This window comes from Colius striatus, chromosome 3 (assembly GCF_028858725.1).
Source record: "Colius striatus isolate bColStr4 chromosome 3, bColStr4.1.hap1, whole genome shotgun sequence".
Classification (NCBI taxonomy): domain Eukaryota; kingdom Metazoa; phylum Chordata; class Aves; order Coliiformes; family Coliidae; genus Colius; species Colius striatus.
In genome coordinates this window covers 6,478,828-6,600,723 of record NC_084761.1, presented here as the reverse complement: position 1 = coordinate 6,600,723, position 121,896 = coordinate 6,478,828, and the positions used below count along the sequence as shown (strand labels likewise).

The 121,896-nt window shown below is 39.6% G+C and overlaps 3 protein-coding genes across 7 annotated transcripts; 1 reads left to right on the top strand and 2 right to left on the bottom strand.

The window, feature by feature from the left end:
• Positions 1–218: 218 nt before the first annotated feature.
• On the bottom strand, positions 219–69,966 carry CLEC16A (C-type lectin domain containing 16A). 3 transcript variants are annotated; one of them, XM_061991864.1, is made up of 24 exons: positions 69,760–69,966; positions 63,814–63,942; positions 62,257–62,390; positions 61,339–61,487; positions 60,595–60,700; positions 58,585–58,708; positions 57,537–57,711; positions 57,064–57,117; positions 54,040–54,153; positions 49,484–49,712; positions 47,473–47,602; positions 43,527–43,627; positions 38,749–38,871; positions 37,070–37,179; positions 36,191–36,235; positions 34,382–34,432; positions 32,211–32,339; positions 27,884–28,004; positions 17,730–17,881; positions 16,859–17,063; positions 15,303–15,470; positions 11,481–11,627; positions 6,294–6,413; positions 219–1,808 (listed from the first exon to the last, which is right to left on the bottom strand). In XM_061991864.1, the coding sequence occupies exons 1-24, from the start codon at positions 69,837–69,839 to the stop codon at positions 1,450–1,452; spliced, it is 3,255 nt and encodes a 1,084-aa protein (XP_061847848.1). In that variant the 5' UTR covers positions 69,840–69,966; the 3' UTR covers positions 219–1,449. The 3 variants fall into 3 exon arrangements, with proteins under 3 accessions (XP_061847848.1, XP_061847850.1, XP_061847851.1); XM_061991867.1 differs by having other exon boundaries at positions 1,725–1,808; positions 6,294–6,417; XM_061991866.1 differs by lacking the exon at positions 6,294–6,413.
• Positions 69,967–71,594: 1,628 nt separating this feature from the next.
• Positions 71,595–81,755, top strand: DEXI (Dexi homolog). Its single transcript, XM_061994014.1, has 2 exons — positions 71,595–72,929; positions 81,099–81,755. Exon 1 carries the CDS (start codon positions 72,417–72,419, stop codon positions 72,696–72,698), a length of 282 nt encoding a protein of 93 aa, XP_061849998.1. The 5' UTR covers positions 71,595–72,416; the 3' UTR covers positions 72,699–72,929; positions 81,099–81,755.
• Positions 81,756–83,897: 2,142 nt separating this feature from the next.
• CIITA (class II major histocompatibility complex transactivator) lies at positions 83,898–114,526 on the bottom strand. 3 transcript variants are annotated; one of them, XM_061993641.1, is made up of 20 exons: positions 114,492–114,526; positions 108,044–108,187; positions 106,231–106,359; positions 105,742–105,801; positions 104,398–104,481; positions 103,107–103,166; positions 100,135–100,284; positions 98,653–98,793; positions 98,458–98,514; positions 96,008–96,073; positions 93,886–95,593; positions 93,609–93,782; positions 92,679–92,750; positions 91,289–91,369; positions 89,788–89,880; positions 89,367–89,450; positions 88,520–88,603; positions 87,979–88,062; positions 87,240–87,332; positions 83,898–86,124 (listed from the first exon to the last, which is right to left on the bottom strand). In XM_061993641.1, the coding sequence occupies exons 2-19, from the start codon at positions 108,168–108,170 to the stop codon at positions 87,260–87,262; spliced, it is 3,327 nt and encodes a 1,108-aa protein (XP_061849625.1). In that variant the 5' UTR covers positions 108,171–108,187; positions 114,492–114,526; the 3' UTR covers positions 83,898–86,124; positions 87,240–87,259. The 3 variants fall into 3 exon arrangements, with proteins under 3 accessions (XP_061849625.1, XP_061849627.1, XP_061849626.1); XM_061993643.1 differs by lacking the exon at positions 114,492–114,526 and adding an exon at positions 114,261–114,293; XM_061993642.1 differs by lacking the exon at positions 114,492–114,526 and adding an exon at positions 114,053–114,132.
• Between the last annotated feature and the right edge of the window lie 7,370 nt (positions 114,527–121,896).

Genomic DNA, 121,896 nt, shown 5'->3' with positions numbered 1-121,896 from the left:
GTTTCATCTGAAAGCCAGGAAGAGGTACATTAAGAGACTGGGCAGTAGGTAAAACATTTCAGATTCACCTACTTGATACAAAATCAGTGTTAGTAGAGACAGAATGAGAAATCACAATAATAGTAGTCTTTAATCCTTGAGAGTCAGAAAGGTGTCAATGTTACAAGCAGACCAATAATGTCAAGCTGCTCATTTTTCTAATTTAAATCACATGGAAATTGATAAGAAATCTTAATTTTAATTAATTTAATTGATGTGGAATCTTAAAGTTCAGATCAAATCAGCAGAGAGCACTCCAAACTTTAATCAACACTTTGCCACTACTTTCTGTCAACTTGGTATCAGGACCTAGGAAGCAAAGTAAGGCAAGCATAAACTCAGAATCACTTTAATGTAGCAATGTTGTTTAACTGATACTATTCCAGACAGGAAAAAACTACACCAATACCTTTCCTTTTGAGATTCAGACTTGCAAAGGAATTATCAGTTAGATGTGGTGACCTTCTTCCTACATGAAGATGAAGAAATTCAAAACTCTCTTTAGAGTAAAACTGCTTCTGTCTGCTTCTAGAAGTTGTCCTTCAGTAGAACAAGTATCATCATTCCTCAGAGGCATAGAAATTTGACTGTCAGAAGTGAACAAACAAGCTATAGCAATCCCTTAAAATATTTCACATTCCTCTGTAGCTGGTTAAGTAAAGACTAAAAGTAGTCTCAAAAATCCCTTCTGTTAATCTGAATAAGCATTTAATTTCAGGCTTTTACCTTAAAAAAAATTGGTTTATAATATATCTTGCTTTGAATCAAAGCTTGAAATAAATATTACACATGGAAAACACAATATTGGTGTCTGGAGTCCTGTGAAGACCACACTGGAAATGGCTAAGCCTGCTGGTATCATGCAGACCTCCAAATGATGAATGAGATCGGGACTTCAAAAAAGCCCAAAAAACCCTACTGAAAACCACACCATGTCTCAAATGGAAATGCTATCTCTGTACTACGAGATATACTTTTTTCTGGTCAGTGGTATGTCTCCAGTTTCAGAGAATTAGTGATAAAATATCCTGAAGTAAGGTATTCAAGAATGTCTTCACTTAGCCATAATACTGTAGACCTTTTACAATTCACTTAGTTCCAGCAGCTGGAACTCTGTATTGGAAAGAAAGCAGTTGGTCTGAAGTACTTCCATGTTCTTGTATAACAGAAATTGGTAGGAAACAACCAGTTCCAATTCAAAAGTGTGGAGTTTTTTTATTCTCTGGTTTAAATACACTGAGCATCTGATGTTTACTCTAAAAGCTGTCCACATTCTCTTTCACCAGTGGGCCTCTTCTTGCTGACCAGATGGCCACTCGGGCTTCAAGAAGTATCTGCACTCCCAAAGGAAAAACAACAAAGAATCTGGTTGCATTTGCTTCACTGTTTATCACAGTCTGCAGGTTGGCTTTAGTCAGAACATTCCTCCTCTACCTCCTTCACCTGGCAAACTTCACCTTCAGGTTGCAAAGAGGCCTGAGGAATGCAGGTGAATGTTCGAATGCTGTGTGGATCAACCGGTGGCACCAGCGTAAGCGACTCGACACTTAGTGCATCCGTATTGTCATCTGTTATTAACGATATTGTGGGCTGCTGTGCAGGAATCAGGCTAGGAGACAGGTTTGCAGTTTCTATGTCACTGTTTTTTACAACATTCTTGCTAGACTTTGAGACAGCTGAAAGAGTTTCATCAGTCAACATCGTCTGACCAGAAATGATCACCTGACCAGAAATGGTCATTTGAGGCTGTTCTGGAGCTGAAGCATCATCTAATAAAAGAAAACACCAAGAAACAATCAATATCCAACTTACTAAGTACATTAAGCCTAAGAGTATACTATTATTTATTGATATTTAAGAGTAATTGGGTGGAAAAGGAGGTTCTGTGAAGCACCATGCTTACATGTTCACTTTGTAGTAATTAGAAATGAAACAAAACACTACAAAGGCATAACATAAAATGCCAGCAGGGATTTGTTCAAACTAGGAACCAGAAAATGTTACACATTTAGTGTTAGAGTATGCACCAATACCAGAAATAATCCTAGAGAGAGGAAACTGAGGGGAAGAGTAAGAAAGCCTTTCCAGTATTTAGTACTAAATGACTTAGACAGGAATGAGTAGCCACCCCATACCAGGAAGTTCTTTAGAAATACAAAACAAAGAGAACCCCTGTGTAACTAGTTCTCCCAAGAGGTGGCTTGTTTCTTACAAAAATTTGGAAGTCATTCTTTCATTTCATTCTCCAGATTCACTTTTAAGTGTCACTTAAATACATAAAGCAGAACTTTTGAGGAAGAGGAAGGAGAATAACATGCTTACTGTAACTGAAAGGTGCTGCAAAACAGGCCTGTCCTTACACAGGCTTGTGTTACGTGATTGTTTTGTGAGTAGAGCACACAACAGAGAAAATTTGGAATAGGCATTACATACCAGTAAAAACTGATACCCTACTACACCCTCTCACACAATGGTAAAACCTAAATTCACAGCCATTTGTCCTGTTCTTTTCTCCTTAAAATCCTAGCTAACTATCAAGTAAACTGCTCATTTGGTTCAGATGGACAGTAAATGGAGGGCATGAAGTGACACGGCCTCATCTGAGCAAGTATGCCCAGAAAGTCAGGTTGGATTTTTTCCCCCCCTTTTCAGACTAAAATAATAGATGTCATTAAAGTAACAGGTATCCAGCTTCAAGACAGACCATTTTTAGAGCTCTTGTAAGAAACAGCATGTGTTCAAGTGTACAGGCATGTGCAGAAAAGTCTAGAAGGCAACGTAGTGAATACAGAAGCTAAGAATTAGGTTCTATTTTTAATACATAGTGACCTTAAAAATATTTCCGTTTCAATAGGATTCCAATTAATCCTGCAAAAGAACAGAAAGCATGAACAAAGAAAAATAAAAGGAAAATTAAAGCTGAGAATGGAATGGACATCAGTAAAGCATCAGTGGGGCAACAGTAGAGTATTAGATTCTTATTACCTTCCTTGGTAAGATAACCCCAAACAATAGTGTTATGGGTAGAGAATCATTCAGTTTTACTTTTTGCTGAACTGGTGGCTAAAGCTTCTCAAGTAAGAAAAGAAATTTAGAGACTGTAAGAAAAGTCTCCGCTTCAGTAAAAGGGTCATCACTGGTTATAGTTGAAAAATAAGGAGATTCAAAGTGACTCTACAGATTCTTCTCTTTTGCTGTCAAGAAGCTTTAGTGAGAACACAGTGACTGGCAACAGCAGAAGTGATGCAAGACTTGCATGGAAACTGAACTGCTAAAAACATTAAAATAAAGGCTCATTTCTCTCAATTCCAAGATAAATACTAACATTTAAGCATGTAGAAAATAGTGAATCTCTTTGAAGTGATTTTGCTTTCTGAATTTATAAAATCTTAGAAGAACATCAGATGTTCTTTGTCAAGATTATTTTTTACCTTAACTATAGTATGAATATTCACCATACTTTAGGATACAGAAACCTGAGATGTTCTGGTAAATAAAGTATTATCAATCAATGGTATTCTGCTCAGCAATGTTTTATACAGCATATTTCTACTATTCTAAGCTATTTCACTTCTGATTCTGCAGTTAATTTCTTATATAATTCCTCCCCCTCTCCCAACAAACATTTTCCCAATGCTTTCATTTACTGAAATCACTACAGACAGACATTTTTTGTTATGCTGTATGTCCCCAAATCCTTCAATGTAGGAGCTAAATTTATGCCAAATGACTCCTTTCTTAAGGCCACAAAGAAAAAGAAAGCATTTGAAAAAAGACTCCATTAAAAAAACAACAGCAATATTTGGAGGCAACAAGTCCAATTTTTCTATCCAAAAGTCTGAAAAAAACCATTCAGAAAAGACAGAAATATAAAAAATGGAAGCAGAATGCACTCTGTCCAGTCCTTTAGCTACAGTATTAACAGAGAATACAAAATTAGAGCCCTTTGTTTCCTTCCTGCTTTTATTGACTATTGATAGAAGCAAGTCTCCTCTACTTTAAATATTTTATTAGTCACTGTCAAGAGCTTCATTTCTGTTACTCTATTTAAGGGCAGAGGGGACAGGTTTCTGTAATCCAACACAGTATTATTGCCAACATGACCAGGTATTTGCAAACTGCCATTAGCCCCTGCAGGGACAGAAAGCAATTACCAGTATACAAAGGGGCAGGGAAGGGAGAATTTATAACCTTGTGTAGCAGAAATCAACAGTATTAACTACTATTTTACAATATATTATCAGATACCTTCTGGATTAATGCTTAACTAAAAACCTTCCTCTTCAGTCACAGCTACAAACTACAGCTGTGACAGCAGTATTTACATCTTTGTGACCAAGCTCTCAAATCCTTAGGCTACTTGAGGTGTATACTTAGCTTAGATGTATACTTATAACTTAGCTATAAGCTTGGGCTAAGTCTTGAAGCATGATCATCTCTCATCTTTTAGATACAAGAATGGAGGAAAACAATCCTAGACTACACATGAAGGAAGCTACATAGGAAATACAGTACAAAGATCCAGCATCTTGGTAAGAAAATTTGGTACACAGGAGGCATTACAATGAAAAAAAACAATCCACTCTTTTAAAAGTTCTCACATGTAACACCTCCCAGGTAACTGAACACGTCTTCAGGCCAAAAACTACTAATGAGAAAAACCTTTGAGGCTCAAAATTTCACAATCTTTTGAAGTCTTACTTCAGAGAAGGATCCCAGTAGCTATATATTCATGTATAACCGGCATTCTTAACATCTCTGCAACTGGAATAAACAAGTGTTTTTTCAGTACTCTAGCAAAAAAAAAAGCTCAAGAAGGGATTATTACAAGAATGTTGTCTCAAATCCAGATAGGTACCAAGCTCTTGATGCAAAGAGCTTCGAGGCACCCACTGTGTTTAAAGTTATCTGCCCCATTACCTGTAACTTGTGTCTATATTACACATAAAATAATAACTGGCTTTAAAAAAAACCCAACTCCTAACACTTGGTTCCAGTTTGACTTTTGGATAGAAAGAGCAAAAATAATTGTGATTTTTACCTGAATAAAATAATCATTCACTAAGATATGTTCTGCTCTTAAATATCAAAATGATATCTTCTAATATGGGAAAAGAGCATTGCTATTGACCTCTCCCCAACCCCTATGTATTTAAGCAAGAGTTCTGGCAAAAATATAAGCCAGATCTACAATAAAACCAGGGAGAGTGAAGTCAGTTCCTTAAAATAGTTGTCATGTTAACCTTTAGTTCTAATCAACACCCCCCATATGTCCCCAAATTTAAGTACCAAAGAGCATTTGAAAACAGGATGTCATTTTGGGGTGTTATTAGCTCTCCTTAGCTGCAGTGACTGCAGCAACCTTAGATGTTTTTCAGCACTTCTATAATGCTACCAAGATTATCATCACAGAAAAAAAAGTTCTCAAATAAATCACTCAACTTCTGCTATATTAACTTCTGTTAAAGATGATTATTAGTGAAGGAAGGCAGAAAAGAGGAGGAAAAGGAAAGAATGAGTATCATCTGCAGAGAAGTGTCCTAAGCTGTACAGTAAAATACTATGAGAGGATAACAAAAATATAAACAGGACATTAAGTGAAAAGATGCAAAGAAAACCTAGAAAGATGAAAAAAGGTGTTTATATGATATTAACAGAGTATTTTCATGCCATGATAGTAAAAAAAAAAAAGGGAATTAGATACAAGTTAAAATAGGTTACATACATAAGTAGTCTGAAGAGGACTTCATCTTTTTTGCATGTTTTCCCTCCTCACCTTCTCAGGCAATTTAAACAATCCATAAAGCTATCTGCCTGAGTTGGATGATCACAGAAGTATTAAGCTTATCTCACAATCTGAGGACAGTCTTATGCTGAATGCTTGTCCATTTCACTCAAATGGTAAATAGATTTCCTGCTGCTAGCCAAGTACCTGCATTACTGTCCATTCAGTTGCCTGTGCTTACTAAATTCCACTACAGCCACGGCTGCCCCTGTGCAAATGAAGACATGGCTGCTTTGAAGCTGGAGGCTTGATAGCAGAATTTTCCTCTTTGGCAAGAGAGCCAAGAAACACGGGAGAAACTGTGGATAAGGCTTTCAGAGACCTAATTATTGTTTTACAACTCTCCCCACAAAACAGTACAGAAAAACGTTTATTATGCTTTCTTCCATTTCCTACCTCACTGTCAGCATGGAAACCAAAGACATTCTGTTAACTGTTATGGGCTTTGAAAGCTTATGGAAGAACCTGCCTGAATTGATATTGCGTGAGTTTCTGTTGCAGCTGCTGCTTGAAGACCTAAACCCAGTGTCCACCGTGACTGTCAGCCTCCGACAGACTAAACACCCGCCGACGTCCTTTCCTGCCAGACCTTACTAGAGGAAAACACAGCGATATATCATACCAAGGCTTTAACAATGGAACAAGGAAGGGAAACTGGAATGAAGACAAAGGATAAATGTTAGCGTAGCAACAAGAATAAGTGACAAGGACACGTCCATAACTGCTGGTATCTTGAATACAATTTGACAACACATCAAGAGTCTTGTAAGTTTGGGAAATACTTCTGAGGCTGGAAGTAATCATAAGCATAATGCAGTTTGGGCTATATCTGGCAATATCAACAGCACTTACACTGAGGACGGACTAGCAGGCAATTATTTGTGTTACAATCTACCCATACGTTAGAAATGTTGAGAGAGAAGCCACTTATCACAAACTCTAGTAACAGTATTATCCTGATATTCCCTGGCCATAAATTATAAGAGGTGAACTACCATGCAGGTGATGAGACTTCAGACCATTCAGCCCTACTATTCTATGAGAGGAAACTGAAGTATTTATTATTGATTTATTATAAAGCCAGAGTGTTTCAAAAGATAGCAGCAGTTCATATGATGATGCTTGGTACATAGAAAGTTTCTAGAAAAGAAACTTTCTAGACACAAAAGTACTTCCTTCACCTAGTTGGAAAACTACTATCATCATAGAACAGGAGAGATGAAACCCATATTTACATTAGTAATTACAGAGGGAAGAGACAGGGATGGCTTCACAGGGGCTCCATGCTTGATTAATCATCCTCTCCTTGGAATACAGAAATTCTGTTTTACAGACTGGAATCCAATATTTTCTCTGTAATAAGAGACAGCTCTTTGTACTTATTTTAGACCTTTTACCATTCAACATCCGCCAGAAGTGTGAAATACAGCATAAGTGGTGTAGGAGATCAATGGCTTCTCAAGTTCTCAATACCCAATGCTCCAATGTAAACATTTTCTTAAGTATTGACGCCAATTGCATTTTAAAGCTTAAAAAGTGATAAAATACAGTGCAGATGACATTACACATACATAATCATGGAAGATTGCTAACTTACAGTAAGAGAGCTTCTTTATCTCTATCCTTGGCATATATAAAAATAAGCACTTTCAAGAAGTGCACGGTTCCAGCAAGTGTAACCAGGAGGATATTGTATTCTAAGTTCAGAAGCTTGATGATTAAAATCTAGCAGGAAAACATTTGTATCTTATGCATGGCAGCAGTTCAAACTGAGGTGTTAATTGAAAAATAAATATAATGTAAACACAAGGGAAAATCTCAACTTGATAGCAGCACCTGCAGAACCTAACACCTGCTAGGGATTCTGCTTTCTTTAAGGGATGACTCTACTTTTTCCATCTAGTAAAGTGCTAAGCTTAATTCTTAAAGACTGTAAATGGAAGAGATGGTAGGCTTTAAAACATCTCTGCCATGAAGCATTGTGACAGTTATTAGGTAGGATAGCTGATAAATTTGGGAATCATAAGAGTTTATTTTCTTCACAACAAAGCAGTTAATGCAACTATTGGTCTCCTACAATGACTGAAACAAGCTCAGCAGTCACATGATTTTATGTAAGGTCAGTTAACCTCTCTCCTTACATTCTGATAGTGTGCAACTGTTTGATATAGGTAGGAGTGAACACCAAATTAAAATGAATTCATTTTCCTGAGTGTCAATATTTCCTCCATCTTGCAACATTGTTTTCTCTCAAGCAACTACTATGTAATTTGTCTTTATTTTGTTCTCATCTATCACTGTTTTATGTAAAAGTTAGTGTGTATGTTCCAAACCTTATTTTCTGAAGCAACTTTGTAAAGACTACAAGCACCACCTCAAATATATAAAATTCAGAACAGTTTAAATCTGTCAATGTAGAGTGGCTTAGGACACTACATCTGCAAGTTTACAGGGCAACAAGCTGTTGTGATTTAAGATGTTGCTCTTAAGGAAGGCAGTTAAGGTAGTTGCCTTGAAGCCCACATACACATCTCCCCTTTACCTTGTTGGCTTTTCTCAACTGTAAGCAAGCTAGCATGTTCTTCATGGGTACCAGCCTGAGCAGCTGCCAGAACAAAAGGGAGAGCAGAGAAGGAAGGAGGGACAGAGAGCATATGTGTCCTCACACGAGCGTGTTTAAAATGGAGCGGGAAATGAGAAGGGAGATTAAAATGTGACAGATGGTGGCAGCAATCAAATGTTGCCTTGGTGCAGAAAACAGATCTTGGTAACTGCTGTTCATCAGCAACTTGTTACTTCCTCCTTGAAGGAGCCACTTCACATCATGCAAGCCTCCTCTTCTGCTTCACAGCAGAGTGAGAAAGTTTAGTTTCAATTGTCCTCAACAAGTTAAGGGAAAAAACCATGTTTTACATGGATGTGAGTGAACACCAACAATTGTCTCTAACTCAGCTGAGCAAGCAGTAAGATCTGATATAACACACAGTGGTGAAACACTATTGCTTACTTCAGCAGTGTCCTTCTGTTCATGCAGAACCCTACAGAGCAGCTATCTCAACATATCAAACAATCTCTTTCATGGTCATGCTCCTGGCAACAGTTTCCAATTATAGATTTATATGTAACTGTGAGCTATAAAAGGGAGAAGATGCATTAGAAACTTGCAGTAAACTGATCAAATCAGTTTACGCAGAAACACTGTTCCCAGGAATAAACAGTATTGGCCTGACACTGAAGAGGAGTAAAAAAATGTCAACAAAGGTCCTTGGGTTGGAGAAACATGTCCCTCAAAGACCCAGCTCCAGGGATTTCAGAATCCTCTCTGTCTATACTAAGGACCTTAAGATACTGTCAATCACTCAGCTATTTAAAACATTAATTGCTCATTATTGCTTGCAACAGTAATAGCAGTCTGGTTCAGACCAATAGAGCAGCTTTAATGTATTATGGACACTTACTCCCTCGATATGATTGTAGGAACAATCTGTATATTCTAAGATTCTTTCACATGCAAATCAAACTATAAGATATGCTGTAACTATGCTCTAAATACAATGAAAATGTTAATAGATTTATATGTCTGAACTACTAATTGGTCCTTCAGACAATCACATACGTGGCCAAGATGCTTGTGGCTAAAGGTCAGAGCAAATATGGTCCACAGCAAAACCCTAAGCCCCATGAAGAATGGATACATGCCCCTCAGCACCAGCTGTCCATTGTCTTATTGCACCAAATTACCTTCTCATGCACATACAATCACCTGTCTTCCTCTTTGTTACTGCTCTCCAAATAGAGTTAGCAGAACACAATCCAGGAGTTGAGCTCAAGTCATCCCTGCAGCAGATTGATGTCAACTGACTAGGCACTAAGTAGCTCACACTCATCCTCATGTTCGTTTCCACTGACTTTTCTGAAGGTTACCTATGCTCATAGTGGTAGGGCACAGAACTGTATTGGCACAACTAGATGCTAAGTAAGTGCTTAGATGCTAAGGCATTTACATCAGTGCACCTAGATCCTGTGCAAAAAAAATGAAACCCACCCAGAGACTGTTTTCCTGCATGACACGTGACATTTTGAAGACACTTAATGATTAAGCTGCAATGAAGGTCAGTCACATTGACCTGTCTGATGCCATGAACAGTCCATGCTACCAACTGATTAAGTGCAGACTGGAACCAGGCATTAAAAAAAACAATGTAATTTTTTGTGTTTTTTTTTCTGAGCTGTTTTTTGGTTTGTTTGGTTTTGGGGTGTTCTTTTTTTGGGGGGGTGTAGGGTGGGGAGAGTGGTGTGAGAAGTTTGTTTGTTATATATTTGTTATGCAAATGCCAACATATTGGTTAAGTAGATTTTCATTTTGTTAATTACAGTCTGTGATTATTCTTCAATAAGCCACTATCTTTTTATGCTAGATGAGGAATTACGTGCTCTGCATCTATATGTTGTTCATAAACTTCATGATCAGCCTTTGCTTACCCTTCTAGCAATATTTCTGGCAGACACAGTGTCACTTTGGGCATGTAATGTGCATTTGTCTCCTGACACTGTTCAGAGAAAAACACTAAATGCCTAACAATGATTGCATCATTTCCTGTAAAGCTACAAAATCTACATGATGCTTGTAAATAAAGGCAAGATGGTATGTCTTAGAAAGGAACAATCAGAACAACCATTTCAAGCAGTGATCAACATTGGAAGTGACTCTTAAAATGAGGAGACTTGAGAATCAAGAGAAAAACCTCTTGAGAATCAAGTTCTCTCTTCTGGTTTATAACCAAAATGAGGTAGAGTAGGACAGTTCTAGCATGAAGGCATTTCAGTATGCACCCTTCAGGATTTAATTCTTTTCTAGTGTCCAGCTTAAGGCTTTACCTCACACATAATTTGTCCTCAGAACAAAGAGCATGACAAGATTCTCTACAAACACTACACAAAAAAGGAGGAATGAAAACATTCCAATGTAGCAAGAATTCCCAATATAAACATTCCCACTAAATATACTGACCAACCTAAGCACATCATAGCTACATTTGTGAAAGTTATACTGTCAGTCCATTTAGAAGGCAGCTCTTTCTGCATCAGTGAAACAGTCTCCTCAAGTGTGGTGGTGTTCAGCCAGAAAAGTGTTACTGCAAAGCTTTAAAATATCAGCATCCTAAGTAGCTATTTTCAACTATTTCATATTTGGCCCATTGTTACAAATTAACATGAATATCAGACAAACATACATATCATCCTGTTCAAAAAAGACGCTTCATGTGGAGATCAACTTACCCACTCTGGTGAAAGGCTAATAGTTTACATTACTATTCTATGCAAAACAATACTTCAGTTAAAAAACCCAACCAAACAAAAAACAACAACATAAAACAAACACAATTTAAATTGCATGTGCCAGGAGACAAATCAGACAAGCAGGACATTATTTTACCAGTACTTAAAATCACTGATGAAAGATGTAGGATGTATTAGAGTTCAGAAAGCAGAAGAGATCATTAAAGTTTGCATCACAATTTAGTTTAGTTGAATGATCAAGTGACCTAAAAACAAGAAGCCCTACCATATTTAATCCAGTATCTTAGTAACTTAATTTTACAACAAAACTACTCTGCATCCTTTGGTGCCTAGGCTGAAAATTGTGATTTAATACCTGAAGGGCTCTGTGCAATTGAAGGAGTAGATGTTGAGCTTGCAGTCACTGAATCACAGCGCCCTGTACTCCCACTGCCACTGGAAGGTGATGGTGATGAGAGTGGTGTTGGATTGTGTTGGTTTATACACTGGGCTACAGCAAAGCCTGCACAACAGGAAAATGAAGATTACAAGTTAATAGTTAGCTTGAAAACATTAACTTACATGAATAAATCAAAAAAGGGTAAGAGAAATATTGCATGAAAGTGGTACTAATTTTGTGTAGTGACCAAGGGGATACACCCTCTCCAACTTCCATCCCAGAAACCTTAAGATCTGAATGCATCTTACTGAAAACGTGCTACAAATGCTGATTAATGAACAAGAAAGTAGAGGTTAAGGGATTCAAAAACATTTTAAAACTTGCAGCTTGTGCAAACAGTCAAAAAAGGGAAAGTATCTGACAATCAGGTCTGAAAGCTAATGCACCACTGAATTCTTCATTGTTTTATACGGGGAATCTCCCATGACACTGGATGCATGGTTCACTCACTACAGAGAATCTTCTATATACGGAACTTGCTGGTGCCATGCAGCAGGCAGCCAGTTAAACCTTGATTTCAATAGCCTTCTTACAAGAAGTACATAAAACTCTTAAAACAGAGATGACAAGTCAGGAAAAATGCTGTTAGCAGCAACACATGCTGACAGATTTTGTTACAAGGAAAAGAAGAAGAATGGATGAAGAAAGACAGAAAGACAAAAAAAAGCTAACAAATACCACACCTGTTAATAATCTGACCTAATCTGTGGTCTCATCTCTTACCCTCTACCTCTGATGCTTATACTCAAGAACTAGATTCGAAACCACTTACAGCAACACAATGCTATCTGAATTGCTGTAGTACTTGCATCATAGTTTTAGATGAGTGAATGCCACTGTTACCAAGCTGTTCTCTTATTTTAAGTTACAATTCATTACCGTGGTTTGAGACATCTAGTTAAACACAAAACAGTTCGGTAAGCAGCTAATTATTCCATAAATGTAAATAAATCCATGTGTTTTATTTCAGAAACCAAACTGACTGATCTTCTACAGTCATTTAGATAAGTTAAACCGAGGTTACACACAGTGACGCCTGACAGTCTGCAAAAAGTTAACCACAAACTAGAGAACTTCAAATGTGCAAGATACATATAGTTTTTAATACAGCAAACATGCATTAGGTTTCTCATAAACACTTGACATTTTGAAATACAAGTTAGGATGGGAAACAAGGAATAATCAATGGACTTGTGACCACAAAACTGAAGCAAAGCTATGTGTTAAAAGTGAATGAAACTTGGTTTTGGAATAGTCGCTGAAGCCATTTGTATAGAAGTGCTTCTATCAATATATTTTGCTTCCCTTAAAGTGCTGGAAAAAGTTGTACCCATCCAATGTATTCTAAACGTTTGCACTTCAAGGGAAGAGAGATCCTGCATCCTCACCACAACAGCAGAAACAGTAGAAAAAGTAAACAAGGTCTGCTGTGACTATCATAGGAAAAGCTGGCCTGATACAGTAAGATTGCCTGCATGAAGGTTCTGCAGAACAGTGCTCAGGGATTCACATCTTTACACTGAAGCATTTGCTTGCAAATGATCTTAAAATCCTTCCTCTGCAGTTGTATTGGGAGTGGAAAACATGTTGAGTGTGCTACAGGATGGAAAGGTAAGTCTAAATCATTCAAAATACTGTAACTGGAAAACTACTGACCAGGTAACTCCTTCAGGAAATGTCTGGAAAGAACAGGTGAGCAGAATTAATCATTGCTATGTGAAGTAAAGCAACACTCAAAAGTTTCTGGAGGTGCCTTTGTTACTACTTTATGACTCAAGTTGTGATAGAGTTAAAACCACAAATAATTTCCTTCCAGTCATCATGATTCTGCTTCTACATAGTGTTCTATTTAAGACTCAGTAAGGTATTACTGTAAAGATGTACCTTCCCAATTCCTTGGAGGAGATCTTATTTCCATAATCACGATGCTTCATAAGGTTGTGTTTCTTTCATAAAATATGTATCAAGTTACCCTTCTGCTATATTTTACATAACAGTAGCAAAATTTCATGACAAAATTTCTTGCCAAAACCTGAAACAGTTTCTTAGTTTTTCTTTAAAGGAACTTCTGATTAATGTAAATCCTTCTCCTGAAGTGGATAAAATCTTCCTACTGACTTATAAATTACTTCATACGAAAGAAATCCTCCTCAGAATAAAATTTGAAGGAAAGAAAGGGAAAAGGTGATGGTGGCAAAAAACAGGACAAGGAAGACTGAAGAGAAAAAAAAAAAGCAGAAATAAAACCTTGGCCAAGAAAGCTGATACTGTTTTCTCACTGTAGATCCTATCCTCATTACCCTAAAATCTTTCTTTCATACTCTAACGTCTTTAAAAATAATTCCAAGCCTGATTAACACAAATAGACTCCTATGAAAATCACTTGAAACTGGGAAACCTCATTCATTGATTAGTGAGGATAAGAGGAAACAAAAGACAGATTTTAAATTTAGTCTGTAAATCAGATGTAAAATATTTTATTGCATTATATTCTTGGCTATCATAAAATGCATTTCACAAAATGTAGCACTTGGATGTTCTGTGCCTGGTTTTTCATACTCAGTATCACATAAAAGCTTAAATATCATTTTTCCTCTGGATTTGCATTTGCAGACAGGGGAAATCTCTGTTTGCTGGAATTCAAAGTAAATACATGGTGGTTTGAAAAAACTGCCATGTTGCATCATCCTCAACACCCTCCTCACACTGCAAAAATAAATAAACCAGTAGATGAAGTCACCTGTTATGAACACAAGCACACTCTTAGAGAAGGCCAACTCTGAAACAGCAACACTGGCATCTTTTCAACCACACCTTTTCTGTGGAAGTCATGTCTAATACAGAAATACATTCCCATCCTACAACATACACTTGTCTTTTGAAAAACCTGACTGGCAAAATAATTTTTTAATGATTTCTGTTACCCAGATGCAGGACTTGGGAAAGCTGGGCTCCATCTGAGTCCCAAGGCAGTACAACATCTGCTTTCTAAAGTAGGGCATTTGAATTTTGAATTTGAAGAGAAATGGTGAGTTTTGTGAAATGACTGGCAGCAGTGGTAACAAGGTTGTATCTTTTTGTATAATCCAGCAAAATTAAGTACTTTCAAGTAGTATGAAATTAAACTTTAAAATGACTCAATCTAAAGGAGAAGAGTTCACCATCTGGAAAAGAAACTGTAGAGAAGTCTACTTATGAAATAGACAATCAGGAGTCAAAAAGAGCAAGAGCTTGGTGATTTAGAATCATTCTTTTAATCTCATTTCCAAGGTAATGTTTTAGGAGCAGCTGTGGCCCTTTTCTGTCTTGCTAGCTCTAAGGTAAATGAAGCAGTGTGCAGCATCCCAGCTATTTTTACAAACTGGCAAGGAAATTATCACAACCACATGAAAGGAGGAACTACACATAACTGACAGACATGTTGGATAAATACTGAATATGTGAAACATGATTTTAACTAACTCAATTTGTAAAAGAAGGCAAAATATTAATATACCTCCAGTGTATTTGGAGAAACTGCCAAGGATATATTGCTCATGATATACTTGGAATACACACCCAGATACTGTTTCTCTAGGAGTAAATTTTTCCAAATGCCTCATCCTAGAGGATGTTCAGAATGTGTGAGGATGTGTGTTCAGAAACATACCACAGTAAGGTTTCATTGCATAAAAAAGTTACAGTGCAGCTTTTGCTGACATAAATAAGAAATTGCTTGATAATGAATGCTAATCTTACCTGGAACTTTGTCCACAGATGCAAAAACAGAACGTTGCACTGTAGGATCACTGCTACCACGTCGGGACTGATCATAAAATCTAAATGGAAGGTGTTGGGCTGTGGCTGCAGAGCTGTGTCCAAAACCCATAACTTCAGTTGAAGGCTGAACAGGAAGATCCAGGAGAGCTATGTTTAACCACAATTGATAATTTTTGTTACTCAAAAAATACACAAAGGGAAGAGAAGGTGAAAATACAATTGATAGTTTGCTCAGGGTCTTAAAACTAAACCAGATGGTTTAATGTAACTTGTCTGCATTTATCTCTTAATTATGGTTATAACTGCATTGGAAAAGAAGAGACAATCTTTCTGGTAACCTTTTCCACCACTACCGTCCACACCACACTCACACTAAGGGAGTCAAAGAACACAGCAGAGGAATAAAAAGAGGATTACAGTAAGCTCCTTGCACTAAACAAGCCATAAGAGTTGCTGGGTTTGTTTCTAAAAAAAAATAAATCTGTTTTTCCTCTGTACAACTAAAGACATTCCTTAGTTACAAACAACTGAACACTGCAGAAACACAGTCAGAGACAATCTGCCTTTTGCATTAAGATTCAACCTCAAATTTTAATATAAAAACCAGACCTATATTATCCTCAAACTTACATTAAATTTTAAACATGAAGCTAGCCATAAAAATATGACAAATCTATTTTGAAAGCTCAAAGCATAAACCTCTTTAGTTGGATTCCTGCAGAACCATAAGACACTACAATAATTTTAACCCATCTATAATAAGAATAACTCTCTGGCCAACTCACTAATTTTAATACCAGCTATGATCTTGTTTCTCACAACTTTTATTAGTTCATCATTGCTCTTGGGCAACTCAAGAAAGGTGTCTTTTTTAATTTGCTAACCCATTTTCCTTCCTGGATTTCAGAGTTTCCTTTCCTATACTCACCAACTCAGTTTACTGCTAAGCTTCAATGTATTCTTCACTCACTTTACATTTGGGAGTCATTTTAATCACATTTTTCGTATTTACTCTTAACTTTTTTCTTCAACTCTTCCCATGCATTTCCTCCAAACACTGAAATCCAACTGCTGATATTCCACCACACATTTTGGATGGCTGATCACATCACCACATCCAAGTATTAAGCATTAACATCAACACACTCAGGACACCATCCAGCTTAGGACTCAGGCAAGCTGAGCTCCAACTCAGTCGTAGGGCAGTAGAACGTATGTTTCTAAGCAGGGCATTTGAATTTTCAAACACTGAATTGTACTTCAAAAGAAATGCTGAGTTTTGTGAAATGATTGGCAGGTAGTGGTAACATGACAGAATTTCTTCTCTTTCATCCCTATTTTGACGTATCTGTCATTAAAGACAGAAACACACACTTTACTCCAATAAAGTCTACTGCTTGGAAACAGGAAAACTGGAAACCCGTGTCCATTGCATATGACTTCTTGGACTTTTCTAACACTTTCTTGTGTTATAGAGCAACTTGCTATGACATACAAGCCTTATTTCTCAGAATCATTTCAGAGAAACCGTTCACCTGCTATTCTCTGCATTTTCATTCGCCGAGCTTGGATACGGCCCTTCGCAAGACGCTGTTTTGCAATAATGCAGCGGATGTGATCAGAAAAAATAAACGTAGCTTGAAGGATAGGGAAGGGCTTAGAATGAGGACTGGAGGCAGGCTTATGAATTATTATGTTCAGAGCTCTACTGTCGTCCTCTACTCCCGTCACCTGCATATCCTAAAAAGAAACACAAGGCAAGGAGGTAATAAGTCAGCATTCTTCAACTACAGCTCAAATACCAACAACATTAAAAGGAAACCTTATGAATGCTCCACTAAAGCTCCTCAAAAGTTTCCATGTTAAAAAAATAGGACTATGCAATTGTACAGCCTTGGATTTAGCTCTTCAGAAAATGGTACTTGTGGAGATTAAGTCAGTTTAGAACTCAGCTATTTAAGTATAGCAAATTTTCAGGAAACAAAACAGTGTTGCCTGAAGCAGGAAAGAGACATCAACGAGAGAAAGTTCTTAAAGGTTTTGAAATCAATTAGGTAAGTATAGATCATTTTGCAACCTGTCACTTTGCCCACCTGTGTAGAAAGATAAGAACTTAAGGAAAGTGCTTGGGACTCTCCTGATTCTACACAATTTCAGTGTTCAAAAGAACACAGCCCCATATGTACTGGGGAAGTTACCTCGTTGTCAAGCGTGCTTCTAGTTAGCTATGTAAACTTCTTCAGAAAACCAGAAATAGCCTAAAAGGCAGGAACTAGAAAAAAATACTAGTAACAGAAAAAACAAGTAAGCATTGTTCAGAGCTTAAATATATAAGTGAATATTGCTATTTACCCAACATAAATGTAGATTTTCAGCTGAAGTAACCCAGACTAAAACTCTTCTTACCTGTAGAAGACCTGCAAACTTAACTACTCCCCATCCAAGTCTGGCAACATCTGGCTCAACCAAGCTCATCTGGTAAATATCCACAGCCAGGAATCTTTGAACTTGACCTCCATCTTTTGTTATGACTGTACAAGCAATCAGATCACTGTTATCTGAGGGAAGGAAGGAAAAGTTAGATAGCTATTGAAGTAAAGGACCCTGGGTTTTGGTTGTTTTATGTAACACAAAATGTTAATATATGAAGGTGTAATCATCTTTAAAACACATTTAAAGCTACTCAAGTTTTTTAAAAAAGATATATTTTTCCATTTCCTTATCACATTTATAGTTACACAGAAAAGGCAATGAGGTAGTAGTTTTTTCCTTTACTCACCCATTTTATTAATCTACATTGAATAAATGTATCCTTTCCTGAACATTAATCTAGGGCCCCTCAAACAAGCTCCAAAATTCAGGTCTTGAAGTGAAAACATGATTCCCTTATCCTGCATCTCCTCAGTGGACCTGTTTCAGTTCAAATCGATTGCTCTTGAAAAGTGACTAAATCACATTCTTTACACCAGCTGAAGTCTACTAAGTGTCCCACGAACTGGCACTGACATCTCCTAGCAGACCTTTCTGGCTGAACAATAGAGCCCAGAAGGTGGTGAGCAATGGCACAGAATCAAGTTGGAGGCCTGTGGCCAGTGGAGTTTCACATGGATTGGTTCTGGGGCCAGAACCACTTGTTGTATAAGACCAAGTCTTGTACATGATCTTCATCAATGACCTGGATGAGGGGACAAGAGTGTACCCTCAGCAAGTTCGCTGATGACACCAAACTGGGAGGACTGGTTGATTCCCCAGAAGCTGTGCTGCCATTCAGCGGGATCTCAACCAGCTGGAGAGTTGGGCAGAGAGGAACCTCATGAGGTTCAACAAGGACAAGTGCAGAGTCCTGAATCCGGGAAGGAGTAACCCCATGCACCAGGACAGGCTGGGGGTCGAACTGCTGAAGAGCAGCTCTGCAGAGAGAGACCTGGGAGTCCTGATTGATAATAAGCTAAATATGAGCCAGCAATGTGCCCTCGTGGTCAAGAAGGCCAATGGCATCCTGGGATGCATCAAGAAGAATGTGGCCAGCAGGTCGAGGGAGGTTCTTCTCCCCCTCTCTAGTCTGCCCTGGTGAGGCCTCATCTGGGGTACTGTGTCCAGTTCTGGCCTCCTCAGCTCAAGAGGGACAGGGAACTGCTGGAGAGAGTCCAGCGCAGGGCCACCAAGATGATCAGGGGAATGGAACATCTTTCATATGAAAAAAGGCTGCGGGAACTGGGGCTGTTTAGTCTGGAGAAGAGGAGACTGAGGGGTGATCTTATTAACATTTACAAATATCTAAAGGGTGAGTGTCAGGAGGTTGGGACATCCCTTTTTTCTACAGTAGCTAGCAACAGGACAAGGGGTGATGGGATGAAGCTGGAACACAAAAAGTTCCACTTAAACATAAGAAAAAACTATTTCCCTGTTGAGGTGAGGGAGCCCTGGCACAGGCTGCCCAGAGGGGTTGTGGAGGCTCCTTCCTTGGAGGTCTTCAAGACCCACCTGGACATGTTCCTATGCGACCTGGTCTAGGGGGGTTGGACTAGATGATCTCTCAAGGTCCCTTCCAACCGCTACCATTCTATGATTCTATGATTTGCTAATATTACTAATTTCTTGTTTTGCTGCAAAATGATATTTTCATTCACATATTTACTACACAGAGGATTTTCCCCCTCTCGTATAGAACAATTTACAGCAAGTAAAAGATTCTATGATCATGCACATTGTCCTACCAAGTTTGTCATCTTGAAGCACTTCTAGATGGTGCTTCACATAATGTGATGGATTTAGCCTGCATTTTAACAATTTCCTGCCAAAGTTTTGGTTGAGTTTTGGGTTGTTTTTTATTTAGGACAGAAACCATCAGGCTTGAAAGCAATGAGTTCTCCATTTTGTTTCTACCTTACCCAGAGATTTCACCACACTCATCCATTACTAAGGCATTGACAGACTCAGTAGTTTGAAGCCTTTCCTAAAATGAGGGTTCAAAGCTATAGGTTTCAATTGCTGTTAAGATGTACAAGGCTTTTCCCCCCTCCTATTCTACATACACAATGTATTTTTAAGGATGTTATCTTTTCAGATGTGTCTATGTACTGAAATCACTTTGCTAAATGGTATCATTTACAGTAAGGTAAAGAAAGGCCTTACAAAAAGGCTGCCGTATTATTCAGATTTTTCATCTCAGTCTGAAAGGAGCTATTCTGACACAGAATTCAATGTTTCTAGCTTTTTCTCCTGAAACCCATCTGTAGCACTTTTCACATTATTTACACGATGCATTAAAAATAACCTTGCTAGAGTTCAACTCTGGGTTCAGTATGTGAATTAGAACAATAGAAAAAACATCCGACCGCTGTTTTTCTCCTCAGTTTCTCATGGAAAAACAAAACTTAAAAATTAAACTAAAACAAGAAGCTAAATGGAAAGGAATGAGGCTGCAGGTCATACAAAACAGTAAAACTTATTTATCCAAGCAAGTAGTTAACACCATATTTCACAGCAGCTGTGAGACAGATATAAGCTATTAAGTGAAAGCATACAGCTCTTGGCAGCAGTAGGTCACAGCTACGAAAAACAGCCGTAAAATACAGTTTGGGAGGTAGAGGGGAATTCTTTTGTGCATAATACAGCTGGTTTCCCAAAAAGGATAACCACCCTTTTCTATCACACCAAAGGTTTTCAAGTTTCAACAAAACAAAACCAAAGCTCTGAGATCATAGCTGAGAAGTCCCTTCCAACTAACATTTCTACGTTTCTGTCAGTTACCTTGCACCATCAGGATCCACACAATATTGACTGTGTGGGAGGAGAGTATGGAGAACTATGGAATACTAGTGCAATTAAAGGGGATAATTAATGCTAATCCAGTGTGAATTTAGTGTGAGCTTTTGAAATTTGAGAAAATAGGTTTAATCAATAAGTACAACACTGCTGCTTTGCTGTAATACAATAGAGGACGTTATTCAGTTACATGAGGATCGATTGCTGTTACCTTCTCATATGCCATAAAAGGCTCAAGAAATCCATACAGAACTGGCAAATATTACTATAGGAGCCTATGGAAGATCTATTCCTTTTGAGAGAAGCAGCTGAGACACCAGGCAGAAAAACATAAAGAGATCTAAAATGGCAATGTAGGCCATGTTTAGCTAACAGAATCCTACTCCAATTGTTTTGTACCAAAGAATTCTAATAATCTGAACAGTAAAATATTAACTATACTAATATTTACAAGTATATAAATGGTGGATGTCAGGATGTTGGGACATCCCTTTTTGCTATTGTATCTAGCAACAGGACAAGGGGTAATGGGATGAAGCTGTAACACAAAAAGTTCCACTTAAACAGAAGAATAAACTATTTCACTGTTCAGGTGAGGGAGCCCTGGCACAGGCTGCCCAGAGGGGTTGTAGAGGCTCCTTCCTTGAAGGTCTTCAAGATCCTCCTGGACATGTTCCTATGCGACCTGATCTAGGTGACCCTGCTTCTGCAGGGGTTTGGACTAGATGATCTCTAAAAGATTCCTTCTAACACCTACAATTCTATGATATAAACCACAACACTAGAGTTGTGAAGTTCTCAAATATTTGGTTTTGATCAGTATTTATACAGCTCTTAGTGCAACAGTAAGCAGATTAAAATACTTGGAATTACTGCTGTACAAATTCAACTGTCAAATTCCAAAAATGCAGTACTTAAGGTAAAGAAATCCAAGTGCATGAGTTGTTTTCCAAGGCAGAAAGTCTTCATTTTATGTCTGACAAAAACGTAAAGCATTACTGTAAAAGTTTATCAAAGAACAGAAAGGAAAATTACTCATTTATTAGGCAATTGTTACAGGAATCTTTTGAGTCTCTATAGGACTGAATGTACTCCATTTACATGACTGTTGTAGCTCACAGCTGCTGAAGGGTCGTAAGCTACAGTCACCCTTTATGACAAAAACAGAAGGGAAAGTGTGGTTAAACACATTTCCAGTGAACTGATCTGAAAACACTTACAGCTATGCTATAAAACAGTTACAGATACTCAACCACATTTCGATGGACAAATTTCAAGTCCGGTAAATTTCAGTACTACTTAAATACACTCTGAGGACTATAGTGAAGCACAGACTGAAGGGCTCACCAATGTGACACTGCTGCAAAAAAGCACAGTGTCATTTCTGAGATGAACAGCAATGCTTAATTTTTCCTTACGCAAAATGAAACTAGTAACCAGTTTGGACACTGCACTGCATGGATCCAAGATTTCTCTGGACTTTCTCCAAGAAAAACACAACTTTTAGGAAGTACAGCCTAGGAAGGAGGGTTCAAAGACTTCAGCTGCTTGCACTGAAGAAGATTTAAATTAGGTGAAAATATTGCATGAATGCAGACAGCTATTTGCCTGGAAGGACTGTGTTATAACAAGTCTTTACAAATGTAACAGTTACTTTAGGAGACAGCCTAAATGTACCCGACTTCTTACACAAAGGTTTAGCCCTCTGTGTGCAGCAGGCAGTCCAAGATATGCATTAAGCTCCAGATATGCTCTACCTCCTACTTGACAAAGAAATGTTTCCAACAGCATATAGCCCATTAGGGACTATATTCTGCTTTATTACTTACTATGACAGTGTTTAATTGCAAAGAATTTCAGAGTTAAAGTTTTGCACTTCAGTGAAAGTTGTGAGATGCCATTATGAAAGTAATGTCAGAAGTCAAACACCTTCTTACAGAAAGCTGTGACATTACAGAGAGGGAAAGAAATTATCTGTGTTGTTTATTAAGCTTTATATAAATAAACCTCAGTGTCTGATGACAACATTGAACTGGAAAGACTGAACTAAGTTTCGCTTTCCTGACCTTAGTGTATTGTTTATGTTCAGGGAAGAGATCTGCAAAGGAAGTAGATAAGGATTCCAAAGGTAAGTTTTATTCCTTGGATGATATTTAATAGAAGAAAAGTGTACATGCCCTATGATAAAACCTGTTATCAATGTTTGCAAATATTTGTTTGTGGGGAGTAAAGAAGATGAAGCCAGTGGTATCCAATAACAAGATGAGAAGCACCAAACACAAACAAATACAGGAAATTCTACAAGAACATTCCACAAACCTTGGTGGTCAAATGCTGAAAAGAGGTTGCCCAGTGACGTTGTGAAATCTCCATCCTTGACAATATCCAAACCTGACTGGTGAGGATCCTGGGCAACTTGCTCTAGCTGATCCTATTTTGAGCAGGGTCTAGAATAGATAATCTCCTGAGGTTCCTTTTAATCTCTATTATTCTAAGATAAAATTTCCTCAAATCTTATCAAACAGTGTTGATTATGATGGTCTTTACACAGCCTGTATATTTGGTAGAGAGTGAATAGGGTGCCTTAACTATAATGTATAATGTTTTTTTCAGTTTCAGCAAAGAAATAACAGCTTTAAATCTATCATTTACCACTTGGCATGGCATTTAAAACATTGTCACTAACAGAATCAGCAGCCTGAAACTGAAGCTGTTAAAATGAGATGCCAGTGAACTTCACACAGTGAGCTGCTGAACAAGATTAAAGAAGCCACCTACACGAGACACCTACAAACTCACATGCAGTTAACACGTAATACTTGAGTGCTTCAAAACTATTTACAATAAAAAACCAATACTGAAAAGTAGCAGTATATATTATTCTGGTGGCAGCATACCCAGCAAGACAGAATAAACCTGTGGAACACCTGACTCATTTCTAAATAGGTCATGTATAGTGCTGACAAACTTGCAGCTACACTTCAAGGTTTACAATGACAATAGGCACATCAAATATTAAAACGCTTCTTCACAAGAAACTTTAACCTTTCTCATCAAGCTCCCCTAAAACATCAGCACTGCATTCAGGAAGAAATAAAAAAAGGCATTTTGATAAGGTGAGTTTGGTTGGATTTTCCAGAAACAAAACAGTAGCTGAAATACTGGATCTTGTAAACCTCTGCTCCTTGACACAATATATACATATATATATACACACATACACACATGAACAAGTACAATCACTAGAGGTATCTTAATGTGTAGAATAAATTTTAAAAGCCTTGTAATAACATAGATTAAGGAAAATCTGTTGTATTAAAATTATCTCCAAAATGGTAATTAAAAAAAAGGCAGATAATTACAATTTTTTGGGTCACACTTTACCAAGTGCTAAGCCTCCTGCCAAGGCTATGGCATCTATGCAATGGTGTGTATCCTTTATGCTTTTTGCCAAAATGCTGATATTCTCTTGTCTCTCTTTCTGGGACAATGAAAATACTTGAATTGAAAAGTATGTCTTGTACTACCACATACCTTAGAATGTCATCACTGTATTACCTCAATTTAGGTAGTTTAAAAACCAGTAGCAGTAATAGGCAGTTTAGAAAGTGCTACCAACTGAAAAACCAAATTTGCTGTCAGCATCAGATATAAATATCCATATTTGTGCTATGCAGTATTATTTTAGCTATATACTGACAAGAAAAGCTTCTCCCAACTAACACTTGAAACATGATCATATTTCATGGACATGCATACCGGCGTCACTTCTTTGGAACAGGCCTGAGACCTGCTGACATATGTAACCCCTTATCAGGCACTGATTGTTCATGACAATGTCTGACTCAAAGCCAGGATATGAGAAATCTCAACAGGAAGGCTTTTTACAGTCTTTTTTCATTTTATTTCAGTTTTTGGAAAGAGGCTATAACTCTGTCCAAGATTCTGTGATCCCAGACTAACTTGCTCCCTCTTCAGATACTGGCTCTTTTCACAAATAGTGGGATAAGCCACGTGTTCAACTGAACTTCTGTTAACTCTGTCAGCTGTAGACAAGTTTTTGTTTACTAATAAGTGCTGGACTATATGGAAAGAGTCATGCTTTGAAAACTTTAACCTTTGAGACCACAATATGTAATGAATTCTTCTTTGAAAAGACTAGAAAGCAGCGAACACAAGTCATAGTATTTGCACTAGATAGCTACCAACAGTATTTCAGAAGTGTAGCTGGAGCTACCAAAGCATCTCTGCAAAAACTTCAGGTTTGACTCTGATATAATAATAAAATATTCATTGTAAACTAGTCTGTAGATTAAAAAGACAAGCTAGAAATCATTAGCCAGAAATCCATGATCTCTTCCAAAAAAGAAGAGCACTGGGAAAGTACAACTTAGGAAAGGTGCTGGGAAGATCATATGAATATATATATGCATATTAACAAATAATAGCTTTAAGCACATGTGTACACATACCATGTGACAAGCTGTTCACTGTCAGCATTGCTTTAGTTCATATCAGTCAGTATAAACTTGCTGCCTTACTGAACAGTGAAATTATTGCTATTACATCTGTAAGGTATTAAAATTCAGGGTTATGGTTGGGTTTTACGGGCACACTTGCGTGCACACACATATTCTCACTCTCTCTTTTAACCCTTTACTGGAAGGAAAAAAACACCCATTTTGGGCACCATTAGACATACAGAGCATTGACCACTATTTTAGCAATTAATCTGGCACTATAGACATGAAATAAAAATGATACACAATTACCCATGAAAGAGGGATGTATTAATGATCTATGGTCTAAACTATACATTCCAAGAAAAGGACACCTTGTATTCACTGTGAAAGCCTGACTTAGAAATAAAAAGCCACAAGTAAAGTGCAATGAACTGCACAATACCTGTGGTGCAGTCCACTCATTTTTCTAATGCAAGCCATCAGAATTTCTCAGGACTAACAAAGAGGCATGGACAAAAAGTGTTCTTTTCTTTTTTGGAGGGAGAGGAGTGTGGGGAAGAACAAATAACATTGGGAAATGGTATTTCAATCAGATCCACCTTTCATTCAATATGTTCTTAAGAAGAAACTACTTTGAAAGAACTACTTCATAATTGCATTTCCAGTAATTTAAGAAAAACATTTCACTTTCAGTAGAAGTTGATTCATCATTTCATCTTACCCACTGCCCATGAGCCAACATTACAGTAAATACCCACCTCATTTGAAACAGGAAACTGAGTTAACTGTATGTTATTATTTCTTCAGTAAGTCAACAGTAATTTAATTCTAGACATCATTTTTTACCAGACAACTAATAACTGCAAAATGTAATTGACAACATCTTTTGCAGCTCGCTCATTTTGGTAAAGATCAGAGGCAATGTGTTTGCATTAAGCATGTTCCACTTAATTCACCAAGCTGAAACAATACCATCAGGAACAGGATAATGCAGCTTAAGAAGTATTTCCCTTGCACATTTTCTTGCATCTTTTAAATAATACAGAAATTCAACAAATGGGATTAGAGCCACTCAAATGAGAGTCTTCCACACCACTGGCCATGTAGCTACCAAAAATGGAAATACTGGGCTGCTAACTTGATAGCTTCTCATCTATTGTAGCCCAATACTTACATTTACTTAGTAAAAACCTGTCCACACCCTATAGCTTGTATATTTTTATATACAGTTAACTGCTTTGACAGCATTCTTTAAACTCTATTATCTGTAAACGTGGATTCTCAAAACCTTCCACTGCTCTAAGCTGCAGGGCTCATGCCAGGGAGCATCCTCTGACATTTTCAGTATTGCAGAGAAATATATTTTCTGAAAACCACATTTAATACATTTTTGTAATCAGTTTGAAAGGTCATTTATTTATTTAAGGTTTAATCTGCATTTCATCCATTAAGCTACAGCACATCAGCTCTGATATCGCAAAACTTTTACTTAGCTCAATTGATTTCAGTGTTTTCCTTTCACTCAAATACTTAATATTCTTGATGGATTTGATGCACAAAGAGGTCTCTGAGATACTGGACATAATCCTACAACATCTACTAAGGCAACTAGGGCACTTCTTTCTTTAGTTGGAGTAAGATCAACAAGTACAGAGTAAAATAAATAATATTTGAAACATTAAGCATTTTTTCCTCCTTTTTCTTAAGAAAGGGTTTTAATTTTTTAGGGATCTATTAAATACACACACACTATTTTAGCAATGCTCTCTAAAGCTACAAATGGTGCCTGCAAGTTCTTTATAACTTCTGTGATTCTATAAGACATCTGCCTGAACAAAAGTGATTGACTTATCAGCTAAACACCACTATGCCAAATTCTTTTAGATTTTGTTTACAAGAAATTGAACTAAGAGAAAGTATTTATAATACCATGCTTTTCTTTTCAATTCTAGTCTTAAAGGACTCCTTTTCTACATATTTTAAGCTTTTTAAAAAAGCAAATATTTCATGCTATAGTAAGATTAATTTGACATGACAAGTTACTGTTTCTTAATGTCATTGCTGGAGACAGTAAAACTACAGCTTTATGATTTAGGCCAGAGTTACTCTAGAAGTTGTACTGTTCAGTAACATATAAGGTCATCTAGAGATACAGATTTTGATGTTACACGAACACAGGTATACTGAATTTGCAAACAGCATACTGTTTGTCTTCCAACTTCTCTGTTTCTTCAGTATGGAGAATGCAGCAGTGTTCTGTGATACTGCAGAAAGAAGGTACTTTGCCTCTACTTCATACTAAGTACTACTTAATTTGACAAGGTCATTCTTGACATTACAGCTTGATTCCCCATGGGAATAGCTCAGCATCCTGTTCAGCTATGGGAGTTAAAGTTTCCGAGAACTCCAGGGAGGGAGAGGCACATGAGGACAATCAAACTCCAGTTGTGGATGCTGGATGCTGATATGGTCACCAACCCTTAAATTTCATGAGCAGTTTAAGTGTATTTTGAATAGGTGAAACCTGAATAGAAGAAAATTCTTCTAGGATCAGTTCATTTACAAAACTAACATTGCCAGGAACACAGATGAAAGACTGTGAATCCTTTATGTGCTAGTATTAAACCCTGCAATATTTATTAGCAGTCTCTTTAAAGAACAAACAGAACAAAAAACAAACAAACCAAAAGTTCCAAATGCAGTGGAAGACAAAGCAACCATCCTCAGAAGTCAGTTACACCAGATAATTATTTGGGGGTTTTTAACATCAGAAAACAAGCCAACAATTTTTCCATATCACACTATTTGAAAAATTGAGGGACTACTTACTCAAGTCAAGAACATCATCTGTCTTTATAAGGTCTTCTTCTCTTGTGAGTGGCAACTGAGTTTCTGGCTCACCTTGCAAGTGCAGTGACAGTGAACGGAGCATAAAGAAAACTCTGATTGCCTTAGGAAATTGAAAAAGGAATATTAAAATATTGCTGCAGTTAGTACTACATACTTTAACAAAATCTTACACACATATACTCACTTTTAAAACCCCTGATTTTGTTGTCATTTAATAAACTTGAGAAAGTATAATGTAATTTCAAAGCAATTTAAGAAAAGGATATGGAAGCAGCTGAAGCATGCTGTTTATTTTCAGTGAAGCAGAGCTTTTATCCCACTAGCACATTTACATCGATTGTGACTGACAGGCAAATGATTAAAGGAAACGTTTAAGCAAAACCAATAAATCTTGGACATTTGTTTTTTTTAAGATCATTATTTTAAGACTGACCACATTTACAATATCTGTATGCTACAGATCACATCTACACAGCCAGCCTTCAGAAACTCTCACATTGTGAACTCAAAGCTAACAACTTTTCTGTCTGAATTTGAGCTGTCTATGAGTTTGAAGGAAAACACTGGTGTTAATTTGCTGTGTTGATCAAAAGGAATCCTATGTAATACAGCATTCCCAGAGAACTTAATCTATAGTCTCAGGTCTACACCAGGGTAAAGCACTATGAAAGCTGCACCAATCCCAAAGAACTTTCAATAATTGCTCTATGAAAGTAATATTCCTGTTTTGGTTTACACATTAATGACATATGGTATGCAAAGACAAAGTGCCAAAGAACAATCATCATTTTATTAGTCACATTTTGAAACGTACCATTTAGAATCCTCTTCCAGCACAAGAACTGCATTTTTAGTACAGCAAATGAAAAACCATTTTTTATTTACTTCTGGTTTTGTTTTTTTTTTTTTAAAACACCAGTTTCCTACACAGTACTTCTGTGGCATACTGTAAATTAACTGCTGCTTTAGGGTAAAAGCTCTGAATTCACAAACAGCTGCAGTGTCCAGGAACCCCCACATCGCAGGAACTATCAGGAGAAATAAGTCTAAGCTGCTTTAAGGCAAATGCTTTCACCTCTCTACTTTTAAAATCAACACCACTCTGCCTCCTGTGAACCAGCAATGGGAGTGTTTGGCCAGTTATCAAAACTAGTGGTGCTTTCAGAAACTCCTGGCTGAAGAGGAATAAAGAGAAAGGAGTCACATATCTGGCTCTTCCATGAACTGACACCAGAACAGATCAATTTGGTCATGCTGTTGAAGTCTAATAGGGCAATGCAATTATTTGGAGAAAAGAATGTCAAGGGTGTCTAACAAAACTATGATATTAACACTATCTTATGAATAAAAGCAGAGTCATTTCATCATGGGAGATGATCTCTCCCATTTAGGCAGGTTGAATTCTAACGTATTCTGGATTTACTGAAATTAAATAGTTTCCAAATTCGATCAAGAACAGCAATGTCCTTGCATTTTTGGTAACTCAAAAGTCAAATCCATTAAGTTTTGTTTTGTTTTTTAAATTCAGAGAGCAGTCATCACTCAGATTGCTTTCACTTATTTTCCCCTTAATCCTCTTTCCCTCCTGAAGAGAGCATGAAGTGTTCTTGCATACATTCCCCATAACACTATGTCACTCATCTCCAAGCATGTAATCACATTTACTGCAGAATAATCTACCAGAGTAGGAAAGAAGACTAGAACTTCAGCCTTTACAGGAAAGAAAATTAACATCAAGAACATCAGATGAAAGGGGAACTACACTTTCCTTCCTACAATACTGATAGCTCTGTTTGCTAACAGTATCAATATAAACCCAAAAGCATGTGATTTGTGACTTCCTGTAACATTTTATTCGTTCTCAATAAAGCAGTAGAGCAGTTCAGTTGCCTAGAATTTTTTTCAACTGACTTCTATTTCTTAGTTAAGTAGGAACAAATATGAATTGCCATCTACATTAAAGAACTATGCATTATGATAAGGTATCCTGTGCACTGATTCCTTCATTTACATACACATACCATGTGCAAAGAAATAGTAATGTACAGAGAAACCTACCATCATCTTACTACATCCCCATGGCACAGCATTCTCACTCCCAGTTCAAAACCTTGTCTCAAAGTCTTTGCTTGCCTACTTACTCCAAGGTGCAGCGTTCAAAACTCACACTGTCCATCTTTCCAAACAAGCACACAAATGAGTTTGCATTATTCTAGGTGACTGGTAAGCAGTTCTAGCTGTAGGACTATAGAAATCAGAAGGTAGAGATACAACCAACAAACAGTAACTGGACTATCAACAATTCAAGAGAGCATCTGATTCTGGTCAGAAGGCTTGATCAAGGGGTACCAGCTGATTTCAGAAGGCAGACTAACAACTTCGGGTCATTTTAATGTTTTAAGTCAGAGGTGTTGGCAGTTTGGATTTAGGAGATGTGCCTTCAATAACTCAAGAGAGATCTGACTTCTCAGAGTTCCTCCTAAAGTTTTTAAGAGGAAAAGAACTGCCACTTAAAGGGACTTTCTATAGCAAAACAAGAAGTGAAAGCCTAAAACGATCTGATCTCTAACTGCTAAGAGCTCCTGATATAATCAAAATATTGGACTTCTTCACTTGCTAGTGAAACAAAACTTGAGAACTTATTTAGAATCATGCCATTGGATGCTCAGAATTGAATCACTATCCACTTGGAACTGTCAGCAAAAAGGATCTCAAGCAGGCCAAGAGACAGCAGAATGTCACAAGCTACATGTGGAGTTCAGTGTATTGCTATGGCAATTCAGCCTAAGAGAACAAGCTTAGCTAGAAGCAAGTGGCATAGGAATTCTAAGAAATTCCTCTAGAGCAATGCTATCAGGGGAAGGAGGATTGATAAGGAGCCTTCTGTGAATTCTTGCTGATGAGAAAGACCCTTTCATCCCAAAGAATTTACAGGAATATTTGTACTGATTTTTGAATTTCCACCAACAGAAGTTCAGCTAATTCCTTATTTAGCAGGTGAAAAACCACAGAGCAATCAGTTTCCATCACTGTGCCTTTGTAAGTCTCATTCCATTAAATGCCTCAGAGAGAATTCTAGGAAGCATTTTTGCTTTCTAAGAATAATACTTCTTAAGATAATTCACTGAACTTTATAAAACTTAATTTGCTCTGATAACAAGAGTTGCATGGCTTATAATAAATACTGAAAACAAAAGTTTTCACAAGATTCCTGGAAATATCCTTGTTCTTTAAGAATACTTGAATATACTTACATATATGCTTATGTAAATGCAAAGCTACCTGAGGAACAGCACTTTTCAAGTAATAATGTCGTGCAGCAACACATCTTTAAGACTTACTGGCACTGCAAGGCTTATAGGATGCTGCCAGATAATGGCCAGGAACTGATTATTCCAAGAATGCTGATAATGATGTTGTTACTCACAGCTTGGTATCACCTCTACAGACTGTCTCAATCATAAAAATTTGCCATTTTTCTCATCAAGATGAACATCCCTGAATATAACTGTATTTTTTGCTATGTCTAGAAACACAGTCAATATGAAGCCAGTCTGCCAGTCAGCCTTGCAGTGAAAATTCTTACTCTATGAATATAATGACAGACTGAGGTATTGGATCACAAAGGGAAACTGATGATGTATTAATGAGTGTCACACGAGTGTATGCCTTTTAATGTAGATGTCTCCATGGTATAAACAAGTAAAACCCCAGTTGTCCTGGGTTAGGCTGGGATAGGTTTAATTTTCACAAGCTGTGAGAGAGCACAGCCAGGAGAGCTGAATCAAACTAGCCAATGGGATATTCCATACCTCATAACCTCATGCTCAGTATATAACCCTGGGGGAGCTGGCAGGGAGGTGGGATCACAGCTTGGGAATGGGTTGAGAGTCGGGTTTTGAGTGGCCCACAACTGCAGTGTGCATCGCTTGCTTTACATATTCTTTTATTAGTATTATTGTTGTTACTGTTTCTTCTCTCCCTGTGTTGTCCTGTTAAACTGTCCTTATCTTAACATATGAGGTTTACCTCTTTCTTCTGATTCTCCTCTGTTAGGCTGGGAGGAGGGAGCAAACAGATGTGTGGTGCTCTGCTGCTGTCTGGTGTTAAACCATGACACCAGTGCAGTACACTGAACTGACTAAACACAAACTGCAGATAAAGCTTCTCCACTGGGAAAAGTAAATATTTATGGATGAAGCTTCCAATCAAAAAGCTTTCAAGAAAAAGCAATTGAATTTCTAGAATTGTACAAAGTCTTTGGCATCATTGTGTCATGAACAAATGTAAGAAAAGTCTGACTTACCCTTCGTGTTCTTTCCACATCTCCACAAGGCAATCTTTTCACAAAATCAATACCAGTCAGTGGTGTCCCCGTTGGAGGCAACAAGATTGAGGCATCCATCATCAAGTACTCTACATTCATGGGTTTAATCTATAAAGATATTTTAGCATTGATTACTACACAGAAAAATAAGCATGTGCATCTTCACTTTCAAATGCAACTCACAGCTACATATTTTAAGAGGAACCGTTACAGAGCTCTGAGAATTTTTAATACCATCCATCTTATTTCGAGCCCTTCACGTGCAATCTCTGTTTCATATCTGCACATCATTCCTTAACACAACTGTTGAAGTTTCCACGCTGAAAAAAACCCACAGGAAAAGACTATGGAAGACTACAGAAGTTATTTCATGAGTACTACAAACCAAAGGTTGTCAGGTTTGATTTTAAGTTGACTCAAATTTGTAACTATTTCAATCACAAGAAAAGGTTCTCTAGTCTCTAATAATGCAGTAACTTTCACACTAGACAATTCCCTTCAGTCTTGCCACTAACAGGCTCCACCTTTACATGTTTACTTATTTTCATGAATAAATGATGTCTGAAACATCCATCTTTCTGTACCTTTGTACAATTTCATCCAAGTTCTACTATATACACACACACACTGGAGATATGAGCTTCTTTCTGCCAGAATGCCAGCTGGAATGGCTAAAACATAAAAAAGCCCTGCCCACAGTTGGATGACAGTCTGTTAAGAAGAAAAAAAGCCCACAATCACATGGGCATTCCAAAATAGTCAAAAGTATCTGGAAGCATTCCTGGACACTTTGCCATGGTTGGATACTGTAAAAGAAGCCGACTGAAACAAGGGCCAGAATTTTCACAGTGGATTCTTGAACTGCTGCTTTGCATATGTACAAACTCAAAATTAAGTCTTTAGTTCCTCTGAACTGGTTCTCATCTACCATTAATGAAGACATAACTTTTTCCTTTCTTTATAATTCAGACGAAGCAAGTATACTACTGACTTCACAGCAGCTCTGTACTGTGTTATTTATACAACATCAAGGCAACATCGGTGTTACTTAGCACTTAGATCAGCTTGCCCAGCAAGTCATTTGCTAGCTAGGCAAATAAATACACTTTAATGAAAACAAAGTTCAAGTTCCAGGGTGTAGCTCTCTCTTTCATGGTTAAAAATATGCAGCCTCAGAAACAGATACACAATACAAAAACCTACAAGAATACTGAACTTGCAACATAAGAAAGATGTTAGTATTGGTGTCACTTCTCAACCTAAAAGTACAGTGATACTTAACTACTAAAAATTTAAATGTTTCACTCAATACTTCTATTATTTAGGCTGGATAGGACAAGGGGCAACAGGTACAAGCTAGAGTATAAGCAGTTCCAAAGAAACAGAAGGAAAACCTTCTTCACTGTTCAGGTGAGGGAGCACTGGAACAGTCTGCCCAGATGGGTTGTGGTATCTCTTTCTCTGGAGTCATTCAAAACCCACCTAAATGACTTCCTGTGTGACCTACTCTAGGAGGTCAAAAGACAACTAATGGCTGCTCATTAAAATCCTGTCCCACTGTGGAAAAAAATCCTGTAACTGACTACTTAAAGTATTTTTATCTGAATTCTAAATTTAAACAGATACTTAGTTTTGAAACATATTTCCAGGTTAAATATGAACTGAGATGAAGTTAGTAATCTGTTACAACTCCCACAGCTGGTACTGTGCCACAGGCAGTATCTCTGCCAAATGAGATAAAGGACCAATATTTGCCTGCTAGAATCTTCTTTTCTACTGGTAAGTGAAGTGGCACCACTCAAAACTGAAACCCTGCTGGGCTTCAATGAGATATAGGAAGATTTTCACACTGTTTAATAATTAGGAAAAAAAAAAAAACCATCCAATGCCTCATTTCCCAGGATAAAGCAGGTTTTGTCCATTCACTTTCAGAATGTATTGGGCTTTCAAGGCAGCTGTGAAATTTCACTTAAACTATTTATGTAAGTGTAGACACAAATTCTCATACACAAAAAACCCCCACCCACATTTTCTTATTCTACTCCTGGAAACAACCACCCTTCTTGGTAGCTATCAGTGAGTACTTGTTCTTGCTCCTGGTGTTGTATCGGGGTTTGAAGCTTTGGCATGGCAGAAGGGGTGTCACTTACTGTCATACTCCGGTATTCATCTTCAAACATATCCAGAAAAATTTCTTCTCCCTTTCAAACAAAAGGATATGGACATATTATGAATGCTTATGCCTACAGAGCCATGCTTGTTTGGTTTTAACTACATGCTGGGTTTTCCTGTCTGGGACCTGTCAGCAGGGCTGCAGGGGACTCTGAGGAGAAGCCTCCTCCTGGACACAGCTGAGTTCCCCAGAAACACTGATATCACCTCTGGGAAAACAGGTTTAAGAAAGAAGAGAGATTCTCTCTGCAAGAGAAGATCATAATGGAGCAGACATCCATCCTGCAGCATCTGAGCAGGTAGACATACCCTGAAGGAACTGCAGATGGTGGATGCCTCACACTGAAGCAGTTTTTTCCCCTCAATGACTGCAGCCTATGGAGGAGCACTCACACTGAGGCAGGGGAAATTTATATAGGAGGAAAATGCAGCAGGGATGAACTATTATGGACACATCCCAAACCCCCATTTCCCATCCCCCCTGCACCACACAGCAGGGAAGAAAGTGGAAGAGTCAGGAATGAAAAAGCAAAAGGAGGGGTAGAGGGAAGGTAATCTTTTAATTTACCTTTGTTTTTCACTCCCTAAATATATTTTAATTAGCAATAAATTAATTTTTGCCAAGCTGGGACTCTCTTGCCCATGACAACAATTGGCAAGTGACTTCTCTGTCTTCATCTTAACACCACAAGGCTTTTCCATCTTACATTCTCCCTCATTCTGTTGAGGAGGGGGAGCAAGAATGTGGCTGGGTGGGTGTCTGACAGCTATGCAAGGGCAAGCCACCACAAGTTACTTATTATTTGTAAGCCACATTGAACAAACATTCAAGAGAATTCAAAGAAAAATAGGAAGACAGTTGGATTTACTGCACCTTATAAAGAAGTTAGTGTCTAAGACTAAACAAACATACATTTCTCTTGTTGTTTACAACACAAAAGAATAAAGGCAAAAGACTGCAGGGCCACAGAGATGATGAAGGGAGTGGAGCGTCTCCCTTCTGATGAAAAGCTGAGGGAACTGGGGCTCTTTAGCTTGGAGGAGACTGAGGGGTGACCTCATTAATGTTTACAAATATGTAAAGAGTGGGTGTCAGGAGAATGGAGTCAGGCTGTTCTCAGTGATGGCAAATAATAGGACAAGGGGCAACGAGTATAAACTGGAACACAAGAAGTTCCAAAGAAACACATGGAAGAATTTCTTCCCTGTTGAGGTGAGGGAGCACTGGAAGGGGCTGTCCAGATAGGTTGTGCAGTCTCCTTCTCTGGAGACACTCAAAACCCATCTGTCTGAGTTCCTGTGTGACGTACTCGAGGTGGCTGGACTGGATGATCTTTCAAGGTCTCTTCCAACGCTTAAGATTCTGCAAGTCTGTGAGGTCTCCAATCAGTAAAAATATTTTAGATCATCATTGCAGATAAGATAAAAATAAAAAAAAGTCATGTGAAAAAACCCACATTCCACCTTAGTGTCAACAATGAAATCCCTGAAATGTTTTAAACATTGTGGCTCTGTTCCATGGAATACATAGAAGTTGCAACAAAAGCATCTAACTACTAACTTGACCCTTTGAGACTTCTAGCAGCCTTTTTGTGAGGTATGTTAGAGTGGTATGACAATGGCAGAAAAAGAGAGGAATTCTCCAACAAAACACCTTATTTCTCTCAAATGTGGAGTTCCCATCTTAAAAGTGGTGCCTTGGTAACTATGTAGAGACTGGGCTGCAGAGCCCCTTCTAATTTCACATTATGTAACAGATTTTTTCTTACAGCATTCTGTATACATACCTTATAGAAACGACGAAGGAGGTGAACACTTTCTTCCCTTGCACCCTAGAAAAGATAAAATAACTGTGTTTCAGGAAGCAAATATACCATTCACTCAGAATTCAGGTTTAAGGAAACACCCAAAGACTCATACACAACAGACTTGTGAAAATACAGATTATGTGAGCTTGTTGGTTTCAAAAGCACTTAAAAGAATTGTTAAGAAGGAGGAACATCTTTCATACGAGGAAAGGCTGCAGGAACTGGGGCTGTTTAGTCTGGAGAAGAGGAGACTGAGGGGTGATCTTATTAACATTTATAAATATCTAAAGGGTGGGTGTCAGGAGGTTGGGACATCCCTTTTTTCTATAGTAGCTAGCAACAGGACAAGGGGTGATGGGATGAAGCTGGAACACAAAAAGTTCCACTTAAACAGAAGAAAAAACTTTTTGACTGTTGAGGTGAGGGAGCCCTGGCACAGGCTGCCCAGAGGGGTTGTGGAGTCTCCTTCCTTGGAGGTCTTCCAAGACTTGTCTGGACATGTTCATGTGCGACCTGATCTAGGTCAACCTGCTTCTGCAGGGGGGTTGGACTAGATGATCTCCAAAGGTCCCTTCCAACCCCTACCATTCTATCATTCTATGGCATGCAAATTTCAGAGAGAAAATGAAACATAACCCCTCTTGAGAAGTTAAGAGTAAAGTAACAGCAAAGCTGAGTAGAATAACATTGATTCTTTATGTTCACTGCACAGAGCCACCAATGGAAAGATGTTCCAGAAGCAAAAAATTCACGTTTATGCTTATTTTAATGAGAAATGAAACACATTTTTTCAACTATACTCCAAGACTCAAAGACAGGCAATGCTCAAAGACTGGTAATTTGAAAGAAAATATTTACCTCAAGGCAAGCAAGGTGAACATCTTTTATGATGCTGCCGCTTTTGGAAAACACAAGCTGCTTCAGTAACAGGCAGCCAAGTTCTAAAGTTGCCAAACGGATTTTTCCATCTATGAAAAGAAAATTTCCATATATAAAATAGTGGCATTTTAAGTATTGCTCTTCCCATTACTTGATGTTCTTCATATTTCTACACTGGAATTGTCATAAAGTTTGCTCCTCTGTCATACACATCCTATCTGACAAGGATGGCTGTTCATGATGGCTTACAGTGCTGACTGTTTTAATGCCCACGACACAACTTAGAAGAATAATTTAAAGCAGAAGAAAATGTAAAGCAAGACCATGAAATAAGAAGGTAATAAAGATGAATACTATTAAAAAACAAGATGAAAAGAATGCTTCTATCAATCTGAAGCACAGGTTGAATGACACCAAGACTCATAGATGTTTGGCATGGAGCAAAGGAAGTTCTGTATATAGCAGACTTCACGGGTCACAGCATTTCCTTAAAAGAAGTCTCAAGGATTACGATACAGTCTGAATGTGTGACTCCTGAGAAGTCAGAGTGAAAAACTGCATCTACATTTTAAACTTCTAGTTTCAGAAGGGTTAAAAACAAAAGCAGAAATGTACAAATGAGCTCAGTGGTCAAGACAATACACTCAAGAGACAGACACCTTAGCTTTTGACCCCAACTCCCACCTACTATTTTACAAGTTAGTATACATTGTCAGATAACAGTCAGTACTCCCAAAAAGAAGACAAAAGGAGATGTTCTACATAGCATTTAGCAAGCTTAACACAACTCCACTATTTCCATCCCTCCTCAGAAATGCATTTGTATAAATAAAAGCATTTCTTCGTCTTGCACTCTTTCTTTCTGCAGTGCATAGAAACTCTTTATATATCAATGTACTTTTAATCTGCCATTGGCACATGAGCATAAGAAGTTAATACCCAAGTAGTTCAGTCTTAGGAATCAAACAAGCATTAGATTTTATTCTGCAGGCAATCAGGAATTTGATAGTGTGTCAGTTTCAAAGGAAAACCAGTTCTACTTGTCTGAAGTGCTGGGAGAAGAGTTGTGGCTTGAATCATAATAAACATGTTTCTGTGGAATAGTCACTGAGCCTTGTATCCCTCATTGCAAAAAAACACACTGAAGTCAGGGAATAAAATAAACATTTTCTGCAAACCAGTTCAGAACTGAAAACACAACCTGTGATTAAAAATTTACTATCACCTCTAGACACAAAGGACTCCTGTAAGCAAAGGGCACCATATAGTTTTCAAAACCACTTCTCCCCTGTAATTACTTTTATAAGCAAAGATGCCACAGATCACATTTTCAGGATGAAATCCTATGATAAAATGAAAATCACTATACATCTCATTGTTTTTGTTTATTCAAAACCACAGCCAAGTAGGAATGAAGACAACAGATCTGTATAGTTCTAAGTACAAAACCAACTATTGAGCAGAAATCCTGAGTTTCTGGTTCTTTAACAACCAACCCTGATAGGTGTCTTTCAGAGACCACGTTTATCCAGTGTTCATCCAAGAGCATGCTAGACACTTTCCCTTCAAAAGCAAGTGACTAGGCATCATTTTTATTTTTCCTTTTCATCTTCAAAAATTTCAGCTTGGCAAGAAAACAAATATTAGAGAAGTGATACCTGGTTGTGCAGCACAATTCATAATCCTGATGAGCCCTTCTGCAAGTACATGATTATATGAATTTCTCTCTTCAGTATGTTGAGCTGGAAGTTGAATCCTCTCCAGTTTGACTGGGTCAATTCCTTTTGTGAGGGATGAAAGAAGAAAAGTAAATTAGAAAACAGGAGTAAGCCTCGAGGTAAGTGTTTAATAGACCCGTAGCAGTTCTCAGAAGAGTGTAATTAGCAATATGAAATTGGGCAAGTTGGTTTTGAGTTTCTACTACCAGGAAAAGCAAGAACAACAAAAAGACTAAACACATTTATGTGTCCCTTAAACAGAACCTACTGGGTGAAGACACACAAATCCCAAAGTGGTTGATGACATACACATCACTTTGCTGCATCTGGAATTCTCAGACTATTCCTTTGCATCTAAATCACACCAAGCCATATACCTGAAAAGCATAAAAGCTAAATGGGAAAAGATGAAAGCCTGATTTTAAGTTATGCTTTGGTAGTTAAGTGATCAGTGACACAGTGATATATATGTCTTCTATTCTGTAACTAGTAGCTTTAGTACCCTCCTCAATACAAATCACAGATTCTCACTGACTTGTATAAGAAAACTAAACTCATCTGTCTTTAACCCATTGCTCTGAAAGAGTGAAGTTATTTCTCACAATAGACTACTTACTGCATGACCTCTTAGAACTAAACATAGTTATGGATTGCTCAGAATCTCCCTGTCCTCGTTCTAAAGAATGGTAATAAACAACCCTGTCACTATATTGTGGTTTATAGTTTATTCCAGCCCTTAACTTGTAGTTGACTCGACATAGCACCACCATTTATGAGGTCTGATTTCTTTCTTTACTGAATGTATGTATTTGGAACAAAGGTCTGTTTGAAGATTAATGGCAGTGATACAAACGTTCTCTGCCGTGATGAGACTGAAGAAAGGGGTGGTGGGGGAAGCACTGAAGAAGCCAAGGCAAATAGAGTGTTAGTGTTCACAATAATCTACCAGATTAGTAAAAAGCTACAGAATTTCTTCTGTAAAGCTGCTTAGGAATAAGATTTCTTTGAGAGTATCTATTTGCAGATTAAGCTCTTGCAGAAAGACATGGTCATTGGCCATCAGAAAAAAACATTAAGGAGTCTGGGAAAACATGGAGGAGCAATAAGGCAAGATCAGGCAGGGGCTCAACAAAGTGGCCAAATTGAAATCCCAGTGAATCCATTAATATTCAGCGTCTTTCTCTTGGTTGTGTGACTGAGAAGGATGCAGAGTTCTGCATTCTTGAGATACAGTACATGTTCTAGTAACATATATGAAGGACTCCTTCTAGGATTAAAGACCTCTCACATCCAATTTGCAACAATTCTATTTACCTACATACATGTACCTTGTGGGATTGTTTCTTCCTGTTCACACAGATACCTTGCTGGTGAAAAAAAAAGTGTATTCTCTTTAAACTCTTTCAAGAACATGGTGAAAAACAGAGACTCAACATACAAAAGGAAGGAATCAGGATCAAAAATCCTTGGTAGGGTGTTTACATTTAGTGAGAGAGACTGAGAAAACTACTCCCTCAGAAGCAAAGCCTGAAAACAAAAGTTCTTAGTTAAACCAGGGAAATTCAGATTTGTTTGGGAATGTGTTCTGTTGTCACCTTCTTCACAGTGTCTGAAGAAGCAGGATTCACAATTATCAGCTAGAGAATCAGAAATATATCTGCAACAGTCACTATACCGAAATAGAAAACCAAGACTCATTTTCCTGTGGTGTAGACAGGACAAGCCTCTGTTGCATTCAGTCACAATTAATCATCCTAGACTTTGAATCCATTACCTGTTTGTTTGAACTGGTTCAAATGCTCACTAGAGCATTTACCATTTCTGTCAGACAGAAGGTAAATAGATAATCAGATACTAGATACACAACCCTTGGAGATTTATTACTTACTGAAACTGGGGAAAAAACCTGGCCTTTCCATGTTTGGAGAGAGAACTTCATGCCTTTTAGAAAAGAAAACGATCATTGACTGATACCTGAGGAAAGTCTGTAAGCAGATGTGTTGAAATAGTAAAGACAATATCTGTAAATATGTGATAGTTAAGGCTCTTGGTGATTAAGAACAAAAGTGTTTTGTAACCTTAAAGGAGAACAAAGCAACAGAAATTACCACATCCCGGGAGGCACCAGGGAAAACCAGTTTCAACATGACAAGATAAGCACTGGAGTGTAACAGCCCAGTGGCAGACCATGGAAGGCAGAAAACTTTAAAGTTCACCAAGAGGACAACTGAGAAGCAATCACCAGAGGTCTTGACATACCACCGTCCCAATAAACTGAGCAAACCTAAAGAGGCATTACCCTATGGGAACAGAATGAATATGTATATCCATTCTGGGACATTTAATGGCTATGTATGGAAGAGGGTAACCTCAGCTTTAACTGATGCAATATACAGTATGTAGGTTAGGTGGGGTGATCCCCCCTGCATCCAGCACTGCAATAAAGCAATGCCTGCTTCTCAATGTTGCTTTGGTGTTAAGGAGTTTATTCCCAATTTTGGTGACAGACAGATCTCTTGCATTATACTGAATTCAGATATAAACACTGGCTCCAGCTCAATCCTGAGTCACTTCCCATGACTAATGTTGAATTTGACATTGAAAGGAGCAGTCATACAGCTCCTGAGCTTTTACATAACAACGTTTGGCTTTTGTATCGCAGGAGCACTAAATAAGCAGCTTATAAAAGCTCTCCTCTTCAAGACATAGAGGCATTGATTCTAAGGCATGGCTCCCAAAGCTGAAAGCAGTCTGAAATAGGCTCCCCAGACTGAAAGCAGTCTACTGCAGAGCACAAGAGGAGTGGGATGGTGCAAGTCAGTGAAGACCAAAACCAGATGTCATTATCTGTCTACCATCTAAGGTCTAGGGTCAAGGATAGGGAGAGAAAGGAAAACAGCTTTCAAAGAGTGACATGCAAATATAAATTGTTGACAAGGAAAGCCAATGAGTATAGCCTAAAGAATTTTTCAATTAGAGAGGGCTGATGTGACCAACAAAGATGAAGTATAGATTTTGACCCCTTAAATAAAAGTTATCTCCAGGGGATGGATACTTGCAGTCACTTAAAAGGTAAATATTTCAGTCTATTGTGTTTCTCTTGGTAACCCTGGATATTAGTGGAAAAATAAACAGTGCAGTGATTGCTGAAACTGTGTCTACATCTGCTGCATTCCTCCCTACTTACAGAAATAGTGTAGATGTAAGGGTTACAGATGTAGCTCTTTGAAACAAAAGAGGATATCACTGAAAGCAAATAAGGTGGGCTGAAGGAGTGTGCTCTTAAATAGAATAATTCTTAAGAAATATAACCCTAGAGTGTAGGCTTAATCCTATACAATGATGCTGAAAGACAGCTGGGGACTCTGAAGCTGCAACAGTTACAATTAATGACCTTGACTATTTATGGCTTCAACTAATGAACTTTAAGAGAAGAGAATCCATCTCCAACATCAGGGTTTTCCAGCAAAGTGACGCTCAGAACTCCCTCAGGGAAAGACATTTTCTGGAAGAAGTCTACTGGTTGCAGGAAGGCTTGTGGGAAATCACAGATGCAAGTCAGAGAGGGCTATGGTGCTATCTTTGGTGATGTTTCATTATTATTTCTTGTCGTAAGAGACTGTGAAAGCCCTGAAATCGTCTGCAAATTATCATCTCAGAGAAGCATTCCTTGATTCCTGGAAAAAGATAAAGCCATCAAGAGGACACAGGAGGGGCTCAGCTTAGTTTTCTCACGAGTCATTTCCACTCTATTTGCCCATTGGGGGTACCTTGAAGCTAGAACAGAATCCTTATTTTTAAGCACGCCATCACACCTGATACTCTTCTGTTGTTTACTGCAGCAGCTGATTCATTTAAATTGCTAGTATTTTATAGAAACTATCCTCATAAACAGAAAATAAATGCAGCTCTCAGTTCCTGAAGCACAGGTATTCACATGTATGAGATGTTGACACTATTGCTCCATGAGGAATCTATTTCAAATGCACAAAGATAAAACAACAAAAAACCTAACCATAATGATCCCTCAGAAAAAGCTACACACTGTCTGAATTATAATGAAGTACAGGTTTAACAGTTCTGTTAGTTTATCAAATACTCCAAGCTCCCTGGGAGACTTCCAAGATGTATTATTGCACAGAACACCAACACCTTCCACAAGGTCTCACTCAATTACGCCACAACAGATGAGAAGGCTGTTGAGGAAATGCATAGTACAAAAAGAACTACTGAATGACTGTCAAAGCTGAATAGAAATAGGCCATAAATGACCTCCATAATCACATGTGATACTCAGGCCTTGTGCATTACCTCTAATGTTTACAGTAAAAAAAGATTTTTTTAACATATGGAGACAGGTTTTACAACATTTGATGTGTGGCTTACATGTGGCAATCACAGTACATGCAAAGTGGGCAAGATCTGGATCCCATATATATGTACATTGAAATTAAGAGATTAAAAGTGAAACAATAATCCTATTCTAATTCCAAGAAAGCTACAGAAGAAAGTTATCTGATGTTCACAAAATTTTCTCACCAAATCACTCCTAAATAGCTGATCCCTAGCAACTGTTTTCAATTACAGAATACTTACTACTGCCTCCCCCTTCAAGAATTTATCACCATTTAGGGAATATATAAACATCAATTACAAGCATCACTCCTATCTGAAACCACGTGTCTCAGTTTTCTCTGGAAAAAGCAAAATGTGCTTACCTTTGTTGTGTGACATTGCATAGAGAAGACAGAGCACGAAGAGGGCATAGTAATCATCTTCAGCACAGTCCAGTGCATTATAGACCATATCAAGAAAAGGCCTGTGGAAAGGAATAATTTGAAAATGGATAAGGAGAAAAAGACCTTATCTACTGAAAGATGAGTAAATATCTTCTACAGGTAGCCAATGGAAGAGGCAAATTTACAGTAATGCACATTTTCAGGCATGAAACAACAATTCACCTGGTTGAGACTACTCAGAGTATAGTCCTGCCTTTTATTTACATTCTAACATTCATTCTGATGTTATAACAGGATTTGTTACACAATGAATGCTTTTCCAAGATTGACTGTACACACATTTCCTGGGCTGTTTGTAGCACATTTAGTATTTATGCAGAAGCATTGTACAGCTCGTCTTAAGCATATATCAGTAACTTCAAGGAGATACCACTGTGGCATAAGAAAAGACTACCTTAAAACTCACTGTAATAAACAGAGTTAAGTTTTTGCTATTACAACAATGCAATTTTCACCAAAAGTTTGGAGGAAGCTAGGTTATTCTAAAACCATCAGTGAAAAACTTTACCCTTGGATGGTTATAGGAAAGAAAAATAAACAAGAAGGAAAGATTTGAATAAAAACAAAGCAAGCTTTGTATTTTAGATGAGCTTTGTTTTGCTGGGTTTAACCAGGTGTGACCTACAACACATATATAGGAAACTACAAGCAGTGCCAAGTTCACCTGTCACTTATACTCTGAAAACACCAGAAAAATAAACTTATTCTAGAAGCCATTTAGTCAGATTAGATATGGCTGCAACTCAGTTGATATTAACACATGCCTGATGGCAAGGCAACTTGGCTTTTTGGCATAAACTGGCTTGAATTCAACCAGTAGAAAAGAAATCTATTTTCACAGGTGGCCCAGACAGACAACTCTCACCCCCCCAAACAAAAAAACACCAACCCCAAGAGGAAAGTGTCAGTCACCAGATGATGACCAGGAGAGTTTAGAGCCTTGATTGAACTTCAGACCTAGCAGACAAGAAGCATCCACTACAAACTCATCACTGTAGTTAGCTATAGGTCAGAAGGGCCATTGAAGATCAGAACACAACATACTTCTATACCTATTCCAGGCCCATGGTGTCCCAGTAGGTCATTCAACCCAAGTCAGAACAATGGACCTAAATTTTCCCATCAGCTCCACACATTCAACAACACACACTCTTCTACTAAAACAAGGCTATGACAAGAATAACAGAACACATTGTTCCTCTGCTCAGTCAATGACACTGCAGTCATGTTTATGCATTTCTGAAGCTGGATTACAAGCATCCTCTGATATACTTTAAATGCCACCGAATCATGATCCCTCTTTGCAGAAGTCCAAGAGCACTGTATGTACCTAAACCAAATTTCCCACGTGATATTTTAGATCTCGAACGAACACAACTATCCAAGCAAAAACAACCTAAAGAATTAGCAATGTTGAAAATAAACCAAGAGTGCATACTGTCTTCATAAGCATTAAACAAGTCCTACAAAGCTCCTGACATGGGTTGCTTTACACATAGCGAAGGGAGTTCAGCTTCAAGGACTAAATAAGAAATAGGACCAAGATATGCAGATCCAAGATCACTGAAATACTGGATAACACTATGACTGACTGTTTTCAGACCAACATTAGATGGTAATTACCTTATAAACTGACCTACAAAGTAAAATTTACTCCAATTTCAAAACCAATGTTTTTTGAGTTCAAAGCTGCAGAAATGTCTGTAGCTGTCCCACTGACACTAATACAACAAAGTATTAAATGACTTAAGTAATCTTAATGCATTTTTCATTTTTTCCCCCACACACTACTTAAAAAATTATATAATTTGAAAAACATTACATCAGTAAAAGGAGTAATTTTCATTTCAGATGCTCTGAAGAAACACCTATCTCTATTATCATAGAATGGTAGAAGGGTAGGGGGTGGAAGGGACCTTTAGAGATCATCTAGTCCAACCCCCATTATCAAAGTCTTCAGCACAATAATCTGAAGCCAAAACAACTTCTAGGATTTCCACTCATCAACAGGTCCTCATATAGACCAAATATAAGAGAGACCTAGAGAAACTCCGGTTATAAGAAAGTGCAACAGAAAGCACAAGGTAGCATGAAGGTTTCACATGCTGGAAAAAGCTTTGCTGTGTAGTGTATCATAAAAGGAAGTTAATTTAAAGCCAGCCTTCAGGCTTAAACTTTTCAGTAGTGAGGCACATCAAAATAAAAGTTGAAGTAATTTTACATTCTTCATCACAGTAAAAGAGCTAAGGAATATTGAAAACTTGCTTTCAGTGCTACAGAATTTTTAACCTCAAACTGTGCTCTTTTCCACTGAAACAGTTATTAAGCAAATAAAATTAAAATGAAATAAAATTAAAGGCTCTATGGCAAGTGTTTTCAAATGTATTTCTTAACTCTATAAGCATTTTCTTCCTTTACTAGCCTTCTACTAGTGACCTGATAGAAGAAAGATCAAATGCCATCCAAACATTCTTTAAATTACTCATTCTTGTAGAGTGTGTCCATATTGAAGACTGTAACTATTTATGAATCGCTATCATAACAATACTTAATGATTATTTTTGTTTTGTTTTCTCTCACTTCAAACATGGAATAAAACATCACTGCATTTTCCACTATCACATGGCACTTTATCCACAAGGCTCAGTGGCTGCAATTCGTGCAGGAAGGAAGCGACACAAGCTTGAGTAAATTTCTTGAGAGATTCAGTTGTTTCAAATATTACATTTGGCATATAGAAACCCACAAAATCTTAAGCTATAGCAGCTTATCAACTTGTATTTCCAAAAAGTCACATACAAAATTAAGGCCAGGAATGTCCCACATAAGGTCTATTTTTATTTTTAAAGTATTTTTAGCTTGGCATGTTCCTTGATGCTGTTTATATTTAGAAAAGATACAGGATGCTGTCAAATCATATCTGCAGATCCAGAGAGTCCCAAAATGCTGACAAATGCCAAATGCGTTGGCACCTCACATCAAAGTATTTTGCACTTCTCAAGACCTGAGCATCCCGGTTGCCTTAGTATTCAATGCAGTCATTACCAACTTCTTTCTAAAAGCCATTTGGCACATATTTTAGTCAAAATATCAATAATGTAGAGCAATGTATTTCAAAACCAGTTCAAGTTGAGGTTCAATTTCACTTTTACAATGAAATTAAACGTTATCTTTATTAATGAATGTAATCTAAGCTACATCAAAGCTGTAATGGAGATAGAATGAAATTCTGGGAATACCAGGCAGCATTTCCCAAGTTTAAAAATAAATTTGAAATCCTATTAAACATGTGCAACTCCCCAAGGGACACACTTGCAATTACTTGTGTCAGACACGGCATGTTCGGTTTCTTAGGGGTATTTATTATATCCAAGCTTAAATGTCTAAGTCAGGGCAATTTCTGCTCCCAGAAGCACTTAGAAACTGCACTTCAAACAGAAGTTTTCAATAACCTGAAGAATGGACCTTGGAAACTGCAAATAGGTTTATTTGTAACTACTACTACTAAAATTGGGTGAAATTTAGCCATGAACTGAGGAATTTTGATGTGGCCATAAATATCATTAAGAAAAGTTCCTCTGCTTTAATTTAGAGCCTTAAACAATTCTGGCATGAAAATATTTCTATTCTGGGGTTAATATTCTGTAATTTAACCAATTGCCATAAAGGAAAGCACAATCTTTACAAAAGAACAGGACTGTTTCCAAAACGGATCAAGTAGAGGCAATATCTCATTTTTCTTTTGCCTCACTTATTCGTGGCCCACAAGAACCCCAGTAGTTTTAATTGGAGGCAGATCTGAAACAACCCTTAAGAAAGTGAGAGGGCTAATGGCAGGGTAAAATATATTTCAGTTACTTTATACCTGTTCCAGTTTGTCATTTCACTTCCAGAGGCTGCTGCACTCTTCTCTTCATCTGTTGTATTCTGTTCTGTCACAGCAGAGATAGACAACTCTGACAGTTTGCATCTCTCCATGATTACCATCTCTATTTCTAAAAAAGCACAACCAAACAACCCAAAATCCAAAATTTAGTATTTTTAACAAAGTTCTCACAAGCTCTTTTGTATTTTCCATTTTGCATTGAAGTGACAGATGCAACCATTTATCAGAGGTATAACCATAACCTCAGGAAGTTTAATGAATGAACAGATGTAGGCAAATTTTCTTCCCATGAAAATATGTAAAGAAAATACAAAGATTATTTTGACAAATAAAGCAACAGCAATCCCCCTCTCATCCAAACCACAAGAAGAAAAAACACAGAATCTCTCTAAGGAAAAACAGATTCTTTGTGAAATTGCTGGTGAGCTTGGGGCATGGGTGGACATCAAGTTTCAAGGAAGATGTAAATAGGTGTCTGTAAGTACAGCAAACAGGATATCTGGTCCCAAGTGCTTCATACCTATTGGCTTTAAGTGGAACCATTAAGACCATACTTAGCTTTTGCTTAAGAATTTGGATAAAAGAAGACTACTAAATACACCAGTTTAAACAGCAGATCATGTCATATTTTCTGCAAGTCATGGTAGACAACACATAGAATCATAGAATGGTAGGGGTTGGAAGGGACCTTTAGAGATCATCTAGTCCAACTCCCCTACAGAAGCAGGATCACCCAGATGAGGTTGCATAGGAATATGTCCAGGCGGGTCTTGAAGACCTCCTCCAACGAAGGAGACTCCACAACCTCTCTGGGCAGCCTGTTCCACTGCTCCCTCACCCTCACAGTAATATAGTTTTTTCTTATATTTAAGTGGATCTTTTTGTGTTCCAGCTTCATCCCATTACCCTTGTCCTGTTGCTAGCTACTATACAAAAAAGGGATGTCCCAACCTCCTGACACCCACCCTTTAGGTATTTGTAAACATTATCGGTTATTTGACATGACTTAAGGGATGCCTTCTCACATAGACTGTTTACCTAAAGCAGGATATTTGGAGAGCTGTCAAAGCACCAATATATTGGTTTCAACTGGTTATGGAATTCTGCCACCTTTTTCCCAATTTATGTCTAAAGTAAAGACTAGTTTCGGATGTACATCCTTCTAATAGTTACTAACTATTACTGTTACTAATAAACAGTTATATTATGCTGCAAGACCACTCATCCTATAAAACCAATTCTTTCTTGAGGTTAACATTACATCAAAAATCCTGAAAATGTGCAATTAAAATATCTAAGATGTTTTCCTCAGATTTGAACTATTTAATATCATCTTATAGTAGATAGTAACAGGACAAGGGGTAATGGGATGAAGCTGGAACACAAAAAGTTCCACTTAAACACAAGAAAAAATTATTTCCCTGTTCAGGTGAGGGAGCCCTGGCACAGGCTGCCCAGAGGGGTTGTGGAGTCTCCTTCCTTGGAGGTCTTCCAGACCCGCCTGGACGTGTTCCTATGCGACCTGATCTAGGTGACACTGCTTCTGCAGGGGGGTTGGACTAGATGATCTCTAAAGGTCCCTTCCAACCCCTACCATTCTATGATTCTATGATCTTCTACCATGTACTATCACTTTAAGCACACTTGTTGAATTTTATAATTGAAACATGCATAAAATACTCCCCATCATCATAGAAAGGTAAAATGGCTACACCATTTGCCTTACCATAGAAGGAAAAGTTGGGAAGTCTACTTATAAAGTGTCTCATAATTATATACACCTAAGTGCTAGACATGCATTTGTGATAAGGGCCAAAGAAAACAAAAAGTTTTAAAAGTTCTCAATCAGAAGTACATGTTCTGACAGAATGATTTAACATCAGAAAAAAAATCAGCCAAAGACTGAAACAAACAGATCATAACTAGGTCCCATACAGTAAATAAAAGGATCTAAATTGTAAGCATCATTCTTATTTGCTGGTACACTCACCTTCATTTTCACTGCTTGTTCTGATGCCCTTTGAACTCGCTTCTGTACCTTTAGTTTTTTCTAGGTCATCTTGGTTATCTTCAGATCCTCTCTCCTCTTCATCTTCTTCACCAACATTTTTATAGTTGGGCCTTTTCTGCACCCTCTTCTTCCCCTTCTGTTTGTTAATCTCAAGAGACCTCTCAAGTGTTTCTGTTGGTTTTATGAAACATCTAATACTTGACTTTGCCTGGAAATTTGAAGAGTTTACACTGAGTTACTTCAAGATATTTTTAACTCTGATAAAGAAACTTCAGTTCATATAAAAGAGGTGTTTTAGAGTGTAAATTAGCATGTAACTTACAAATCTCAAATTCTTTTTAAATACAAAAAAAGCAGACTTCAAGTTGTACCAAATCATCACATCACATGTGTACTTCATATATTAATATGAAATACACTCTTCAAATGTCTTTGGCAAGCACAATATTCAATGCTCTATGCTGAAAGACTTTTTTCAACCTTAAGCTTTCCTCAACAGCACACTAGTGCTTGTATCAACTAGGAACACATGGCACTGACATCAATTTTATTTGGGCCTCCAAACATTGATTTACCAACACAATTTCATTTGTTAGGCTTACATATATTTGTGTTCTACCCAAAGATATTACAAGTTTGTCTGTCAAGTCAAAATACTGGTTTTGGACAAGGTAGCAAGCAATATTCAATCAATACTTGACTTTCCTGATTATTAATGTACACAGCTACAAAATAAATGTAGATGACAAATTTCTTCTAAAAGAGATAAGTATTTTCAAGGATCTGTGCCATCCTAAAAACAGGGAACAATGTACTCTTACAGAAAGACACCAAATACTACAAGAAGTTCTATGACTATCAGTATTAACAAAACTCAGTTTCCTAAAAGTTTGCAGATTGCTTCTGAGTCGTGAAGCTTTAAGCTCCCTTCTCGTGTTAGGTCTGCCATCTGGACTACCAGAGGATGTGCCCTCTCTCACCCAGAACTATAAACATTGATCAGCCAAACCTGTTATTGAGAAGTGAAAAACAGATTTTGAGGTCTTCCTGCCAGCACATGTTTATGCTGCTATAGAAACTTCATCACCTTTCAGATCTCAATCCTTCAATCATATTTAGCTGATGCTGGCTCAAAGGTTAAAAATATAAGGGTGAGCAAGAGAAAAGTGGTAAGACTAAATACAAAACTGACTCCATTCATTGCTTTAGACTCAAGTACAAAAATCATTGAAGATGAGAGAGTATCAGAAACACCTCAGAGGAAATGTTTGGAAAACCCCTCCCTTATTAAGGAACATCTACACACAATAAAAGAGACACTAAGAAAAGATCTGGGAAGAAGTCTCCCTGAAAGTCCAAAGGTCAAAATGTTTCTCTGAATCTTCTGACTTTTTAAAGAGGTTCTATAGAAATCTTGCATAAGTCATCTTACAGTTGGCACTGAAACAAACCATGTAGTAGGAAGAATCTTTCGTAACACCAGAAAACCCACAATGTGAAATTTACCACACTTATGTCCCCCCGTAACCTTTCTCATACATTTTTAATCTGATCAAACTGCAACATAGGAAAGTTATGAAACAGAGTTACAACCAGGTAATGGCTTCTGGTCATAAAAATCACAAGAAAAAGGGAAGAACATATTAAGCCCTCTTCTTCAAGGGAAAAAAAAGTAGCATGTAAGTTGCATAATGCATTTTCTCCCTCCTGCATTCACTTCCAATTGCTTCCTAGAGTCCTCTACTCTGAAGAGAGCAAGCACTTAACATACTTGGATTTCTAATACCCTGTTAGCCATTGGAGCAAAACAACAGATGAGATCTGTAGCCATGTGCTTGAAAGAACTGAACCATGGTCTGGTATTCTTAGGAAAGAATACTGAGAAAAAAGTCAGCATATATATATATTCTGTTCTACTAAATAGAACATTCTAAAATCAGACTTAATTTACACAGCATGTGGTTTATCCAAGTTGATGATACAGTTTATACTTTTAAATGTCTTTTAACCATATTTTCAATTAGGGTTTAACTTGTGCAATGCGTGCTGGTAAAATAAGGCAGTACAACTAACAACTTTTACGGGAAGGAGAAAGTAGGTTAAACAAGAAACATGAAATAGGTAAAACTGGCCCACATCCGAATTATGCAGGAAAACAGATTTCACAGGAAGTAATGTAAACCTTAGCATCATGACTGCTAAGTCTATGTTCTGTTGGTTACACATATTCAACTCCCATCGTTAGTATTTCTTCTGATACCACCTAAAACCAGAATTACAGGGAAAAAATAGAGACAGAAAAGTGTATCTTAATTTGTGATACTTTGAGGTGGAGAACCTGTTGAATGGAGACTGGGCAATCATTACTGCCCTAGGATGTTCAGCAGCAGTTAGATCTGCTGGTCATTTTTTCCACAAATTGGTTTCTAGTAAAAAGTACCATTTGTTCCTGTCATGACAACCACCACTGCTCTGTTGCCCTAAATAGCTCTGGATATGTTTAATTTATACACAGCACTGCAACCCTTTTCAGCACATTTTGAGGGGTTTTTAAAGCATTCTTTACTGATTTATTCCTCTGTCATGAGGCTACATAACTCTGCTTCTGGTAATCTTAGTTCATGTGCTTTACACATCACTCCTCTTGAATTCATCTTATTAGGAAGATGAATACAAATAATGAGGTTCTGCTTACTTTAGGATTTAGAAACTATATGTTAGCTAGAAACTGACTGTTAAACTTCTATTTAAATATATGAAGACATCTCAGTTACAAGGGATAAGCAGTGTTAGGTACAGAGCAGGGGCTTAGGGATAACTGGAGTCCAACATAACACAGATATCCCCAAAACAACAAACTTAGAGGAATATCAGAATGATTACCATAGGAAATCATACCAGAAAGGAAGTAGTAAAAGATAAACTTGGGTTTGACTTAAGAAAAAACACAACTCTAAACTCAGTTAAAAAAATAAATTACAAAACTTGCTTGTTACTTTTCTCTATTAACCCCACAAGAAGTCATTCTAAAGTAGCTTCTGACACACTTGTAGTGGATAATGGAAGCTACATCATTTCTTTGCAACAGAATCCACCAGAGTAATAACTCTACAATGATCCTGATACATCTTATTGTCCAAAGAACAATCCCTGAAATTGGTTAACAATGTTCAAAAACCAACTTCCTGCTCTAAGAAGTCCTATCACAGAGCAACAAGAAACTGCCTCACTTCTAAGCTGTCTATGCCTCCATATCTACAGCTGACTTTAGCCTCACTGCACTGAGCTGTTTATCAGTAGAAAACACCTTGCAATATACATGCAGCAGTTGCTCATCCTCATCAACTGAGAGAAGCTCACTTGGTAGCTCCTCTCTCTGTATGCAGGGCATGGAGCTCTTCTGAAGATTACTCCTATCTCCTCCTTCAAATAATCAACCTCCACCCATAGGCTTTCTGACAGTACAGGTTTTCCCCTCCAAGGTTTCATTGAAGAATATGGTTGAATTTACTGAAAACTAAAGTTTCTCTCATGGAAGTTTCTTCCTCATCTACCAAAGGTGCCACTGCTCTGCCTTCTCTGTAACAAAGCTCCAGCTCTATCAGTTTCACTAGATGTCTATCCAAGAAAACCAATACTCCTCTTATTTGCTACCTGTTCACATGCTATGAGGACACACCTTTAAGACCAACAAGAAACAGCACCCTAAATAGTATTACAAACATAAGGGAAGAGATGAACGGGAGTTTATAGGAACCCCCTAATATTCCTAACAGCACAAGCACACAAACATAGTCTATTTTGCAATTTTGTACAGTAACCATGACAGGAAAAGAAAATCTCACTTCTGCAACAACTGATGCCCCACCTTCTCACCACAAATTTCCTAGTAAGAAAGCTGCTTCTGCACAAGTAACACACCACATTCAGTACGCAGCTAGCAGAAGGTCAGACATTTGCTAACACAAGGATGTGATTGCTTTATCTTGTTGTCAGCTCTATCATTAAATTACAGTTTCTTCCAAAAAAAGGTTAGATTCTAAATATCAAAATACCAGACTTCAAAAGCCATTGGCTAAGATTAGCCCACACAGCTTCCACTGCACAACAGGAAGAAATTTGGAAAAGTTGACTTATATCATTGAAAAGTTGAAGTATATCTACCCCTTGAAACCCTCAGAGCTGATAATTGAAACTGAACACAGAAAACAGGATGGGACACAAAAGTGCCCCATCAAAACAATGGGAGCCTTGCAGAGTCTGACTTCCACAGAAGCCACTTATACCACTACCTGAAATATGTATGCATGCACAAAAATATTGCAACTTTGACAAGAACATGATGCTCTAAGTTGCACCCAGAATCTTCTGCTACCATATCCAACAGCAAAAGATGAAACCTCCAATTGCTGCTCTTCTCTCCTAAACACATTCACCTGAGCTTACCAGTTTCCAGATACTAGATTTTGGTTTTGAAATATTATCTTTGCCTCTAAAAGAAACAAATTTAAAGAGAATTAAAGGTGGCCACTTACTGAGTTTTTCTGTATGTCTTGCTCAACTTTAGAAGAAAACACCGAGAGGTCGCCGTTAAGTATAACCTCAGCCAAGGAGTTCACCAAAGGGGCATAATGTATAATTAGAAAAACCTATTAAAAGGGCAGAAACACATATCAGACATATTACAGAACACAGACAGCTTCATGATTTCAGCCACTGAACATACTTTGACCTTGTTAATCTGATTTCTTCAGTTTACATATAAAGTACAATTGCTAATGCTGGTAGTTCATAAAATCACTTCAAAAACACAGGAAGAAACCCTAATCCTCTCTACAGGTATTTGACCTTTCTCTTCATTTGAAGCTACCTAGTTTTAATAGTTCTTCATACTCTTCCCTCCTCTGAAAAATGTAAATTCTTTCTCCTCATCAATTTTGAAATGAAAGTTGTGTGATGTTCTAAAAAGGAACTCATATTACAACTGCTCCAGAACACTGCTTTTTGGAGAAACTGCACAAATTGATCAGGGTACACAATATCCCCTGACCTTCTTGTATGCCAGTGACTGGTTACACTAAGTTCTGTGTTGTGCACACAAGCACTTTGCAGTGATTCATGAGCAAACATCACACAATAGGCTGAACTGGATGAGAAGCAGCTTTTCTGGCTATGAAATTACGGTCTAGCTACAAATCAGCTATATAACACAGGAATAAGGGCCATACTACCTATAACATGAAAGCACTTATACAAAAGTGCTTTGGTGCTTTAAGAGCTCTAAGTACTATTTTGGTGCAAGGCTTACAAAGTTGGTCCAGCCACAATAGTCTTATGTAAGTTTATATCTATTCACAGGAATATCAAAGCAGAAACACTGGCTCTAACTGAAAAATCCCCAAATAATTTCAAAATCAGTAAAGCTAATAATTGTTTTGACAATATCTAGCTAAACAAGATCTCTAAAGGTTTTCAGGCTGAAGTCAGAATCATTGCAGACCTTGAGAAGTGATCGTTACCATGCCGTGGTGACCTATGTGAAACTATGGAAAGTTGCAACACACTTCAGAAATATTTTTAACAACCTCAGAAATCACTCAAGTTTCTTGTAATTCAGAAAGTTCAACTATAGGCAAGCATGTTTTGGCATAAGTAGGTCATACATTCACTTTGTGAACAGTAGATGACTGCCAGTATAAGTCTCTCAAGGCCTTGTCTCTAATAAATGAGTAATGCCTCAAGGGTATGTCTGGTGTCAACAACAAACAGTTAAAAAGGCTTTTCAGATACTCAGTGTACACTTTTCCAGATCCCACTTCAAAGACAGACTCTAGGTTAAAAAGAGGTGCAAAAAGATATGTTTCTGCAGTTAGAGAAAAACCAGCTTAATTTTCTACATCATATACCATTCTGATATACAAAATATGTTTTCATTTCTTTGTAGTTGGGAAAGATGTTCTATTTTCTTTACTAAAGCCAAGAATGTAGATGTAACATCTTGAAGAGATACCTAGCCAATACTTCTGCTGAAAACAAAGAAGTTAAAGCAGGCCACCATATACAACCCTACAATGCAGATCCCTTCACTTACATGAAGCTGTTGTTGTCGAGATTTTACCTGTGGTAAATACCGCCAACAACATAAAAAATGTTTAAGTTTAAATTAAGAAGCATTCAGTTATATTGTTCTGAAAAACATACAATTTTTCTGAAAAGTTCTTAAAAATGATGATGAAATTAAGGTTCAGACCATAATAAAATAAAAAATGTAAAATCATAAGTTTAAAGGAAAAAGTATCTATTCTATAAATACAGAACAAAATGATTTTCACAGAAAGCATTTCGTGTTGTAGGGATGCACCAAAGGCTACAGAGAGAAAAAAAATCCACTGTCAAATTCCCTTCACTTGAAAATAAGTTCCAGAAAGAAAAACAGGTAGGACTGGCAAGAATAAGAAGTAAAAAGTACTTAATTATAGACTTAAGGTATAGACATAATAGTATTCAAATTGTGAGAAGTTTTTGGTGGTGTTGCTTTTGAAGGGGTTTTGGGGTTTGGTTGGTTAGTTGTGAGTTGTTTGGGGTTTTTTTTCAATGACACAATAAAAACCATTGCTCCTCCTGTTTTTCATAGAATCATAGAATACTAGGGGTTGGAAGGGACCTTTAGAGATCATCTAGTCCAAGCCCCCTGCAGAAGCAGGATCACCTAGATCAGGTCGCATAGGAACATGTCCAGGTGGGTCTTGAAGATTTCCAAGGAAGGAGCCTCCACAACCCCTCTGGGCAGCCTGTGCCAGGGCTCCCTCACCTGAACAGTCAAATAGTTTTTTCTTATGTTTAGTTTTTTCTTATGTTTAAGTGGAACTTTTTGTGTTTCAGCTTCATCCCATTACCTCTTGTCCTGTTACTGTCTACTATAGAAAAAAGGGATGTCCCAATCTCCTGACACTCACCCTTTAGATATTTATAAATGTTAATAAGATCTCGCCTCAATCTCCTCTTCTCCAGACTAAACAGCCCCAGTTCCCGCAGCCTTTCCTCCTATGAAAGATGTTCCAGTCCCCTGATCATCTTGGTGGCCCTGTGCTGGACTCTCTCCAGTAGTTCCCTGTCCTTCTTGAGCTGAGGAAGTCAAATTGGAAATTTTCAAATGGGAAAATTCAAATCTTCCCCAGCTTATGCAAATCCAAAGTGCAATATAGCATTTATTTAATTTTCACTGGCAATTCCACTAAATTGTGTTCTAGCATGTTGTGTTGCCCTCTTACACACCATTTGTCAGGTAATGTACATAATCACTGAATGTTCAAAAGGCTACCCTGTGTTACTGGATCCTCAGACGAATATTAACTCAAGTAAGAAGCTATTTGGTCTGTCCATAAAAAGCCAAATATCTTGCCTTGTCTTTTTTAATTGAAACTGATATATTTAAAACTTTGTTTGAGAAATTACCTTTAAAGGCTCTGCCAAAATATACAAAAACACAGTAATTTATAGAACACAACACTACTGCAAAACATGTTCTGAAATAGGAAAAAAATACTTCAAATACTTACTTGAGAAAGAAGATAAAGAGAAACTTGAAGACTTATTTTAGGACGCTCTCCACCCTATAGAAAAAAAAGTTACAAGAAATGTTCATTTATTTGTACAAAGTGAAGCATTTACACTAAAAATATTAACTTCTCATATTGTACTGTTACACATTATGTTATAAAAAAGGTTCAGAAAGCATCATGCTACTAATGTTTACTTCTTGAAAGCTACCTCAAATGAAGACTCCTCAAGCAAGCGCATCCCTTACAGTACATGCTTAAAAACCAAGAATCACTATTGATTACTGCCTTTCATACTTGGGTAACTTAAATGTAACACACAAATGTCTGGGAAGTATGTTGGTTTTCATTATGCAAACTTAGATATTGACAGTGTTAACCTTACCACAGAATACACTTGCTGAACAAATAATTTTGCATACTGAAAGCAAGTAATACATTTAAGACTTAATTGTTTGCAGATATTAGCTTACCTTATCTTGATTTACTAATGAATACACATAGAGAGGAAGAAAGAGTCTATTGAGTAAGTGGTCTGTCAGCACATCATTTAAAAATTCACAATTAATGATAAGGATATCATTAAGGTAATGTAAATGATCAAGATGTTCTGCCACCAGGTCACTCAGTTTGCCCCTATTTCTGTGCCTGAAGAAGAGAGCAGAAAGTCCCAGTTATCTTCAGTCTTAAAAACTTAAGGAATTAACATTCATCCCTTACACAGATCACCTTGCAGGCAGTTTGCCTAAACACAACGTTTTCAGTAAAGTAATGCAGCTAGCTAAAAATATTCAGGTTTATATGTGCTTTAGGATGCATATATCAAGATTTTCCCCAAGTTTTCAGAACACTTTCCATTGTTATAAACTCTTCAAAAACCATCCATAAAAACTTGTAAGATTTGTTTCAAAAAATACAAGAAGAAATCTATTGTATTTAGCATCTACCTCTTCACTTTAAGAAAGCAAGAAACGGCTGCCTTTTCTAAGGTGGGGGACAGAAGGCAAACCAATACTCAGATTCAGTAAAGTATTTCTGCAGTTGATTGTGGAACACTACACAAGAATTTCAGGTCTGACAGGTCACATGTTCAATAAAGTTCACCTCCCCATTTTAATTGTTTTTCCTAGAATCTCTTCAGACAGTTGTTCTACTGAGAGGATACATAGAAAAGGAACATTAAAAAGACCAAGTTCATAAGACTGAGAAGCAAAAAATACCATTTGTGTCTTCTGGATATCTATTAAATTTAGCAGAGTTAAAACAAAGATGATGAAAAAGCTAGGTTGTCAAACAGAAATTTACTTGTATAGGTGTTAGCAGAGACAAAGCACACAGCACTAACCTCTATTAATTCAAAGAACCACTAAAAAAAACCTCTGCAAGAATGAAAAGCTTCAACTGTCTACAAGGGAATGTATTCAAAACCAACCTAACTGGGCTACTAAAGACAAAACAAGGAAAGTATCAACATCCAGGAAAAGCATTTCCATTCACTCCCCAGCATTTGTAAAAGCTTACTCTTCATCAGTCTGCACACAGTTATCCAGTTCTATCACGTGGCTTCCAATAAACCAAACGAGGTTGGAGAAATAGGGGACAGCAGTTTTATCTCTAATGTAATGCAGCATAGGTTGGTTGTCCACTGAAGAGAAATTGTTAAAAAGAAATATCAGTTGCCATTGTTTAAAAAATAATTTGTTAAGAAATACAGACTATCTTCTGAATTTGGATTACATGCTGGCTTTTCATACAAGTATATACCTGACATGAGCTTATGCATGAAATGGACATCTACAAAAGCATCGTATCAATTCCCAATTGGCTTGCATGAGACTAATATTGATATATTTACAGAAGTCTAAAGATCAACAATTCTAGTGAAATTCAGAAACTTTAAGCACATTCTTTAATAAAGAAACAAAACAAAAGAAAAAAGTGTAAGAATAAAGCAGTAAGGCTGAAAGTCAAGCTAGTTAGACTTACATGACACTGCATTAAGGAACACAGGAATCATCAGTGAAGGAAGGGCAAAAGAAACAGACAACAGTTAACAGGATTAGGAACTGGGATAGTGACATCCTCCAAAAGGGTTTAAAAAGCTAAAGCACAAAGCATCTAAACTAAAAGATACAGGGTAGGTGTTAGATCAGAATATATGCAAATGACAGTCAGAAGATTATAAACTTGAACATCTGAGCTGTTCTTTCAATTCCAACCTTTTTATCATTGTAATATTCAATGACAATTCTAAACAAGTTTGGTGGGGTTTTTTTCAACCATAAAAATATTTAGTTACATAAATATACAACAAATAGGATAAGAATCCCGTACTTTGCGCTTTTTGTGAGCTCATATTTGGGTTTACAGCTCCTTCAAGCAGAAAACAAGTAGCAAGTACCCATTTCTCACCATGCAAAAGAAAGACATTTTGTCCCTTGCAGTCAGGATTATAAAGACCTCTTCTGCTATGCAGGCTATCTAGTTATCTGCAAAGCCAATTGTTTGATGTTTTAAAAAATAAAGATCGTATAGTTATCTAAGATGAAGATTGTCATCAAATCACTACTTCATTGACAGAGAGTGGTATCTATTCAACGTGGTATTTAAAACGGATTAAAGAATCAGAAACCTTTGGTGAATGTATTTCATAATACATACCATCCACCTTACAGCACACTGATTTCAGAGGCAGAAGTTCTGAATATGCACTAGTTTTTCTACAGAGATTGTTCTGATATTTTCAGTCTGTTCCAGATACTATAGACCCTAAGAAAAATCTAGAGAGAAGTAACTTTTGGATGCTGGCTAGCCCAAAGCCAGTCCCAAGTAACTTCAAAGTTCAACCAGGCTGCCTATGACCTCATTGAGTTTTGAAGATTTCTAACAATACAGATTCCTCAGTTTCTCTGGAATATCTGTTGCAGTGCTTAATTACTCGCACTCCTTATGTCCTAGTGGAATGTCCAGTGGAGGAATTTGCAACTGCAGTCTCCTGGCCTTCACTGGGCACCTTTAGAAATGGTCCAGCTCTTTTTTTAGACTGGAGTGACTGCAGGATCTCTAAGTTTTACAATCATATTCCAAGGCACTTCAAATCACAAAGGAAGTGATGTAGCCAGCATGGTTACTGCTTCATAGATTATACAGCTCAAGCTCATAAGTGAAAAATACTTTATATTCATAAAGCACTTCAGGTTTGAGGTTGATATATTTTGTTTGCTCTTTTTTACTAGTCACATTCTGATCTCTGTTGGAAGGGAAACTAAAGTTCTTTGCACATGCTTGATACATGTTTTGGTTTTTATGAAACAGAAACCTGAACTGACAATATGCACTTGCAACCAGTATCATTTCCTCACAGATAAAAACTGTTTTAAAAAAGCCAAGAGTATCTGAAGCATGTCAACGTGCTAAGCTTTCCAATCTCATAGGACAGACAGAAAACTTTTCAGTGTAACTAACTGCAGATTAAACTACAATGAAACAAGCATTTTGTACACTTCTTTTTTTAACATATAAAAAGCATACCTTTGTAGACATTTAGAGTTATAGTCCTAACAGCAATTCTGACCATGCTTTCTGGGTGGTTAAAAAATTTAATAGCTTCAGTGTACAAAGCGAAGTCATTAGTGTGCTGTAACAGGAAGAAATAAAGCATTTATTAATTAAACAATACATGTGCAGAATATTCGTTGAGATTCTGAATGGAAAAACGTTTCCATGTATTACTCTGATACTTTTACTTTCTACTGAATAACGGAAATTATTGCACTGTCAGTTGCATTTGTAGCTCTGCATTAAAATAAACGGCTTCAAGCATCAGAGCTTTCCAAGTTAACTCTGCACATACTCGGTGCTTTAATGCCCTCTTCTGGCAAAAAGTGGAATGGAGCGATGAAAAAGGTTCAATTCCAGCCTTGACTACTCAGGCTTTTTAGACTTTGACTAAGCCTCTTAAAACCAAATGGTGCAAGAGAAAAGATCCTGTAAAAGCACACGAAACATGGCGTAGACAAGCTGAATTTTCAGGGAAGTAGACTATAGAACTACTGAAAAAAGCCCAACATATCTCTAGTTTATGGATTTTCACATTGTTACAGTTGTATGAGTTGTATGACCTTTATTGTGGTTTTGCAGAGATCCCCTCAAACAAATTTATAAAAATAAACACAGGACACGCTGAGATAAGACTAAATAGAATCTATGCCAAATTGACATCCATTTCTAATTAAAACCCTCTTACCATTATACTGCAACTCTTTCTGCACTTACCTCATTATAAAAGAAATGTACAGTATGATTGTTGAGTTTCAGGGAGAGAGTTTTCAAAAACGATATGTAATAAGCCATGATCTCTTCATCAGAAAAATCAAATTTGTGGACAATAATAGAATTCACATAATTATTAGAGAGCAGGTAGTCTGAAAAATAAGAGACATTACACAGGTTAACAGAAAGAAAAAAAAAATCACTATGCTAACCAGTTGTGTTTAAAGTACCAGCTACCAACAAACTACCTGATGCTTGAAGATCCCAATTTTTAGGCACTCAACCTGATGATTCAATCAGTAATATAAGGAAATCGTTCCCTACAAAGACTTTTGCTCCTAAGAACAATTGAGAATAAACTTCACCTTCCTTAATTTATGTAGGCATTCCAGCTAATTACACTTAAATCCACTTTCTTTTCCTACCAAAGTCATAAACTCTCAAAGGATTGTATATGACCTTCTCTTTGTGATATGCAGAGTACTTCAAAATAACTATTAATTCTCTATCCTTTTGATATGTTTCTAAAAAACATGAAGTAAACAAGTGGCTGAATGCCAACCCCAGTGATGTCATAACAATTCCAATACAAATGACACAACAGAGTTCTACCATATAATCTGCAGTAGCAAAGCAAACATTTCAGACCACAACCAATTTGTTGACTTAAAGAGCACCCTGAAATATACTTAAATAAGTGTTTCAGTAGCCCCAAATGGCTTTTGTACTACTGAAGATATAGATTAAATGGTATTTTGGAGTCAAATAACATTGAAGTTTCAGTAGTGTTCAACTAAACATTGTTAGCAATTCATACAGCTCTTCTGGGAACAGGCACCAGGAGTAAATTTCATTAAATCAAAGAGAATTCAATCAAATCTTGATCACTTAATTCTAAACCACTTAAAAGTCTGCCCTTACACAGCGATGTTTCGTGACTGATGTTCTCAAAAAGGATGTTCAGAGTCTGTAGAAGCTGTACACACACGTAACGACCAGACTTCTGACGCAAGATGTTCAAGAAGAAAACAAACATATTCTTCTCCAAGAAAAAGCTGAAAACAAAACAGAAGTGTTCTTAAGTCGCTTGTCATATTTAACAGGAACAGAATTTTAGTAGGATCAGGGACAATTCTAGGAAAATTTGACATACAGCATCTTTTACATCTCTGAAGAATTCTTCTACAAAGGTTTATCTGTAGAACAGAAGAGTATTTCACAAAAGCTTTAGATACTACTGAGGGTGCTTAAACATTCAAATTAAGCATTAGAAGGATGTCATAGAATCAGAATGGTAGGGGTTGGAAGGGACCATGTCAAGGTGATGTCAAGAGATCATACCCCTCTAAACTTTATTCTTAGTACATTCAACTTATTAGGCATCTTCCCTGCCTTGCAATCATCATTTTGAAGGGCAAACCTTTTAAATTAAGGTTATATTTTTTTCACTTGCCCCATACACTTTTTCTCTTCAACACTGTAGACCTTACTTTCTGATCCACTTAATTTTTTTCCCACATCAGAGGCAAGCATGGCTTATTGTCAAGTTTCATGGACATGATTTCATGGTTTATCAGACACTATTTCATGGTTTATTGCCCAACTCAAATTGAAAGGAATGCTCACAGTGTCTTTAAATCAAAAATGTATGAAATTTAAAGAAAACAGTATGGTCTCTTTCCTACCAGGTCGTGGCAAACACAGATCTATGATTTTTTTTTTACATTAACTGCTGAAAAAAATCCTTATTCCTAAAATTCTCCCATCCAGAGAAGACAGTGAGGAACGTGATGAAAGAATAACCAGAACAAGTTAATTTTCTTAGTCTGCATCATGATACAACTACGTTGAAACCATCTTGTAAAAATAAAGCCAGCCACTCACTAAATAAGTAACTGAAAACACCACATGCATTAACTTGTGTCAATCATAAATTGCCTTTATAGAAGAGCATGTGTCTTGAAGCAAACAGTGAAGAAAAGGGCAGTAATGAAGACAGATTTGCAACTGTGATTATTCATTCTGATGTTTTTCTATCACACTATTTTAGGAAGATTAAAATAACATTTCCACAAAAATACCATAACTAGAATAATTTATCTACTTGTAATACCATATATAAAGGGAAAAAACTAAGTCATATGAAATTAATAGAGGCACTGAGTAAATCTGAGTCCTGAAATAGGTTAGATTTTTTTATTTATATCAAATATTTGAGAATCAAACAGCAGTACATAAAAGAGGCTCTAAACTTGGAACACTTCTTTTGTTAACAGAAGCAAATTCTCTGTATCTTTATAAGAAAAGAACATGATCCTGCTTAGCCATCTACTAGAGAATAGGTACTAGGAGACTTGTGTCTACACTAGTGCAAACAACTGTAGACTTGTGCAGTTAACCTTTTGAACTTCATCTCTATGCAACTCTAATCATTCTTCAAAACCAAACTCAGAGCCAAAACTGCGTAGAAATACTTACTCAAACACTGAGCTGTCATTCTGATCCCCCCATATAAGGATCTCTGTTATGGAACGAATGGTCTCCACCAGCAGGTTGCGGTTGTGATCTGTTACTGTTGTATTTTTAGTCAAAACATGATACATGTACCTAAAAGAAAAAATAATTATCAGTGATACGCTATCCTACCACTTTCACATGCACCACGTTTGTTTTCAGTCACTGAAACTTGGGACACACTCATACACACACTATGTGTAACTGCTGTACAATTTAAAAACCCTAACATTTCCTTTTAGTACTGGTGCAGAGAGAAAAGTTAAACAGAACCTGCGACAAATGAAATGAATCCATAACTAATCAGATGAGTTAGGAGTGCTTATCCATGTCAACAAAGGACTAGAAAGTACGTAACACTTGTCCCATGATGCTTCTTGGGGCAACTCAGTGAATTTCTGTGGAAGTACATTAAAGTCAAAGGACTGTTGAGCAAGAAAAAGGAGAAATAGAAGCAGCATGCAGTAACTGATATGGAAAAGCATGATTCTGGAAAAAGATCTAGGTAGAAAGGTTACATCCCTTCTCTTGCCTGCAGAGACACTTTAAAAACTGGTATCAATGTGATGGTTAATAATCAGGACTGTCAAAGACCATTGATCTTGGCAAAGCTTAATCACCAGGTCTCTGGCACTTCAAGCACAGAAATACTGACTGGAAAGGTGTCAAATTCCAGCTTTACCCTCTCAAAAGGCAAGAGTTTAAGGCTGTCTAGTGAAGTTTAAAAAAGCACATGTCTACATGACACAAGTGACAGGAAGCTAAACAAAATTGGACAGGTTTTTATTGTAAATCTCAGATTTAAAAAAAAAAAAAAGGGTATTTGCAGCATTTTATCTGCACTAAGAAACTGAATCACAGCACAGGGGAAACATGCAGATAGAGACTGAAATGTCATTTACTGAACACACATCAGGCTGTTCCAACTATCACACTTCCAAAGACAGAACAGGGTGTTACCTACTTTCAGATCCTTTTTCAATCGAATTCAATTTAAAAACAAAAAAAAAGAAAAAAGGTTTGATCATTTTGCAGCCCCCTGAACATCTGAAAAATTTGGCTTGGATAATCTTCTTCAACCACTGAGGTGGCACCCAGAGCTTCACAGGAGCTCTTGCAAGACGTGGTCTGTCCTCATAAGCCACGCCAGAAGCAGAAGTTATTTCACAGAAGTTTATTACACTGTTATGCTAAAATGCTATATGCTGCTGATCTTAATCTTGCTTGTCTAACAACTATTTTTACTGTGTTGAGTACTGCACTAGGACACCAAGAGGTAAACAAAAGTTCAGTTTTAACAAACTTGATATACCACACACTCCCTCCACACCCCGCTGTTCCCTGCCTAAATAGCAATGTGATAAAGCTGACTTCATATTACAGCTAACCTAACCAGAGAAAAGAGGAAGAAAAAGGGAAGAGATGGCAGGAGGCTGGGAAAGATTGTTTTTTCATGCTCCTTCAGTAAAAAAGTCATTCTCCCTCTTCACCCTCTTCCACCTCCCCAATAAATCAATATTAATTTTCCAAATCCAGAACAGAAACTACTCAGATTGAAATTGTTCTAGGAAAAGTAGACTCATAGCCATCTCCCACATTCAGAATTGCCTGATCATGTGCTGGAACAGAAATCACTAAGTAGCAAGTCAAAGAGCACCTGCAAATCCTCTTTGACTAATGAGGATCATGGTTCAAGATTCCCTTTATGGAGACTGACAGTGTGATGGCTCAAAGTGAAGATGTGAGGGTTTAAGTGTGACCACCAATGGAAATTCCCAGGGCTTTCTAGAGCATGTGGCACACTTCACACACTGTGAAAACCTCCCATTACAGCACTACACCTAGTATCTGGACAGTGAATCAAAAGACAAGAGATAAAACTAAGTCACTGCACTGAGCATGTATCAGTTAATGGAACAGTGAAAGGCTGAAGACAGAAGGCAATTAAATCCCAACAGTTCACTCCACAGCAATCTGCATCGTATTTTTCCTGAGAGAGTTAAAGACAGTAATTAATACTAAACTACTTCACATAGCCTATTTATTTGAATTAATATATAAATCATTGCATCGATGACTGCATTCTTATTAATAAGTTACATTACACAAACATAGGAATAAAGTTTACTCCAACAGCAGTGCTCTGGGAGTGGAAAGCAGTGGGATGAAGTACATGCTATTACCTCACCTTGGAATTCTATGGAAAATAGAGCATGACAGATGCAAAACACAAGGAACAGTCAGGAACACATTAACTCCAAATTAATGTACTCAATATCAACATTAATGCAGAGTTCCTTCACTTGCTAAACCTTGGCTTCACTTTCAAGCTATTCCTTTATCTACAAAATGGAAATGAATGAGGAAATATGCACTTTTTTCCTCTTACCAGACATGCAACATATGACATCTTGAGAATACATTCACACAAACCCACTATTTTTACATTTACACAAATCCTTAATGCCTGTCTTTAAACACTGACTAGAAAGGAGTCAAGTTGGTGCTCCAACATGCAAACCCCTCAAAGAGGTTTTTGTCATCTCTGTCTCTCTGCGTCTGAGAGTTCAAACAAACAAAAACCCACCATGCAGGAAGAGTCAAAACCAATACCATCAAAATCAGTGGGAGGCTTTACCAGAAACTTCACAAGACAAATGAAATTCTCATATATTCTGGTACGAAACCATGCTTAAAGAGGTAACATAACTCATGAACACAGAAAGTATGTATTGATGACTTTCCTGCTTACAAAATTACACTAAAACAGGTAAGAGCTTAGGAACTCTCAAGCATTCAAAACTTAAAACCCCCAGACTTAACCATAACATGCTTGCTGCTTCATGCTGCCCATAACTACACCATTTCATACTAATCACATAGGGGAAGCAAAATGTATAGCATGGACAATACTTCAGGAAATGAATCAGCTGTGAAACAAGTCTTCAACCATACACATTTATGGACACTCCACGTGACAAAGGCACAAGAAATGTTCAGCACCCAACTGTAATGGCATAAAACCTTTTGTGAAATCAGTATGCAATTAAAATACTAATTGTAGAAGTAACACTGGGAAACGTTGAAGCTAACATCTAGGCTATGTAAAACACCTCTTAAAATAGCAAGGAAAAACTTTGCACCTAGAAACAAAGACACTAAGCTTAAGTTCCAAAAGCTTCCACTTAAGCAGTGATGCCAGAGACATTATCAGAAGAACTCTTCAGAAACTCTTGAGGTATCACCACTTAAATACTGGAGAAAATGACATAAATCCTCTTCATGCATTCCAGTGCAAAGTCAAGACGGATGAGTATAAAGATGATAAAGTTTTGCTCTCAATGAGATCTGACCACCTGCTAAGGTTAGACTATCCTCAACTGGGCAATATGACAGAATTTCTGGTTCTTTGACCATAAGTCACAGCTCCTAAGGTGAGGAGCTGCAGAAGCAGTGTGCAGTGATTACCACAGTCAGAGAGGCTGAAGAGAATTTTAAGAATCCCTGACCTACATACACAAGAATGCCTATGTGCAAAGGCAGGCCACAAGGGAAGAAGATGATGCAGCTCATAAGAAAGCAGTAAGTTTATGTAGCAAGACAGACTGTTGCCAAAAACAGTCCTGACATATTTGCTTTTAGAACTGGAAGCACATAATAAATGGAGCAGAGAACTATATAAAGGGAGGCAAAAAGGTCTCATTCTAACCTGCAGGATGCTACCATTGTAAGTGGATTCTGGTCTTGTTTCAATCCCATATAAAGATAAACGAGTCATTTCAGAACCTTTTCACAAGTAATCACTAATTTCCTGTTTCCAGGATATTTACACTGTCTCCAGTTTCTAAGTTACTGACATTCCTTCAATTAACAACCAAAGGGCACAAAAATATCAAGTTCTCTGAAAAACAATAGTCAGAAGCACTGAGGCAGTGCATAATACTGTTTTAGAGCCTCACTAGATTGCAATTCAGCAAGGTATTATTGACCAAGAGACTGTATCAAAATACTGCATACAAACAGCCTCACAATTTGCCTTTTTCCAAGCTACTCTATGGCATGTTTGCAGAGACACTAAAGAGTCAAATTCTCAAAGCAAGTCTCAAACAAACTGCATTAAAGCTGATGGAAAAGGAAGTTCCAGATCCAATAAAAGCCAGTAAGTTTCTTAGTATTACTGAACAAGTATATTATTTATAATTTAGACTAAACTCTGCACTATGCATGTTAAAAAAGAAAAATATTCCCATAAGGATAGCCCAGGCTAATGTCACTCCCATAACACAGCATCATATACCTTTTCCAGGCTAAGCTAACCTGTCACAGCAAGGCTGGAACATTCTGCTCCACTCCTTCACAGGGAATACAACATGGGGAGGTTTAGGGAGTTGAAAAGATGGGAACATAGACCTCTCACAAGATGGTTGCCTGAAAGATTCTAACATCCTGAAGTCTCCCCCTCATGAGCTTGCTTTTTCTAAACCAAATTTCTTCCAACTTAATCAGCATCAGCATTCTTGCTCTATCTTCAAGTGTATCTGGCGAATCCAGACAGATCTAAAGCTGTACTAGCACTGAGTATTACTTCTTGTAAGTTAAATAAAACATTCCTATGTTCTCATCTGAGCATGACTTTTCCCCTTTTTCCTGAAATGCCAGATCATGTTGACTTACTAGTCCAACCTAGCATGCTTTCAAAATTATTTTCTGCAGTGCTACAACCTCATCAGTTTTGTATTTACGGCCTTGATTTCCCTGTCTTTAGTAAAAGTAACACATTGCAATTAATCTTGCTGGTTTCAAGCACTTTTCCAGTTTAAAGACAAGGACCAGAATCCATAAATCATCTTGATAAAGTAATCACAAGATCCAAATCTCATGTAAGTGCACCCTCTGCTCATTACTGTCAGGCCCCATTCATGTTCTCTTTATAATCTGACTAATTGTTGAGAACTACCAGCCAATTATTTCTCAATGATTTCACAGTGATTTCATTTAGAAAATGCTTCCTCTCTTAACGACCTCCTTTTCTTGTTCAGTAGAAAGAGAAGCTATAACAGTGGATCTCATTTTTCTCATTAATAGCAGAAGTCTTAAAATTTAACAGAGAATTTAAAAGTGTTTTATCTCTTGCCATACTCCCAGCTTCCCAGGGGCAGAGCTACAAAAAACTATTCCACCTTCTGCAGTCAGCAGTAACACAGGGCTATCAGACTCCAGAGACTAATGTCACAGTTCTTAAGCTAAACGCCTTTACTTTTGCTCCAGCTGCCGAGTCCTGTAACCAGCGTACATCCCCTGGACCCGCAAACCCACTATCCTGACTACCGCGAGTAACTGCTGGCTGCTAAGATACAAGCACACGCACCTGTTTTGTTTACAGGCTGGGACCTGACTCCTCCCTTTCCCGCCTTAGTCACTATCGGGAAACAATATTAACCCTCAAGAGCAATGTAATATTTCTTGTCTTTTTCGCCTCTTACACTCTACTACACCGAAGGAATTCAGTGACATTGCTAAAACTGGCTGGAGAGGCAGATTTCCGTGAGGATACCGACCCACACTGCACAGAAAGCCTCCGCCAACGCCAGTGATGGGCTCCGGGCGCTTTCGGCTGCGCCAAAACGCACCGGCGAGGGCAGAGCGAGCGAGGGGCCGCGGAGCGCCACAGCCGAGCCGCCCCCAGCCTCAGCCCCGCTCCTCCGGGACGCCACCGACCCTGCCCCGAGCAGCTCCGCAGACGGAGCCCGCCCGCCTCTCGGCCCCCAGGCAGAGTAGTGCCCTCCGAGTCCACTCACAGCCTGGGAGGCCCGACGGCAGCACAGCTCCCTGCGATAGCCCCCACCCCGCTCCGACGGCCCTCTTTCCTCTCGCAGCTACCGCCGAGCCCGCGGCCGGCTCCGCGCTTACTTGAGATGGTCCAAGGAATGGATGCTGCGGGCGGCCTTCCCGTGCCCGCCGCCCACCCAGCTGCGGGAGCGGCCGAACATATTGGCGGCGAACGGCTGCTACGTCCCGCGGGGCTCTAGGGCTTCATAGCCCCGCAAGTAAGGGCTGGTAAGGGGCGAGCGGCGCCCGGCGGGGCGAAAACCGCGACTGAGCCCCAACAGCGACCGGCTCCGGCGCACACAAGCGCCAAGGCGCATGCGCGGGCGGGGCACGCCGGGAAGTGTCGTCACACCGCCGCCTTCGCGCGTCAGCCGAGGCCCGGAGCTCTCCGGGGCCAGGGAGGTACCTGCCCCGGCCCCGCCGCCTTCGCGCATCAGCCGAGGCCCGGAGCTCCCCGGGGCCAGGGAGGTACCTGCCCCGGCCCCGCCGCCTTCGCGTATCAGCCGAGGCCCGGAGCTCCCCGGGGCCAGGGAGGCACCTCCCGCGGCCCCGCCGCCATGGCCTCACACCTGCCATTAGCCGCCACCCGCCTGCACGGGAACGGGGTGCTGCCCGCCGAGCCCGGGGTCACTTTCTCCTTCCTTGTCAGGATTCCCACAGAAAAGGGGAAGTGCGTGCCCCAGGCCGCCTGCCTCAGGAGCCCCTTCCCGAGGCCACAGAATCGTAGAACGGTAGGGGTTGGAAGGACCTGCTGGGAGCATCTAGGACAACCCCCTGCTAAAGCAGGTTCACCTCGATCAGGTCACACAGGAACGCATCCAGGTGGGTTTGGAAACCTCCAGAGACCCCACACCCTCCCTGGGCAGCCTGTGGCAGGGCTCCCTCATCCTTGCAGTAAAGAACTTTTTATATTCCAGCTTATCTCTATTACCCCCAGTCCTGTTGCCGGGCACTACGAAAACAACCAGTAGCACCCCATCCTCTTGAAATCCACCCTTTATAACACCTATAAGTGTTAACGAGGGCCACCCTCCGTCTTTTCAAGGCTAAACAGCCCCAAGTCCACTAGCATTTCCTTGGAAGAAAGATATTCCAGTCCCCTGATCATCTTGGTAGCCCTCCACCGAACTCTCCAGCAGGTCCCCGTCCCTCATGAACTGAGGAGCCCAGATCTGAGGCCTGACCAGGGCAGAGCAGAGGAGGAGAACCTCCCTCCACCTTGCTATGCTTTTCTTAATGCACCCCAGGACTCCAATGACCTTCTTGACCATGGGCACAAAAGTAACCACTGGCCTTGAGGGCCAAGCACCATCTGCACCTCCCAGCACGAATGGACTGTCCTCCATTTTTTCTTTGATTCCTTCTCTCTCTTCAGCAGTTATGAGCTTGATCTTGTCAGGTCGTGAGAGGACTGTTAACAGAAGACTTAAACTAAGCCTAAATAAAAAAAATAGCCATTGAACGTGTCCATATACCTCCTAAATACACTGTAATTTGAGATGAAATTTGGCCTCTGGCATTCCTTGCTCACCTGCTGTAACTCAAAACTGATGGGGCCAGTCCTGATCAGAGAACAGGACACTGCAAGGTGCACCACTGAAATTCACCTGCTGGCATTCCTCTGGCTAAGGTTTTTCCAGTAAGAATTGCACATTTAGTTTTGGTTTAGAAACTAACTTAATTAAAGCAAAACAAAGAGAAAACAACTGTTAATGATGCTTAACCTGGATTTAGACTTTTTTGTTTTGCTTTAACTGGCTAAACTATATCTAAGTAAAGGCTGAAGTTTGTCTGACTGTGTCTGATGGAAAAAAACACCAACCAAACAACCAAATTCCAACCCAAGTTTAAAACCACGCCTTTGATTAAATTTGGAATAGGTAAAACCTTGGTCAGCAAAGAAATGCCTCCATCGCAGCCCGAAGGGGCCCAGGCCGACACGGCTGCTGCAGAAGGGCCTTATTCGACAACAGGGGAACAGAAAACAACTTCCAGAGGAAGATACGGACTGTCCGTCCCCGGCTGCTGCGCGGTGCTGCGGCGCTCAGAGAAGGCGAGGAAGGGGAGGGCGAAGAGAGTCGGGGGTCACAAGCCGCTTCCTGTCCCCTCTGGCCCGACGCGGCCGGCCCTCGGGCAGCGGAGCGGGAGACGGCTGCCGGTACAGGCGGCGGAGGCGCCGGCGCCTGTCACGGCCGCTCCGTACCAACCAGGGGCCGCGGCAGGGGTGGCGGAGAGGCGCGGCGCGGGGGCGGGCAGGAGGGGTCCCGCCGCGCAGGCCGGGGCTGCCGAGCCGGCTGCCGGCCGCGGCTGCTGCGCACCGACAGCCACAACGCGCCTGCGGGCTCCTTCCGCAAAGTTTGCGGGCGGGAGGAGGAGGGGAGCCGCGGCGGGACTGCGGCGGCCGGGGCTGGAAATGCCCCTGCGGAGCCTCCTGCCAACGGCGGGGCTGCGGCAGCGCCGCTGAAGCCCGCGCTGGCCGCCCGCCGGGACGCCTCCTCCTCCGGGCGAGGAAAGGACCGACCGGCCGCTCTGCGGCTGTGCCGCCTCCGCGCCCCCGCGGGGCTCGCCTCTTCCCGGGGTCCGGATCCGGCTCCGGCTGTGGGATTTTGCGCGTTCCTGCCCCAGGGGCTGCAGAGTGCGGTCCTGGGCGCCCCGCTCCCGGCTCCGCGCCCGCCCCCCGCGGCAGGTCGGTGCCCGCTGCGGCGCTCGCTGCCCCCGCCGCAGCCCCGCACGGCTGCATGCCCGCCGCGGTCTCAGCACGTCTGGATTCGCTGGAGTCCTGGGCCTTCCATGCACTGCTGGTGCTGCCCTATATGTTTTACGTGGGCTTGTTTTTTGTCAACGTGCTGATCCTGTACTATGCCTTCCTGATGGAGTACATCGTTCTCAATGTAGGCATCGTCTTCCTGCCCGAGGATATGGACCAGGCTCTGGTAGATCTGGGGGTGCTCTCCGACCCTGGCTCCGTGCTCTACGAAACGGACAGCGAGCTGGATGTCTTTGACGGGTACCTGGAGTGACGCCCCGGGGGGCTCCGAAGGGACTGCGGGGTGACGGTGCCCTGCCCGGGGCCGGGTGTCCCGGCATGGCCGTAGCTCGGGGACCGCCTGGGCCCCGCGATGCCCTCGCCGCGTCTCGGCTCCTTCAGCGCAGCATCTTCCCTTCCAAATGCCCCTCGCCGCTGCAGAGCCGAGGCGGGGGAGCCCCGGGACCCGCTGCCGCCGGGCAGTGCCGCGGACACGCAGAGGGAAGTAAGTCATTTCCTCGGGCTCGTCCTGGGCAGCGGCCCGCGGGGTGCTCCCGGCGCCGCTCCGTCCGCGCCCTCCCCGTCCGGCTCGCAGTCCCGCGGGCTGGGAGCTGGAGGGGCTGGGGACAGCCCTCCCCGGGACGGCATGAGGCCAGAGGCGGGGAGCGGGCCGGGAACACAGCTCGTCGCAGCGCCGAGGTCGGACGAGGGTCGGGGGCCAGGGCTGAGGCCGCTGCAGGGCGCCGGCCCTGCCCGTGGGACCCTGTGCCGTGTCCTGCGCTGCGCACCGAGAGGCGTCTTTTCCTAAGGACTCGTTTTCCCTGAAGCGCTGCTGCTGTTGTTGGGTTAGGTGTTACGTTTGCAGCTGGTCAACAACTTTGCTAATCCGGTCTTTAAAGCAGCGCTGAATCCAAATGAACGTCCAGGCTAATATTTATTAAAATCTAGAGACCACACTCGAGCCAGAAATGCACCTTCATCAGATGCCCTTTAAAACCTCTATCTTGAATAATAAGAAAGCTTCTCACCATCCTTCTCATGCTGATGGTAGCACGAGGATTTGCTCGTCAAATTATTGTAGTTTTGAGCGATACTAAAACTCAGGAAATGTTGTAAGGATTTAGCATTTTAGAACACTGAAATGCATTTGGGAAGAAAACCACTATTTCTAGCTAGGACTTTCTGTGCCAAATGTATGTTAATGAAAACATGCAGTTTAAATTAAAATGTGTTAGCAAATCTGCCAGTAGAATTTCTCTCTAAATATTGTCAGAAAACCGGCTCAGGATACCTCTTTATTTCCTCTTTGAAGTTAGGGAAATAGAAAATTCTGTTGTAAGGGTACAAGCATAACCTTGGAGAACATATGATACAAATGCCATTTAACAACAAGCTATTTTAATCAGTCCTCTAATTTCAAGCAAACCAGCCAGCCAAACAACCTTTCCTGTGGTGCCATCCTTCGTATGTGTTCATCTCCTAAACGTTTCTATTCGAATTCCACATAAAGCAATAGTAGCTGATTTTGGTCAGTAGTCCAGAAGGAAAAACAGGAAATGTTTGGTGTTGGAGTAATATTAATTGCACAAACACAGCTGAACAAAGCTTGGGCAAAGGCAGATGGGAGCATAACAAGGCCAGGGGATGCACAGATCTTGCTGCTGGAGAAATCACACTGCATGTAGTTAATGCAAATGAAAACATCCATGGCGAGATTTGGTGGTCCATCTCAAGCAGCTGGATTAGAATCACTTCTGCTAAAACAGAAGGTCTGGAGCAGAACTAAACTCCTCACAAAACAGTTGGCTACTTTTTTTTCTGTCTTCTCTCCCTTTTCAGTTGGGCAAGTAACACACATGCTCTATATTCCAGGAAAGAAATTAATAAAAACTAAGGGAAATGTAAACAAAAGCTTTTCATGCCAAAGGCCCAAGCCATTTTCTCTCCCAAAACACATTTCCCCAAACCCCAAATCTCGTTACTCCAACACCATCTAATACAGGGATTAAAAGTATTCTTGTTTAAATCAGTCTCTTTGCTGAGTAAGGTTTTTTTTTTTATGATGAGTTGCATCTAGTTTTCGGGAAGACCTAAGGAGAACAACAGACATTCTTTTGCTCAGTGGCTTTTTCCTACTACATGAACACCCAGTTTGACAGGAGAGTAGGGTCTGGTCAATGTAGACAAATGGGCTTCTTAAAATTTCCCTTCATATTAAGAAGATAAGCAGCTGTGCAAACTTCTTGATATTCTAATTATAAAACTATGTCATCCATCTGTAGAAATCAAAATCTTAATCAAAACTCAGAAGTAAGTCTTGGTCTCTATCCACCATAGAATTATAGAATGGTAGGGGTTGGAAGGGACCTTTAGGGATCATCTAGTCCAACCCCCCTGCAGAAGCAGGTCAACCTAGGTCAGATGGCATAGGAACGCATCCAGGTGGGTCTTGAAGACGTCCAAGGAAGGAGCCTCCACACTCTCCCTAGGCAGCCTGTGCCAGTGCCACCTCGCCTTCACAATGAAGTAGCTTTTTCTCATGTTTAAATGGAACTTCTGTGTTCCAGCTTCAGCTATTGAGCTACTGGAAGTCTGCACAGGTACCTGCTTCAGCCGTGATCCTTTAATTTGGAAGTTGTCATGTTAGATGATGGTTTCCACTGAGAATCAAATCCTCAAAATTAGATCAATTATTAGAGAGCAAAAAAACTGCTGTGGTTCATCTTTTAATGTATTTCATTCTATTTAGCTATGCAGCAACCAGGCCACAAATTGCATAATTATTTAGGTACCAGGCAAAGACTCAGCATGTCGCCATGGAAAGAAATTTGTGTTAATATCCCGGTTACTGGTTTCTCCATTGTTTTGTGTGGTTCCTCCTCACCAGTTCCCTAGCAAGGCAGGCAGGAGAGGGCCCTAATTTGAAGCCATGTTTTCTGCTTTGGGAGCAGCAGTAAGGCACTGAAAGGGAAGATTTAAATCCCTTTGGTGCCTTGCCTGCAGTGACCCAAGTTCTGTAGCTGTGTTTACCTGTGGTCTCCCCAGGCCTGGGAAAGCTGTCTGCCTGCCTTCTTCACTGAGACCCAGGAGTGCTGAGGATTCACAAGACACTGCAGGAAAAATGGGTCTCAGTTTTACCAGCAGAAATGAAAAGTACATAGGCATACTATGTGAATTAAGTATAAGAGGAATGTTCTTCATATGACTCACCAATGATTACTGAGAAGAACTAAAAAAGCTGTGATTAGCCTTAGCTGAAACCTTGCAATGTGCTCCTTGCATTCAGAAGGCAATGCCTTGCACCCAGGAGCTGTGGCACGTATGACAGGAAAACAAAGGGGGGAAATCCCAAGAGAATCCTACAAACCGTGGGAAGGATAATGTAGATGTAAAAATAAAAGAGCATGTGGATCAGAAAAGCTCCGTTTTATTTTACAGCAAACCACTCACTTGAACATCTCAATAGGAGCAAAGTTATATCCAGGTTTCTAAGCATAACTGGTGACAGAGATGGAAGAAAGATAGACAACTAAGCAACTCCTAGAAGCTTCCTGTCCTATTCAAATGGAGAAATCCAACTGTGTTAACTGAGCAGAACTGAGCTTGCTCATGTCATCTACTGCTGTAGTGTGAGTGTGCCAGGTTCTTTATTATATTTGAAGTCCCCTAGAATCTGACTGTTCTCCTGGTATTTTCTTAAAATCAGATGTGACTCATCATGAAGCACTCTAATCAGAAAGAAAATGAGCAAAAGTAATCAATAATGAAAACTGAATAGGAAATACTGGATTTATTTAATCCTAGAGTGCAAGCATTACCTGTATTTTTTTCATCAAGGTGAATTGTGCTGGATGTCTTCAGTGAGCAGAATTCGGCCCTCTGAAACTTGTGACTCAGCACTTCTGCTGAATGCCAGCATCTAAATCCTGGATCTGAGAAATGGCTCTAGTCACTAGCTCATCAGTGCAATGCCAATTAGAAATGCAGGCTCAGTGACTGTGAGGGGCAGCATGGCCCAGTGGAGAAGGAAAGCAGCACACTGGAGTCCTTGCTGTGTCTGCCACTGGTGTCTTCTGTAAGCCCTCACTTGAGCCTCCATTCCATCTCTCTAAAACAGAGATGCCACATAAAGGAAGAGATCAGAAGAATGTTGTCACTAGCAGTGTCAGGATACACATAAATGCAACAGAATCCACCTCTTGACTTCTTCCTTGCCAGACTTTGAATCTTAACTATAATGAGCACACTGATCAGCTATTTATTTTACCTTGCCATTTGTCACTGTGCTTCCCCTCTCTGTAGAAATCTCTGTGTAAGAAGTGGCCTGGCTCCACGATACAGATGACTGTTAGAGTGTTTGGAATTCTCAGATGTTATTAAAATTACTCGAAGTTGAGTGCTCACATGCACCTCATACTGTACTCTGACTTCTGAACAGCAATTCCATCCTAGATGGAAGGCAGATAAAATTGTGTTAACTGATGAGCTGTCCATAACTGATGAGCTGTCCACATAGACTCAGAAACCACAGCCATAGGCAGTCCTAAGTGATTTTCTACCAAATGCATTTGTTTATATAATGCAAGGAGAGAAGGCAGATTTTAAAATAACTTTTCCAAAAGCTGCTGTTAATAACATGAATCAAAATGAGGCACAGATAATAGAGAGGCATTCAATTTAGGATAGAAAAAGTTCAGGCCTGAGTATTTCTTGTGCTAAAAGCTCTAGCCACAATTATTAAAGAATAATTACCAAAAAAATCTGTGGTTCTTCCCTACAAAGATGAAATCAACTTGCTTCAGTAGATGGCAACAGCCAATTGTCAGTTTTAAGCTGTCAAAGGAATTAAGAAACAAATCCAGTTTAATTCTTCATGTCTCTTCTGCATGAGGGGCAAAGTGACACTATAGTTCAGCTAGCAACTAACAATCCTAAAATAGAAGACTACTTTGCTTAGAGACATTTAGTTTGTATATTTGGCCAGTCCAACTCTTGTCATTTGACGCCTCATAATGATTCTCCTTTATAAGAAGTATAGCTGTCACAAAGAATTCAGTAGTAAATCTTTCCCTCTTTTTCAGGGAAACTGTCAGACTTTTCCCAGATGAGTTTTAGTATTTTGTCCACAAACTTGGGGAAAAAAATAGCTGAGTAGTATGATAGATGCTAGATTTGATATGTATTTGACCAGTATGATAGATTTGTGTCTGAGGACACAAATGTGTTTCTAATTGTTGAGGTTTAACCCCAGGCAGCAACTAGGCACCACACAGCTGCTCTCTCACTCTGCCCAGACAGTGGGAAAACCCCCAAACTCGTGGGTTGAGATAAAAACAGTCTATTAACTAAAAATATAACAATAAGAATTAAAATAGAATACTATTGGTTGTAATAAAAAGGAGTATGTCAAAAAGAGAAAGGAAGAAAACCCAAGAAAAAACAAGTGGTGCCCAATGCAATTGCTCACCCCTCGCTGACCGATTCTGCAGCACCGATCTGCCGCTCTGCCCCAGCTCCCCCAGTTCCTGTACTGGGCGTGACATCCTATGGTATGGAATAACCCTTTGGCCAGTTTGGGTCAGCTCTCCTGGCCATGTTCCCCTCCAGCTTCATGTGCACTTTCTCGCTGGCAGAGCACAAGGAAGTGAAAAGTCCTTAAGATACTTAGCGCTACTTAGCAACAACTAAACCATCAGTGTGTTACCAACATTATCCTCACACTGCATCCAAAACACAGCCCTGTACCAGCTACCAGGAAGAAAACAAATTCTATCCCAGCTGAAAGCAGGACAGTAACATGTGTGATAAAAAGGGTAAAGACTAATAGCAGCCATAAATAGCAAATAAGGGTATACTGGAATATGATGACGTGCACTGAATGATCTGTGTGCTGGGTGAAGCTCAGGTTCAGTTCATAGACTTAAAGCTATCTTCTCTCTGAAGGCCTGAAAAAAGACCTGAGGCTTGTTCAGGCAGTAGAGCCCAAATAAGCAAGTTAGATCTGAAACACACTCTTGCAGCAAGTCAGGAAGCAGAAAGCAGACAGTGTTGGGACGAGAAGCAGAGCCACCGTGTTTCTTTTGGTCCAGCTGGAATAGTGAAGAGCAGTAACTTCACAGAACTGACAAAAATAGGATGTTTCTTGTAATGCTACAGTCATGCTGTAACAGCCATACTGTTAAATGCTTACAGCTGTCTTTTGGGCTGTTGAAGGACTATAGTTCTGAGATTCCTAAAATATTTGCTCCTTTTTCATTTTCCATTGTTGGGTTTTTTTTTAATTGAAATTTCCTGTTAAAGATTCCCTTCACCTGAAATCTGAAGGACAGCCTTTCAATCAGCTGAACAGAAAGGCAGGATTGAATATCCTGCTCAATTGTATCATTCACACCCCATTTAATAGCTGCCACTACACATTACAGTCTTGGGCAGTCCTGCAGCAGTATTTGAAAGTTCCATTTGAAGCTTTGTGCTTTGCTTTGGAGGCTCAGTACATTTTGCTGTGCTATTTTTAAGTCAGCCTAGGATTTGATTTACTGTGCAGAATACCAACAATCTCCCTGAACTGTCTGGTGTAGAGTTTTTACTTCAGCTTGGAAAGCAATCAGATAAACATCAAATCAGTAACTTGGTAGAGCTGCTGTTTCCCCATGTGTTGTTCTTAGTCTAAAAGGCAGTATTTTGAGCATGTGATTACTGTTAGCAGGGTACTGTTGACAGAAATACCTCACTGGATACAAAAGTGCTTCTTGTTTCTGACCTAGCATCTACAGTAAGTGGCACACAAGAACACACCAAATGTCATGATGAGTCAGACCAGGATCACTCAGCCTCGTGTTCTGCCTCTGACGGGCAGGAGATGCTCTCTGGGAGAGCACATGACTGCCCAAAATCTGCAGTCTGTTCTCTCTCTACTTTCCAGAATCCACAGTGGCAGAAGAGGGGATGTTAGAGGGCACATTGCTACTCACCCCTTCAGCAAGTGTTTTCCAAGCCTGTCACCTTTTCCCCACTCAGTGTTATGAAATGCTTCTGGAGTTCCTTGCTGTCAGTGCAGCATCCAAATACCTGAAAGAGCTTATTTTCTACAGTCTTGAAGACTTTTCTGCTCACTCTCTTCTCTTGGTCACTAATGGTGATGTTAAATAAACATTAGTTCCTGGTATACCCTGCTACTGACTTCTTCCCTACCAAGCCTTATTCTTTGCTACCAAACTTTTAATCTGCTTTCAAGCCATAGAAGAACCTTTCCCCCAGTATCGTGTCAATCTGTTTGCTTTTGGCTTCCAGTTAATGGTACAAGTCCTTGGTCTGTCCATGCTCATGCAGAACATGTGGCTGTCACAGTTCATTCTTCATTTAGACTGCTGGTGGATTCTGTTATGCAGGTGCAGCCCTCCTGCCCCAGGACCCCCTGCCATCTGATCTGCTGAGCCTCTCTCCAAGCACAGGAGGACAGGAGAGAGGCTGCATTTTGCCCTGCAGCCCAGCAAGAGCCTTTTCATAGAGCTCCATGCTTAAAGCAGATCTGTTAGCAGGTTTGTTAGGGCTTTGTACCACAAACTCCTTCCTGTTGCACAGACAGATTAGCACCTTTGCTGTGCAGGGTTCTTTGCCTTCCCACACTGTGCAGGAGACCTGTAATACCTACGAACGGGAAGGATGGAAGAGCTGTCCTTGCAGAGACTTGCTCCACACAGCACAGGTGATCTCCTGAGTGCCAGGCAGCCAGGGGACCTGCTCTTGGTCTTCTGTACCTCAACTCTTTTTCAACACAGATGCACCCCCAGACAATCATCTTCTCCTAGAGCTGCACCATTCTACACTGTATTAATTAGTCATCTATAAGTTCATGAGACCAGATGGATACAGTCACTAGTGCCAAGCACCTTCAGAATCCACAGCTCTGGGTCTAGTTCAGGAAGGCTTCTCAGGCCTTATGTTTATCTCTGAGGACAGTAAAACAATTACCTCTTAATAGCTGTCAGGTGCTTTGACCCAGTCAAAGCAAATTAGATAAACTGGGATAAAGTGATGTAACAGTGATTTATTCTTGTCAGTAAGGCCAACAAGTTACTCCAACATGTTATTTAACTCCATAACTGCTTACCAGTGGATCCAAAATGCTTTCAACAAAGTGACTCTAAAGAAGAAAAAGGTGATCAAAATCAGAGGCTCTGTGTCAAACATAGGCAATACATAATTAACACAACTATACAAAAAAGAATGGTCTAATGAGGAGGATCTGGTTCAGATCAGTACAAAAATCAGTTTTCATAGGTAGGTCTGATGATATGAAGCCTAGCATAAACTAGACTCCACTGTGTATCACAGCTGCTTGTACTCTCTTAAGAGCCACCCTCACTAATTAAGATGGTGAACTGTGCTTGACAGTTTATTCTCACACCTCTCTCAGTAATACCTTCATGCCTCTGTTAAACTTACACTAAGAACTCGTGTGCTCTGAGCCAAACAGAAACTGTTGCATTGGCTTCTTTGAAAGGTTGTTCAGGCCTTTACTTCTCAAAGAATGATTATCTGTAGTCACATAAGGTTTAGTTTGTTTCTTCTAGAGAAGTCAGTGGCATGGTGCTGTATCTTAACATAGACAGTGACTTCTCTGTTCTTTTAGCTGTGGAGGGTTACTTGTATTTATGTGTTTTCTTTTCAACAGATTCCTTAAACACCCGAGATGGATTATGACCAGGTTAATGGATCAAGTCATGGAAGGAGACTATCATCTGAAATGTGGAGATGAAAAGAAGGACAAGGGGGCAGCAAGAAGAGTTGCCATCAGACCTTGTCCATCGTGACTTTTCTCCGTGGTCATTGCCTCTCGAGCGTGCACTAACTGCAGTGATTCATGCACCGTACTGGGCTTCCATAGGTAATTCTGGGATGGACTGTGTGAGCAAATAACATAAGCTATGTTCTATTCTAATAGACAAATCAAGATGTTACTCTGATTTGATAAACCTTTTGAACCAATCCCACGTCACCCAAACGGACACGCTTTACATCCCGCTTCAGCAGTTTTACAGTCACATAGTGAAAATCTACCAGCCAGTAGTTCAAAGACAGTGATCTCTCAGGGGAAAATATGCAGGAGTGACTGCAAGGAGGTTCTGTTCAGGGCAGCATTATGGCAAGAACTGTGCTAGTAAGATATTTTATTTAAGTAGTGAGTTTTGAAATAGATGAGAGAGTGAGTTTTATATAAGTCAGGTGGATTCATTATCTAACACAGGATACTTTGCAGATTGTTTCAGCTCATGTTCCTATGTACAGATGTGAAAGCAATACAATAAAGTCTGACCTTTTCCATGAAAAAGTTAAGCAGTTACATGTTGGAGTTGTTCTTTTTCAATTGGAACAGAAAATAATTGAAATATGCTTTCCAGGAGATTCCAGTTTTCTTACAGGTCCCTGCAAGTAGTCCCAGATTGTTGAGATGACCAGCATGTAGGAAATCCTTCTCACAAACAACTACTTAAAAAGTCAGACCTGAATGGAAACACCAGGAACCAGGTGCTGGAAACACCAGTGCTGTGCACTGTGGTGATGTGGGAGCCCCCCGTGTTACCGAGGGCAGGTCTTGTACCTGTTTTGTCTTGGTGTATCTTTTAGCAAAGTCTAATTTTCATAACTGTGCAGCTGTTAAGCCAAGTTGTTATATCAAGAACATTTCAGATAAAGCTGAACTGAAAACATTTCTCCTGAACTCACTTTCTCTGCATTATGTCTGTCCTCTGCAGTCTGTGTCTCTACCATCTGCTCCCAGCTCAGGCTTTTGGATCCAGACAGATGGTATCACGAGTCTCTTGACAGCCAGCGTGAGGAACAAGAGGTTGACAGTTTAGATCCCACTTGAAACAACAATAAAGAAACTTGTCTATTAAAATCTTTTTTCCTGATATTCTGTGTTGCACTCAGATGACATTTTTTAACTCCTAGTGCAGTAGAAAATAGCTCCCAGTCCTCAAAATTCTGTGCCCCAGATGCAATTTTCAGCTGCTCCAGCAAGAAGTGAAGCATTGTCATTGAATTAAGCTTTTCTCCAAGACATCAGACACAGTTTGGGGCCTTCAAACACTGACAAGTGCTTTGTTCCATACAATCCCTGGCCTGCAACTCAGGGATGAAATCACTTAGAACACAGTATTCTAACATGTAAAGATAACATTTAGGGAACTAAATCCCCATTTAGGCACAGCCAAGTTGAGAACTTGTAAAGCTTGTGTTCACATGGCCATTTGGTACTAACACAAGAAAGGCTGAATTCTGCTATTGAAGTTGGCATTCCTACTGCCTGTATCATTAGCAATTCATGCTGTTCACAGAGAGAGTTCACACTGAGTTTTCAGGGTCACATGTATGCCATTTTAGGAACATGGTTCAGTTTGTCATTATAGGTACTTTTTGCAGCATTTGTGCTGATTGCCCTGCAGTGGGTTTATGCCACACCATACACACACCAAGCAATACAAGTTCCACCATGTAATTCACTTTCTAGGTTTTGAATCTTAGATCAAGATTTATGATTCCTCAGAACAGCTCAGCTTTGAAGGATTAGAGGATGGGGAGAGTACTTGGATTACAGGATCTGACTACCATCATAACACAAACCTTAGCATTTAGAACAAGGCTTCTTTGACAACAAAAAGAGCATGGAGCCAGGCTGTTCTCAATGATGTCCAATGATAGGACAAGGGGCAATGGGTACAAACTGGAACAAAAGAGGTTCCAAAGAAATACAAGAAAGAATTGATTCACTGTGAGGGTGAGAGAGCACTGGAATGGGCTGCCCAAATGGGTTGTAGAGTCTTCTTCTCTGGACACATTCAAAACCCACCTGGACGAGTTCCTGTGTGACCTACTCTAGGTGGCCCTGCTCTGGCAGGGGGGTTGGACTGGATGAGCTTTCAAGGTCCCTTCCAACCCTTGTGATTCTGTGACATAAAGAGAGCAGCATTTGTCTTACCCTAAAAGATTTTTAGAGCACAGATTTGATGAGAACAACTTTTTTGGAGTAGCTGGTGAATTCAGTCCTCTATACACAACACACTCATTTGACAGAAGCATTTTGGGTGAACTTTGTTCCCCAAGAATATCCAGACTTTGAACCTTGATTAATTTTAGAACTTCTACCTGCAAAGATTCTGAAAGGATTAAAAACCCCCTTTTTGCTGTTAGTAGCAGGCAGCTTCTGTCAGTGCTTCCATATCTTCCAGTTCTGGACTCTTGAGTCTGTCAGTTGGCACTGCAAGATCCCATTGCCTCGTAAGAAAGAATTATGTCTCCATTCCAGCCCACTGAGCTGGTGAGTGCCAGCAGGACCAACCCCTCTCTCTCACACAGGGATTGACACTAATGTACACTACAAAGCCCTGAGCGTGTCGTTCTGTTCAGAAGCCAGCAGTGGCTTCACAGTGTTGCCATGAGAAGAATCAAATTTCCAACAGGTACAACAAGCTACTGTAAAAAAGAATACTCACTTTTATTAATACTTTAAAAAAGCTCTATAAAGACAACCAAAACACTGTATCACAATTTACAATCTGTACATTATAAACGTGCATCTCCCACTAACTCAGAGGAGAACAGCAGTACACCCAACATCATTTTCAGCCCAGACAGGGTCCTGTAACATTCAGCTGCCTGTGTAATATTTAGCACATTCTCAGGTTCAGTCATAGTTGAAGTGTAGCTGCAGAATGTATTCCTAAAGGGGCATTTGTCATCCAAAGCACAGTTAAGGGAAGCCTGGACAAGGGCTCATGGCTGGAGTGCTGCAAGCTGATGGCAATATCCCGCAAGATCTGGCTCAAACTGTCTCCCATTCATGCAGCTGGAAGAGACTTTTTTTTCCCTGACTCTATGGCTAGAGTTTGGCTAGAGAGGACAACCATGCAGATAGTTAAGAAAAATACCAGTTTCTAGCTGCAATCATATTCCCTGTGGAGTTTTCCCACCTTGCTCTCTTGTACTGCTTCCCTCACATAGCACGTCTGATTTCCTGCTCTCCTTTAATTAACAGAAATGACAAACCAGGCCATCTTTAATTTGTCCACTCTCTATCTCTGCTGTCAAGATTCTGTAGGCACTGAAACTTTAACAGAGAAGTCTAATTTGCTGGAAAGAACATAAAGACTGTGGGTTTGAACTGCTTGAATTGGAGACTTTTTAAAAACCAAGTAGCAGAGTATTTGAGAGGTTAGTTGAGAGATTCTGGTTTGCACAGATCCTTAGGTCAGTGTTGTCTGCTTCCTGGGAGAAGAGATTTTAATGAGGTTGTTGAGCTAATCCTGAGCTCACTCTGAAGTAGAGACCTCCCTTCCCAATTTGTGGCATACTGAATATTCCTAGCTGTTTCCATCCCTTTTTGGTTTTCTGGCTCTATCCTGTATCTGGACAGGGAGCTGGTCCACACAATTATCTCTGTACAATTGGGAGTTTTTTCCACATTCATAGAGCTGAAATACAATAAAAGAAAATAAGACACAACTTGTTTGCCGTCACAGTCAGCAGGACCACGTTTGGCCCACATATCCTTGAGACCAGCAGCACAGACATATGGTAACACTTTGAAATCATAGAATCATAGAATGGTAGGGGTTGAAAGGGACCTCTAGAGATCATCCAATCCAACCTCCCTGCAGAAGCAGGTCAACCTAGATCAGGTTTGTCTGTCATTGCACAGTTATTCATGAATAACTCTGTAAAAGGCAGCCACATAAAGCACCCACAGTAGTGATTTCACTGTCAAGTATCAAATCAAAGCTTCTACATTTTCGCTGCCACCTGCAAGTGAGAAACCAAATCCAGGTATATGAATTTCAAGGTTTCACTTGTGAGAGTAAAAACCTTTGAAGATTGTCACTTTCAGGATTTTTGTGCAATAAACTGAAGCTTTTTGTAAGCATTTGGATTTCTGTGGTGATGTCAGAAAAATCCTTACTAGTTTTGCAATTTAAATTCCTTTCTTTTCCTTACTTTTTCCTTTTTTTCCCCCTCAAGCTTTCTGAAGGATTCTGTAATAAGAGAGTGATAGAAAATATCTTCCCATCCCTTAAGACAACATTAGTGATTAGCATCAAGAAAAGAGCCAGTTGCAGATTCCTGTGGGTAATCTTACAATTGCAGACTGTTTTCTAAGACTGATCATTCTTATTTATGTTCCTGACCCTAATGCTTCAAATCAGTCCATACAGACAGGTGAAATCTGTAACAGCGAGCTTTGGAAAGCCAAAAATCATCAGAGTGACTTTGGTTGCAGTTACCACTGGCACCACGGAGCAATTAGTTTTGATCTGGCACTATTTCAGATGTTGCAGGTCCAGCAGCTTGCAGTTTACTCTTTGATGAATCAGTGATGGAATTTTATACTATCAGCATCCTGGTGATTACTGGTCACCTTTAATGATGATCACAATATCCATAAGCTCTTTTTGTCTTTGAAACTTGACATTGCTTAACTCCTCATCACTTCAGCAGAAACACAGCTTGGTCTTTGAATGGCATTTTAAATGACCTCTAAAAGAAGTGAACTCCACCATTTGCCCACTTCACACATCACTCAGAAGCTGAAATGGGACTTTGTTTTTCATTTTGCCACTAGCATGAAAATCAGTCACTGATTCATAAAGCTGCAAGAAGACAGGAAAACACAGAGGACACCTCCCCCTCTTCTTTATCATACCCTGTGAAATGATGAAAACAGAATATTAGATGTATGCCCATCAGCTTAATTACCATTAACATCACCGAAACCATGTATTTGATGTGTTCTGAAAACAGATATCAGTGCCTGGTAGATGCTGGGTATTTCAAGTCTGGGATAGAGGATGCGGATTTCCTACAGCTCCTTATCCTCAGTGCTGCTGAAGAAGAATGTTTCCTCACAGATATTATACTAATATAGTAACTGGTGCCAAAGGCACGTGCTGCAAACATGAGAGAACAGCAGGGGAGGGAGATGCAAAGGGTTGTTTATACAGAGCTGCATTAAACACATCTTTTGCTTGGTGTGAGAGATGACCAGTATACAAGAATCATGGACTTTGACAGAGCAGAGCAGAGCTCTCTACCACTGACTGCCATTGTTCTGTGTCCAGAGGAAAACTCAGGTCATTTGGGAACCAGTCTATATGTTCAGAGACTCTTACTGTGTGCTTCCCTTGAAAGACAGACACAGGAGGTTAGAGAAAGCTTTGCTTTTGTAAGGTTTCCTGGCAGTCTTCATATCCCTAATGTCTTCTTTCCCAAGTAGGTATGGTTATTGAACAAAACCAGGAGTTACTTGTACTACAGGCTGTTAAGGATCACTGGAACTTTCCACTGCTGCTGCATGAAGCCGAGTCTGTGAAGCTGCTATGACACCTGAATCTTCCACAACCTGTAGCCTGGTCAGTGCCATATATATAAGCCCAGCCTACATCTGGTGATGAGTGGTCTGAGAGCAAGAGTTATGCAAAAGCTTGGCAGAGACAAGAGATATTTAGTTCTATGCAACAGAAAAGAGAAGGTAAGCAGGGCAGCTGCCAGTCACTGAACTGGGCTGAACTAGGAGTCCTAGAAGTCTGTTCTTGTTGATGCAGCTCTTGTAGTCTGCTAGTGCTAGTGCCAGGGAGGTGGGGATGCAAGGGGAGTGGGTAGAAAGGGGCCTGATGTGATACTGATCTGTGCCACTCTAGAAAATCATCTCTTAGCCATGTATGCACTGATGCTGGTACTGTGCCTGCTGCCTGTAGGACCAGAATCAACAGCTGCCAGAGAGAGAAATCTTGTTGTCTCAGGGATCCAGGGTTTACGTTACCTTTATGGGATCATCTGAGTCTACACACTGATCCTGGAGTCCAGCTGCTGAAGGTGTTCGAGAACTCCATAGGGAATGGTGGGATTCCACATCCTGGAAGGGCAAATTCAGAAAGGAAGGAGATTTTAAGAAGTGGAATTTGCTTCACCCTTTGTGTGTATTTGGTGTGTTGGTATTTTGGGTTTTTATTCCAGTTGCCTTTCCCTTTTGAATAACATTCTGTAAAAGTATTTAGGCTATGGAACAAATGAAAATGCACTTTCATTCAGAAGAAAGGAGTTGACTCTTCTGTGGAGGACTGACTCTTGCCATAGGATACCTATAACTCTATATATCCCGTCTCTGTAAATGTTCTTTAGCTTTCTATCAAACTCCCTTCCCCTGAAGGTATACTGGCAGCCTCAGTCTATTTAACCTCTAACACTGGCTGCTCATTGTTTATCCTTCAAATACAAGTCCTGCAGCACAGAGCAGGGCAGGTACTCTGGGAGGGCAGAAGATTATCAGAGACTCAATGTAAACTCTGCTTAAAGCAGGACAAGCTTGTTGGCCGAGGACAATTGGGAATTAATGGAGCTGAAACCAGAGATAGTATCTGAAACATTTTGACTGCTTTTGCAATTTGGTGATGTCTTGTTTTATGCCTCTTACAAATCTGATAAATACAGAACACAGCTTTAGCACAAATTCTAACCCAATTACAAACCAAAGATACAGGAAACAGCACATCAAGACTTACAGCAAGTTCTTTATATGGGGGCATTTTCGTAGGCTGTCAGTCAACTGCTGGGCTCCAACACCAGTTATTTTGTTATATTGAACACTGAGGAAAAAACCCAGAACTCTCTTAATCCACATCACATCATGTATCTGGTTAATCAAACATTGCATTCAACATCAAAAAATACTACATGGGCTTATCTGCAGATGGGGGAAGAAAGGAAAAATAGATCCTTGATTCAAAAATCCTCTAATAAAATACTCCAAAAGTCAAACAGGAACTTGATTAAGCTAGCTCATCTGAGGGATTCCTTATTCTGTATACCCAAATCCTTCTCCAAGTCCTCGTGACCCCATTCTCCCATCTTAAAACTGATTTTTCAGGGTTTGTGGTGAACTGCTCCTTAATCCTTTCCTACTACTCTGCATAAGGACATTTTCCCTGTGAAATTTCCCTGAAACTTTCTTCCTCAATTCCTTTCTCCTGCACAGAAGATTTGAATTTGCAGTATCCAAGCAAGCAAGCTTCCCTGGATCGTTTCAAAGGATTTCATACTCACTCGAGCACTCTTAAGGATGTCATCTCAGGAAGAACTTTTGCAAGATTTTCTGCTCCAAAGTCACAAATGCTGTTATTGTATAAGCTGCAGAAAGCCAAAGCAGTATAGTCATGATTGAATAATAGATAATGTAAACAGGTTATATATATTAGATCAAGGGCTTTCAGATATGGTTGGTAACATCTTAAGTTTCAATTTATCCTTATCTCATGTTTAAAACAGTTTCATGTTTTTCGTGTCAGGTGAGTCAAATGGCCATATCCTTTCTTCAGCTAGCATAGCTATAGCAAAAAGAAGTCTAGATTCTTAACAAATGAGAACATTCCTGTCTGCATTAGATCAAGAATTTAAATGAAGTTCAAAGATTTGGGGCCCAGCATTCAAAAGATTTTCCATGTGAGCAAATGATTCCAGAATTGCACACCATGGTTTCTTGCATTCCCTCCTGAGGCACTTCACCTGGGCCTGTGCCAGACATTTTCATGAAGTGGGATGGACTGTCGGTCCCATATTGGCAAACACACATCACCCTGTTGGTGCCTTGGGGCTTAGCACTGTGCTTGGAAAGCTCTGTATAAGCTTGTGGTAGATCACAGCCCTGGGTGCACATTTGTACAGGGTATTAGTCATAAATGGGCATTAGGGACTGGATTTCAGCCCTCGTTATATTCCTGAGATATCCTCCTGTAAGTCTACACTGTGTCATATGTTTCTCTTCTCTCTTCCACATAAAGCCTTTAATGAAGTCAAAAGCTTGGCTGCTGCACAGTGTATGTGTCAGTTCCATGTTCAGTAGTCCCTAACAGACAGCATGGTTCCTGTTCAGATATTTTATGCATCCGCTTACCTTAGTGTCTGTAATGAAGACAAGGAAGGAAGAGCTGTGGCTAGTTTCTCCGCCCCCACATCTGTTATCTTATTCTGTGATAAGCTACAGTAAGTGAGATGACTTTGTTAGTTGAGTACATGTATTCCAATTACATCACAATGGGGGCAAAATTCCTTTTTGGTGTCATTTTTATATAATTTGGACAGTCTTTAGATCAAATGCAGGGAAACAGACAATCAGAGCCCTGGGAAATGAAGAATTACCATGAGACTAACTTATTTCTCTAACGAAGGTACAGATTAAGCATGTCTACAGGCTCACTGGTCTTCCATGCCCATGGGCTAGCTATAGCCGTAATTATTAGCACACAGACCCTTGAGGCTGTAGGTTTCATCCATTTCTTTATAAAATTTCCCAGAGCTGTTAACCTTGCACTTACTTTAATGTTTTCAGTGATTTCAGGGTTGAAAAGACTTCAGATAGGCTCTTTGCTCCTTCATCTCCTATGCCATTTTCACTCAGAGCATCAAGGCTGGGTGACGAAAAAGACAGAATTAGCTTCCTTTTTAATCCACATTCTTGCAGTGTATTCACCTCAGAGACCACTTTATCTCAAGAAGCTGCTTCTGTGCAGTAGCCCCAATCAGCAAGAAGCATCACACAAATTACAGCTTCTCTAATAAGCAGCTTTCTGCTTCCCAAATTTACAGCCCAAGAATTTTATTGCTTTTTTAAGCTAGTTGAATGGCTTGACCCATTTCCTTTGATAATGTAAGATTATTAAAATGGTTATGAAATAGCTGTGTTCCAGCTATGCTGCAATGAGATTTCCTGTGCACACAGAAATGCAGGACTGACAAAATCCAGGAGATGCTGTAAATCCCTGCCTAAACAGCTCATCCTCCAGTATTACAAATGAAGTTTTTCCTCATTTGGGTATCTAGATGGAAAGAGTTAGACATTCATAATTTCAGATGCTGGATCCCCTTCTAAATCTAGGCAGTGCTGGGATATACTGGACTTATTCTAGTTTTAGAGCTCTATTGTTTTCCCAAAATGTCATCAAATGGCCAATGTGCTGCCCCAGTGAGGCCAAAGGCCCTCTCAAACCCCAGTAACCTTCTCACAGAGATGACAGCGAAATATTGACTATTGTTACCACCATTGTTTCTAGTGTAAATATGCTTAAAATTCAGTGACAGTTCATTTGTCATCGATACAAGAGAATGGATAGCAACTGGAGTTCTTACAACTCTATTTCTAACACTGTTCCTGAGAAAGGAAGGGACAAAGCCTGTGTGAAAGTAGGACGGCAGAACAAACCCAGATACTAGCTGAGTACAGCTCTTTCAGATTCTCTGTATGAATCAAATCCACAAAGCTCCATCTCTCACAAGCTCTGCCAGAAGTTTAGGATGTTCATTGTCACTAGAAGGTGCACAGCACCAGCACAAATACTGATGTTAATCCCCCAAGTTAACATTGCTTCTGGTTCAGGAGGGAGTCTGTTCTCTCCTGGGACAGACACGACCGCAAGTTCCTCAGAGACCTCGCCACGAGGGAGCCTGGAGCTCAGGCATGTCATGGAGCTTGAATGAAGAAACAAATCATCTGCAGGCACTATCAATCTGGGTCATGGCAGGAAGAAGTACCCACTGGGCTCTGTACTAAATCTTTCCCACCAGCATTTAACCAGAGGGACACACAGGGATGTGGCTGAAGGGGTATTGAATGAACTACTACCAAACATCTCAGGGGAGGATGCAGAGTGCCTTTAGTTTGCTGTTATAGTCCCTGAATGGGGCATTTGTTGTTCAGTTTGTTCATCAAAGCATGTAGGCATGTTGGCAAATAAAATGTTTCTTGGGTACATGAGCTCCTCCATCATCAAGAGCTGCTGAGTAGCCACATGAGCAAAGCTAACCTTTAGCACTACTCACTCTAAATGCTGCAGTGATGGAAACGCTGCAAGAATTTTCACGAGCTTTAGGAATCCCTGAAGGCCACATTCTGGACCCAGCCTAGAAGAAAACAGAGACATGCTAGAGACGTGCAGCATTTTTTCACCTGCTCAGAGACAGCAAAAGTTCTAAATCTTTACATTTTTCCCCTGCAGCCCCAAAACTCCTCAGATGCAGCCATTCCTTAAAACCTGAAGCAAGGGCTTCTGCTTTGAAGCCTCCAGCTGAGGACCCCACAAGGCTGAGGTCAGGCAGAGCAGAGCTGCTTGCACAGAAGCAGTGGTGCCTGCACTTCCCACTTTTTTGTTACTCTTTGCAAGACTCATGTTCCTCGTTTCACATTCCTGTTTTTCTGGGGTGTTTTTTTCAGTGATTCAATTTTAAGTATTACAATCTTGATAACTGAGATGGAAAAAAAATCACTTCCCCCTCTCCCCACTATTGGCAATTCAGACTAACTTAAGAACAAATTTATACTGCAGCTTAAAGCATAAACTGAATTTTAGTATTCCAGCTCCAAGCCTTGGTCCCTCAGACACTAACTTCTTATTTGGAGTTTCCTTGGTATCAGAATAAGTTCAGCCTTGTTAAAAAGACTGACATTTTAACCAAAAAATTAAAATAAAGGGAAAGTAGGAGAGAAAATGGGAAGAGAAAGCAGCATAAAATCAGAAGTGAGGCCAAACACAACAATTCTAGTCTGGGTCAGATGTGAAGAGTGGGAAATAGATGAAGACTTGATGAGAGTTCTCCATAGCACTGGTGCAATTTCTACCCAAACTAACTCACATGCTATGGCAGGATATTTTAAGCAATAGAACAGCCTTGGAGGCTCCTTAGAATTGGTGGGGGAAAAAAAGAAATGTTACTACACCTCATTTTTTAGTCAGCATTTCCAAGTCCATCTTCCTCCTTCCAAGAAAATGGTGTTAAATATTTTATTTGGAAGGCATTTGCTGACTTTATTCTCTCATGGCCTAAGCTCTGATAGGGCAGAAAATTACATTGGAAGACTCAGAAAATTTGAGTGTTTGTGATCCAGGGAGCTGGATCACAATCAAGATGTTTTATACCCTGTGGCACAAGATCTAAATGTGGTAATATGGAACTAATTTGTAGAAAAATCAAACAAAATTGATAGAATCACGTTGATTTGTATCACTGCAGGAGCCAGAAATGATGGGGGTTGAGTTTCAGCCATAATTGAATACATCTAGCTGAGAAAAGTAAAATAGCAAGAAATGGGGTTTACTTAAGGCTTTACAAGAAACTAATTCTACATCAGCTCAATGAGTGTAGCCAGTGTCCATGGCTCTTGCCAGGCTCAGGTGTAGTGATACAGCAGTGAACAGAGAGGTACGTGACTTACGCAAATTCTATTTTCCTGAGGTTTCTGATGGCAGGAATTTCATAGCAGCTGCAGCCAGATGCATCTTCCACACTGAGTAAATCACAGAACCAGAGTATGATAAATATTCTAGCTACCAAACCAGTGCTTTAACAATAATCTCTTAGTAAACTTTTACAGGAACTAAACCACTGCTGCATTGACTGAGGAAGCAGGAAACTTCAGCATAACTTCTGCTCCAACCTTTTTTCATTCAATTCCTTCCAATCTGATAGTTGCCTTTTGCAGTGCAGTCATTTGCTCATTTTCCAATCAAACTTAAAAATATGTTCTTCTAAATCAGGTGTTTTCTGTCAAATATATTTCAACCAAAACACTTTGCCTGGTTTAAAATGGAAGTCACCATTCTTTTTTTGTTTAAAAAACCCAACCAAAATACTTTGTCTATGTGTAAATTGCACAATCCCCTAGCAAGGGGTTGCAATTGGTTTTAATTGCAATCAATCCCCTGCCACATCACCAGCAGGGATGAAACACAGGGTTTGTAGATCATATAGCAAGTTTTTACCTCTTGAGTTAAGAGACTAACTTGGGTCATTGTGACCAGTGAAAAATGAGACTTTGATTATGGCCCATGAAAATTCAATTAGCTCGAGTTCCCTAACTGGAAACAATGAGAAGACAAAATACTTGGAGATTAAGAAGAAATCTGAAGGAAAAAAAAAAGAGAGCTGGCTTTTTTATTGGCAATTTTGATAAAATATTCTCCATGGTGCTGCCATTGCTCCTCCCTTCTGTGACAGCCACCACACATCAGGGTAGGAGAACACTCTGAGCTTCCAGTGCTTTAGTTACTTTAGACAAGCAGAGGGCTTAATTCTCCAGCCCTGCTTTGAACCCCCACATTATTAAACTCTAATACATTAACAGGAGTATCATAGAAGAACCTACCAGTTGATCATCTTCTCCTGCATCTCTACAAGCTCTGAGAGATCACTGATGTCCTTCATTGTCTTTGCCTTGAAGGGATCAAGAACAAATTTCTCTGTTGACGCTCTCAGCAGTTCGTAGTCTTTTGTCTGTTCTAAAGATTTCCAGAGCCTAACAGTATCACCGAGGGAGGCCCTGTGAAGTGACAAAACATGTCAGTTCAACAGATGTGACTGCTGTTGTTGCATGAAAGTGTCACCTACATACAATGGGATGAGTGACACAAAGAATGACCAACCTGAACGACGCCACGTTCTTTAAGCCAACCAAGTCTTTCAGCCCTTGCACGTCAATGCTGCTGTTTCGTAAATCCAAGGAAATCTCTTTTCTTGACCTTTTTAAAATCGAGTGCAGTACATGGACATCAGGTGGTGTAAGAACTATGCCCAGAAAAGACAAATCTGTCTTGAGCCTTAAGGCCATGTGCTGCAAAAGATAATTGCTTTGTGATTCATAAATACAATGTAAAAGCTCGAGTAGCCTCTCTGGACACAGCTCATTTATCTGCAGCCTTCGAATATATTTTAAGAGTGTTTTCTGCTTCTTGGTTGGTTGTTTTATGTCTTCATTTGAAAGGGAGCAGAAGCAGGGGTCATCCTGGAGGAACAACAATCCAGACAAAAATCGAGGCACTAAATCTAACCATTTGTAAGGTTTTTTCTTCTTGGATGGAAAAGACAGGTACTTTGTTGGGTTTTTATCCTTGATCTCCTCTGCTAACGTAAGGTGAAGGGCACCCAAGAAATTCTGAATGACAAAATCAGAGAATGTGCTCCCAAATTCCTCTTCTCCACTATCTGGATGTCCTGGCAATGCAAATGGCAGGAGAAATCCATATTTCAGAGCAAACTCTTTTATTTCTTTAGAAGGCAGAAGATCACTTTTTATGGCACTTTGGTGCTTTTCCCCAAGACACCAGGCTATACGGGCTAGGGTGGCAAGACTCTCTTGATTTTGCATGGCTGAAGCATCTGCTTGAGTAGGTATTATCTTTTGCTGAATGAATTTCAAGAAGAGTGTAGTAAGAGTTGAAGGAAGGCTCTCGCCTCCCATTTCAAGTACTGTCTCACAGAGAAAACAAACAAATCTACACATAACAGGGCTGTAACAATGACTGAACAAGTACTCACACTCTTTGATTAATTTCAGTGCATTATCACAGTAAGGTAATCCTTCAAAGTATTTGGTTATGAACAATTCTCTCTGCTGAGGGGAAAATCCTTCTATTTCAATTGTCTTGTCCACTTTGGACACATACTGGTACACCTTGTCTTTTGGTCTTGCTGTAAGTAATAAAGTACAACCATTTAGTATCTTTTTTTGGATGAGTCCTGAAAGCAGCTCCTTTATGCTATACAAGTCTTTTTCAGGCTGGCTGGCTGAGCAACGAGGAAGATTCTCATGATCATGCAACCCTTCAAACCCATCAAAAACCAGAAGGACTTTAGCAGGGTTTTGCAATATATAGTCAAAGATCTCTTTGCTCCCCTCCTGAGGTTTTACAAAAGATTCAAGCAGCAGATCCTTCAGGTTGTATGTTTTTTCAGGTAAGCTTATTTGTTTGCAGTCAAACCAAAATACAAATTCAAACTGAGAAAACTCTCCATTGGACCAGTCCTGGCAGATCTTCTGAACAAGAATGCTTTTGCCCATTCCTGCTTTTCCCAGCACCACAATCACTTTAGTGTCTAAGTCTTTGGCTCTTAGGATTTGAAATATTTGGCTTATTTTAAGTCTTGCCTTTTCCTTGCCTCGCAGGCTGCAAGTTACCAGTTCCTTTTCCATTGCTTTTACACTATTCTTCCCAGTCTTGGTTTCAGTTTGGCTTTGAACAAGTGTCCCATCAATAAACAGGTGATCAAGAGTTATCTCACGCTCCAAGGCCACAGATTTGCAGATGTCTCGGAAATAATCCCTAAGGGACGTACAGAAAGCTTCCACTGGCTCTAGAGAAAGAAAAAGCACATGCCAACTGAAGAAACAGCTCCACAAACCACAACATTGCTTCATGGTGGGTTAAATATGTAACTGTAATATGGTCAAAAGCATCAGTTCCCATAAAGCTTGTAGGTCTGGATTTATGCCATGCTGCTGCAGTTAGGAATGCAGGAACAATAGACAATGATTTTGAAGGTATCTACACATCTGATGAAACCAGCTAAGTAGGTACTGCAGCTAGAAATCTAAAGGTAGACAAGTCTAACATCTTAAAAGCAGGAATCGTGCTCAGACGCTCAGAACAACTTCACAGATTGTTGAATGGCAATTCCTACAAGAAGTAGCTTTTCTGAATAGAGAGAAACACATAAAAACCAAACAAAAAATACTGGCCATTTAAAGTTCAAGAGATCTAAACTCACTTGGTCTTTTGAAAGGTTCTTCAGATGGAATGATGGGAACTCGGACTTCTCTGAACATTTCTAAACCTGAAGAAACAAAACAATGTACTCGTGGAAGACATCCAGACAGCCATCAATTCAGCTTCACTCATTTTAACAGTAAGACCAACACAAATTGTCAAGCTCATTGCAACATATGTGTCCTCCAGAGAAAGAGCTGGTTTGTTTAAGTGGGAAAGGAAGAAAAAATCCTCACACAAGTACAATTCAGCTGACATGAACTGTTGCAGGCAGTATGACACCAAATAAGATGGCAGCTGTCCCAACAGTTGTATGAAGCAGAAGAGCTGTCATAACCAGATGACATCCACTGTTCTTTTCAAATGTCTTTTCAATGTTTTGCAGAAATTCATGTTCACACATAGGATTTCTTTATGTCATCAAAAGCAACAGCTTCCTTTTGTCACTCTACACCTTGTAACCAAGCATTAAGAATGAAGGTCACAGAGAAGGGACTATTGGTAACAGAATTTACCCATTACTCTTCCTGACAAAGTACTCTTACTGTCCAATTTTGGGTTTGCCTCTGTTTTCAAACTCCTGCAGACTTTTGCACTTGGCCAGATGAGCAGTGTTTGCCATACACAAAGAAAGGAAGAATTTCCAAGAGAAAGCATGTTTTCTACAGGCTACTAATGGCAGAATATCAGATTGGACGAAATTATTGGTAGGAAAAGCTTTGCAGATGCAGGACAGAATTTACATGGACAGGTTGTAACAAACCCAACCTTGTCGAGAGTCTCATGGGAACCACACTCAGCAGAAATGTGGGAAACAAAACAAACCTAAACCTGGTTAATCTCCCTAGATTTGTACAAATGTATTTATTACCATAACATTTGAAGTTAGGGTTCTGAGTTGGTTCTAGCAGGGAAGCAGCAACATGCTTCTAATAAGCTAGTCCTTTTTTCAGTGAAAGAATACCTTTGATTTGACCAATGCTGCTTCCCACCTGAATGTCTCATTACAGCCTTTCTTGGTTGGTTTTGTTTAATAAAATAATTAGCTAACCAAAACCAGACACTTGCCTGAAAACAGGCATGTCCCCTCTATTTAAAATCTTCAGTCAGTTTTTCTTCTACAAGGAGGAGAACCATCCCTGTATCAACCCACAGTCTAGCTCATTTGTTTCAAACAAGCTCAGCTATTGCTCCACATCACAGATTCACTTTCATACCTTTATGTAAGCAAACTCAGGGAGAGCACAATGTTCCACAACCTCACACAAAGCCATGTGCAGAAAGTCTGAGAGCCAGGCTAACATTCTCATCTGATGTTTCTGCCTGTAGAAACTTATGTGCAAGAAACTATCATCTTTATGCCCTGGCCCTTCAGCTTACTTCTTTATTAAAGAAGCACTGCATTGTTGATCTGTGCCTCCAAAAGCTATAAAATGGCATCTAGTAGTTAAAAATCCACTGTGTTGATGCTTTAGGATCACTGAAAGAGATGAAATGCAAGTGTGCTTGCAGACTGGCTTCATCATAAACATTTAGAAGTCTCTGTTTTGCAAAACTTTTGTCAAATCAATCAAATGTTCATATTGTTTTAAATGGAAAAGAGACTGGCTTGGCAGCTTATGTGCTAATTTCTCTGCTGCATTTAAAATTCTGAGGTTTGCTACATCCTCAAACATGTTGTACTGCTGTAAATCAGGTGGGATTATTAGTACTGCTGATTCACATAAACAGAATGTATCATTTGCAAACACTTCCCCTAACCTAGGAGTTTTTGCCTACTCATCCCCACTGTAAGATGTTGCTCTCTGGGTGGTGTTGGCCACCTCAGGGCCAAACAGCACTTAGGCCAAGCTGTGAGGAGCTGTCAGAAACTGTATGACCACTGAAATCAAACTCCTTCTTACAACAGCTCTCTGAAGGCTGGAAGAAAAGTGTCTGAGAAAAGTTTGTTACCCTAGGTAGGACTGTTATTGCCTGATCCAGAGTGATTTATTTATAAGCCTTTATGTGTATTAGACCTCTATATTGTTCAGTTAAGTCATCATTACTTTGGTTTTGGGGCTTCCATGTCCAGCTGACTGCAGTGTGGCTTTCAGCACCGAGCATCTAAGATGCTCAGGCCGTGCCTGTACCAGCACAACTTCTGATGGTTCTCAAGCACACTGGGATTTTGTGTTCTTTTAACTAGACAAGACTTCTTCCAGAAACTGGACTTCATTGGCTACTAAGATATAGGTGAACCTGTAGCTCTACAACCCCTTATCTGCTGTTTTTTGGGCTAAATGAAGAGACAATGATCAATACATAGAAGGAAATGCTATTAATTTCTGCTTTCCTCAGTAAGGTCAATATGAGCAAGGCCTGGAGGGGAGAATTGGCTTTGGGTAGAAGCAATATGCTCTCTCTCCTAATCCAAAGTACTGTATGTATAAAAAACAATTTTCTACTTACCACATAAACTAACAGGAAAACTTGAGGATATCAGTGTTTCAGTGGAAGATGTCAGCACTGGCAAGAAAGAAAGGACAGTTTTCAGCCTATCACAGCTGTCAGTAACTGAAATGAGGGAACTTAGCCCTTTGTTGACAGTATTGATTTTCCAGTACTTTCTGTCTATTTATGTGGATAAAAGGCTATTGCTCTTACCTGGATATATTATAACATCAGATGTGCCATTTCCAAGAACTAAATTAAGTATCTGCTGAGGAGGATCTTTAAAGCCTGTATTCTCTTGGCTCCCTTTCATGCTGACAGGTAGACACTCTGGCATCAAAGGTGCTGAAGATCCTGAAACAAGTGCAGAATAATTGCTCTTCTGTTTTTAAAAGCTTCTGATTTCTAAAGGCTTCTTTCTAAAAGCTATTTATCCATTTCTGGTCATTTCTGAACAAATATTAGCCATGGAGGGTTTATGAACCAGAATTCATAGGATCATGTGAGGTCCATACAATCCATTAAACATAGAATTTCAAAGGGTACAATGAAGGTGAATTACAAGGGATTGCCCAGCTTTTAATGACCACTGGTTTTCTGTAGTCTAAAGAGAAATTCTATTAACCTAGGGAAAAGTCCTTGAGGCAAAGTCTATAAATGTTCTGGACCAAAGATCCAGATGAAAGAAAATGTGTAAATATTACGTATCTGAATTAATTTTACCATCCTTTGCACTGCATTTTTCCCACCTAATTGCACATCATGCAGCTTGTACAAGGAGGTAGCAAACATCCCCCCTCTGAATCTAGACTGGGAAATTTTTTTGATGATGCAGTGTTTGCAATTTAATCAGCCATAGCTCTGAGCTTCTGAAGGTGTGACAGAGTTTTTTCTGCTACTTTGTGCTGTTTCAGCTAGCATCAGATACTTCCAAGGCTTACCCACAGCTTTTTGGTTCCTTTCCAGCATAGATGTAACAGTGAAAGGCGTTGAATTGTGTCTTTATCATTAGCACTTGCCAGAGTACCCTGAGCACCCTCTGCTACACAAGGTGATCAAGGCAAGGTGGCTGCCCAGCCCACCACTTGGATAAGTACTCAGTTTTTGTGAACAAAATCCAACCTAGGTTTTGCTCCACTATTGCAAATATCATCTTGGATGAAAAAGAAATTGGAACTAAACTGAAGTTTACTAATGAATTTTTTGTGATTTCCTATTCTTAAGTCAAGTAATTATTTAGCAGATGGTAAATAACTGTTTTCTTATTTATTAACCAGCACTTCACCAATTAAATTAAAGACTCATTCTACTTCATTAGGAGCAATGTACTTTGAATTTCCCTTGAATGTTTTTCATTCTTTTAGTGAATACTGTGATGGTGACAGAGCAGTGGCACAGGCTGCCCAGAGGGGTTGTGGAGTCTCCTTCCTTGGAGGTCTTCAAGACCCGCCTGGACATGTTCCTATGTGACCTGATCTAGGTGACCCTGCTTCTGCAGGGGGGTTGGACTAGATGATCTCTAAAGGTCCCTTCCAACCCCTACCATTCTGTGATTCTGTGACACACTTTTAAGTACTTGACTGGAATTGCTGCCATGCATGTTTTCCTTGCCATTGTTTGTGGCCAAAAAAGTGTTTTCCCCTTGTATAAATCAACCTGTGGACAGGTGCACAACCATAGCTGTACTGTACATACCAGGAAATAAGAAACTTCTTTCCAGTGCATTGGTAGCAGGAACAGAGAAGGACATGTGCTGGTTGGTTAGTGAGGTGGAGTCAGCTGGATGGCTGTTGAGAGGCATAGCTAAGAAACTGCCACTGCTTGCAGACACTGCAGGGACTTCCACTTGAAAAACACAGCAAAACAAAAGGACAAAGTTATTTCATTGCTACAAGTTAAGGAGGCCAAAGAAGACGTCTCGATAGGTGTGATAAAGCACTCGATTCTGATTGATTGTGTTTTGATTTTCCAAAAGCAAGAACAATTCACTATAGCTTTCTGAAATTCACCCAGGTCTCAAAATCTAAAGTGTATTTATGAAATTCTGATGTATATCACTTTTTATCCAGTAGTTCAGCCCTCATTTACTTATCCTCATCTTTCCTGGCCTGTCTTCTTTCTAGAAACCTTAATATGTTTTTAGATATAAATGATCTTACACATGGATGATTGATGGGTAAAACAGGACAGGATTTTATGTGGCTATAATAAGTTTCCCAAGCACAGTTCATTACCTTAATATTGCACAAGATTAGAGAGGCCCAAGTACAATAAACTGAGGATCTTGACTCTCTACTTAGACACTACAGTACTTTTAAGGGCAACTAGTCTGAGTTAAGAGGGTTTCTCATAGAACAGCCACAAACACCTGAGTTTTAAAAGATGCAACTTGCTTGCAGAACTTGTTTTTTCAAGACAACAACTGGAGAGGGAGACTTGTGTGCATGGTATGACTTCATCTGCCTATTTTGAACAAGTCTGATAGTTTCCTTTGTTTTGCCACACCCTTATTCTCAGAATTGTTTTTGCTTTCTTTCCCCCTCCTGTCTAGCAGCAACAACTAAGTCTCTTTTTCATCACTTTCTGCAGTGTAGCTTTCTACCAGAAGCTACAAACCCGTGTGGGTTTTCTGCCACTTCAGTGTACACTGTCACCTGGAATGCAAGTTCTTAGGGTGGGATGTGTTTATGATGTTTGCCAGGAACTGGTGTATTCTTTTGTTAAAGCAATGTTTTGGTTTTACTATGGTACAAAATCTGACCTTAAAAAGTGTTTTTCAGCTTGTGTATATATCAGCATGTGAAATTCCTATGTAATTTCCTATCCAAGGTTGTTGTATTGCTATGGTCAGATAAGATCAGGTACTGTTACAGCTACCCACAAACAGGCAAATCATTCCATTCAGTTCCTTTGAAAGACCCTCATCTTTGGCTTACCACTCTGAACTTTAGTACACATTATCCTCTTTACTGTAAACAGTCTTACACTTCTGAAGAGTCGATGCCTTTGCAAGATCCTGCTGTGACACAGGTTAAATAAATTCCTGGTTTTGTCACACAGCTCAGCTTTCCATCAATTAGATTCTTTTGTACCCAGTACTTATGCTACTTTATGTATACATTCCCTCCCTCAGCACCTTCATTGGGTCAAGTAAGGCAGAGTGATAATATTCTGAGCACTTTCTGGGAAAGGGTGCAGCTTTACAAAGCACCTATTAGCTCTGTGCTGACACTGTAGACAGGAATGCAAGCTCTGTTGGGTGAGGAACTGTTACTGTTTGGGTTTTGTTTCTTTTTGTCTTTTTTTTTTTAAATCAGGAACTAATGTACCATTTCCTTACTGAAAACTCTCATTGTTAGTGTGGTATGTAAACAGGCTTTAAAAAAGCACTAAATCTATACAGGAATTTAAGCAGACAGAAGGTAATTGCCCTTTGATGGGTACTAACTGCCAAGAACTTTATCTGTGTATGAAGAACTACAGCCAGCAGGTACCAGTTCAGTAAGAACTCTGATTACCTTTCCAGATCCAGCAAAGGTATTTTTTTCACAGCTAATTCTGCTCAATCTCCCTGCCTCCTGAAGTCCACTTGAACATTGGAAAACCAGTTTGGGTCACAGTCTCAGTGCGTGTGTGTGCTCTCTGTGACTTTCACCCAGTTTATGCCAGCCCATTAGCAATTGCTGGGCAATTGCTGACCTGAACTTTGCTGAGGTGCCATCCCATGATCCAGGCACTCTCTGGATGGCTTTCCAAGTTACACATTGGTTTTGGCTGCCCACCCTGACATGTACACTACCCATGGGGTTTGGGACAGCCAGAGACAGACAGCCTCCCTTAGGAGGCTTGGGAAGTGTGCTAGCATACAGTAATGCATGTGGCACTTCAAAACACAGTATAAGATATTATAACATATTTATCCAAAGGTGGTTGCTCTCACATGGATTTTGCAAGAGGATTTTGCTGGTTTAACTCTGCCTGAGGCACCCATTTATGCTGCACTTGGGTAAGAACTTTGGCACCAGTGTACACCTAAGGAACTAGTTACAGCCTGCCAGCTGGTAACAGGTACTGCCTTGTAGATGATCTAACAGTGTGTAACATCTAGAAATTTCCCTTTCTTCCATTATTACTTTGGTTTAAAGAGCTGTATAGCACAGCTTGGGCCAAGAAGCCATCTTCTCGCAGTTATGATTTCCACTAAGCTGTTTCACTGGAGTTTTGGCAAATGTCACAAAAACTGACCCAATTCTCCACTGGTTTGCTTTCCTCTCTCACCTGGGTTTTGAAAATTTCAGCTGTGCCTCTGCTGATGCTAAGGAAGGAATTTTTTTATCACCCATCAGGAACATAGGCTTTTGAAGCACAAGGATCCAACTGTTCCCAGGTTACCATGTAGCTGGTCCTAAGATGCACAGTTTAACAGCTACTAATAAGAGAGTGTGGATTTGTTGCATCGTGAATTAGTCAGAAGTGTGTAAGAATGTGATTCTATATTGATTTCTACTTTGCTGGAAGCAGAAACATGAAAATGCACCATGATGCTGTATCATTAAATCTATGAGAGGAAACTTTCTCTAGAAGGTAGAGTAACGATACCTAAGAGAGGATGGGACTTTGGAACAATATATGTCCAATAATCTTTTACTATTCAGGCAATAACTTACCAACTTTCTTATATTTGGGTTCTGGAGCATCAGAGCAACTCTCTGCAGAGCCTATGAAGGCTGAAAGAAAGAAAGAAAGAAGTGACAAATTTGTTAGTGACAAATATCTAAACAGTTTGTTAATTTCAAGTTTCTGCCACAGCAACTTAAAAGTAGAAGGGGTTGTTACCAGACCCAGTTCAGCTATTTCACAACCTTACAGGTCCAATGTATAAAATGTTAATGTGAAAATCCTCACATTCTTTTACTCTGACCATGAAGTTTCAATTAGGCTGCAGATTTCTGTATCAGTAATCAAACATTTTTGTTGCTGTTCTTGATATAAAAGGAGGAATCAGTCAGGTAATTCTTGCTAAGCTATAGATACACTGAAAACAAAGTTAACATTGTCACATAGATGATTAAAAAAAGGAAGAAATACAATGTGCTTAATGTCATGTTAAAGGATAGCAAATTCTGTGAACTGTAAAGAATGTGTTTGTGGGAGCTGTTTTCACTACTGACCCACACAGGATGAACAAAGTCAGAGGCAGCACATCTGGTTGTATCAGTGAAGAACTACATGAGAGATGCACTGAGGCTGTGCTAAAACCAAAGTACCATAATGTGCCCTCATGGCCAGGAAGGCCAATGGCATTCTGGGATGCGTCAAGAAGAGTGTGGCCAGCAGGTCAAGGGAGGTTCTTCTCCCTCTCTACTCTGCCCTGGTGAGGCCTCATCTGGAGTCCTGTGTCCAGTTCTGGGCTCATCAGCTCAAGACGGACAGGGAAGTGCTGGAGAGAGTCCAGCACAGGGCCACCAAGATGCTCAGGGGACTGGAACATCTTTCATATGAGGAAAGGCTGCAGGAACTGGGGCTGTTTAGTCTGGAGAAGAGGAGATTGAGGGGAGATCTTATTAACATTTATAAATGTCTAAAGGGTGGGTGTCAGGAGGTTGGGACATCCCTTTTTTCTATAGTAGTTAGCAACAGGACAAGGGGTGATGGGATGAAGGTGGAACACAAAAAGTTGCACTTAAACATAAGAAAAAACCTATTTGACTGTTGAGGTGAGGGAGCCCTGGCACAGGCTGCCCAGAGGGGTTGTGGAGGCTCCTTCCTTGGAGGTCTTTAAGACCCACCTGGACATGTTCCTATGTGACCTGATCTAGGTGAACCTGCTTCTGCAGGGGGGTTGGACTAGATGATCTCTCAAGGTCCTTTCCAACCCCTACCATTCTATGATTCTATGATAATGCAAATTTAGAATTCAAACACTTGAGCCTTTCAAACTCACTGTTTTTCACTTACTTCGTTTGTGACATTTCTGCATCTTTATGTCAGTACATTTCTCAGTGTTTTCAGCAGTGGTCTCATCCAAAATAAGGTTCCCTGCTAAAGACATGAAATATTGCCAAACGTCACCTTTCTACCGGAAAAATGACAATAAGAGGTAAAAGAGAAACACACCAAGAGGTAGCAAAGATGAAATATGCTCCAAGTAAAAAAACTAGATTGTGTGATGAAACACACATCCAGATTGATAGGTTTTAGAAATCCCACAGAGCTCTGAATGCAGATTCTGTCACCCCATGTTTGCTTCTGAAGGGCAAAATATTAATACACTGCCAGAAACTCAGTGGCTAATAAAGCATAAATGCTACTCAAAGCTCTAATGATGAGCAAAGGATAAAACATCACAGCTGTATCACAGTGTGACCAGTACTAGTAAAGTTACTTAATCATTTTATGTACAAAAAGAATTAGATACTCTATGAGACAGATTTTGTGTAAGAAGTGTGAAGTTATCCAAACCATTCTTCTACTGGTGAAAACTTAAGTACTAGTACTGTATCTCTTTTCCTCTAAAACTAATGTAAATTTTGCCATCAGGTACAACCCAAATCCTAAATACACCAGGAAGTGGTAAAATGCATTATAAAAGTCACGTGAGCTTCCTGTAGCCAGAATTGTTCTAGGGATGGACTGACCTTTGGCAAGTTATTCCAAACTACTTTGCTCAAATATACAAAAGGATATACAGATGTTCTGTGAATCTGATTCTGTGGATTTCTCAACAGCCACATAGTAATACATATATTCTGAAATAGTAAAAAACAGCTGGATTTGTGCCACTACCAAAGCAATGATTTTGTACCAAAGCCAAGCAATCATCTAGCACTGAAGGAAGGAATCATATATTATATCATTGCTGCACTGATCAAGGCAAGAAGTAAAATTTGACATGCTTCCTCAGGCAGGTCTGTGCACCCAGGACAGGAAAAAGTATGCAGGTATCCTAGGCCCTCTGAGTGGGACAGGTTTAATGAGTTTATGTTTATCTTCTGTGTTGTGCTCAGAATAAGTCTGATGCTAACTGAGAGCACACACTGCACTAGACAGTTAAGCTGTGCACATGCCATGGTGATATGATCAGCTACTTGGTCAGAGACAAAACTACCTTCTTTGAGAAAAGCCTGCAAAAATACAAAAAAGTCCTCAAAGTTTGCCAAGAAGATCCTGGGACACCATTTCCATGGGGAAAAAAGAGGATATCAAACACACAGAAACCTTCCTAGGGTTCAAACTGTGGGGATGAAGTACAGTGCAGAACACCATCATGGAGAAAGTTAATCTTTGCCACATAAATCTTACCAAAAGTGTCTTCCATTTGCTTCTCTTGCTGATCTTTGAGCACATATTCTGCTAGTTCAGCTAGCAAGAAGGAAAAAAAAAAATAGAACACGGTAATAAGACAGTAAAGTGCCCAGGGAAGCTCTTGTAAGCACACTCTCATTAACGGAATTCTGAAGTACAAGGGAAATTGAAGAGTTAAATTAAGTTTTTCTCGTAAATTCATCAGGAAATAAAGAAAGTGAGAAAGGAGAAGCTGAGACAGGATGTATTAAGCAGAAGGAGCCATTAATAGAGATATTTTTTCCCCCAACAACCACAAGCTACTGTTCATCTGTTTCCTCACAATGCACAGGTTTAGGTACCTTGGCTAGATCTACCATGCATGAGGGCACAGGTCACTTGAGTATATTCCACTGCTTAGGCTGAAAATAGAACTTGTAAAACATAGCCATTGTAGGTGATTGCAAAATAATGACTTTCAGAAACAATAATGATTTACTGTCATACCTATTCTAGCATAAGCTTCTACGGTGTTGGAACAGAGATACAATTCCTCCCCATTTTCGCCATGTTCCATTGTACATAGGAAATCCGTATTACTGAACTGATCACAGGAGCTGACATCGACTTCAGGATCTACAATTAAAAAGGATATGAATTGGCTCAATGAATACCATCATAAAAGAGTAAAAGAACCAGATAGCAGGACATGTAGAAAAGGCAGATTTGTGACTTCAGCATAAGGCTCTGGCTCTTCATTGTATATGTTGGTTAAGTAGGAACAGATTTGAACTCTCAGTAATTTATAGTCATCCAGAAATTAACACTTCTCTTTTGCTTAACTCTGGGACTTCATCTCTCCTAGTAAATAAAACAGTCCCAGAATCTGTTCCATGACACTACATGCATGGCCCTGGACTCATCCATATTATTAAGCATTCCTGCTTTTCGGGATATGGTGGCACCATCCAAATTCCATGGTCAGAATGATGCTAGGTTCATGCTAACCCCTGAACCACAGCTACAGATTGCCTGACAAACTGCTAGTTGGCCAAGGCTGAAAACATACCAGGGACCATACTAACATTTTCACAGCACAGATGTCCAGCTTCCAATAATCAGCACCATGTCCTAACGATGCTCCATTTATCTACGACATCTCAGACATTGCTGAGGCTCAAAGGTATTCAGATCAGTGAAACATTTCTGATATAACAAGTGTATGTCCTTGCTCCCTAATTCATCCTGCTTTCAGTCACTGAGCAAGGGAGACCATGGGAGTGAAGAAACATTCCTGCAGGTGTTATGGACAGCCAGAAGTTGCGAGAGCACAGTTCAAACTGGGAAAAAAGTAATCACAAAGAGGACTCCAGATTCTGGTCCTCAGATCACCACTGATTTGCCCATTTGCCTGCTGACACTGGTCACTCATGAAAGCAATAAGGATGCAAGGTGTTATCTTCCAATTTGGTAATACTTTATACCTAATAGGCACACAGCTACAGGACTTCATATCTGGCATACACCTGATCTCCTTTCATTGCCACGCTCAACCCACAGTCTAGCTCATTTGTTTCAAACAAGCTCAGCTATTGCTCCACATCACAGATTCACTTTCATACCTTTATGTAAGCAAACTCAGGGAGAGCACAATGTTCCACAACCTCACACAAAGCCATGTGCAGAAAGTCTGAGAGCCAGGCTAACATTCTAATCTGATGTTTCTGCCTGTAGAAACTTATGTGCAGGAAACTATCATCTTTATGCCTTGGCCCTTCTGCTTACTCCTCTACTAAAGAAGCATTACATTGTTGGTCTGTGCCTCCAAAAGCTAGAAAATGGCATCTAGTAGTTAAAGTCCATTGTGTTGATGTTTTAGGATCACTGAAATGCAAGTGTGCTTGCGGACTGGCTTCATCATAAACATTTAAAAGTCTCTGTTTTGCAAAGCTTCTGTCTTGAAATGACAAAAGGGGTGACATTTACATTTGACTGGCTTATGACAGGAACATCTGCAAATAAACTACTTCCAGGGATCATATCCAAACCAAAGACAATAGTGTCACACCTTGATGAGTGACATGTACAACAGCAAGCTGTAAATGTGTGCAGTTTTAATAACATGCCAGTTTCTGGAAGCAATCACTATTTTCTATATGGACAAAGTTAAAGTTATCATATTGGATGACCAAGTGTCTGTTGAATTTAGTCCAGCCACCATGATAAGCTGCCATTAGATGGCTACATAAGTGAAAGGAGATGGCAATAACTTATAGCTTGATGACTAAGCTATTGAAGCATTTTTAGGCATTTTACTAACCTGCAGAGAAGTCAGCTTCTTCATTTCCAGATGACTTAGGATCAAGGAGGGTATACAGATGCAATGGATCAATATCACTGTGCAGCAAATCAAGACAGCGATTTTCAGACCCAAATGCTGGATCCATGATTTGTCTCTTGCTGTCTGAAATCAGAACACAAAACAGTTAGCTAAGACAAGATCACAGCTTTTGTCAGCCACAACTACGAGTCCTGCATTGTGGCCTTCTGCTGACAAGACACTGAGATCTTAAGGCTGTGGAACTGATATTGCTTACCATGTCTTGGACTGAGTTATAACCCTGAGTTACTTAAACTCATCTTGCAATAAGACTCATCTATTCCTTACTCTAAGCAGGGGAGTGGGATACTGCAGTCCTAGCACCTGGGCCAAAAATGACAAGTATTGAATAAGTTGCAACTCCCATATCTTTATCAGGATATAAATGATGCAAGCACAGATCCAGCAGCTACTGGGGCAATGAGAAGGCTGCAGTGAAGAGGATGGAAGAAGAATCCCACTCTTTACTGGCAGGACAATTTCTTCTCAGGGGAAGCAGCTTCTGGCTGGGATGCTACACCCAGTTCCTGAGCCCTGGAGGTGGCACCAGGAGACATTCCCTCAGAGGGAATAGTGAAAGGTAGAACACATTTACTTGATATAATTCTTTCCCAAACTATACATTTGATTGTGTACAGAATGGCATGGTCACCTTGGGAATTAGTTTCTGTTAACAGAGCACTCACTGATGTTTTGGAATCTATCTCAATTGCTTTTTAAATTATTTTCTTTCCCCCTCAGAACTCATGTGCATACCTACCTATGAACTGGGAATTGCTATAGCCTTTCAAGCAGAGTGCCATACACCATACAGATAGAGCTCAATCATCTAAGGAGCTCCCTGCTGCAGTCACCCATGGTCATATGAGAACTGCTTAGACTGCTGCAGCTGTATTTCTTGATAAAATTTATGTCCTTCTCCACCTCATTTGAAATCCCTTCTATTTCCTTCCAATTACTGCAGCAGGAATTCGAATAAGATCAAACAATCCTCCTGGACATCCCCTAGGTACTGGAATAACACTATTTGGTTATTCATCATCTTAATCAAACTATTTCAAAACCAAATATTGGTTCCTCAGGTGTTTAGAGATCACTGATATTAATGCCACCTGGGAAGGAACAACCCCATGCACCAGGACAGGCTGGGGGTTGAGCTGCTGAAGAGCAGCTCTGCAGAGAGAGACCTGGGAGTCCTGATTGATAATAAGCTAAATATGAGCCACCAATGTTCCCTCGTGGCCAAGAAGGCCAATGGCATCCTGGGATGCATCAAGAAGAGTGTGGCCAGCAGGTCAAGGGAGGTTCTTCTCCCCCTCTACTTTGCCCCATGATGAGGTGAGGCCTCATCTGGAGTCCTGTGTCCAGTTCTGGGCTCCTCAGCTCAAGAGGGACAGGGAAGTGCTGGAGAGAGTCCAGCACAGAGCCACCAAGATGATCAGGGATATAGAACATCTTTCATATGAGGAAAGGCTGCAGGAACTGGGGCTGTTTAGTCTGGAGAAGAGGAGATTGAGGGGAGATCTTATTAACATTTATAAATATCTAAAGGGTGGGTGTCAGGAGGTTGGGACATCCCTTTTTTCTACAGTAGCTAGCAACAGGACAAGGGGTGATGGGATGAAGCTGGAACACAAAAAGTTCCACTTAAACATAAGAAAAAACTATTTGACTGTTGAGGTGAGGGAGCCCTGGCACAGGCTGCCCAGAGGGGTTGTGGAGGCTCCTTCCTTGGAAGTCTTCAAGACCTGCCTGGACATGTCCCTGTGTGACCTGATCTAGGTGAATCTGCTTCTGCAGGGGGGTTGGACTAGATGATCTCTAAAGGTCCCTTCCAACCCCTACCATTCTATGATTCTGTGATTCTAATCTTCATTCCTCTTACCCCTCTGTGGAGCTGTCTGTCTGAACAGCTTGGTAATGGGCCTCTGTGTGTTCTGCTGCAAGACACCACAGCCAGAACTTAGAAGAGTGGGTGAATACAGTGAGGTCCCATGAGTAGAAATGAGCTACCATCAGGTAGTTCTCCTTTTTCATGTGTGGCCTCATTACACTACCAAGATTACAAACATTTGATATTATTGCCTGTCATGCTGTAAATGGAAAGCAGAAGTTGCCAAACCTGCATGAGAACCAAGAATGAGGTTGTAAACATACCAATTACATTTTCAGTTTCTTGCAACATTTTGCTTTGCCTCTTCCTTGGTTTAGATTTTACATTGATTCAACAAAGTTGGGCCTTTCAGAAGGCCAGGTTACTGGAACTTTGTGAATAAGGCTGTTGAAGACAGTATGTTTTTGGGGTTAGAGACAGAGAAGTAATTGGGCAGAAGCTGCAAAAGGAATGTAAGACAGACAAATGTGTCGCTCCAAGTTCAGTTATTGGTAAACTGCTTGATCACAGCAAAGAAAAGGGCAAGTCCTGTGGAAAGAGACTAAATAGACCTACTTAATCTTCATGGAAAGACTAAGCTTTAATTCAGTTATAGTCATGAGAGCTTTTGTTAATTTAACCCTTTTAATTCAATAGCATTTCCCTGTGGATAAATACGTAAGTAATGCAAAATGTTTTCAGCTGCAATGGTCAGGAAGTGAGGAAACAAACAAGAGGAAGTCTTGCCAGTGGTAAGTCTGGCTAGAAGGCTGAAAGTTAAACCATACAAGGTACACAGGAGTGAGAGAAATATAGCCTCCACCTTGGGAAGAATGAAGATTGCCACTCGTTCAAGAATGCAAAACCTGATTACTTGTCTTTTTTGTTTCACTGACCTGAATGGCTCTCAGCTTACCCTCTGTTTTCTTCATTACATCAATTTGGACACAAATCTATACATAGCAGTCTTTCCATTGACCACATTTGGTTTGGGATGCTGCAATTTCTTTCTGTAGCTGAACCAACAAATTAACAGCCAGCTGTGCTTTGCTGCATTAAAATCATGGTGTCACCATAAAAAGCATTCTGTCCAAGGGGCAGGAAAAAACAAGCGAGTTTCTGAAAGATGAAGATTTCTACACTGACAGAGCCAAAGGAAAGAAGAATTACACCTCAGGGACAGCCACTGTTTTGCTGTGTGTTGTAACCGAAACATACAAAATGAAACCAGACTTTACCAAGCTTGTTAACAACAGCAATTCCTTTCCCAGGGCTTCCCTTTTTTTTCTTACAGCATCCCAGCAGTCCCCTGACGGAGATCAAAGATGAATAAGCTCTGTATTGCTCAGCACTTTCTCTGTTGTTTCATATGTGATTTTAACTTAGTTTACTGACAATACTGACCCCCTTTGGGGTCCCATACAGACCCTGTATGGACCTGCAAGACAAAAGGCTGCAGTCCCCAGGGACTGTGCTCTTTGCAGTGGGCTTCCATACACAGTGTGCTTGGCAGGGGAAAGACAGGATATACTTCTGAATTCATCTGAGTGCCATTCAGAAGGTTCAGTCCTGTATTGTTTGGACACTGTTAAAATCTGTTAAGACAGATTTTTCTCATTAAATCATAGAATCATAGAATGGTAGGGGTTGGAAGGGACCTTTAGAGATCATCTAGTCCAACCCCCTGCAGAAGCAGGTTCACCTACATCAAATCTTTAACTAAAATCTTTAACTAACATACTTTTCCCCAGCAGCCTATACACTCCAGGTGCATCACTCTATTTGGTAGACTTATGTTCCCTTTGTATTACCTCTGCAATGATTTGGTGCAGACCTGTTACAGCAAGGATGCTTCTACTCAGGATGCTTTTGTTTGGGCACTGTATTCTGCATATACAGCACAATATGATTCACTTCTAAGACTCTCAGTGCTTTTTCCAGCGCTCTGCCAGAGTCCAAGTGGTATCATATGAATTAAAAATGCTGGAAACGTAGTCAAAGAAACAGTGAACATCAGCATAGCAGAACAAAGAATCCAGTCAAAGGAGGAGATGTTCACTTAAATCACATACAACTCTAAACAGGGCATTTTAGATTTCTGAAGATAAGGGCAGTGGTTGTGGTTTTTTGCTCCTATATATTTATACCAGGTCCTACATTTTAAAGGATCAACATGTTAAAGACTCTAGCCAACAGAGTCTGCTACTAACTGAAATGAAATGGTATCTAAGAGAATAAAGGAGGATTATAGAGACAATAATGTCACACTTACTCTAAAAATAAGGTGGATATTTCTGAGAAGATTTGTTAGGGGGTTTCCTTCCCAAGACTCTGTTGACATCTGAACATCTGACATCTGAATAAAATAGTCTCCCACAGTAGTACAGAGGTTAAGAAATGAAAATATATAAAGTCATTTCAGAAGCACAGGAAAGCCCCCAACAATTCAATCTTTGTACCAGTTTAGGAAGCTGAAAAGAGTAGTAGTGCCATGCAAATCTTGCATTTCTTAACCCCAGGATGACATAACATTACAGCTCCAAGCCTTAGACTGCAGAAAAATAAGAGAGTAGAACTCCTTTGAAGATGAGGGCTGAAAAATTACACACAAAGATTGCTGAAGGAGTGTTATTTTCTTGCAACACCTCAGACCCATTAAGTTCTACACATGAATCTGAAGCAAGCTGACACAACCCAGGTTATAGCAAACTCTAAATAAGGAGCTCAGTGCTAACACTGGTACTTGGAGTTAAAAGCTCCAAATAATAGTGATTATCAGCTACAATTTTAAAGCCTTTAAAAAAAACCAAACAGCTTTAGAAAAACTTCTCTCTTCTGTGCCCCACAAAGGTTGTGTCATTGTGCATAATATACATACCAGAAGGCAGGATGTGCTTCCTGGCTTTTGCTACAGGCAGTATTTTGGGGGCAATATTCTCTGAGAGGTGAGCAAGCCAGCACAGAGGAGGGATGAAGTCCCCTCCATGCTACAGTCACCTGTCTCCTCTCCTCAAATTCACCACTAACAATTCCTCTGCTTCACAGGCATCAAACAGATTCTCCTTGCAGAGATGGACTGATTATTTGTTGACTGCAAGCACTGGTGCATCATTTATATTTAGCTTTGAAGGTTTTAGTTTCTCTTTCAGATCTATGAAAGGAGTATGCATCTGAAAGCTGCTTTAACTTTTCTAGTTGTATTTAACAAAAGATACTGCTTTTACTGACTTTATCTTGTCAATAGAATGTTGGGTTACTTTCCACAGGCTTTATAGTCTAAAAAGGAAGAGCAGAGATGATGCCAGAAAAAAACAAGCTTCTCTGTATCCTACCACATTCTCCTTTAGAGATGAGTTTAAAGAAGTTAGAAACAGCATAAATATCAGGTATAAGGAGCTTCTTACCTTTCAATGAACATAGCTGTGTATTGATCAACACAACAAAAACATTCCTAGCATTGCAGTGGAGCCAGCCGAGCCCAGGCTGACTAATATCCTACTGTCCTGCAGGTGTCAGGGTTGTGATTTGAGAGCGGAATTTGCCTTATGTTCAGTATCGCCTAGTGTGGCAAAGCTGCATTCAGCTCTCCCATCCCAGCACTAAGATGAAATAAAGTAGCACAGCAGACACCTTGTCTATATGCTTTTTTCTTTTTTGGCAGAAGAAGGACATTTGCACTCAGAGACTTTCTTCAAGACAGACTCTCAGGCCTTCTAAATATGAAAGGTCTATGTTGCCATGCCAGATCTGTGAAAGGTCTGGAAATAAGCCAGTTTCTTCCAATATTCTCCAGTTTCACTTTCTGTAGAAGCAACATCTATACAAAAATAAGTACGTTCTTAAAGTCTGAAACAAACAGCAGCAACATTTTGAGCAAGTAACCTGGCTAGCCACAAAACAAAAGCATTAAAAGTTCTCCAAAATGCCACCTGCATTCAGATTTCCTCCTGCTAATATTTCGAGCAATACAAGTCTGGAAACTGACACATTGTAGTTACCAACATCTACTAAAAAAGTGATTAGATGAATTTAACCATGACAAAAGCCCTGCATTCAAGAGTGTAGGAAAAACTGACCTTAGAAAACCGGTAATTCCTCTTCTTTTATTCTGTATTCAGCACCAAAAAACCGAGGAGAGCTGCTATCACTGCCCAGGGCTTATGGAAAGTAACACCAAAAGGAGGAAATGAGCCTGACCAGTCACCACAGAAAAGGTTCAAGGGGAATTCCAGAGGGAAATGAAGAGGAACCTCCCTTGTAGCAACCCCTATATAACAAGTTTACCTTTTCCAGTCACTTGGCACCACTAAGAAGAGCTTGCACCTGTCAGTAACGAGGAGCAGGTTGATTTATCCGATTGGAAACCAAAATTGTATGAGAGCCGGCGCTAACAACTTCTGGTACTCCCCAGAATCCTTCCTCTCCTTTTCTATTCCAGTTCAAATCTGTCCCAAAGTCATGCTAGCAAACAGTCCAGCAGTAAGAGTAAAGCAAGTAGCATGCAGACACTCATACCTCACAGCTCCACTTGGTGTAACAGAAGTGAAAGTATTTCTTTCACATGTTCACAGACTCTACCAATAAAAAGAATTAGTGTGCTCTGTTATGCAAGTGTCTCTTGCCATTGGCCCAAAATGACAAGTAGGATGTTCTACATAACAGGAGCTCATAAATTCTGTCTTACACATGGTGTTGAGGCTTTTCTTGTAGCAGCACCTGACAGATTGTTTATTCATCTAAATCACTGGTTTCCTGGCCAGTGCCTACCTAGTGTAAGGCGAATAAACTGTTGAAAACCAACTTGATTCATGAGCATTGCCACTGGAATTCCCTGTGGCTGCTTTTGTGTGGCTCTGCAAGCTTTTTTTTCCCAATTTTTCTATCTTTTATCATGCACAGACCTATGCAAGTTGGTCCTGCTCTTGCAGGGGGGTTGGACTAGATAATCTTTCGAGGTCCCTTCCAACTCTTAAGATTCTGTGATTCTGTGAAAGAGAATATATTCTCAAGTGAGCAAAAACTTCTTGTGGTATTATTCCATTGGCTATAGCTCATAACAAAAGTACTCACAGAGTCTGAAGGGGAAAGGAAGGAAGTCGGATTTGATGATGTCAATGACATCCAGGACTTCAGTAAGTGAGGCTTTTAATCAGCTGTTCTGTAACAAATGGCTTCTGCACAAGGCAGCAGGTCCTATAAGCAAAGGAGCTGCTGACCTGTGTAAGCTTTCTCCCTTTCCAGAGGAGATCCACTTCCACATCCCTATGCTCTGTGGGAACACGCCCACTGAGAAGACCTAAAGCTGTTTCCTTCCTAGGGTTGGCTACCCTGCTCCCAGTATTTACAGAGATACAGCCCCCAGTCTGCAATACAGAGCACTAGCTTCTCTAACCAGCCAGGCAGCTGTGTCCTTGGAATTCACATGCATATTAGAAGAAAGGCAATATCTCAGCATAACATCATTCACAGCAGAGAATAATGAAAGACCACACAAACAAATTCTGTATTTTAATGCTGTACTTTGATAGTAGACAACTATACAACCCTACAAAATCCCTACAAAACTTAAGAGGGTTATTTGTTAGCCCTATTATAACATGCAGTGCAACCCCACAAGCTCCTTTACCAGCCCTGCAGGCAGATTTCTTTGCCAGCTTCAGAGGCTGTAATCTCATGAGGCCATTTATATATTTCAAGAACTGAAGTTTGAGGAACAAAAGATGTTTACTGTGATTCCAGTTTGTAAGAGCTGCAAAGACTGGTTGTCCACTGCATGTACAACATCCATAGCTACTCTGAAACAGCAGAAAGGAAATGCTGGACCAAATCAGAGTACTAGTTCAGCTAGTAAACTAGTCCATAAAGATGGTTTTAGAGACTAGGGGAAAAGCACACTGGAAAACAAAAGGCTGTGGGACAGTTGAGGACTGCCTAAGCATCTCGGGTGACTGTCAGCTTCTTTGCTTCAATGTTTGCTGATATGCTGCCCTACTGCAAAAGAAAGGAACCAAACATACTGATTAGTATTGGAAGCCCTGCAAAACACACGTCAATAGTGCACTTTGCAATGTTTTTGTCCAGAAATTGCAAAGATGTAGTTTGTGGTAGAAAAAATACTTGCAAAACTATTAATTAGTTAGCGAGGAACCAGCTAATATTAATCTGTTACTGACCTGAGTTTTCTTCACAGGGATTCTTCAGAGTGAAACAACAATTGAACATAAGGTTGAAAAATTGACAAACTTCAAAACAGAAGTCAGTAAAGATTTTTGTTTTCAAAGGAAGCTAAACTAATACAATATGAGTCATTTCCTGCTGAATTAATATCTGAAACAACTTCTTTTAAGCCCATCTCTACTACAAAATCTGGAGAACGGTACCAATGGTTGAACATGTGATGAATGAAGACTCATGCTTCTTCTGATGCACTTCAGCTTCCATCTGTATGTCTCAAACACAGGCTTTATGACAGAGCTACAGAGCCAAGCATGACAGGATCAAGATCTTTGAATGGAGATTTTATGCTACCATAACAAAAACATGAGAAGCAGCAGATATCTTTTAAAGCATTTCAGGGTTTAATTAAGAGTAGAAACCAGACCACATATACTCCCAGCATAAGTGACACTAAGCCACTTGCTGTGATGTTCTACATGTAAAATAGAAATTCTTGGCATTAATTTGAATGTATGTAATAATACAGCTAAAATCTCCCAGATCTGTATTTTGTCCTCTCATGAACTATCTTAATTTTTTCCCCAGCATTTCCTCTTGTACTTTCACTCATACCTTGAAAAGTGATGTCCACATTTCTATTTTAGGAGAGGAAACAGTTTATACCCCTCACTATTGTGATACAAGGTCCTTCCACCAGTTTTACAGGGCTACCTCAATATTCCACTAAGTATTGTTTTACTCTCCTTTTCAGTGGCTTGTTTTTGTAAAAGTAACTGTGAATGCTATCATTTAAGCTGGGTTCTGTTGTTTTACATAGGTTAGAGCATCCAACATGTACATTTAACCCTCTAGTGGGTCAGACTAAAAAGTGCATTTACTGCCTCAGGACTAGAAGCTGTTTGCATTTTTCACTCTCCTGCTGCCCACCGAAAACCTCAAAACTCTTGAATCCAGCCCCATAAGTCATTAAGAACTTCCCCTCAAGTCTGTAGCAGTCTCCTCTAGACAGTGTAATTTTGTTGCTTATAGACATCTGGAATTCAAATCCCATATATGACTGAAAAAGAAAAGAGATTTCCCTGCTGGGTTGCCAGCATATGCCATAAACAAACGTTACTCAGACAATTCATGGTTTGTAGGTCAGTTGAGAGACACCGACCTTATCATAGTCTCCTTAAGCTACTTTACATTTCTGGTTCTGCAAAAGGTGGCAAAGACCAAGTTTTCTTATGGCCTGGGTATGAAAATGGGTAGCTACCCTGAAGGGGTGGATCTCTTTGTAGCTGCTCTTGCATTACATTCTGTTCTTTTCTCTTCCCCAGCTGCTCTCCACTGATGTACTTTGCACTATGCCACAATGCAATCTCAAAATGCAATAAACAAAGTAAATCTTTAACAAAACAAAACAAAATATGATTTACCAGAAATGTGCTTGCTTCCTGTTGGCTCATTGTCTGTCATATTTGGAGGCTTACTGCCATAGAGGTTTAAACAGCTGAGGGGAACCAAAGTGTTCAAGTCCAGATCCCTTTTCTCCACAAATGTCAGAGATATCTTCCTTGCAAGGTCCTCTCTGTCCTTCTCGTGGAGCAAAGCTTGATGGTACTCCTTGGATATCACATCTTCTTTCAGCATGAGGTTAAGCAATGCGTGGTCATCAGAAGCTGTAGCAGTTGAAAGAATCTTCCTTACTCTAGGCAGGATCTCCTCAAAGAGATTCATACTCACATCTGCAGATGTTTGAAGGAAGTCTGGGCAAAAATCTGAACTGTTCCAATAAAATTTTTAAAAATCCACTCAGCATCAAAAAGATGAAGTGAAAAAAAACCAAAACAGTTCACAGAGTCTTTAGCTTGCAATAGCAGAGATATTTCCTCATTTGAAGAAATCTTTAAATAACACTTCCAACACCAAACAACTCCTTGATGAAATGATGTAACGGCACAACTCTTCCAAGCATTCATAAAATACAGTTTTCCACTCCACAACACAGTCACCTCAAAAAAGAATAGTTAAAATATATTTATAATATTCAAGGAGGATTGCTACAGGTGGGCTTTTGTCTCCTGGCCAAGGTAGAGTGTTGGCCCATTAGTGGGCCCAGAAAGGTCACTGCCGAACAGTACCAAAAGCTTCAGCACAAATCGCATCCTCTCCAAAAGAGATAGGTTTAAAACTTGGAGATCCCCAAGGTAAGATTAGAGATTAGGTTGTGAATCAATTTTGCTTCCATGAAAGTCAAATGGTTTAGAATCAGGATAAAAACTCTGGGGTAAAAAATTATGCCAAAGTTGGCTCTGGTTTCTGGCATAGCTGAAGTTAATAGCAAGCCAAATAACTAGGAAACAAGTTGGGCACGGCTTGCATGTATTCAAAGTAAACATACTCCAAGGGATAGACACTTCAAGCTAAATTCTTTAAGCAGAAAGTTTTCAAGGCCCCATTTTAAATAAGTAACAAACCTTCCATTCCAACAAATACGAGGTTAAAACACAGTTCCAAACCTACTACAGCCTGAGCTCTCAATTCAGCTCAAAACTATCAAGAAGTCTTTTTTAATATTGCCTTCTTCAGTGCCTTAATTAGGGCACTTCAAGGACTTATAAATGCAATCAATAGTGTCTGACCTCTGTCATAAGAATGTTTTCTAACAGGGGGTAAAATAAAGAATGTGTGCCTTCAGACTGGATAACTTCAAAAAGAAAAACACTCAAGCAGAGTAAAAGGAACACAGCAAATTACCTTGATCAGATCAGTAAAATGCATGTCTGTAAGTCTTTTTTTCTTGTTAAGAGTGCAAAAATTATGAACCATTCTTGTATACTGTGACTAACTTCACAACACAGAACAAACCTAGAGAGCCAACATTAAAGAGGATAATTTCATTAGTTACTGGAACATTAACGTGTTCAACCTCATCACTTCCGAGACAAATGTGATCATCAGTCATGTTGTAAACAAAAGTAAAGATTTATGAGCTGGGTTAACTAGATTCTCTTAACATGGTTCTTAGTCATAGTAGCTATATCTGCTAGCAACAATTCCTTAAAGATGAAAAGCAAACTACCAATTTTGCTGAGATACAAAAGTACTGTCAATGTAAGCAAAGCAGTAGGCTTTGCATTTCCAGATCTTTGATCATGAAAATATGGTTTATGAGGCCCAAACACCTAAACATCTAAACCCAAATAGATTCTGCATGGTGCTACTTAATGCTGATTTATTTTCCTCATGCCTATTTAAAACACTTGCACAATGTTTTGCAGTGGCTTGTGCCTAGGCATTGTTACTATTTGGGGAAGAATACTTCAGTAGTTTAGAACAGAAGCAAAAGCATTATAAATACGACAGTGGCTAAACCAACTACTAACAATTCAGTTTACACTATTGTTTTTTCTACTTTTTTAAGATATCTGCCTGTTACAGCAGAACCTACAGCCATGAAATAAATACTGGGGCAAAATTTCTAGGGATTACAGACAGTATCTTTAAAATCCAGTCTGCTACATGGCTGCCTAAACAAGCCTGTAGGCTGAGCCTGGGCTAAGTATTCAAATACACTTTAAATGTTTTTCTCTTTATTTGTTACTAGGTTGTAACACCTTTTTTTTCAACAGTAGCTTGCAATAGGACAAGGGGTGATGGGATGAAGCTGGACTAGATGATCTCTCAAGGCCCCTTCCAACCCTACCATTCTATGATTCTATGATTTCTTTTCACTGTTGGACACATTTGAAAGTGGAGCAATAATTCCATTTAGTAGGAAACAATTAACTGAGAGGAACTTGCTACATCCTTATAGCACTTTTAAGTGTGCTACTTCAAATTCTGGTTAAGATCCAAACTATCTTTGTACAATAAAAAGAACATGCTGCTTTTTCTAAACATTCATGTTTATGCTCAATATCAGGAAATACATGCAAAACACTGGAAAAAATTAAACTCTCTCATTATCCAGTACTATGATTTTGATTCCCCCTGCAGGTAAGTAACAAGTTTTACTATAACTATATAAACTGAGAAATGTGGATTAATTTGTTTCCTCTAGGGAAAAGTAAATCCCTTGGAGCTTTCATGTACGTTCTTATTTGCTCAGAATTTTTCTTCTAAACACATTTTCCTTTAAAGCTGCTGCTTCCATTGATTTGAAACAGGAGACATTTGTTTTGTTGAAGTACAAGTAGGAATAAGCTCCAACTGAATTCAGAGTAGTATTGTTCCTGGGGTAGTACATGAAAAAGCCTGTTTCTCTTAGTCTTATCAACATAAAACCACATTGAACAAGATGCCTCCACATGCACTCTACCATCTTGTGGAGCAGAATCCCTGCTGAAGGAAACGAGAGCTTTACCTTGCTGACAAACAAGAACTGTTTGCGATCATGGCAAATCTGAATGAGTTTACCAGAGCCTAGGGAAGAGCGACAGTCTCAATCTCAGCTTCTGCAATTAGTGTGCTCTTGAATGGGTTCACTAGATTTCAATAACCAAACAGAACTCCACTGTCTGTTATTTACCCAGGGAGGTTTTCAGAAACCTTTCTCCTTCTTGAATGGAGGTAGAGAGTTCAAGACACTTGAAAAGTTGTGTATTAGAAAAAGAAACTCAATTTAAACTGTAATCCTCAGTCAGTCTCTGCAACTCATCTACCTGCTGCACCTTAGCTCTGCATAAGCCAAATACAGAAAGACTTTCTCAGTGCTTCCAGGGTGGAAGTGTGTTTGTGAGGTGATATAATAACATGGGAATGATGGATTTCTTTTTGTGGGCAAAGAACTTCCCCCCATAGACTAGTTCCCACCAGAAGCAGACTTTTCAATTCAAATACAATATTGTTTATTCTGTTATGTCTAGGTTTCAGACAGATCAAAAGTGGGATGGCCTTTACATAGGCACTCAAGTGTACAGATTTCAAGTTGATTCCTGGTTTATTCTTTCTACATGTTTTAAGGATTCCTGAGGCCATTTTTCCAAATTGCTGTGCAAGGTCATCACCTGGGAGGAAGTGAGGTTTCTGTGTAGCTGTCCCCAGCTTTTGCTGGGATAGAGGTGAACATAACAAGAAATAATGTGGTACAAGTACTCTGCCTTTGACCTCAAAACTGATTATCTTGTCGCTAAGGCCAAAGTAAGGGAAAGGAGGCTACGGTGGCTTAAGCTTTGAAAACTTAATTCAAATTCTAGTGCTGCCATGGTCCTAATTTGCAATTTTGAGAAAATAATTAAATGTGCTTTCTATTTCTGCTTTTGTTTTTGCAGTTGTATGCATATAAAAATGTCCATATTATCTTGTCACTGGACAAAATCTACTGAGGCTCATGACATACCCAGATGCCAGGTACTGAAGGATATTGCCTGACCTACTTGGTACATTTCCAGCTGCTTCACTGTCCCTAGGAAAAAGTGACATGAATTGCTACGACCTTGCCATGGATATTTGGATTTCAAAATTAGCTGTAGGCTTTGGGCAGCATCATATTTACTTAGAAGTGATACTTCCCCTCAATGCAGAGAAATCAAAAGCACGAGTTCTCCTTTTTAACTAACTTTCCTCTTCAAAATATATCATAGCACAAACAATGTGTGTGAAAAAGAGAACTAAGTCAGGCTGTACCTTTTTACTCTTTGTTGCTTGTTATGTTGCTATTGTTTAGCACTTTCTATAGCTAAGGCATGTCTTTTTCTTTGGACTTCGTCAGCAAGACTACCATAACAATCCTTAAAAAGAGATACAGCTGCTATGA

Bases quoted from the DNA above. Each gene is read 5' to 3' on its own strand.
- CLEC16A (XM_061991864.1), bottom strand. From the start codon at position 69,839: ATGTTCGGCCGCTCCCGCAGCTGGGTGGGCGGCGGGCACGGGAAGGCC. The intron at 62,391-63,813 runs GTAAGTATTTCT...TTTTGTTTTCAG, and splicing joins AATGACAGCTCAGTGTTTGA to CTTTTTCTTGGAGAAGAATA. The intron at 15,471-16,858 runs GTGAACGGTTTC...GGTTAAACATAG, and splicing joins GAAAATGCAGAGAATAGCAG to CTCTCCTGGATCTTCCTGTT.
- DEXI (XM_061994014.1), top strand. From the start codon at position 72,417: ATGCCCGCCGCGGTCTCAGCACGTCTGGATTCGCTGGAGTCCTGGGCC.
- CIITA (XM_061993641.1), bottom strand. From the start codon at position 108,170: ATGGATCCAGCATTTGGGTCTGAAAATCGCTGTCTTGATTTGCTGCAC. The intron at 92,751-93,608 runs GTAGGTTCTTCT...TGATTTACTCAG, and splicing joins CAGGAGAAGATGATCAACTG to TGTGGAAGATGCATCTGGCT. The intron at 91,370-92,678 runs GTAAGTCACGTA...GTTTTCTTCTAG, and splicing joins CTCAGGAAAATAGAATTTGC to GCTGGGTCCAGAATGTGGCC.